We start from the raw sequence: 144,179 nt of genomic DNA on the forward strand, positions 1-144,179 counted from the left end.
CATGGAATGTTGTGAGTGGTTGATGTAGAATGCAAAGTGAGAGAATGTTGTGTTATGAGCGGGTCCTATGGGTCAGCTGAGAGGATGTGACTACTGAGAGAGGATCCTGGTGGATGTTTCCCTGTCTTTATACTTACCTGACTTAATGTATTTGATACAATGTACTTGGAACTCAGTAAAGGAGTTACCAGTTATTACCAAGATGTCAGAGTATTTATTGGCCAAGGACCCGCTACAACATTGGCGACGAGGATGCTGGCTGTGCTGTGGGGACAGCACCATGAAGGGGACATCCACCGCCCCCCAAACCAAAAGACGGTCCTCTCTGAGGTAGGAGCACTGCAAGGGTACCATGTGGCCAGAGAGACCCAACATTGGAAGTAAAAAGGACAGCGCCAGGGCCAAGGGCCAGTGAGGTTCCAGTAAGTTGACAAAGGACAGTGAGTGCCAAGGGGCCGCAGGGAACATTTGAACATTTTGTGGGGATAAAAGCCCATAATAAAGTATTTGGAGGGGCCTGGGGTCCATTTGACTGTGGAGGCCCAAGGGGAAGACAGAGTTGTGTTGCAGGAGGCAGTTGATAGACTGAATGTAGAGTCAAATGGAACTACAGTTAGTAGAGTACTGTAGAGGAGTGTTTTTTGGCTTAAAGTAAATGACAAATCGTCCATGCAGACAAAGGGTTGTGGACTAGTTGAGGAGGCTTACCTGGTCTCCTTTACAGCTGGTGGAGAAGGAGGTGAGGTGGTGACTTCGGAGGTGTTTGGGTGTCTCTCATGAGAGACGAAGCGCAGCCCATGCTGGCAGAGGAGGCTCTGTTGTTGTGTGGAGTTGCTGTGTAGCTGTGGTCAGTTTGTAGTGCAGAGTGGCGTGAGACAGGAGGCACAGGCATCTACTGGAGCAGTAGTGTATGCAGCGAAGGATCTGCTGTGGTTGCAGTGACCATTGGGACACGGATCTCTATCCTCTCTGGCGGCTCACCTGATGTGGTGACGTCAGGTAGAATTCCTGGGGAGTTGGCGATTGCTGAAGTGTAGCGAGTATGTCACTGTGGGGATTGTTGCTCGCCGGAGCTCTAAAAAAAAGGAACAAGAGAACCTTACAACGTTAGGAGATGTTGCAATGTAACATCAGTTATCACAAGGTTCTTTCCTCAGATAAGGGGAAGCAATCACATTAAGGATGGCGCTGTGAGAGAGGAAGTGGCACAGTAAGAACTTTACACAATTCACTTCAAGTGAGGCAGCGTTGCACATTGCCGTCGCAATCCAGAGGGTTAGTGATGTTAAAGAGGTCGGGTGCGCAGAGATTGACCTGGCCAAAGGAAGGGTAAGGCGACCCATCAAGAGAGGAGGGCTGGAAACTAATTACATCACAAGTTATTATTATTATTATCAAGTGAGTTTTTAGCGAAGAGGGCAAAAAGTACTGAGGAGGAAGAAAATCCATACAAGGGCGAGAGGGACAATGAGGGAGTTCTACAACTGTCCCAAAGGTATTGTGAAGGGCTATGCAAAGACTGTTGTGTGTCAGTCCCAGAGGAAAAGGTGAAGAAGGAGGTGCCTTTGAATTCAAGTTTCTGCTATATATTTGATGCTGTTTTAGAATTGGCAGGATGTAGTTATCTTTCTGTATTGCAGGAATTGGATCCGGATTTGTAGACATATTTTAAAGAAATTTCGGTTGAGCAAAGAATCACAAAAGCGGGTGCACTATTTCTGTTAGTTATATCCTAAGTAGATGTGTTGTTCATAGAGTATAGGAAAAGTTTAGTTGGGATGTGAGGGCCGTGAAATATGTCAGCAGTTGGTTGTAATGAGAGCATGTGCTGAGTTTGGTGTGCACTGAATGGTAATGGGTTCATGTCGTGGCCTTTGTGTAGGAGATTTAGAGCTGCAAGTGTAGTGAGTTATACACCATATCTGTTTGCTGTTAACCGTTTCTTTCCACAGCTGGACTTTGATTATAAATATAGTTAGTATGGGCTGGTTCGGTGGAGCAGAACATTGGAAAATTGAGTTTTGTGAAACTTGCTACAGTAACTTTTGTTTTCAAGCTGGACTTTAATGATAAAAATGAGAAAGTTTTAATTATATAATTCACAGTTTACTATAAATTGCTCAGTAAAAGGCATAGTGTAATGACATGCAGAAATATTTAGTGAGGATAATGTGTGTTTTGTCTGAAATGTATAATGTGTATGGTTGTGTTGGTTTGTTTTGGCTACCCTTTATGGAGATGAGTAGTGAAATGGGGCACATGTTGATATGGGCAGCTTGTGAGCTGTGACTGAATTTTAAATGGGTTTTAGGGTGCCTAGAGAATGGTGACTGTGTGGTGTACTGCGTATTGGGTAGATATGGTGTGGGGCTGGTTGCCTGATATTGTCCGGGAGATTTGGAGTGGTATTTTACAATTAGTTGTTGGTGCCATTGCCTCACTGAGTAGAAAAAGGCAGAGGCATTGTATGGTACAGAAATGTGTCCCACTTGGTGAGGACGGTTGCAGTGTCTGTGTGTGTGCGCTGTTGAGGGTTCTAGTGTAACGAGTTGAGAGATGTACATGTTTTGGGACTGTGTGTTTGTAGGGTGCATGTCTCTTGCTTTGTGGGCGTTGTCTTGGTGTTGTTGAGGAGGGAGACATGTTGTGATTCAGTCTTCCCGGGACCCTGCCCTTTGTGGGCGTTGTCTTGGTGTTGTTGAGGAGGGAGACATGTTGTGATTCAGTCTTCCCGGGACCCTGCCCTGAATGAATGGAATGTTGTGAGTGGTTGATGTAGAATGCGAGGTGAGAGAAGGTTGTGTTATGAGTGGGTTCTATGGGTCAGCTGAGAGGATGTGAATACTGCGAAAGGATGCCGGTGGATGTTTCCCTCTCTTTATACTTACCCGACTTAATGTATTTGATCCAATGTACTTGGAACTAAGTAAATGAGTTACCAGTTCTTACCAAGATGTCAGAGTATTTATTGGCCAAGGACTCGCTACAGCAGTCACCCACACAAACTTAACACCATGCAACCGCTCCATGAAGTATGTGGTGCCAGTTCTCAGGGTAATGGCTCTGATACTGTAACATCTATACAGAGTCACACCAAAAAGCACAGTCATTACTTGCCAAGGATTGCTTTACATCTTTTGCCTCAAGGAGCACCTTAAGTATGTTTATCTGTGCCTATTCGCTGTAGGAGGTGGCTGAACACTCATCTGCTGCTTGGAGAGCAGAGTGGCCGGAGTGTGCAGAGTGTTCTGTGTTCTCCTGGACTCCGGACACGAGGAGCACAAGGGGTGATTGACAACAGCGGTTTACTAAGGAGCGTGACAGATATGCCGGCAGCCCTACGATGTAAGTCTCGGGCTGCTGACCCGCTTTTAGCATTTACTTTACACTTAGCGCCTTAGGTTATTGACTCTGCCAACCCTCCCTCCCTTCCTCTGTCACACTCAAAAAGTACTGACACTGTTTCAACTATTGAGCAAAACACAGATTCTGCGATAAGGAAGCTTGCTGCACCCTCGTGCCCTGGGCAGTTGCGACCACATTCTTAGCGTATTGGACTCACGTCAGGCGCGGTAATGTATGCCCAGGTTTTGCACTCTGATGACTGTGTCACTGATCCTCTGCCACCTGCTCAAATCGACTCAATTTCCACTAACATGGTGGCCAATGAACACACAGACAACATCTCGGGCCATGGAACTCTGTGTCCAATTGTTTCACTGTCGCATTCTTAAAATTCTATCATTCTTGATGAATCTTTTCTTTGTCTCTGTAGGCAAATGAAGGTTCCAGAAACGCTCACTGTGCCTGCTACCTTGGATGATATTACAAGCAGTGTACATTTTGCTGACCAAGGGGTGTTAGAGAAATCGCAAATTGATTCAATCAATCTAATTTTTCACTCTGAAAAATATACATCTGAGGAGAAACTGAGATGTTACCCAAAATTGACTTGTTGGGCCTGGCTTGCATTTCTGCTTTGCATTTAGTCTTAGAATCAATATTTAAATTGTATGACAATATTAAAGATATAGCAAGAGGGAATGCCTATAAACTTACATCGATGGAGGCGAATTTGATAAAACTGCATGACTTATTGAAAGCAGGGCCTGCTGGTCAGTTTATTGTTTAACCAGACTTTATTGAAAATGGTGTGTTGGAGATTTTTGATATACATTCTGGACAGGGGGCATCCTCATGGAATATGAAAACATGTACAACTTCAATAACGGTAAGGTATAAGTTCAAGGTGCTCCCAGTTGGTAGAATGCTACCTCTACTAAATACATGTAAGACTGGGTGGTTCAACGTAAACTCACGAGGAACAAACTGGGGCACAGCAATAGGCAAATCGATGATGGGGCAAAACCAGATAACAGAGTTTGTTAGCCGAACGCAACATTAAGACATCATGCTGGTTACATCGGAGGGAGTTCATGCAAATTGCCAATCTGCAACGAGGACCAAAGAAAAGTCTTCTGAAAACTCCACTAACTCCCGTGACATGGACACCGACCCATGTTTCCACATCTCGGAGACAGATGAGAGGCTTAACACTCCAACAACTCTCCATTCGTTATTGGATCACTGTTACCCTATCTTGGCCACCAACTTGAAGCACTGAGTGCTTCAAAAAACACAACAAATTAAGATCACTGCCTTTTAGCAACCTACAAAAAACACCAATTCTGCAGTGGTACAGATTAACAAAGGCGCACAGAATGAGTGCACTGGAGGTCATGGGTAACTTTGTCAAAACATCAAATAGTACTGACACCATTTCTAGTGGGGCACCGGACCAGGCAAACAATGTTGTGGTGGCTTTGAGGGTCAGGATTAACTCTTGCCCAAGTGCCCCAACTAAGGCCTCATCATAATGTAATGTTTCAAAGATTCTGGGGTGGGAGACCATTACCCAAATAAATGGTCACATTTGTGTTAACAGGACGAAACTGTTGGGCATTTTTCAACAGATTCCCTTCCTAAGATCACTACATACTGAATACATAGACCTTATTTCACCCCTGTTACTGAATAACAATCGGATGGCATGCTATTTTCATTCTGTGATCATCTTCCATTTGGTATGGGAGCAGAGGGCAACATTCATACCTTGGGTTATGAGCTATATTCTATTAAATCACCAGAGGACCGTAAGCCTTTTTTTGTCTATACCAGTACAAGGGGTTATTGCGAATGAGGCAGTCTCAAATTCCAGTACCAAAGCTGCTCCCTGTCACAACTCTGCCTTATTCCAAGAGGGACATGACTGGTCATTGGTGGAGTCGGCCTCAAAATCATTTGCGGTTATTACACAGGGTTTAAATCAACCTTAACCATGGTACGATCAATGTCCTGTCTTGCAATGTCTGTGGCTTCACTAATTTGAACAGATTTTTACAGAGTACTGACATTTTGAATGGCTGTAATATTCCAATGCTCCAGGAGACTATGTCAAACTCACTCTTTCACTTGCAAGGTTTTTGCACTTTCACCAACACGGCCACTCGAGCCGACAAGGGTCGACCGAGGGGGGTTTGGCTATAGCGATTGATGCCCGATTCATGGAAAAGTTGTTAGGCAGAATCACCTGCAGTACTCTTTGGGAACACTACCGGTAATTAGGACTACAAGTGTAAGCACAAATTCACCTTTGGTACAAGCCCATACTACAAAGTAAAGTGGTAGCGATGGCTGTGCAGCCAGACCTATCTCAAGAGTTTAAGTGAGCAGTAGAACAAGTTACACAAAGGACCAACAATTACAGTGATTTAAATAGGCACTTACTCAAGGTTTCTTGGTAAAAGAATATACATTTATTTACTGAGCCAGTTATTGATTGATTGATTGATATTTTATTTCTATCGCGCTAGTACACAAGTGTTTCAGAGCGCGACAAGGCAAGGGAGTGGAACAGGGGAGAACAAAACAGCAATCTTACTAGGCCCAGTGACATTGAGAACGCGCAAGTGCATTGGAGAGGGGGGAGGGGAAAAGTGCATGGAAGGGGGGAGACGTGGAAAGTGCGAAGCAGAGGAGAAACAGATAAATAACAATAAATAAATAATAAAGGCAACAAACAGTGGTAATGCAGCCAGCAATTTGCAAGTGCTAGGTTTAAGGCAGCAGACAGGGTAGGTCTGATAAGTGCAGGAAGAAAAAGGGGGGGGGGGCTGTATGGGTACAGATACAGACCCCAGTGCAAGGGGTGGCCCGGAAGTAGTGCGGAAGGGTGACAGGATGAGCAGGTACCTGCCCAAAAGACAGAGGGTGGCCAGGTGCACGGTGCCAAGAGAGAACAGATCAGCAGGGGAGAGGGGGAGCAAAGGCAGAAGAAAAGAGGAAGGTCTTGAGGTGCTTCCGGAACCGGAGATGGTTCTCCTCAAGTTTTAGAGTGGCAGGGAGGCTGTTCCAGAGGGAGGCCCCAGCCGAAGACAGAGATCTACCCCCAGCTCGTTTCTTAGATAGAAAAACAACTGACCCTGAGTGAGATGGAGGTAGAGGAGCGAAGAGCTCGAGAGGGGAGGTATTTGCGGAAGGATAGCTGAAGGTATTTTGGACCCAGGCCCCAGAAAGCCTTGTGGACAATGCAGATGGTTTTGAATTTAATCCTTGCATCCACTGGGACCAATGAAGAGATTTCAGAGCTGGAGAGATATGATCCCAGGGCTTGAGGCCAAGCACAAGTCTCGCAGTCCTGTTCTGGATTAGTTGCAGAGGGCAGAGAGTAGAGGCAGGTAGATTTAGAAAGAGGCTGTTACAATTGTCCAAGCTAGACAGAACCAGACCTTGAGATACCATGAGCTTCTGGGGGAAGGAGAGGAACGGCAGAGTACCTCTGAGGAGGTGCAGTCAGAAATTTGACTTTTTAGAGACCTCAGAGATGTGGCCGGAGAAGGAAAGGGTGGAGTCAAAGATGACCCCGAGGTTCTTAGCCTCGCAGGTGGGGGTAGGAGGAGGGCCAAGGGAGGCCGGCCAGAGAGTGAGGGGAAAGGATGGTGAAGGTGTGCCGATGAGGAGGATCTCCGTCTTGCTGGCATTCAGACAAAGATCATTGGCGGCACACCAATCTTGAATGGCAGTTAGGCAATCAGAGATGAGAGAGGGAGAGGAGGTGGAAGAGGGCAGCCTGAAAATGAGTTGAGTGTCGTCAGCATAGCACTGGAAATTTGAGCAGAAAATGGCAAAGTGGGCGAGAGTTGCCAGGTATTGGTTGAAAAGCCAGGGCGAGAGGTTAGACCCCTGGGGAACACCACAGGTAGAGAGGCAGATAGATGAAAGGAAGGACCCAAGTTGGACCTGGGTGGGTCGATATGAGAGGAAAGAGGTCAGCCAGGCCACAGCCTGATCAGTGATACCCAGGTTTTCACAGAGATGGTTGAGCCGGATGTTATGGTTGACCGTGTCGAAGGCAGAAGAGAGATCGAGGAGGATGAGGACAGAGGGAATGGTAGAGTCAAGGTTGGTGAGCAGATCTTCATGGATGTTTAGGAGAGCAGTTTCCGTGCTTCTGGCAGCTCTGAAGCCAGACTGGCGGTCATGGAGACAGCCAACAGAATTGGAATGAAGGTTAAGCTGAGAGATGGCCAACTTTTCCAGGAGTTTGCCAAGAAAGGGAGTAATGGAAAATGGGCGATAGTTAGCTGGACAAGAAGGATCAGTTTTGGGTTTCTTGAGAAGAGGAGGCACAAAGGAGTGCTTCGGAGGGGAGGGGAAGGATCCAGAGGCAAAGGAGTGGTTGTAAAAATCAGCAAGTGTCGGAGCGAGGATGTCAATGTGGTCCTTGATGGTTTTAGAGGAACAGGGATGAACCTGTTTTGAAGAGGGTTTCATAGATTGGACTTGTCTAGCAACCTCGTCAGGGGTGAAAAGAGGAAAGGACGAGAAGGATGGTGGGAGGGTGGCTAAAGGAGGGTCAGCAAGCACAGATGGAGAGGGAAGAGGAGGAGTGTGGGTGGAGAGGGTGGCCAGGATGTCCTGGGTTTTTGAAATGAAGTGAGAGGCAAGGGCATTGCAAAGAGCCTGGGAGGCAACAGGAGGGGTAGAGACTGCAGCAGGGTTGGCCAGCTCCTTGCAGATTTTAAAGAGTTTGGCCGAGTTGTTAGATGCCGCAGAGACACGAGCTTGAATGTGGACTCTCTTCTTGGTGAGGACAGAGAGTCGGTATTGCCTTTGTAGCAGGCAACAGGCCAGTTTGTCAGAGGATGAACAGGAAGTCCTCCATTTCCTCTCAGCTGCCCTACACTTACATTTAAGTGTAGCTAGGTCAGAGTCATACCAGGAATTGCACTTGGCTTTGGACTTCAAACGGATCCTCATGACAGGGGCAAGAACATCAAGCGTATCAGAAATTGAAGAGTAGAGCAGAGACAGGGCTGTATCAGGATGAGAGACAGCCAAAGGTGGAGGGGGGGGGGAGAGAAAGTGGCGGCAAAAGCCTCAACTGACACACGCTTCATGGGCCGGATGTCCGAGAAGGTAGGTGGCAGTGTTGGGGTAGGCTTGGCTTGGGGGGAAGAGAGGGAGAGATGAGATGAGAGGAGGGAGTGATCACTCCAGGAGAGAGGAGTGGTCAGAGGGATGGAGAGGGGGAGGTCAGAGGAGATCATGACATCGAGTGTGTGCCCTGCAGAGTGAGTCGGGCCAGAGGGGATGATGGACAGGGAGAGGGAGTCGCAGAGGTCACGGAAGAGTACAGAGGAGGAGCAAGGAGAGTCTAAATGTATATTTAGGTCACCGAGGAGGAAGAGTTGAGTGGTAGAGGCCAGGAGGGAGGAGGAGAGGTCTGCCCACTCAGCGAGAAATGAGGTGATTTGACTAGGAGGCCGGTAGATGGTAACCACAGTAAGAGAATGGGTAGGAAATTGATGAGGTGAGGGAAGCGCCTATCAAAGAGGAAGAGATTGGCCTGACGGCCTTGGACCATGACAGTGCCATTTAGGTAGACATTAGTGATGACTTTAGAGGAGTCGAAGGAAGCCATGAGAACTTCCCAGCAAGTGCCACCATTAATGGGAGTGGAGGAGATAGGGCAGAGCACAGAGACCATATGAGGAGCCCATAGATCTGGCAAAGGAACGACAAAGAGGATGTCGGTAAGGGTCTGTCTGGCGGAAGCATTGGAGTAGGTGTCGGCGATAGGAAGAGTAGAATTAGAGGCCTAGATATCCTTTTTGAACTTCTTCCTTCCAGACTTAGTGAGAAGGGAAGGATAGTCAATGGAGAAGCAGTTGGAGAAGATAGGAGAAACAGAAAGCGCCATTGGGGTGGAAGTAAGGAGAGGATGGAGATACTGGGGGGGCTAAGGCAGGTAGGTGTGAGACAAAAGAGAGTGGTGAGGTCACTGGGCTGGAAAGTTACAGAGAAGAAACAGTATACAAGCAAAATACAGAGAATTTCGCACTGGGCAGCAAGATATGACTTTTAAGAGCAAAGCAAAAACAGCAAGATTTGACTTTTAAGAGCAAAGCAAAAACAGCAAGATTTGACTTTTTAGCACAAAGCAGAAGCAGCAAGATTTGACTTTTAAGAGCAAAGCAAAAACAGCAAGATTTGACTTTTTAGCACAAAGCAGAAACAGCAAGATTTGACTTTTTAGCACAAAGCAAAAACAGCAAGATTTACTTTTAAGAGCAAAGCAAAAACAGCAAGATTTGACTTTTTAGCACAAAGCAAAAACAGCAAGATTTGACTTTTTAGCACAAAGCAGAAACAGCAAGATTTGACTTTTAAGAGCAAAGCAAAAACAGCAAGATTTGACTTTTTAGCACAAAGCAGAAACAGCAAGATTTGACTTTTAAGAGCAAAGCAAAAACAGCAAGATTTGACTTTTTCAATCTTGGAATTGGATGTTGGCAAAGGGTTTAGGAAGCACTGCACAGCAAGATGAAAACATGGGAGCAACAAGCAGAAAGAACAGTGATAGTCAAAGGCAGTAGAAGTGAGTCCATAAGGAGGGAACTAACCCATAGTTCTGGAGGTGGCAAAGTCAAGGCAGTCCGGATTTCTTAGATGAGAGAGGTGGCCGCATCATTGTGGTTAAGGTGGTTAAGGTGGACAGGGAGCAGACAGGGGCCTTGGAAGTGGGCCTTTGCTGAGAAGGCTGGCTGAAGCCTGCCAGTCCCTGATTGGATGGAAGAAAACACTTAGCAACCAATGGGAGTGCAGCGCAGGGAGAGGTGATTCAGCACAGCCTGCCTACACAAAAAAGAAAACCACGGCGGCCATCTTGGAAGGGCCAAAAACAGTCAAATAAGCAGCAATAGGAGGAAATAACTAGTGCTTTCAAAATAGCAACGCAGTTCCAGGTATTAAAAAGCTCAAAAAATGGCTGCCTGATGAAAATGCCAAATAAAACAGTCCTTTCCAACAATATTATGCAAATTTTCTCTATTTTTCTTTTTTCTTCTTTTTTTTCAAATTTCGATTTTTCAGGTTCAATAATTCCCCAGGAGATGCAGTAATGCACAGAAAGTGCACCTACCTAATGGAATTATCAGCAATCAGGCACAAACTCCACATGTGCAGGAGAACAACAGATGGCCAGGAGGGTGGAAACAGGACCTCACTCCCAGTGAGAAGCAGATGACAGAAACCAGTTCCAGCCAGTGGGCCTTGCTGAGAGGGCCGGCTGAAGCCTGCTGGTCCCTAATTGGATGTAAGAAAACACTAAGCAACCAATGGGAGTGCAGCACAGGGAGAGGTGATTCAGCACAGCCTGTCTACACAACAAAGAAAACCACGGTGGCCATCTCGGAAGGGCCAAAAACAGTCAAATAAGCAGCAATAGGAGGAAAAAAGTAGTGCTTTCAAAATAGCAACGCAGCTCCAGGTATTAAAAAGCTCAAAAAAATGGCTGCACGATGAAAATGCCAAATAAAACGGTCCTTTCCAACATTATTATGCACATTTTCTCTATTTTTCTTTCAAATTTAGAAATCTAGAAAACATTACACTAGCATAGGCAGCTCAATATCACACACTAATAAAGCACAAAAATCTAACCGGTAAGTAAATTAAAAAGTTTAGCCCCAAATGAAGTGGGAGCAAAATAGCACTGCAGATACTTAACAAAGGGGGAAAAGACTAGGTTATAAGAATATACAGCCCAAATACATTTGTAGGCAGGGCAAAAGGTTTCTGTTAAATACAACCAGCGATTCTCTTCAATAGGCCTGGGCCAAAGTCAATGGTTCAGAGTGTTTTGTATAGGATAGCACAGTTCTGGTAAATAACGGTTAAGTCTTTGCCACGGAAATTAGAAAAATTTGGCTAGGTGAAAAGTTTGATGAATGTTAAGGGAAGGACAAGACTTCGTAGTTGAGGAAAGTTTCACGCACTTTCTAAATAGCCGAAAAGATTTCCGGACCGTGTTTGCACAGTACCTTGTTAATTAGGAAAGCTATAGCTGAGGCAGTTGTTCCTGGCAGTTTGAGCAGATCTCGCTGTTCCTGTGCTTCAGTCATGGGGACAAGAAGGAGGACGTCAGGAGGTTCCTGCACTGCCCAGGGATGAGGCCAAATCTGTAGCAAGACGTCAGTTTAAGGTGTGTGTGCGTGTCTTAAAGTCCACAAGCTGGTTTCCTTCCTTCTGGCTATCTGCTTTTTCAACAGCACTCTGATGAAAATTCGACCAGATAGGGACAGTGTACAGGTGGCTTGCGAGTTGGTTGTTCCCACCAAACTCCAGGGAAGAAGTTAACCTGGAAGGGCTTCTCTGTCAAAGGAGTTTCAGGCAATTCGGACCTGCAGCAGGGCTTCACCGGTCATCCAGGAGTTGCAGAAGTCCTCTTCCTTCAGCTTGTCTTTGGTTCTTTCATTCCAGTGGTCGACTCTGCTTTCCAAGTCCCAGAGACCTGCTTTTAAACAGTTTTCCCCCATTCATTCCAGCCTGGCTGTCACTCACACAGCAGGGTGGCTGTCCTTGCCGGACAGCCAGCCAGTCAATAGTGCATTCAGGTCTCCTAGGAGACTAAGCACAGGGAGTTTCGGGCACCTCCCTCACATCCTGTCCACCCCAGACACTCAGGCGCCAGAGGAGGGCTTCAGCACTGAAGCCCGCCAAAGGCCAACAAACAAAGGGACCAAACCTGGTTTGGCGCACAGAGACAGACACAATAAGGACCTTTTCCAAAAAGAAATGGCGAAAAAAGATGACCAGAGTCCGTTTTTACAGATAGGTCTTGGGCGCCATATAGAAAAACATGGCTGACCCGATTTTTAGCTACCGTTGTTAGCGGTCGGAAAAAATCATGGTGTTTGATCTAAACCACTGCCACAGCCATTTAAAGTAGGAAAAGGTAACATTTTACTGTTACATTAGTGTTTTGACTCAGGGGAAGCTAGGCAACCCCTCCCGCACTCTAGAGTAAGATATGGTGTGCTGGGTCAGTATATTTAAAGAGACTAGCAAAGTTAGTTTAAGTTTACCTGCTCTGGGAGACAGTAGTCAGTCCCAGAGAAGGTAGTTAAACCTTGGGAAGCCTGAAAGACATCCCTGTGTCACTGCACTGAATGTTCTGTGTGACACACAGAAAAAGATGATGCCATTGGAGTTGTGTTAAAACTCCATAACCAAAGAACACAAAAGTAAAACACACCAGAAAATACATGAAATAGTGGGGAAAAAAGGCTCACACTCTTTCCAGGTAAAAATCAAATCCCAGAAATCCAGTCTTGTTGCTGGGGGTCTCAAAAGGTAAGGGAAATTAGCACATTTGGAAAATTCTCCCTCACAAAAGTGCACAGAGATCCCGCAAAGGTCACGCGCCGAGAATGCCTCTGCATGAGCCGGCACGCAGAAGTCTTTCTGCGCACTTTTCATATTCATGGAATTGTCCAGGCAAAGTGACTGTGTACGCGAGTTGAGGCTGGAAAGCCCCAACACGCCCTCATGCAAAGCAAAAAGAGCCAGATAGAGCTAGCTTTGCCTGCTTCTCTGGCACAAACACATGAACCCTTGGAACAGTGCATGGGATTCCCTGCAACCAGGTCTGCATGTCAGGGACACTATTCAGGGTCCCCCATAACTATTACCAGCAACCCAACAACATGCTTACACATTTCTGTTACTCAGGTAAAACTCTAGGAAATCTGCATGCAAACCCCTGTAAACCGTTCAGGCACCTTGCTACACTGCGTACGCACACCCCTAAGTTAGTTCTGAACCTTTTCTGCATGCACACACCCCTATATCCAACATGCAATCTAACCGCAAAGAGGTGATTCCTATGCGCAAGTGTCTGTATGCCTGCCTGCAGGTGGCAGATAGATTGAGGGCTTTGCATGGGCCTTTCCCGGGTGAGAGCTTGCACGGTCAGTTCCATGTATTTGCTTGTTTGCGCATTTGTGGGCATGCATTGTACTACCTGCGGCCTGTTCCTCGTAACGCCCAATGTTATTTCCCATTTTGCAAATTCCGCCCCCTACCCTGCATCTTTATGTCCTCTTGTTTGAAGACCAAGACGTTCCCCTTTTTCAGCATGGCACAGGCAAGAATTATTTGTACAACCTTCTCTCCTGCTCTGGACTATACATCAAGGCACCTCGAGCCCTGTGTACACACTGAAAATTTCCTTCAGTAGGCCAAAGGTCAGCTCAATGCATAGACCTGTCCTGATGTGCCCCTCAATGTAGGCCACCTCCTGTGGCATATGTGAATTGTGCACAGGTGTCATTAGCCATGGTAGCTGACGGTATACAGATCCACCTGGAAGGGCAAAGGTCACAGCTGTCAGTCACAGTGCATTGTGGATGTGTTGACATTTCTAATAACATTCTGCTGAACAATCTGTGCATGTATTTCCATCTATTGCCGTACAACATGGTTTTACATCCCAGTTAGTGGATGCAGAGCCATTCACTATGGGGAACGTATGCATCGCCGTGTTACACCATGCACACATCTCTCAACCACCATTCATCACTCTCATGGTCTGTGATTGACATTTCAGAGTGGATGTTGCCTGTGTTGGGCCTGTGTGTTGCTATAGTGCATGTACCCTGATGGGTATTTTGTTCTTGTGCATGTTTGTGGTGTCTGCTTTCCTTCCATTGTGGCTTCACGTACATGGTTACCAGATTACATGACAATACTAAGAGTGTTGGATTGTCTTTGTGCAGTGTTGAGCTGTGACATTCGATGTGTATGTATGTGTCCTCTTGCATTGTGGTTCCTGCAGTCCTGTGTCTGCATTGCTTGCTTCTTGGGTAAATATGCATTGCTGACATACTACTGCATTGCTCTGCATGTTCTAGTCCTCTGGGATGGCGGCTGTCATGTGCGTGGTGAGGGGGCAGGTCCTGCATGTACAGGGCCTTGACAGGGTATGCATTGATTGGTTGTGGTAATGTCAACCCCCTCACCCTTCACATAGCACTTCACTGGTGCTGCGACATATGCTTGTGTTCTGGCACTTAAACTGACCCAGTAATCATGTCCATGGCCTCTGTAGCTCTCCATGTATGCAGGTAGTGTACAGTTTCACAGGATCATAGCCTCATGCGTGGAACCAGGGAAGTGGATACAACAGTGTGGGATCCCAAGGTCAGCATTGTAGATGACCTGGACATACAAGGATTTATACTGCTTCCTATTGAGGTATACCTCTGAGGATGTCTTGGATTGATCAATGCCACAAGGGTGCAGTCCAGAGTAGAAATTATGTTGGGTATGTGGGCTGCTGGTTAGAAATATGCCTTAGTACCATTAATCTGTGCTGATGGGGTGTACAGTGAGATGTGCCATGAAAAATGGCGCAGAGCTGCTGCCAGCACCTACACAAGCGCATATGTAAATGTGGGCTTGGGCACACTATGCAGCATGCCCACAGTGTGCTGGTAGATGCCATTGGCAAGGAAATAAATGACTGACACAAGCTTCAGCAGCAAGGTAAGGCAGTTCCTATGTTAATCCTGCTCTGTATGCCGTCATAGATCAGGGAGAGTAGCTCTACAATGGTCTCTCTGTTCAGCCGGTGGAGGGTAATCAGCTTGATATCAGTTAATGTCAAGGTTGTGGGCCTGACCCAGAGAATGTGCCCTTGCCTTGCATGGCTTCTCCTCTCTGCACTGTGTGCTGCTGTTCCTGCCTCTGCAGCTCAATGTGAAGCAGGGGGAGCACAATGCTCCAGTTAGCGACAGCTAGTGGAAGCATGGTGTTGGCAAGTGTGTTTGGGTCAGATGCAGGATCTTTCTGGTCTTTCAGACTGGATTGGGTGCACTTGTGACGTCCTTTCTCTTTCTTTCTTTCTTTCTTTCTTTCTTTCTTTCTTTCTTTCTTTCTTTCTTTCTTTCTTTCTTTCTTTCTTTCTTTCTTTCTTTATGTATTTATTTATTATATTTGTAAAGCACCCAAGCCCCAGGGCATCAGGGCGCTGTTGCAAAAAGTTACACTGTGAGTAGAGAAACAGTAGGATAAAGACCTGAGAGTCAAGAAACAGGGGAGGCCCTTTTGCGGTCAATAACCACGTCTTGAGAGCTTTGCAGAATGGCAGGTAGGTGTTTTCTGATCTTAGCTCAGGTGGAATGGAGTCCCAGTGTTTAGCTATGACTGAGGGAAAGTTGGAGCCTGCTCCTATTGACCTTTTTGTCTTGGGCGTCGTCAACCAGTTGGCATAAATTGACCTTACTGGTCTAGTGGAGGTGGATCTTTCACTTTTCTGGCATAGGTATTGTGGAGCTGTGTTGGATAGGCATTTGTGAGTGATGGAGAGGGTTTTGAAGATGATCCGTTCCCAGATAGGTAGCCAAATGACTTTATTCTAGTGTCAGTGATGTGGTCTCTTCTGGAAATGTTCAGGGCGACCCGAAGCACATTTTTTTGGATGACCTGAAGTTTGTCCAGATTATGTTGTGATGTTTCCATGAGGAGGACATTACAGTAGTCCAGTCTTGCTCCGATGATAGCTCTAGTTATGGTTAGGCAGCTTGCTGGGGAGATGAAATGTCTGGCTGCGTTAATAAGTTCCGATGTGTAGGCGGCCGATGAGGCGATAGCATTCAACTTAGGTGGATATTGGTATCTGAATGCCATCAATGAGGAAGGAGGTGAAGGCCCCTTCAAATTTATTGAGCAGAGTGGGTGAGCCCACAAGCAGGATTTCAGTCTTCTCATCATTCAGGCAAAGGTTATTGGCTGCCATCCAGGTTTGGATAATGAAGTATATTTTGTTCATGGTCAAGAAGTCCTTTGGGTGGGAGTCGGTTAGGGGGAGGAGGATTTGGGTGTTGTCAGCGTAGTATGGGTATGAGAAACCCAGAGAGTCAAGGAGGTTGAGGAAGGGCTTTGTGAAGATATTGTATAGGGAGGGGGATACACAGGACTTTTGAGGGACCCCGCAGGGAATGGGAATGAGGGTGCATTGTCCGAGTCGAGAAAACTCTCATGGATCTGTTCGAGAGGAAGGATGTGATGTGGCTTCTATTGAGAAGTTGGGAGAGGAGGTGAGGTAGTGACTTAGAGTGTTGTGGTCAACCAGATCAAAGGCTGCTGAGAGATCTAAAAGGAGAATGATGGCTGGTTTGCCTTCATCTTTTAGGGTGTTGAGTTGTATTTCTAAGTCCAGGAGGGCAGATTCTGTACCATACTCAGGTCAGAAGCCAGATTGGCGTGTTCCTAGTATATGATGTGCTACGAGGTACTCTTGAAGTTGTATATGTGCTGCCCTATCTGAGATCGTGAGTAGAAAAGGTACTGTAGTGATTGGGCGATGGTTGTTCGGGGAGAGTGAGTCAAGTGAAAGTTTCTTTAGTAGTGGGCGTACCCATGATTCTTTTACCCTGTTTGGACTAGGCTAGAGGAAAAGGATGCATTGATGAATCTAGTTAATAAAGGGACTATAGTATCGGAGCAATCTTTGATGACCTTGGCTGGGCATATATCCCCTTTGCACCTAGATGGATTGAGGGTTTTGAACATCTTTGCTGTTTCTTCATCAGTCACATTTCTAAATGTAAAAGTTAGAATGGAGTGATAGGCCTTAGTTGGGGGAGGTAGGTTATTGAGGGTGGTTGCACCTTATTTCGTTGCAATTTTAAGTTGAAGGGGTGTTATTTTGGCACACATCATGTCCTGAATACTGCTGCACCAGGCTTCATCCTTGATGAAAGTATTGGGTGGGGCAGAAGGGGTTTCTAGTTCCCTGAGGATTTTAAAGAGCTATTGCGAATTGGAGTTCGCATTGGATATCCTTCAGTTATAGGCTGATGCTTTAGCCTGTATGATGGCCTCCTTATATTTGTTTACTAGGCTGCTGTAGGTAGATTTGGTGGTTCTGGTGGTGTTCTTTTTCCTGGTGCTTTCCACTGATCTTTTTTTTTTGATCGTAGGGCCGAGAGGTCTGCACAGAACCAGGAGTTGAGGTGACTTATGGTTTTGGCTTTCTTTGGGAGGAGGGGGTCAAACGCATTGACTGCGTTGGTGAGGATCATATTGTAGACGTTGGCCCGGATTTCTGGGTCTGCTGAATGAGTGGTCGGTTGAGAGTGGGGTAAGCAAGGGTGTGATGATGTATTTGGGAATATTTCTAGAGCTTTGTGCTATAACGGGTGGTAGGTTCTTGGTATTAGGGGATGAGGATTTCAGTAGCGGAAGGGTGAAGCAAATGATCTGGTGGTCTGACCAGGGGCAAGGTGAGTTGGACATGATAGATATATGGCAGTTGAAGTCAGAGATCCAGTCCAGGGATCTCCCTTTGATGTGAGTGGGTTCGCAGACTCAGTGAGTGAAACCTAAGTCAGTAAGATCTTTTGCTATAGAGGCTGCAGTTGGGTCGTGAGAGCCAAGGCGACTTAGGTTGAGGTCTCCTAGGAGTATAACTCTGGAGTTAGGTTTAATGTTAGTTCTGATAGAGTGTAGGAGTTCTTCTTCAAAGGATATGGGTGGGCCGGGTGGCTTGTATAAAATGTGGCAGGAGATATCCTCTGATGGGGTGGATATGAGTATGAGAGAGAGAAGTTTGCAGTTTCTTACTACTGGGGAGCGGGTTGGTTGCACTTTGAGGGAATCTTTGTGGATAAGGGCAACTCTGCCACCCCTAGATTCTGTTCTCTCCTGTTTGAGTATGGTAAATCCTTATGGTAGCAGCAGGGAGTGTGCCGGAGAGGAGGCAGGATGGAGCCAGGTTTCGGATATGGCAAGGAGATCTAGATCCTGGGAGGTGATGAGATTGTTTATGTCCAGGGTGTGTGCATGGAGCGATCTAGCATTGATGAGGATGGCTTGTAGAAGGTGAGGTTCAGGAGCGGCTATTTGTTGGTTGTTGTTGGCTATGTCAGTCTGGGAAGTGGGTGCTTTCTTGTGATTCGGTTGTGCTCGGTTAGAGGTTTGAGTCATGGCAAGTGGTGTGTTTGTTATGGCTGCTTGAATTGTGGGTGATTCCCTATGGTTTTGACGACCTTGTGGGCTGGATAAGAGGTCCATGAGTATTGACTGGCTAGGGAATCTGGTCCTTAGCGAGGGATTTGTCTGAGAGTGCCTCACATCGGAGCGTTAAAAGCGGGTTGCTTGGCCTCCAAGCAAAAGGATGTGAGGGGCTTTGGAAAGGGTTCTAGCTCTGAGGTGATAGAGGCAGATACTGGTGGTGACAGGGAGGCAGTATGGGGAAGCCGCTGCTGTCCTCAAGTGTAGATAGGGATTTCCTACGGCGATGGCCACCGCAGTAGTGTGGGGGGAGGGTTAGAGACATGCGATTTTATGCATTTGGTTAGGGTTGGTGCTCTCAGGGTTGTTGGTTGTTATGCTGGGTTGTGTTGAGGTAGGCGTGCCCAAGTTGTTTGGTTCTGTACAAAGCAGGCGGTAGGTGCCGGAAGACGATGAGCGGGGGTGGGGAAGGGGAGATGCCATGGGTGACTAGGCAGTTTAGTGGAGGTGGGGCTTAGGAGGGTGGTTGCTCTGGCCGTTTAGGGGCTGATTTGGTCTGAGATAGACTTGTAGCATTGGGGCATATGGCCAGTGCGTGCGTGGGCGTAGAGTGTGCCGGCGCTAGTATGGTGCTACTGACTAGTGCAATAGGAGTAGGGTTCGCTGCCTGGCAGAGTGGATGATGTGGGATGCCAGGCTCTAAATGGAATGCAGGGGTATAGGGTAGGAATGGAGTAGGACAAGACAAGGAGGAGTGGCACAGGCATGGCACCCTAGCGAGTCCATTGTGCATTGGATAATAAGCACTTTTTTGAGCAAATCCAAGCATTGGGCTTACCTTGCCTGGTGAGTGACTTGGAGATTGTGAGCAGGGCGTCTCGCTCGGTGAGCAGCGGAGAGCTGCAGAGAGGACAGAAGGCCTTTGCTCTCTGCCTTTGCACACTGGCTTCACCTGCTGGTTGTAGAGAGCAGCACTTATTGGTTCCAAAAGGAACCAATCCCATGCCGGGAGACTACCATGTGAAGCTAGAGTCTTAATATTGTTGCAGGTGGTGGCCATCTTATTGCGGGCCGTGCACCTCATGTGTTGCTGGAACGGGGCGCACTCCTGTGTCCCTGGGAATGTCTGGTCCTCTGAAGCTTGCAGCAGAGCTGCAGAGAGGACAGAAGGGCTTTGTTCTCGGGCTTCGCACACCGACTTTGGCTGCCGGTTGCAGTGAGCAGCACTTATTGGGTCCGAAGGTGACCAATCCCATGCCAGGACGCTGCCATGTGAAGCGAGAGAGTTAATATTGTTGCAGGTAGTGGCCATTTTATTGTGGATCACGTCCCGTATGTGTAGCTGGAAGGGGGCACACTTCACCTCACTATCACATGTATTCATTTACCTCCACCGTTAGATGTCTTTAACTGAACTGTGTTTTCGATGGAATGGACGCCCATTTCTGTGGTATTTCAACCTGTGATATGGTAGAAATACTGTATAAGATCTTGGCAGTTATTCCCCCAGTGGAATTGGTGCCGCGGCTAATTCCACCCTATGTTGGCAGTAATTCCGTCAGCGTTAATTCCGCCGGGGCTAATTCCACTGACAGAATTAGCACCAACTCCTTATTCTGGAGTGTTGTAAAAGTGGTGGTACATTTTTCTTGTAAATTTGTGAATGCGTATAACACACCACACAAACTGAAATCCCCCCTTATTCTTTTGCAAACAGTAAAGATATCTGACTTTGATTTTAAAATAAAAACTCCTAGGATCATAGACATCAGTAAATCCCGTAAAATATGTAACCAAAAAAGAACCATACATTTGGACCTAAAATTAAAAAGTAGGCTGTTACATCTCTTTCAGTTCCACAAACTTAGCACCACAAAACCGTACAAAATAATAACAGTACAATATTGCATTACATGCATTATTCTGATATACATGTATGCAACTACACACTGAATGTTTACCTGTTACAGAAGGTGTCATAGGGGATAATATGTGTCACATAAGTGACAACGTTGTGGCTTAATTACGTTCTCGTAGTGTTGTCATAAGGAACAACATGCCTTGAACAATGACACTTGTTCCAGCAGAATAAAAATCTTTGCACATTGACATTTCTTTGCAACTCATAGTAGTGGCATACAAAACAATATGGATTGATGTTCAAAGAATAAGAAGACAAGTTCCAACGAAGCTCACATGCAAAAAATAACGGTCTTGAATAGTGAGACCCATTTTGTCTGATCACGTACTCATATGTCCAATGTGTAATACTACACTTCGTGAACACCATAACATGTGGAAATTATACACAATCAGTTGCAAATCAATTGGCACTGTACAATTCACAAAAAAGTAAGAACCTATACGCATGTGAACAATTAAATACAACTGCCACTTAAAGAATGAGGAAGTAAGTGGACAGCGTTTTGAAAAAGGTTAAGGTTACATCTATACAAAGTTGAAAACTATCAACTCTGGGAATGCAGAAATTAAGATTTCAAGTATAATTAGACACTAAACACAACATAGAATAAAAACCAACGATAACTCTAAGCATAACTTAAAATAAAACCAACATTGTTGACACCATCATAATATTTACAGGACAATCCTCAATGGTAGAGAATATTGTGATTATTGTGCCCTTCCTGCTTGCTTGCTAGGATTATGAAGGCTAGTAGATCTATGCATGTAATATTCTATAAAATGATGATTTACAGCCCCTTTCCAATATTATTTATTTTAACACACAATAAACTCTTTAGTATCATGAAATTTAGCTGCCAATAAACAGAGCAAGGGCATGTGAATTTTGAAGAGCAGCTATTAAATAGCACAGTCTCAGAATGTTTAATGAACCATGCTCTGGGGGTTTACTGTCAGCGAAAGGGATATGTTGTGGACGCTGTATACAATTTGCAAGAAACATGTTGACGCATTACTGCCATTCAGGACATTTCATCTATACAATGATTTGGATCGATGCAGGTGGTTAACTATGGGGGCATTATAATTATGAGCATATTAGGAATGGCAGAAGTCACTCGATCTTTGAATTCTCCTGCTTCGTGCAGTAATGTTTGAAAGGCCTGTTCGTAATTCTCTTGAATGGTAAACCTCTCCTTTGAGGATGAACTGTATGCTGCACTTGCTTATGAATACCTTAGACACAGATGTGCATGGCAGCTGCTTTCCCATAACTAATCTCTTCTTCTCAACTTCATTACTTGACAGGTTTTCAATCTCGTAGATTTTGGAAAAAACTATCTCACCATTAAAACTAGTAAGTTCCACACCAGCCTCCACTTTCTCTATGTGATTTGTATAAAGAACTAGCTGACTCCAGTGTATCATACAGCAATATAACTATCTCTCCTGCGCTCTATCGATATAAATATTACAGGGCCTGAGGTAGCGTTCCTGTAATTATGGTTAAGTTGCTCAACTCATAGCAAGAGCACTTTTCGGGTGGTTTATATCTATGCCTCCCTTGGACAAATCTTCACCAAACTTTGCAGATAAAGTATATGACCTCCTCGGATCGATTCTACGCAGTTTAGGTTATAGGGAGTCCTAATATGTGTGCAACTCCACATAGACGCAGTGGAAAAAAAGGTTTGCTCACGCCTGCAGGCCAAACCGCTGAACAGATTTTCGCCCAATTTGCACCAGGAGCAGCGGCTCAGTCCCGAAAGTGTGCTTTTGTAAATTTGGTGTAAATTTGTCTAGTCGTTTTTTTTTAAACGGTCAAAAAGTAGGTAAAAAACAATTCTTGATTTCTCGGTCCGGTCTGCAGACTCACTGCCCTATTCGGTCTCTGGGCACCCCCCTGGACCAATCGGGGGCCAGCGTGATGTCCATGGACACAAGACGTGCCCACTGATTGGATGGTGAAAAGAGTGAGGTGCGTCAGATTTTTCGGAACGGCTGCCATGCTGGATCCGCGGTCAGCGCCTGGTGTCCGCAGATGGCATGGTGCCGAAAAAGTCTGGAACACACATTTGAGGTTATTTGGTGGTAGAAAAAGGGGCTGGAAAGGGTGGGGAGTTTAGTAAAGATAATATGGGGCTGTTTTTATAGGTGAAAAAAGGGAGTGCAGGTGCCATGGTAGTATTTGGATACTGCAGTAGTCCACGGACAGCGCTGTGCACGAACAGTTTGGAAAACACAATTGGGGTTATTTGATGGCTGAAAGAGGGAGTGGAGAGGGTAGGGGAGTGAAATAAAGATGATATGGAGCTGTTTTCTATAGGTAAAAAAAAGTGTTTGCAGATGACACCGGGTCCGCGGTCAATATTGATGTCCGTGGATATGATTTGTATGGCAGGAAGTTCAGGGCGAGTTTTGTTATGTGAAGGTGTATTGATATGATACAGTATTTTATTTGTATCGCGCTTGCACACAAGTGTTTCAGAGCGCGACAAGGCAAGGGAGGGGAACAGGGAAGAACAAAACAACGATCTTACTAGGCCCAGTGACATTGAGATTGTGCAAGTGCATGGGAAAGGGAAAGGGGAAAAGTGCATGGAAGGGGGAGAGTGGAAAGTGCAGAGCAGAGGATAAACAGATAAATAATAATAAATACAAATAAAATAGATAATGGAGAATTTACGGCAGCAGAACTGGGTAAGACTGATAAGTGCATAAAAATAAGAAAATGGGGGGATGGGGGACTGTATGGCTACAGATACAGCCCCCAGTAAGCGGTGGCCAGGAGGCAGTGCAGAAGGGTGGCAGGGTGAGCAGGAAACTGGGCCAAGGGGACGGAGAGTGGACAGATGCACAGTGCCAAGAGAGAGCAGATCAGCAAGGGAGAGGGGGAGCAAAGGCAGATGCAAAGAGGAAGGTCTTGAGGTGCTTCCGGAACCGGAGATGGTTCTCCTCAAGTTTTAGAGTGGCAGGGAGGCTGTTCCAGAGGAAGGCCCCGGCCGAAGACAGAGATCTACCCCTGGCTCGTTTCTTTGAGAAACAACTGAAACTGAGGGAGTTAGAGGTAGAGGAGCGAAGAGATTGAGAGGGGAGTTATTTGCGGAGGGATAGCTGAAGGTATTTTGGACCCAGGCCCCTGAAAGCCTTGTGAACAATGCAGAGGGTTTTAAATTTAATCATTGCATCCACTGGGAGCCAATGGAGAGATTTCAGAGCTGGGGAGATACGATCCCAGGGCTTGAGGCCAAGGACAAGTCTTGCAGTCCTGTTCTGGATTAGTTGCAGAGGGCGAAGTGTAGAGGCAGGTAGATTTAGAAAGAGGCTATCACAATAATCCAACCTAGAGAGAACCAGAGCTTGGGAGACAGTGAGCTTCTGGGGGAAGGAGAGGAAAGGAAGAGTGTCTCTGAGGAGGTGCAATAGGAGGTTTGACTTTTTTTAGAGACCTCAGAGATGTGGGCGGAGAAGGAAAGTGTGGAGTCAAAGATGACCCCGAGGTTCTTAGCCTCACAGGTGTGGATAGGAGGAGGTCCAAGTGAGGCCGGCCAGAGAGAAAGGGGAAAGGATGGAGAAGGGTTGCCGATGAGAAGGATCTCTGTCTTTCTGGCATTCAGACAAAGATCATTGGCGTCACACCAATCTTGAATGGCAGTTAGGAAATCAGTGATGAAGGAGGGAGAGGAGGTGGCCGAGGGCAGTCTGAAAATAAGTTGAGTGTCATCAGCTAGCACTGGAAATATGAGCACAGAGTGCCAATGCAGTGGGCCAGAGTTGCCAAATATTGGTTGAAAAGCCAGGGCGAGAGGATAGACCCCTGCGGAACACCACAGGTTGAGAGGAAGATAGGGGATAGGAAGGACCCCAGTTGAACCTGGGAGGGTCGATCAGAGAGGAAAGAGGTCATCCAGAGCCTGATCAGTGATACCCAGGTTCGCACTGAGATGGTTGAGCAGGATGGTATGGTTGACTGTGTAGAAGGCAGAAGAGAGATTGAGTAGGATGAGGACAGAGGGAATGTTACAGTCAAGGTTGGAGAGCAGATCTTAACAGATGTTCAGGAGAGCAGTTTCCGTGCTTCTGGCTGCTCTGAAACCAGACTGGTGGTCATGGAGACAGCCAACAGAATCAGAATGAAGGTTAAACTGAGAGATGGCCAGCTTTTCCAGGAGTTTGGCCAGAAAGGGAGTAATGGAGATTGGGCGATACTTAGCCGGACAGGAAGGATCAGCTGTGGGTTTCTTGAGAATAGGATGCACAAGGGAGTGTTTCAGGGGGGAGTGGAAGGATCCTGAAGCAAAGGAATGGTTGCAAAAATCAGCAAGGGCCAGAACGAGGGTGTCAATGTGTTCCTTGATTGTTTTATAGGAACAGGGATGAACCTGTTTTGATGAGGCTTTCATAGATCGGACTTGTCTAGCAACCTCATCAGGGGAGAAGAGAGGAAAGGAAGAGAAGGAGGGAGATGGCGGTGGTTAAAGTGTGGTTAGCAAGTGCAGACTGAGGGGGAATAGGAGGGGCAGGGGATGAGAGGGTGGGCAAGATGTCTTGGGTTTTTGAGATAAAGTGAGGGGCAAGGTCAATGCAGAGTGCCTGGGAGGTAAGAGGAGGGGTAGAGACTGCAGCAGGGTTGGCAAGCTCCTTGCAGATTTTGAAGAGTTCAGCCGAGTTGTTAGATGACGCAGAGGCACGGGCTTGAATGTGGACTCTCTTCTTGGTGCGGACAGAGAGTCGGTATTGCCTTTGGAGCAGGCGACAGGCCAGTTTGTCAGAGGATGAACAAGAAACCCCCATTTCCTCTCAGCCACCCTACACTTACGTTTAAGTGTGGCTAGCTCAGAGTCATACCACGAATTACACTTGACTTTGGATTTCAAGCGGATCCTCATGACAGGGGCAAGAGCATCAAGAGTATCAGAAATGGAAGAGTAGAGAAGGGACAGGGTTGTGTCTGGGTGTGAGCCAGCCAGAGGAGGAGAGGGTGGAGAGAAGGTAGCAGCGAAAGCATCAACTGACACACGCTTCATAGGTCGGATGTCCAAGGAGGTAGGTGGCAGTGTTGGGGTGCGCTTGGCTTGGTGGGAAGGGAGTGAGAGATGAGAGGAGAGAAGGCAGTGGTCACTCCAGGAGAGAGGAGTGGTTAGAGAGATAGAGAGGGGGAGGCCAGAGGAGATCAGGACATCAAGTCTGCAGAGTGCGTCGGGCCAAACGGGAGGATAGAGAGGGAGAGGGAATCGCAAAGGTCGCGAAAGAGCAGAGATGAGTGACAGGAGGAATCGAGGTGGAGGTTGAGGTCACCAAGGAGGAGGAGTTGAGTGGCAGAGGTCAGGAGAGAAGATGAGATGTCAGCCCATTCAGAAAGATAAGAGGTGATTTGCCCAGGGGGCTGGTAGAGAGTAGCAACAGTAAGAGAGTGGCTAGGAGAGATTGAGAGCCTGCAGACAAGGCATTCAAAAGAGGAGTAAATCTGAGTGGGAATGATAGTGGCAGGAATCCACTTGGGAAAGATCAGGGCTACACTCCCTCTGGGCTGGGTGGATCTAGGCGCAGAGAGGATCTTGTAACCATCAGGGAGGAGAGTGTCAAAGCTTGTGACAGAGCTGGCCGTGAACCATGTCTCCGTAAGACCGAGGATATCAAGGTCCAATTCTTCAAGGAGGTGGCAGATGTCAGAGGAGTGTTGGACAGCAGAGCGAGAGTTGAGAGTGGCAAGATGAAGAAGGTTGCCGTCATTAAAGACCTTCCGGGGAGGGGTACAAATCAGAGGTACGCCCTGCAGAGTTGTGAAGGTAGCCTGAATAGGGTCGAAGAACGAGGGAAGAGTGGTGAAGGTAGCCAAGGAATGAGAGGAGGGGACAGTCAGAGATGAAAGGAAGTTGATGAGGCAAGGGAACCGCCTATCGAAGAGGAGGAGATTGGCCTGAGGACCTTGGACCATGACAGAGCCGCTTAGGTAGACATTAACGATGACTTTGGAGGAGTCAAATGATGCCATGAGGACTTCCTAGCGAGTGCCACCGTTAATGAGAGAGGAGGAGACAGGACAGATCACAGAGATCATATGGGGGGGTCCATAGATCTGGCGAAGGAACAGCAAAGGGGATGTCAGTGAGGTTCTGTCTGGAAGAGGCGCTGGTATAGGTATCAGCAATAGGGAGACTAGGATTTGATTCCAGGATATCCTTTTTAAACTTCTTCTTTCCAGACTTAGTGAGAAGGGAAGAATAGTTGATAGAGAAGCAGTTAGAATAGATGGGAGAAACAGAAGGCACCATGAGTGGGAGGGGAGGAGGCAGAGGGACGAGAAAGCAAGTACAGCGGTATGTTTAATTCTTTTGTGGTGTGTCCATGCCCCCAAAAATCTGGCCACTGGCAACACATAGTACAGTAATATGTTTATAGTAATTTTAGGTAATGTAGGGGGAGTATACAGTATTTGTAATATGGTGCAATGATATCATTAAATTGTATATGGTATTTACGATTGTAGTACAATTGAGGACAGTTCTCCTTGATGTCTCCTCTGCCTTTCACACAGTCATCAATTGTATCCTCATTAAACGGTTACATGATACCATTAGCGTCATGGACCGGTCACTGGACTGGCTGATTTGTTTTCTTCACTAACCGCCCTTCCCAGCTGCAACTGGGCTGTTTCTACTGCACCACCTCACTGTGTACCGGCACAGTACCCCAGGGTTTTATCCTATAATTGTGGCTCTTCCTTATCAATTTTTTCCCTCTGGTTCACCTGATGTCTTTCTTTTATTCTCACTTACAGTATTATGTTTATAACACACAGATATCTTAATATCCCTGAACTAATGTGTTATCCTCGTTATTTATCCCTGATTGTTTGATCTCCATCAAGGAATTTTTGTGCAGCTAACAATCTCTATCTTAATGTCAGTAAGATGGAGATCTTTCTTGTTGTGATGCCTGTGCCCAGTGTTTCTCCTATCCTCTGGCCTCTGTCTCTGGGCCCTCTAATCTGACCATCATGTGAGGCCAAAAACCTTGGGGTCATCTTTAAGTCCTTTCTCTCCTTTACTACTTACATTTTGAAGCTTTTAAAATAAGTTCATGCTTTTAGCTTGCTCTTCTTACAGGCATTGTACTGTTTCTCACCTTTCCCCAGAAGCTGAACAAATGTTGAGCCCTGGTCCTGTGTAGGCTGGACTACTGCAACAGCCTCTTCCTTAACCTCCCCCTTTGTTGTTTATGCTCCCTTTGGCTAATCTAGAATAGGGCTGCAAGACTTAACCTTGGCCTAAAGCCCAGGGATCGTTTCGCTGTAGCCCAACATTGTGTACATTGGCTCCTAGTTATTGTAAGGACTACAATATGTCAAACTTTGTTTTCCTAAAAACTGCCCTGCTAGATCCCTCCGCTGCTGTAACTCCCATACTGTGATTGTCAAACACTTTTTGAAACAAAGAGCAGGAGGCATGTCTCTGTCTTCGGCTGGTGCCTCTCTTTCAAAAAGCTTTCCTGCTCTTCTTATACTTGAGCTGGACTTCCTTTAGCTCTGGTAACTTATGAAAACTTTGCTTTTGTGTTCCTGTTTTGCTTAGTCCCTTCCCTGCTAACTCATACCACTGCCACTGAAATTGGTGGCCTGGTCCCTCATGAACCTTACAGGTTTCAGGCCCTATATCTAGTTGACACCAGTACAGCCCCCCCTTCAGCACTGCCCTTGTTGCTCTACCGCCTGGCGGATGTGTACCACGCCCTTGGGACTCCTCCGCCCCTGCAGGTAGCTAGTAGCCTCCCACCTTGGCATCCCTTGGCACTTTACTTCTGGGCTCCTTTGAGCACTTGGCAATCCCTACTCATCTTTCCATCCATGCACTTCTTTTACGGCACAATGCATACGTGCATATATAGCAGCAGTATGTACAAATATTTAGGATAAGTAATGGAAATGCATATGCAAAAGATTTTCAGAACATTTTTAAGTGGCAGTTGTGTGCAAGTTTAATATGTTGATATGGTTATATGCAGAGTTGATATTTACGTATTGGTGGATATATGTGTGACTGTTTCAAAGCACGCAATGAGGGAGTGCTACAAACATAACAGTAACAAGGATAGAAGGGCTGTTTTGTGTGATGGTATGCACATGAAATCCAGGTTTTTAAATAATTCATGGCCTAGAAAGGGGACTGTGGAGACCGCAGATAGTCATGAAGGGCCATGGATTATGGTCTTTATTGTATGTTATAGAAAGGTATTTGGGACAGAACTTGGTTTCTGTACTTTTCTCTTTTTCTCTAGTCCATTATTTCCATTAATATAGTGTAAAATGCTAATGGAAATGTTGGAGTATCTTATTGAGTCTAACTACTTTACTGAAAAATGTAAAGTAGTTGGACTCCATGAGCTTATTTATTATTACTTCTGTTTTAAAACTGAGATTGTGTTTTTTGATTTTGTATGTTTTATTTTTTGCAGGAGAGATTAGGAAGTAAGGTGGCGGAGGGAAATAAGGCAAGGGACACCAACCACAGATACAGAGGTGCAGGTGGATAGGGGAAGATGTTGGCAGTGTGTTCATTTTAAGGTAGGGGGCAGGGTTTCTCATGCTCATTGATTACAGCCTCGAAAGCACTTTAAAACTGCTCCTCCCTGCAGAGTGGCGTGTTGCAGTATATACCCAGTACTGTTGTCTTGGAAAGATATGGATCAACAGCTTCTTTTATAGCTTGCAAGGTAGCTGGTGGGATTTTCTGCCCCCCCCCCGGAGTAGACTGTGTAGTGGTAATATTGGTTGAGAAATATAAGGTAGAGGAAGACAGCATTCTACTTCCTGAGAAAGGAACAGCCTTTCTGAGATCATTGTGGTGGCTGGATTTAGTGTGGTGGTGCATGTAGGTGTACCTTAGGAGCACTGCCCAAGTTGTCTGTGACAGAGTACAACCTATCACTGAGATTCTGCCCTCAGGGTTATTCATTTTAGTGGCCCTGGCAAGCATCCGACCCAGGGCGTGTACCTACCCATGCTGTCGTGGCCCCGTCTTGCCCCATAGATACTTGATTACCCTTTGTACCAGCTCCTGGAACTGTTGAAGCCGTTGCAGTATCTTCGCTTGCTCAGTTAAGAGCAGCCGCATTTAGTGTTCGAATGACATTTTCTTTGTCGGCTAATTCCCTCCTAATTTGCTGTATAATACCAGATTATCTGGCTATGCGTTCTCCCCTAATCACACATTTGAACCCTTCCCACATTGTCCCCACCGATTCCACTGACCCCTCATTAATTTCAAAATATGAGTCTTTGAACGTTGTCAGCCCTTTTCTGAAAATCCCGTCTGTGAGTCCCTCACTCTTGAATCTGCAGGGGGGCCTCTCCCTTCCACACCCATCCAGATTAATGGTCAGCAGCACAGGAGCATGATCTGACAGGGTACGTGCATGTATATCTATCCCTTCAACTTGACCCAGGATCACCTGTGACACCAGAAAGAAATCTAACCACGCTGCCGAATTATGAGATGCAGAGTGGTGTGTATACTGACATGCACCTGGATTTCTTACCCTCCAGACATCCTCAATCCCCCACACTAAGAGCATATCTTGGAGTTTGCTGGACCCCTTGCTTCCTCGGCATTGAGTCATTCCCGTTCGTCATGTGCTGGATCCATCACAGCATTTAAATCCCCAGCCAAAATTATCTCCCCTTCGGGCATTCCCCCGTGTTGCTTTTCTATCCAGTCCAATGACTCTGTTGTGTCTTATTTTGGCCCGTAGTAGTTAACCAAAGTGTAGGTTTTCCCTTGAATAATCCCCTGTACCACAAGTGCCCTGCCTTCTTGGTCTTTGGTTACCGTAATCTGGCAAAACCTCACCGAGCTATGTATGAGAGTGCACACATTGCGTATGAGGAGAAGGAGGAGAAGTATCTGTGACAACACCAACCCTTCCCAATCTTGGCTTCAACGTCTGTCGTTAAATGAGTCTCCTGTAGGAAAGCAACCCCAACTTTATGGCGTTGCATATACAGCAGAACTTTCTGGATCTTGGTTGGGCAGTTAAGCCCCTCACATTCCATCTAATAAAGCTAAGCATTGCCATGGGAGTTCAGCACGAGATATTCCCCCCTAGCCAGTAAAGCTGTTTGGAGCCTAAACCAATCCATGTCTCCCTGAGTGTACACTAACTGCTCCTCACTACCCACATTCTCTGCCTCACTTGTACCGGTTCTCTCCCTACCCCCCTCCCCCACCGACAACCTCAGTTCACCAGTATCAAAACCATCCGACCACCCCCCACTGCCCTCCAGGAACATCAACACCCCCATTATTGGAGATCCCCCCCGCTGAGTACCCAAACACTTCACCTTCCTGTTTCCCCCAAACATGTACAAACCTAAGCTTCTGCTTGAGGAGTAGCTATTATACCAACCCTCTGACACACCTGCATAGATACATGGCTTCCCTAACCATAAGGTTTAGACCATATCTGTAACGCTTACCTCTGGGGCCCTGAAGGAGTGCCTGGTCCGATCTGTCGGCGAACACTGGTCCGGTCTGTCGGCGATCACTAGTTCTTGCAGCTGCCTAAAACACTCCCTCCACCCTGCTCACTGCAGGTTCAGTCACCAAGTGGGCAGAGAGTTGGGAGTGGTCTGGATTGATGGGTAAGGTTCTGGGGCACTCTGTGTTGCTAGGTCTCTTTGGAACCTCTGGGTATGTTGCAGGAATAGTCAAACCCAGTTCCTTCACTGGGTCACGGCGGCTCTGCAGTCCTTAACCCGGTTTCTTCTCTCGGTCACGGCGGCCCAGGCCAGCTGCGGCGCACCAATCCGCCTTGAGAATGTTTCTTTATTTGTGGGCACCAATCCGCACTGATAAATGCCTCCTTGGCACCAGTAATGATATGAGGGCAGTATGCCTGCGTGCCGTTTTATGGGCAGAGGCACGTTTCTGCTGTTGTCCAAAGCAATGTCTAATTCCTCTTTCTTGTTCTTCTTTCAGATCTGCTAATGCCTGTGGAATGGAGGCTTGCAGCCGTAGTACACACAAGATAGCCGCAAGGCCCCGCTGCGTGGGAGGAGCAGATCGAAGTAAGTACAATGATGGGGGGCATGGGAGGTGAGGATCGTCTGCGGTTTTAACCCCGTGTCCTTTGTTTTGTAGGAGTTGCGGGTGTACCTGATGCAGACACACGGAATCAAGCGCTGAATCCAGTGATGCAGGCGGAGCCGATGAGCGATGTAGATCCAGTGATGGCAGAGCTGTTCCAGAGGAGACGGTGAGTATCAGGTAAATCTGCTGGTAAAAGCGCTGGACTCCTGGATTCTTGAAGTGTGAAGAAGCGCTGGATTCTTGAAGCTTAACTGAAAAACGCTGGCTACTTCCAGGGAACGCCGGGTCCGTGACAGGCAAGCGTCATGCTGGTTCCCAGCCAGAGAAAACACTAAGCCCTGGGTGTGGCCCAGGGCGGGGTTTATATAGCCCTGGGCCCCACCCAGCACCACTAGACCACCATGGATTCTTGTACTGTAGACCCACTAGGGGCCATGTTGGATCCTGCTGGATGATCCAACCCGGGAGCCATTTTGGATGGGGCAACTGCCGGAAGGCACTGGCAGCAGTCTGTTCCTGTGCCACTGAGCCTTCCTCCTAGACCAGATGCCACCAATACTACCAACTGGGGTTTTGGGGTTTTTGGGGATCATGACAATATCAACCTGCAGTGCCTTGCTCCAGTGGTGAATTTGGCCTCTGGTATACTCTCATTCATTGTTCCCCTGCAGCTGAGGAACCCTTGGTTGCATTTCTTGAAAAGCGGTGCCCTCCTCTGGAGTGTGAAAGAAGAGTGCCCGTCTCTTGTGCTCATTCCGCAGTTTAGCTGGGAACATAATGGCGTACTTTATAAACCTGTCTTGGAGTTGCTTCTTAATTTTGATTAATGTTATGCATTTCTATGCCTGTACTCTATCCGAGAAGTCCAGAAAGAACTTGATTGTGTCCCCTTTGTAAAGAACTGTCCCCTTTTCTCAGGCTTTGAGAAGCGCCACATCCCTGTCTCAGAAATTCAGCAGACGTGATATAAGTGGGCGAGGTGGTGCTCCTGGGATCAGCTTCCTCCCACTCGATATCAGGTGAGCCCTTTCGACCACACACACAGCAGAGAACTCCTCAGGTCCCAATGCCTCCAATAGTATGTCTTCCACAAGGGATTCCATGTTCCTTTGCTCCACTGATTCCGGGAGTCTGACAATCGTGATGTTATTCCTTCTTGATCTAGACTCTAAATCCTCCTGCTTGTCGGTGAGTTCTTTTAACACCCTCTTCACTTGTGACATCTCTCTGGCGACAGAGGCAGATTCATCTTTCACCCATGACAATCTCCCCTCTGCCTCATCAAGCCTCTCACCGTGTTTGTCTAGGCGGACCTGCATGCGGTCGACCTTGCAGGTCAGAGAGCCAAGCTTCCTGTCTAGGGATTGTATGCTAATCTGTTTGATTGATGTGAGTAAACATTTCCTTGATATCATGGAATGTCACTGTCAGATCCAGGGAAGGCACCTGTGGTCGTGCATCTGGTGTGTCCTCCATTGTTCTGCCAGTCTTTTTCTGTGAGGGCATGTCAAAACGCAGTTTTAACTGCTGTTTGCCCCCTTTGCAGTATTTAGACATTGGGCCTCATTCTGAGATTGGAGGTAGTCATGGCGCTATTTGCGTCATGACTGCCTCCAATAACGGTACTGGCACCGGTCTCGTTCAATGGGGATTTACCAGTGTAGTCCGACCTTTGCGGGACCGGTAAGTCCCCATTGAAAAAAACATTCCCCATTCCCATTTGAGCCCCCATAGGGCTCAATGGGAAGGGGGAAGTAGCTAATAATGGTACCGCAATTTGCGGTACCATTATTGGCTCTGATTTCCCTTAACGGGTCCCGTCCAAAGTGCCTGGTAAAACCAGGCGTGAAAGGAGGGACCCGCTAAGGGAACTCGTAGTAGGGCGGTAAGGGATTACCGGCATCAGTCTACTTACCGGTGCCCGGTATCCCTTACCGCCCCACTCGGAATGAGGCCCATTGTTTTTGTTCTGGGGCCGGGTAGCTCAGGCACACAGTGCCAGCAGATGCTTAATTCCACTATTCCGCTTCTGTGAGCTTCTCAACTGTCTGCGGGAGAAAGGTGATTGTGGTCCCTCTGTCGCTGCAAAGTCCAGAAGTTCTTTTTTGGATGGTGACAGCAGAGGTGAAGGCATCGCTAGTGTGAGGTGGCCCACTGGTCATCTGGTGTTGCAGCTCCGCCTTCCCCATTTCTTCGATGGCTCTTCCACCACAACGTTCTCTATGTCAGTTATTGAGGTTAAGCTGGTTCAGATTGTCTGCAGCGAGTCATCCACTCATCTGGACACCCAACTCCAGTCTTCGCCTGCCACTGTGATACTCTGGATCATGCTGCACCTTCTGTGCCCCTCTTATCACTCCTCATCTCCAGGAATGTCCCATACAATTCGTGGGGGTCCCCACTTGGGTATACCAGGGCTGTAGTAGGTTCTGAGTGGTGTCTGCTCTTCCTCCAAGGCAGCACCTCCAGGCTAGCGTGGGTTTGCCCCAGCGCTCACTGGCATGTCACCAGTGTGCAGCCGAATATGGGTGGGCTATGTTACTAGGTTCCCACTCACAAGTTCTGAATCCTTCCTTAATAAGCAGTGCCCACTGGGTTTATGCACACGTATCAGCAATGGCAGATGGGTCAGAGTCTCTGCCGCTACACAAGTCTCACGTGACTAGCCTCAGGAATGGTGTCTATAGGGTGTCACTCCAGCCACAGCTGGGGAGTGAGCCAGGCAATTCTGCATGCTTCCCTCCCTTCCAGTAGTGCCTCTAATCGTGGATGTCAGCCCCACCCTGGACTGCCACTTGGGTCGAGGCAGTATATGCAGGCTCCCCTCTAGCAGACTTATTTGATGTTTTTGTGCTTTCCGGGGTGTTTGTATCAGGATCGCTGTTTCCTCCCGTTGTGGCCACGCCATGCGAATGATCAAGCCTGATTACTGTCATGTGGTCTGTTCCTTTCCGTCAGTTCAGCATTGGCTAATGCATCTGTAGTGGCAGTGTGGTTCAATCCGCATAGGCTGGTGCTGGCGGGTCCCATCAGCGCAAACGAGGTTGGAGCCGTCGAGTCACCAGCTTCTCCCCCAGCGTCTCACTCTGCCTCCCACCGTCAGCGCATCTCAATGCAGGGGTTGCCAATCTGACTACCCCACCAGCTGCTACCTCGTCACTCCTGCTTCTTATTTCCTCCCCCCCGTTGCAGCTGTCAGCTAGGGCTCGTCCACCCTCCTAAGACTCCTGCCGTTGTCAGGGCCCGGGAGGTTGTCTCTGGGCTGTCTAAGGTCTTAGTTTCCATGCCCACCAGCCGCCTGCGGTCTCTAGGCACTAGTCCAGTTAATACCTGGTTCGGGACACCCATCGTCCCCCAGCACCAGGGGTGTAATTGGAGGCACCAGGGACTCTCAAGCTCACATTTGCCAACACCAGTTCTGACTGGTCCTCATGTTGGAGCGGATGAAGCCAGGGCTCGAAGTAAAGGTGACTCCTCCCCCTCCTCTCATCCTCTACAGAGCATCTGCCGACTCCTGCACCACTGCTGTTTACAGGGTTCTCCGGCTCCGATTTTCATTGGATCTGCGCCCCTTTGATGCTGCAGCACCTCTCCTGACAGTTCCAGCTTACAAAAGAAGGTCTCGTCAGGGGAAACCGCCATAATGCAGACTGGATATTTCCAGGTTTACTAGAGCTTACGGGCCCATGGCCATCTTGGTCGGGCTCTCTAGCGCCCCCCCCTCCGTTTTCAGTTTTTAACACTATTTGTTCATCCACTTTGATTCCTGTTGGTGTATTGCAAGTACTGTATTATTGAAAACCAATATTGCAGTTGTGTGGGGGCAGTTAGATATCTGTTGGTGTATTCTAACTTTTGCTAGTTTCACAGTTCTTGAGGGTATCTTTTGAAGCACTTCCATTTTTGAAGGTGGATTGTAGCAGTTGAGCACTGGAAGTAACATTGTAGTACTGTGGGTGTACTGAGATACCAGTTGGCATATTCTGACTGTTGATACTTTACAAGTGTTGAAGGGGATGTCTACAAGAACTTTCATTTTTGCTGGTGGGTTTTAACTTTTTAGTAATGGAAAGTAATATTGCGGTATTATGGGTGCAGTTAGATATCAGTTGGCGTATTCTAACTGTTCACAGTTTCACAGTTTTGCAGGGTATATTTTGAAGCACCTTCAATCCTGTTGGTGGATTTAAGTTTTCCACTATTGCGAAGTGACATTGTAGTATTATGGGTAGAGTTAGATGCCAGTTGCTGTAATAATCACAGTGGTATGGGCACAGTTAGACAGCAGTTGGCATATTTGAACAGTTGGAAGTTTTACAAGTTAGTGAGGACAGTTTGTAGACCCTCAAACTCAGCACTTTTTAAGTACTATGGGTGACATAATATTAGTGTGTGTTTTCCACAGTAGTTCTTTCTGTGTCTATAGTCATTGGGTAATTGGGGGGAAAAATGTATAGCAACACAAATGATGTACTCATGGGCCAGTTGCTGTATGCTAAGTTTGTAGAGTTTTCACAGGGCAGAAGGATATTTTTCAGTTGCATACCTGTTGGTGGCTATCGGGCAGTAGGTTATGCTATTTTCACAGGTCAGTGACTACATTTAGTTTTCAGGAACATTAAGTACGCATTTGCTAGATTTGCTGGTAATCTTTGTTTCAGAGTAATGGAAGTATCATTGCATTCAAACCACCCACATTTCTTTTTAATGTATACAGTATAGTGACCTGCACTGGTTGTGGCACCCGTGTGGTATATTATGCCTACTGTTGTGAAGGTTTTGTTGCCAAGTGATACTTGCCCGTGTGTGAAGCTAGCAAGCTTGCTGTTGTTTTTGGTACCATCTGCGTTGTACCTTAAATGCATGACTATTATGTACTGGTTATGTAAGTTTATTTGTAAGGTGGAACGATTGTCTGAATTGCAAACAGCACATAATATGCCATGATTTGCATTTTGCACCAGCTGCTGAAATTTAATGGATTCACAATTAGGTATAGATATTAGGTATAGATACATACACAAAGCGCTCATTAGGCACTTGATCCAGCATCACATGGTTGCAGAGTGTGTATGTTTCCACATATATGAAAATTGGAAGATTTCATTTATAGGTATGTTTTTACTTTTGAGCACTTGCAGTAAGTACATTAGAAATTCCTGTGGATCTTCTTGTGTGTTTATGGTAAATCTCACCATTCCCACACAGTAGTCCAATGTGTGCCTTATTCCTGAGACACTCTAAGTGTTGTCAGGATTGTTTGTTGCATGTCTATGAAGGAGGAGTATTTGCAAACACAACTAGTGTGCGCTGTTCAAGTAAATGTTTTCAACAATTACTGACAATTGGAACAGAACATTCATTGCTACATTTGCATAGCAATTTACACCAGCTGTTTTGGAAAATTTGAATGGACCAGACAGTTCTCATTTGCTGGAGCTCTACTTGTTCTTTTAGAAGATATACTCATATGCTGTTGGATGTGCATTTTCGTTTGCACTACATCCTTTTGTGGTTGTGCTACTTGATGGAGTAGCAGCTGCTTTCAATTTCTTTGGTGGTACTGTTGGGTGATCTCTCATAAATTCTTTTTGCATTACTTGACTTTTCTTTTCACATGTTTACGTTTTTGAGGTACAGGGTACATATCGAGATGGGGTGTGTAGAGTGCATGTAGTCTGTTGTACTCTACGATGCACGGAATGTCAGCCTTGACTTTGTTTGTATCGAAATTTACTAGACATAGTCCTTCTAGTGTATCTAGCTGTGACAGTGCTACATAACACATACCTTCTTTAAACACTGTGCTGTCAATGTACATCAATGCCTGATCGAGGGTTAGACCATGCAATTTATGAATAGTGGCTGCATATGAAAGAGACAGAGAAAACCATGCTCTGCATACATGCATGTCTTGAAAAGAAGGAATCGGGCTGTTGGGCGTCCTATCCTTTTAACTTCCAAATGTTTGTCAAAGTGAATGTTAACAAACTGAATGTTGTTGTCAAGTGGATTTTGGATGCCAACAACTGTACCAAGTGCTCCATTAACTGAACCTTGCGCCATGTCAAGGTTACGATTTAGCATTACAGTTTAAACACAATGTTAACATTTTCTTCAAACCAGCTTTGTTGTAGATACAGTTTGTTTTTTAAGCTATTTAGTTGTGCTGTGGCTTGTTGAGACATAGGAAGTGTCATACTGTGCACTTACAGTTTGTCCGTGGAGTTAATTTGCACTATTGATTTCATTTCTTTGCTTAACATTGTTTCTTTGAATTCTGCACAGCTTTCTAGGGTTGGCATTAAGGACATACATTTCACATTTTTGTGTGCTAATTGTTCCATGAAATCAGCAGCAGATGTGGTATGCCTGTACAGCTCATGGATGAGGCTACTATTTGAGATAGACAGTGCATCCTTAGAAAGCACACCAATCTGAATGGTTTTCAAAATGTTAGCATAGGTGAGGTCTGCAGACTAATGCATGTTTTGAGTTAGTTCTCTGTATTGGACATGATGCCAGAGATTTACATTTTGTATGCTGCCAAGTGTGTTATAGCAGAGTTTGTGTCCTAAGGTTTTAAAATTGGTTCACCTTTCACTGGTGTTAATTGAAGAAGATATCTGAAAACAATAATGTGTTTTCCTCCAAAGAGTTCTCCATAGGTCGTTTTAAGGACCTCTTGCAATATGATCTGAATCAAAGCCAACATTAGGTTGGAGACCATGCTCACCTCATCTATTATGAGCATTTTCATTTGTTTCAGAATTCTGCATAGTTTGATAGCAGCTTCTGTTGAAAGTTTGTAATGCCCTAATTTGTTTTGGTGTTCTACTGGAAGGAGCAGCAGTCGGTGTAAAGTAACACCTCCTATGTTGTAGGCAGCTAAACTGTGGGGGCTGTGACTACCTGCAGGTGCAGTGCTACCACAAAGTGGTAGCCTGCAACTTGCTCCAGGTGCAGGTGCAGTGCTACCACACAGTGAGCAGGAGGAAGGAATGGATGGTCGTCTGGTGTGGCAAAGATAACTAATTGACAGATCCTTCTGAACACATCAATAATCAGTTGCTGCTCAACTTCGTCTATTGCCATGACTTGAATACATCAAATTTACACAAAAAGGATTGTCCTTGCATTGCTTCAAGTGAACAAGTATTTTATTGTGAACTGTCAAACACATACATCCCCAAAACACCTCCCCACCCACCTCCATGAGTGAGCTGGCAGCACTGGTGGTCCAGGGACCTGAAAATCGTCTTGGATGATCCATGGACACTGTGCCTGATGACCTGCAGGTGCTGCATCTGCTGCATTGTAAGATTTTAAATGGACACCTGGTGCTTCTCCATTGCATCCAGCCTCACCCAGATTGCAGCCAATGAGTGCTGTGGCACCGGCTGTGGGCTCTGGCGAGAGCCTGGGTTGTAGCAGGGCAACCTGAAACCCATGTTTTCCTCCTCATCCTCATCTGGAGAGCCATCAGTTCCAGTGTTTGCAGCAGCCTGGTGCTGGTGATGCCTGTCCTACACAGGTGAAAAGAGGGTGACAGGGGGCACATGGTTGGGTGCAGGTATGTGAATGGCACCATGTTGCTCCTTAGGAATCTCCACAGGGCCCGGCTGGGGTATGGCTGTCACAGCTGCAGAACCTTAGGAGTTTGTAGCGCTAGGAGTTGTGGTCTCCAGGAGACAACAAATCTTACGGCTATAAGCCCCTAAGGGACGGAACTTCATTACAAAAGTTCTTGTTTTTTTTGGGGTGTCATAAATATATACATCCAATTGGAATGGGATACATGAAACATACATTGTGTGTATTTTGGCTATGTAACAGAGATCCAATTTTGTTAGCCCATTCTTGACAAAGACCAGTACAAGGTTGAAACACGTGTTGGCATATGGGCATCTGAATTTCGCAACAAGACACAAGGACAATGACTTCTGGAATAAAGGTTCAACCTAGTTTAATAAATTATCTTGCTTATTTGCACAAATTATGAGCAAATATAAGAGCTGACCATTCACATATGTGTATTATTGTAACCTAAGGCTAACAAACTATTGATCCTAAAGGGATAAGCATATGTATTGGGGTGTATAGATTTCTTATGGTCAAAGGTGGTATGTAGCTTTCATTTTCCCACCAGTGTGGATTTTTGTCTAGTTCCTGTGGGGAGACGTAATTTCATACTATTGACAGGCCGATTTATGGAAAGTCACGCTTTCGCTACCTTGACCGCTCTTGTGGGCAGCTGCTGTACGCGCCCCCAGTAGTGTGCAGGATCATAGTGGCAGCATGCATCCTGCACAACATTGCAACACGCCGGGACCTGCCGGTGGACATGGTGGTGCCCCCACATCCCCAACCACAAGCACGGCTGCTGCGCATGGGAGGGGAAAGGGCACGTGGTGAGGCAGCCCGTACACAGCTGGTGGCTAATTACTTCACCTAAAATCACACCCCTTTGGAGTGCACACAGCCCTGGCACATACCAGCTGACAATCAATGATGATGACATAAGGGACAGTCAACTGTCACAACCATACCAGCCTGAGATTGATCACCTGGAAGTGTTACATTGTGTGCATTCCTACCTACGAAAGACAACTAATGCTGTGTCACAAATAGACACACATTTATGCTGCATGAATGACTACCCCCTTGCAAAATACAACATGAAAATAGCGCCATGTCACCCAACCCCTCCCCATCTCCGCCACCCAACACACCATGGCATGTCCTGCAATGTGAAAGCAAACAAAGGAATGCACAACACATGACACAAGTGTCATAAAGTGCACTGTCCCAAATGGAAACAGGCTACTGACAATATGCTCCCAGTAATCAATAACAAACAGCACACATGACCAAATACTTACTAGCAACACAATACAGCAACACAGCATGAAACATCACCAAAATATGACAGTACAAACTCAAAGTAATGTAAGTCATACAACCTCAATAAGCCAGCACATGGACCCCTTCCAACTCCAGAGTGTTGCTGTCAGGCAAATGTGTCAGTGTACTGCATAAAACATGAACTGCATCTGCAAACGAGACGGCCTTGTGAAGACATGAAGAAGGTACCTGCGGATAAGGAGGAAGACATGGATGCACAAGCACATATCAATACACCATGCAGTGTTCAATACAAAAACAAACCCGACTAGGGATGTCCACACAGTTATGACTACAGACTGCCCACACAGCTCATGGGAGCCCAATGTCACTGTGTAAGTCACTGTCACTTGGTCACACCCTTTGCAAGCCCATGGAAACGGGAAGCAGGAGGGGTGCATGTGTCAGGAACCCAAGCATCTAACCCAAACACAGGAGAAGCCTGCATGTGCCCAGCCGGAATACACAGTGGATGCCCACGGGAGCCACACAAGGCAACACACTGTAAAAAAAAAAAAGAAAAATCAAAAATGGCCATGTGGGGGTCAGGGGGGGGGGGCAGGCCACCCAGGAGGTCCGAGGACAGGGTGCACACCAACACCCACCTGTGTGGATGTTGCGAAAAAAAAACACTGCCATGGGCTCATGGCCTGCACAGCTACGCTACTGTGGGAGAAGTGCTGCTGTCGCTATCATCACCCTCTGCTGATGCATCATGAGGTGGTGGTGCTATGGGAGGCATCCCACGCAAAGCCCTGGTATGGTCCTCCATGGCAGCAAGCATGCGGGTGTGGAAGGTCTCGTTCTGGAGGATGATAGTACGGAGATCCCCATGCAGCATCTGCGGGTTACCTGCATTTCTGCACGCATGGCCTCCCGTGATGCCCGGATCTCCTCCCGAGTTGCCTGCAGCTCAGCTGAGAACGAACGTGTGAGCCGCTCCAGCTGCTGTTCTGTCCTCAAATTTGTGGAAGATCATGAGGAAAATTTGTGGAAACCTCAAGTTCAACAAGAGTCACCCTGAGGTTATGGAGTTCTACCCTCAAGGCTTCCCTGTGGCCCTGTGACTCTATAGAAATGGCTTCCCGCAGAGTCTCCAGTGCGGTCCGTCTGTCCATGTTGGACGCCAACATGTCTTCTCTGTGTGATCGGCAAATGGAGTCTGTTGCCTGCTGTTGTTGCTCCATCTGCCTTTCAGGGGGAATAATGGAAGTGGCCACCCTCTCCATTGCCTGAGCCATCATTTCAACTGATGCTGCCTGTTGGGTTGCCATACCGTACATGGAGTTTTCCCATACAGTATTGCCTGGTGGCGTACGGCCACTGCGCCGGAGAGCACCACACCTGTTTGGGGCAAGGCGATCTGCACCTTGCTGTGCTGGCACTGCCTGAGGCTGCAGGACTGCATTCCCCCTCTGATCTGCTGGCCCAGGAACAGGATCAGATGTTGTGGAGTGTGACCCTGCATCCGTAACCGCCAAAGGTGGACTTACCAACACTGACATCCCCATAGAGGGTTCTACCCCTGGTGCAGGTGGGTTGGACAGAACAGAATCCCTGCCAGAAACTCTCACCTGCGACGGCACATAAGTCTCATCATCCGATTCAGCACCTGAATAGAGGTCTGGGGAGTTGCACCCAGAGACACCCCTGGACAGTATGGTCTGCAGTAAGATTGGGTTTTCACACACCACCACACCATGTCCCCCACTGGTACCCAGTTGTGCCTGAGATTCCCCCTCGGTCTGCACCATCTCCTCAACCTCAACAGCATCAAGTGCGGCATCACCTGCAAAAACATGAAACACAAAATATAGAAACAGGCATTTACACCATAGCACACACATAGGCCTGACAAGCCAGAGATCCAGTACATGATTTAAACATGTCTCACATGACTATAACCCTGGCATGCATGCACTGTCACTGAGTTGGAAGGGGAGGCAAAAAGGAGACACTGATGACACCAAGATGGAAAAGCAACACATTTGCTGCATGCTGGGTAGCACTGGCATTACACATTAGCCTGTGAGTGGCATTTGTTATTGTTGTTATTGTTATTTTGCATTTATAAAGCGCCTTATATACCATTGGTATGGTCTGAAGGCGCTGGTAGGTTGAACGCCCTTGGGAACCGAAGTTCATATCAGTAGAGGGAGTAGAGATAGTCAAAAAAAGGGTGCGTGTGAGCACCGGGTATGTGTGCAGCTCGTGCCGTATCCGTGTGATAGCAGCTTTCTAGCGATAGGTGTGCCAGTAGAGAGGTCAGGAATATGTGTTCGTTCTGGCAGGATTTATCCAGATCGGATGTGGCTGCTTTAGGCCTGAGGAGAACGCCTGGCTGGGGGGTGTGTAACAGGCAGTGATTACTTAGAATGATGTGGAGTGAGTGGCGAGTGTTGGTATGAGAATAGTTATACCGAATGATGTCATAGTATCTCTGTGTTCTAGTTGAGTGGTGATGTAAGGAGAGAGTAAGCGTGGTGGTGAGATAAGATGAGTTATATGCCCTTTCAGACATTCTCTGCATTCTGAATCATACTATATTCATCACATGCTCCTCTATGCACTCTCCCCCTCTAAGCATTCACTAGTTTTATGCACTCACCCCCTCTACGCACTCACCCCCTCTACGCACTCACCCCCTCTGCGCACTCACCCCACGACGCACTCACCCCATGACGCACTCACCCCCATGACGCACTCGCCCCCATGACGCACTCACCCCCTCTACGCACTCACCCCCTCTACGCATTCGTCCCCTCGACGCACTCGTCCCTTCTACGTACTCGTCCCTTCTACGTACTCATCCCTTCTACGTACTTGTCCCTTCTAGGCACTCGTCCCCACCACGCACTCGTCCCCACTACGCACTGAACCCCCCTATGCACTCATCCCCCCTATGCACTCATCCCCAGTACGCACTCATCCCCAGTACACACTCATCCCCAGTACGCACTCATCCTCACTACGCACTCATCCCTATTACGCACTCATCCCCACTATGCACTCATCCTCTCTACGCACATATCTGACTCCCGCGCTCTTTTGCTCCCCGCACTCATCTGCTCCCCGTACTCATCTGCTTTAAGCACTCGTGCCTTTCACACATTCAATAGCACTATCCTGTCCTATATATTCACCTCTACACTCATCTGTTCTATACCTTCATCTGGTCTGTACACTCATTTACTCTATATTATTATCCACTCATATGCTCTATCTACTCATACGCTTCATCCACTCATCCACTCTGTACACTTATCCACTCATACGCTCTAACACTCATCCGCCTTATCCACACATCCACTCATCTGCCCTATGCACTCATCCACCCTATCCACTCATTCTCTCATCCGTTCTATCCTCTCATCCATTCTATCCACTCAATCCACTCTATCCACTCATCCGCCCTTTTCACCCATCCTCTCAACCGTTCCATCTTCTCATCCACTCTATCCACTCATCCACTCTATCCACTCACCACTCTATCCATATCCACTCATCCGCTCTATCTACTCATCCTCTCATCTGCCGTATCCACTCATCTGCCCTATCTACTCATCCTCTCATCTGCCCTATCTTCTCATCCTCTCATCCGCCCTACCCACTCATCCTCTCAACCGTTCTATACTCTCATCGACTCATCCGCCATATCCACCCATCCTCTCAATCGTTCCATCCTCTCATCCACACTATCCTCTCATCCACTCTATCCATTCATCCACTCTATCCACTCATCTGCCCTATCTACTCATCCTCTCAACTGCCCTATCCACTCATCCGCCCTATCTACTCATCCTCTCATCCACCATATCTACTCATCCTCTCATCCACCCTATCTACTCATCTTCTCATCCGCCCTATCCACTCATCCTCTCGACCATTCTATCCTCCCATCCTCTCAACCGTTCTATCCTCTCGTCCACTCAATCCACTCATCCGCCTTATCCACCCATCCTCTCAACCATTCCATCTTCTCATCCACTCTATTCGCTCATCCACTCTATCCGCTCATCCGCCCTATCCACTCATCCGCCCTATCTACTCATCCACTCAACTGCCCTATCTACTCATCCTCTCATCCGCCTTATCTACTCATCCTCTCATCAGCCCTATCCACTCATCCTCTCAACCGTTCTATCCTCTCATCCACTCCGTCCACTCATTCATACTGTCCATTCGTCAGGTCTATCCACTCATCCGCTCAATCCACTCATCCGCTCAATCCACTCATCCGCTCTATCCACTCATCCGCTTTATCCACTCATCCGCTCTTATCCACTCATCCACTCTTATCCGCTCTTATCCACTCATCCGCTCTTATCCATTCATCCGCTCTCATCCACTCATCCGCTCTTATCCACTCATCCGCTCTTATCCACTCACCTGCTTTTATCTACTCATCCGCTCTTATCCGCTCTATCCGTTCATCCGCACTATCCGCTCATCCGCTCTTACACACTCCTCTGCTCTATACACTCCTCCGCTCTATACACTCCTCCACTCTGTACATTCCTCCGCTCTGTACATTCCTCCGCTCTGTACACTCCTCTGTTCTGTGCACTCCTCCATTCTGTGCACTCCTCTGCTCTGTACACTCCTCCGCTCTATACGCTCATCCGCTTTGTACATTTGCTAGGTCTACACACTCGCCGCACTTCCATATTCATGCGTTATTCATATTGATGTGCACTACATACTCATCAGGTTCACATACTCGTCTTTTCTACACACTTATCCCGTTTACGCTCATCCGTTCTGGACATTCATCTGTTTTACGCACTACTGCATTCTACTCGCTTCCCTGTATTATGCACTCATCCGCTCTACACGCTTGTCCGTTCTACACACCCAGCCTGCTCTACACACTTATCCCCTCAACATGTTCATCCATTCCATATACTAATCGGTCTACATATTCATTCGATTCCCACATTCATTCAAACTATATAGTTATTTATTCTTAGTAATTCATCCACGCCATTTACTTTGTTCGTTCCACATGTATTCTATCCATTTCGGGAGTTTAAACCTCTTTCCTGTTCCCGTATGATTTATACTTATTAAAAATTTCACTGCTTGATCTACTTTATTAATTTAATTAAGTTTGCCCTTCTAGTTTACATTGGGGGTCGCTGTCAGATTCTCGCATCCGGTGGTTTGATGGATTGGTTTCATTGAGTTGCTGTCGGTCTGTTTGGGTTAGTTTGGTATGTGTTGGTTTTAGGGGAAGAGCCAGGTTTTCAGCAGTTTGCGGAAAGACATTAAATCCTCAGTCTGGCGGATGTGGGGTGGGAGTGAGTTCCATAGCGTGGGGGCCAAGCCTGAGAAAGATGATCCGCCTAACCTGGGTTTTAGCTTGTCTTGAAGATATTGAGGTCCGGCTTTATGCAGTGCTCGATGCGAGATGCACAAGGTTTTGAAAGTCACCCTTCGGCTACTGGAAGCCAGTGCAGCGTTTTAAGGGCTGGGGAGATGTGGTCTCTTGGGCCAAGAGCAAGAAGCAATTTGGCTGCCGCGTTTTGTGCCATTTGGAGTTTACTCAGTTGGTACGCGTGGACTCCGAGGTATAGGGGGTTTGCGTAGTCCAGTCTTGATATAACAATTGATTGGACCACGGAGAGTCTGTTGGGAAAGGAGAGATATGGAAAGAAACACCTAAGGGTTTTAAGGTGGTAGTGGCAGGACTTTGAGACGTTGTTGACTTGGCGTGAGAGTGTTAGGTCAGAGTCAAGGGTGCATCCAAGATTTTTCACTGAGTTGGAGGGGGTCGGAGAGTCGCCCATGGCGGATGGCCAGGGTAGTGGATGTGGAAGAAGTTCCATGTTGCCACATACCATGATTCCCGTTTTGGAGGAGTTTAACAGGAGGTGGCTTTTCGTCATGAAAGAGTTCTATGTCAAGGAGGCAGGAGGCCAGGTCAGGTCGGCAGTTGGGATTTGAGTTCAGGAGTTTCAGAATTAGTTGAGTGTCATCGGCGTAGTTGTAGCACACGATGTTGTGCGAGCGAATTATTGGTGGGAGGGTGATCAAGTAGAGATTGAACAGGAGGGCGGATAGGCTCACTCCTTGTGGGACTCCCGTGTCGACTGGTCGGGCTTGGGAGGTATAGTTGGAGAGTATCGTTATTTGGTACCGATCCTTGTGGAATGAAGCTATCCATTTAGGAGCGGTTCCACAAATTCCTAGGGAGTGGAGGCGGTCTAGGAGGATTGAGTGATTGATTGTGTCGAAGGCGGCGGATAGGTCAAGAAGGATTAGCGCCGCGCATCCCGCGGAGTCTGCGGTCATTTTAAGGTCATCCCAAATTGAGGTTAGGGTGGTTTCAGTTCCGTGATGGGCTCTGAAACTTGATTGAGCGGGGTCTAGGAGATTGTTGGCTTCGACAAAGGTATTTAGTTGGGAGTAGGCCGTTCGGTCTATGAGTTTGGCAAGGAATCTGGTGTTTGAGATGGGACTATTATTAGTTTTTTCCAGCATTTGCGTAGGTTCAGAGGTTCAGATTCGAGTACGGGAAGGTGGTCGGGTGAGTGAATGGTGAACGGGAGAATGAAGTGATCGGACCAGAGGATAGGGGTGGGGGGCTTTAAATGAATCAGGGTGTTGGAGCTGAAGATGGCATCAAGAGTGTGTCCTTTATAGTGAGCCGGGCCGTTTGTGTGGGTTTAGAGGTTAATTGCGTCCAAACCGTCAACGAGAGAGTGTGTCATAGGGTTGGTGGGAATGTCGAGCCATATGTTGAAGTCTCCATGAAGGGTGAGGTTGGGGTGGTTTAGTTGAAGGGTGGCAATAGAGTCACAGAGGTTGTTTGCGAAATGTCTATCGTAGCCAGGGGGTCTGTAGATTATTAGGAAGCTGTGTGAGAGCGACGCGGAGAGGGATAGTCTAACGAGGAGATATTCGCAGGATGGAATGGAAGGTTGGTTGTCGATGATTGAGGCGTGGAAGAGAGACTTGAAGACGAATGCTATTCCTCCTCCTCTAGAAGGACGGTTCAGTTGGATGAGGGAGTATTCGGGCGAAGGCTTCACTGGTGATTGGGGCGAAATCGTCCGAGAACCAAGTTTCGGTGATGAAAACCAGATCTGATTTGTCCGAGGCGAGGAGGTCAAAGATGCAGTATCTGTTTTTTGCTACGGAATGGGCATTAAATAGGATGCAGTTCACATCGGGAGGCGAGGTTGGTCTCGGAGCAGGAGCGGAAGGTGGTGGTGGCGGAGAGAGAGGAAGTTGGGGAGGGATAGGGGTATGGTGGAAAATTATCGATGGGAATAGTGGGCGAGCAGCGGAGTTGGCGAGTTTCGGGCGGGAATGGGTGGCTCCGTGAGTTGGGATGCTCGGGTTTGGTTCGGGGGATTTGAAGGTAGGGGGTGGGTGGTTAGGATTTTCAGTTGTAGTTGATGAGAAGTCGAGGGAGAGGGGTTTCAGGCAGGGTGAAGCTACGGGGGAAGGAGGAGATTGGGGTACAGAGGTTACGTGTCGAGACAGGGGAGGTGAGGAGTGCTGAGAGATTGAGGGGGACCAGGTACGGTTCCTCTTTAGTTTCTTTATTGCGATTGGAGTGTGGGAGAGGGTGGGGGGGGTCAGAGGGGGAGAGGGATGCAGCTTCGGTTCTTGCAAAGGCTAGGCATGCAGTTTTTAGGGAGGGGAAATGGTGTGTTCGGGGAGCGAAGGCTGTGGGGGTTTGTGGGCAGGGTGTGGTCGCTATGATAGTGAGGGGACCGGGCATGGTTAACGTGGGCTGATCGGTGGTGTTCGTGGGAGGAGTGTTCTTAGGGTGGTTGGCTCGCCATTGTGCCCCTCTGGCTTGGTGTTTGGAGAGGCAAGTGGCAGGGAGTGCAAAGGAGGGTGGGATGATTTGGGAGGGGGGAGGTGGGAGGGAAGGTAGATCAGGGAGTGGGGTCAGATTATGGCGGTCATTTCTGACAGACTCTGGAGGAGTGGGTGCACTCATGATTAGTACGAGCTGTTAGGTGTAGTCTCAAGAGCAACTTACAGTCTATCAGACTTTATAAGTTCCGCTGTTTCACTGGCTGTGAGGAGTCTTGTACTCAAGGTTCCAAGAGGTCGGGTGATATTATTCAATTATTCTAGGTTTTAGTGTGCTATTTGTACTAGCTTGCAGATATTAGGCCATTTGAGATATAGCTAGATCCTAGCATATGCTAACTGGGTGGCATATTTAGTTGTAGCTACAGCACAGTTATGCTGTTGGGTAGGCTTTCTTCTAGTAAGCTGGAATACAGGTAAGCTTATTATTATTTTAGGCAGAGTTTGGGAGGGCTTTCTTATTGTAGTTCTAAATTCAGTGGGGGCATGCTATTGGCACACTTCCAAGTTCAGTTTGTACAGAGAAGATATTAGGCTATTAGGAACACTTCTATGTCCAACTTTATGCAGAGATGATATTAGGCTATTAGGAGCTATTAAGTGGATAGTAAAATCTAATACCTTATTGTCGTTCTGGGTTCAGTGGGGACACATAATTGGCACACTTCCAAGTTCAATTTGTACAGAGATGGTATTTAGGCTTTTAGGAGCACTTCTAGCTTCAACTGTATTTGGGAGGGCTTTCTTGTAGTTTTAAATTCAGTCGGTTATTGGGCGCACTTCTAAATTCGACTTTCGCAGGGTTAGCTATTGGGCACGCATCTAAATTCACAGAGAGGCTATTGGGCACACTTCTACATTCACAGAGAGGTTATTGGGTACATTTCTAATCTGGCTTTCCACAGAGAGGCTATTGTGCACACTTCTTAATTCGCAGAGAGGTTATTGGGCACACTTCTAAATTCACAGAGCAGTTACTGGGCACATTTATAGATTCAGCAAGGCTGTTGGGCACACTTCTAAATTCAGTATCTAAATGCACATATCTAGAATCACAGATAGGCTGTTGGGCACACTTCTAAATTTACAGGGAGGCACTTGGGCACAATTCAAATTCACAGGGAGGTAATTGGGCACACTTCTAAATTCACAGGGAGGCAATTGGGCACACTTCTAGATTCACAGAGCAGCTACTGGGCGCAGTTCTAGATTCAGCGAGGCTGTTGGGCACACTTCTAAATTCAGTATCTAAATGCACATATTTTGAATTGCAGAGAGGCTGTTGGGCACACTTCTAGATTCACAGGGAGGCAATTGGGCACACTTCTAAATTCACAGAGAGGCAATTGGGTACACTTCTAAATTTAACTTTTCACAGGGAGGCTATTGGGCACACTTCTAGATTCAACTTCTAAATGTGCTCCTAAATTCGACTTTTCACAGAGAGGCTATTGGGCAAGCTTTTCACAAAGAGGCTATTCGGCACACTTCGAGACACACAGAGAGGCTATTGGGCACACTTCTAGAATCACAGAGAGGCTATTGGGCACACTTCTAATTTCAGCTTCTAAATGAGCTTCTAAATTCAACTTTTCACAGAGAGGGTATAGGGCACACTTCTAAACTCACAGTGAGGCTATTGGGCACACTTCTAATTCAACTTTTCACAGAAAGGCTAATTGGACACACTTCTAAACTCACAGTGAGGCTATTGGGCACACTTATAATTCAACTTTTCACAGAAAGGCGATTGGGTACATTTCTAGAATTACAGAGAGGCTATTGGGCACATTTCTAGAATTACAGAGAGGCTATTGGGCACACTTCTAAATTCAACTTCTAGATGTGCTTCTAAATTCAACTTTTCATAGAGAGGGTATAGGGCACACTTCTAGAATCACAGAGAGGCTATTGGGCACACTTCTAAATTCAACTTCTAAATGTGCTTCTAAGTTCAATTTTTCACAATGAGGCTATTGGGCACACTTCTAATTCAACTTTCACAGAGAGGCTATTGGGCACACTTCTAGAATCATAGAGAGGCTATTGGGCACACTTTTAGAATCATAGAGATGCTATTGGGCACAGTTCTAATTCAACTTTTCACAGTGAGGCTATTGGGCACACTTCTAATTCAACTTTCACAGAGAGGCTATTGGGCGCACTTCTAGAATCACAGAGAGGCTATTGGGCACACTTCTAAATTCAACTTTCACAGAGAGGCTATTGGGCGCACTTCTCGAATCACAGAGAGGCTATTGGGCACACTTCTAAATTCAACTTCTAAATGTGCTTCTAAATTCAACTTTTCACAGCGAGGATATTGGGCACACTTCTAGAATCACAGAGAGGCTATTGGGCACACTTCTAAATTCAACTTTTCACAGTGAGGCTATTAGGCACACTTCTAGCATCACAGAGAGGCTATTGGGCACACTTCTAATTCAACTTTTCACAGTGAGGCTATTGGGCACACTTCTAAATTCAACTTCTAAATGTGCTTCTAAATTCAACTTTTCACAGTGAGGCTATTGGGCCCACTTCTAAATTCAACTTCTAAATGTGCTTCTAAATTCAACTTTTTGCAGTGAGGCTATTGGGCACACTTCTGAATTCAACTTCTAAATGTGCTTCTAAATTCAACTTTACGCAGTGAGGCTATTGGGCACACTTCTAATTCAACTTTTCACAGAGAGGGTATTGGGCACACTTCTAATTCAACTTTTCACAGCGAGGCTATTGGGTACACTTCTAAATTTAACTATTCACAGGGAGGCTATTGGGCACACTTCTAGAAACATAGAGAGGCTATTGGGCACACTTCTAGAATCACAGAGAGGCTATTGGGCACACTTCTAATTCAACTTCTAAATGTGCTTCTAAATGTAACTTTTCACAGGGAAGCTATTGGGCACACTTCTAGAAACATAGAGAGGCTATTGGGCACACCTCTAGAATCACAGAGAGGCTATTGGACACACTTATAATTCAACTCCTAAATGTGCTTCTGAATTCAACTTTTCACAGCGAGGCTATTGGGCACACTTCTAGAAACATAGAGAGGCTATTGGGCACACTTCTAGAATCACAGAGAGACTATTGGGCACACTTCTAATTCAACTTCTAAATGTGCCTTAAAATTCAACTTTTCACATGTACAGGATAGGGTTACCAAATGCAAATATATTACAGATATAATGAATGAAAAATGGTGATGCTTTGTTATATGAGTGGTAGGGTAGTATGGCGTGAAGTAATTGCTTCAGTCCCCGCCCTTGCCACACTCACTTATTGTTGGCTTCTTGCTTCTCCTGCGGATACCTGCAGATACGATCTGGAGTCGTCTCTGAAGGAGTCGTCCTTTGCCTCTGGTCCTTAGCCGATGGGCTGCCGGGCAGAGGGCTGCCCTAGAAGAGCTGGTAGTGGAGGGGAATCCTCTCGTCAGGGCCAATCAGGGCAGGGGTGGGTGGGATGGGAGGCGGGAAGGAGGTAGGGCTGACTAGTAGTCAGGAAATGGGCCGGGGAACGACGAGGAGGGTAGAGGGAGACCCTGGGGCACGGGCCTCAGAAATTAACACACCGGTAACACCATGCAGATTCTACCACCAAAAAGGGGGGGGCAGCAGCTCAACTCACCTCGCTCTAATGTGAAGAGCTGAGGGATCGACGCAGCACAGGACTAGGTCCAGGCCACAGGGATTTGTGAACCAATCAGGGCAGGGGTAGGAGGGATGGGAGGCGGGAGGGAGGGAGGGCTGACTAGTAGTCAGGAATTGGGCCGGGGAGGGACGAGGAGGGGAGAGGGAGACACCGGGACACGGGCCTCAGAAATTAACACACCGGTAACACCACGCCGATTCTTCCACCAAAAAGGGGGGGCAGCAGCTCAACTCACCTCACTCTGGATGTGAAGAGGCGAGGGATCGACACTGCACAGGACTAGGTCCAGGCCACAAGGATTTGTGAACCAATCAGGGCAGGGGTGGGCGGGATGGGAGGCGGGAGGGAGGGAGGGCTGACTAGTATTCAGGAAATTGGCCGGGAGGGACGAGGAGGGGAGAGGGAGACACTGGGGCACGGTCCTCAGAAATTAACACACCAGTAACACCACACAGATTCTACCACCAAAAAGGGGGGCAGCAGCTCAACTCACTTCGCTCTGGATGTGAAGAGCCAAGGGATCGACGCTGCACAGTACTAGGTCCAGGCCACAGGGATTTGTGAACCAATCAGGGCAGGGGTGGGCAGGATGGGAGGCAGGGCTGACTAGTAGTCAGGAAATGGGCCGGGGAGGGACGAGGAGGGGAGAGGGAGACACCGGGGCACGGGCCTCAGAAATTAACACACCAGTAACACCATGCCGATTCTACCACCAAAAAGGGGGGGCAGCAGCTCAACTCACCTCGCTCTGGATGTGAAGAGCCGAGGGATCGACGCTGCACAGGACTAGGTCCAGGCCACAGGGATTTGTGAACCAATCAGGGCAGGGGTGGGCGGGATGGGAGGCGGGAGGGAGGGAGGGCTGACTATTAGTCAGGAAATGGGCCGGGGAGGGACGAGGAGGGGAGAGGGAGACACCGGGGCACGGGCCTCAGAAATTAACACACCGGTAACACCACGCAGATTCTACCACCAAAAAGGTGGGGCAGCAGCTCAACTCACCTCGCTCTGGATGTGAAGAGCCGAGGGATCGACACTGCACAGGACTAGGTCCAGGCCACAGGGATTTGTGAACCAATCAGGGCAGGAGTGGGCGGGATGGGAGGCGGGAGGGAGGGAGGGCTGACTAGTAGTCAGGAAATGGGCCGGGGAGTGACGAGGAGAGGAGAGGGAGACACCGGGGCCTGGGCCTCAGAAATGAACACACCAGTAACACCATGCCGATTCTACCACCAAAAAGGTAGGGCAGCAGCTCAACTCACCTCGCTCTGGATATGAAGAGCTGAGGGATCGACGCAGCACAGGACTAGGTCCAGGCCACAGGGATTTGTGAACCAATCAGGGCAGGGGTAGGAGGGATGGGAGGCGGGAGGGAGAGAGGGCTGACTAGTAGTCAGGAATTGGGCCGGGGAGGGACGAGGAGGGGAGAGCGAGACACCGGGACACGGGCTTCAGAAATTAACACACCGGTAATACCACGCCGATTCTACCACCAAAAAGGGGGGGCAGCAGCTCAACTCACCTCGCTCTGGATGTCCAATAAACATACATGACACATGCAAGCAAACAGATGGCATGTAGCATAGCCATGGTACATTTGACAAGTACAGCCATATGTCAGTGAATGAGTACTGTCAGCCATCCATGTAAAATGGACATGATGAGATGAACAATGCTACATAGTATGACAAAATACGCATTTGTGTCACTCACTGCAACACATCCAGTGTACAAGAATACAGTGATTGCAGGCAGATGTACACATCAATGGTTGGTCACTTAAACATCACAGGAAACAACTATCAAGTACCACATACAAACAGGCACCAAAAATCAATGTGAGCAGGCCAATACTCAATCAGCCTGACTAGTCTAATCATTCACATAACAAGGTAACAAATGTGGGCCAATGTGGGGTGTAATCAATTACAGAAGCATGTCACATATGTGACAATAGGGCTGAAAAATGTGTTGCAAAAGTGGGAGAATTGAAAAAACCAGCCTGAATGAACACTGAAAAATTCTGAAAAATGTTGTTGCAAGATGACAGTTCAAGGGCAACTGCAGTAATGTAGCGCTAAATGGCTACTGTGGGCAGAAGGGATACTGTCATACCCAAATCCAAGGCCAGTGAATGTTTTGGAGGAAGCACATGGGTGACCCATACCACTCAGGTGCACACACCCTCACCTGGCACTCAATCAGAACCCGTCACCCACACAACATACACATGGATTACACACACATGCATGGGCACTCACCGGACAATGCGTCGTAATCTGGTAGGTCTCCCACTCCCACGCCTTGGATCTGTTCCTCTGTGACGAAGGTTCCAGCAACAGACTCATGTTCAGTGAGTTGGTTGTCCTCTTGTGGAGACCCACCTCCAGTCACCAGAATAGAAGCATGATTTGAGGCCAGCTTGTTCTTTGCTCTGCGTTTCAGGTCATTCCAGTGCTTGTAGCAATCATCAGCTGAGGGCCTCACAAATACAAGGGCACTAATGATGTCCGCGATGGTCTGCCAGTGTGCCTTACGTTGACAGGTGTGGTCTTGCATCCTGCAGTCACCACCATTTCGCGGCTATGTGCTGACACATAGGCCACTAGTTTATCAAGTTCGGCGTCATTAAAGCTAGGCTTCCTTGACGTGCCGCAGTGTGTAGCCGTGTCTGGGGTCTCAGCCTGTAGTGCCAGAGCACCCTTCTTCCTCTTTTTCAAAGGTGGTGCAGATCCTGAGTGGCTTACGCCACTCTGGTCAGTAGGGGCAGAAGCGCCGGTGGACTGGGTACTAGGAGTGTGCGAATGCATAATGACCATAGGTCTTGGTGCAGGCATTGGCTGCAGGATGATGTTGGCAGGGGCAACGTCAGTTTGATGGACCGGGACCGACACTGTCCCAGCTGGGAGACTCAGAGCTGGGGTGGATTGAGCTGCAGCCTCCCCACCCTGCCTACTTGGGGCAGCAGATGACACAGCTGCCCCAGATCCACGTGGCCTAGTGACACCAACTTGCACCGCCACACGTGGTGTAGACTTGCTGACCTGAAGTCAGCCTGGGAGTCATCCTGTGCCGGTTCAGGTGCCACAATGGGCTGGTCCAACAAGGGCTGAGCTGGGATGGTGTCAGCTACGTTTCCCACAACCATGGGGGGGGGCATGGGCATCCCTGATTGCTCCTCTACACATGGGTCTCTAGGGGCACCCTGCAAATCTTGGCCACGTCCCCTACCGTGCCCACCACGGCCACCTTTTGGAGGTCAGCCACATTTTCCTCCCTTACCACTTGGTCGCCTCCCAACCATGGCACTGATGTTGTTGTGCGTATGGGAGTAGCAGTAAACAATTGTCCTGGCCAATTGGGGGTAAAAGGGGTAGGGTACTAGATGGAATTCGTACCCTAGTGCTCTAGCAAGGCTGTCTGTGACCCCTGGGGGAAGATGACGGGTCACGCAATGCACAGGCCCCCCCTAAAACAAAAAATAACGTGCACACAACCCCTCGTAGACCACGTGCGTGGAAAAATTAACCCGCATTACGCTGTGGCACCCAGGAACACAAAAATAAGCGTACGCATGTTACACGCAGCCTACAATGACCACTGAAGGTGTATGTGACACACGAGGCAAGCACAGTTGGTAAATACATGCGCGACTCACCGTCTGCCTGGAAAAAGAACGTGAAAAAGATGCGCGTGTGCGCATTGGCAACACCCACGCCAAAAGAAGAATTGTACGCTGTCTGAGGAGACAGGACAAAAGAAGAAGTGAACGCTGTTTGAGGAAACAGGCCCAACAAAAAAAATGAACGCTGTCAGAGGTAACAGGGAGTACGAACTTGAAACAGTGTGAAGTAATCGCGTGTGAACCGACAAGAATTCACCCACTCGCTCTCCACGAAAAGCACATACAAGGAAATGGGGTCCTACACGTACCTTTTAAACCGGCCCACACGTACAACGTCACTTACACGTGTACACGCTAAGGCCCTTTCCCCCAATTACATGAGCTGACACTCGGGCGTGCAGTTTTGGATGTGTACAATGAACAGGCACCCGTGTTGAGGGAAACGCCCGCGCGCGTCACGTCACAGACACGCAGGCCTTTTCCTCGGATTACACGCATTCACACGTGGACGTGCAGTTTTTTCACGCGCCATGAACCACTATGCCCAGGTCACGAGGGAAACGCTGCGCGTGTAACATCACAGATGCGCTTATGTGCTAAGGGCCTTTCCTCGAATTACACGCAGACTTGCAAGATTTTCACGTGCCAAATCACTCCGTATCAAGCTGGCCATGCAACAACACACGGAAGACCACCCTCCTGCCCAGAAAACCGAATTACTGCCCCCCAGAGCTCTGAGCACGCTCCCACCTGCCATCTGCTGCTGCCTGCCTGCCTGCTGCCCACGTGCACTGCTATTTGGTGCCTGCACGTCAGCCAGGGTTCCAGTTGCTGTGTCCACCCCTGCTGGAACAGAAGACTCCCGACTGGGATACCATTGCTCCACAGCCCAGCCCCAGGACCCAGTTGCCCACCCACGCCTGCCTCGGGGGTCGCCATGTCAGGGCAAACACCATCTGAGACCACAGAGGGCCACCAACTTCAGTGTGAAGGAAGTTGGTGTCCTGGTAGAGCATGTCCTGGGGCATTTTGATGCCCTCTTCCGAACATCACGTGCCAACAAGGAAGGACGGGAGAGGATCTGGGACGACGTAGTGGTTGCAATCAATGCGGAGCGGGTGGCAACCTGCGACATCAAGCACGTCAAGAAGCGCTGGGAGGACTTTGCGGAGGGGGGCCGGGTCAGCATGAGTGACATCCAGATGAGGGTCCTGGAACGCGTATGCCCAGCACTCCACGCCCAGATCCTTTGGTGGAAGACCCGTCTGGAGTTGAGCTGTAAGTGGCCAAGCATTGGTGTGTGAGATAGGGCATGTTGCAGTGTACTGGTGGTCTGATACTTGCCTGTATGTGTGACATAGGCCATGTATGGATGTGTGTGTGCAGGGACATCATGGTCATGCATGTGAGACCAGCAATGTGTGAACCACATGGTTGGTGCATGTGTTACAATGCAACATGGGGAGCTGTATGTCAAATGCACACATGAAAGCATGCCAGTGTCTGTTATTGGACATGGGGGGTGTGAGGGATGGGTGCTGCTGTCATGTACATGTATGGTGCACATGTGTGTGTGTCTGAGAAGTGTGTGTGTGACTTTGAAACGCCATGGATGCATGACACATGTCCGTGATGTGTGTGCATGGGATCAGTGTGAGCCATGATGCATGTGAGTTTGACGGCAACATTTTGGTTAACAGAGGCCCTTGTACATGGATGCTGATGTTGATTGCAGGCGCCGTGCCTGTTTCTGCATGTGTGTTGCGTGCATTCACCCATGTGTCGTGGAGGGACAGGATGGAAGTGATGTTTGACACTGCCACTCATGTGTTATTGCTTCCTGTCTAGGGGAATAATGTACTGTACCCTGATGCTTGTGTTCTATGTCTCCCTCTACGCAGCGTCAAGTGAAGAAGAGGGAGGAGACGGCGCTGTGGAGCCAAGCGGCGGGGATGACTCCACCGGGCGGCGACGCAAGGCCCAGCCACCCTCTCAGGACTTGCCATCATCCGGGAGCGAGGGGGCTGGTGCCGCGTCCGCCACTACGGCTGTGGCGGAAGGGCCGGGTGAGCCCCCACAGGGGCTTGCAATGGCGGAAGATGATGTGGAGACATCCAGGTTGGTGGTCTCCACAGAGGAGGAGGAGCCCACTACTGAGCCGCACATGGGGCCTGGTGGGGGTAGTACCACTGGTGCAAATGGTGCAGTCCAGGGCCAGGGTCAGGAGGCAGCACAGGTCACCGCGGAGGGGCCTGTGCATGTTGCTGTCCTTGACCCTGTGACTGCACCACCATGCACCAGAGCAGGGATGCCCTGTCCCAGGCCCGTCTGCAGGTAGGGGAGAGTGCCATGTCATCTGCCTCTCCACTACCTGCGGACGAGGGGTCCCATGAACGTATGGGCTCCGTCCTGATTGGTGTTGTGTTGTGCACGCATGACATTTGTGATGACGTGCGTTCTTCCTGGGCGGAGAACGCATGCCATCATGAACAGCAGCGTCGCGACGTGGCACTGTTGGGAGGGGTCCTGGTTGGTGAGTTCCTACATGTGACGTGCACTCTGGCAGACCTCTCCACCTCTGTGGAGACTATGCGCCAGTCGTTCTCCCTGCCGTCTTCCGGCCCAGATTCCACCAGGGCCCCTGTGGACCTGGCCTGACCAACACAGCCAGCTTGGTGGACATCCCATCCCTGCCACAGTCGGGAGTCGGCGGTCCAGCAGGGGTGGACACCACAACTGGAGAGCAGCTGATGGAGGATGTGCAGGCATCATTGGACAGGGCACATGGACAGCAGCAGCAGCAGCAGCAGCAGCAGCAGCAGCAGGAGCAGGTTCTAGGTGGGAGTAATGATGGCTCGGGGCCATCGACATCAGGGGGGCAGGCATCGGCCAGAGGGCAGGAGGACCCTGGAATGGGTGTGTCTTCCGTGTGGCTGTGGTTGGGCCAGTGTATAGGTGCAGAGCGGCGGCGGGCGGAAGAGGCCGGGCTCACCATGGTCAGGGCAGAGTTCTCCATGCGTCGGGCGTGGAGGCGGGCAGAGTGCCTCGATGCGACTCGCAGGGAGTTGGAACAGGCCATGAGTGCCTCCCTGCGAGACCTCAGGGCCAGGACAGAGGCCCGCCTCCAGCAAATAGACATGGAGTCCGATGATGCCCTGGCCGAAAACATCACTGAGTGAGCCGCAGGACTTGCCCGTCGCCATTGTAAATAATTTATAGTGTTAGGTTTCCTTTTTTTTTTATTTTGCGGCTTTTGGAATATGCCCCACACTTTTATATATCGTTTTTTTGTTAGGTAGGTTATTAGATAGGTTTCATTTGTTTCATTGGGCTCATGGACCCTTGAAAATTGGATTGTGCATAGTTGGACGTTCGATTTATTTGGACATTTTGGTTTCATTTCACCATGGATCAATGGATTCACCTTTTTGTGTTTCATTTGGATTTGGTTTGGTGGACAGAGAGTTTTGGCCATTTTTCTTTCGGATTACTTGGTTTTTTTTGAGGATTTTAATTTTTTTATTTGGAAATGCATTTAATTTCATGTTTGCCATTATTTTATGCCTTAAGTACTTTCAATTGGTTTTCATGTTAATACATTTTGATCTTTTACTTCAATGTGTGGGATTCACTCATTGGATTCATGCATGTTGACATGTGGGTTTACTCAATCAATGGCAACCTGTGTGTGTGTGTGTGTGACGGACATGTGTTGATGTACATAGTTGACTTTTGGTTTGTGTCATGAGATGAGCATGTCACTGCTGGGTGGGTGAGTGGGTGGGGGGACATGAGTGGGGGCCTGCTGGCAGGTGACCCTCACTGCTGGGGTGTGGGGGTGCTGGGTGGGGGTGCTGGGGGACATGAGTGGGTCATAAGTGGGGGCCTGCTGGCAGGTGACCCTCACTGCTGGGGGGTGGGGGTGCTGGGGGACATGAGTGGGACATGAGTGGGGGCCTGCTGGCAGATGACCCTCACTGCTGGGGGTGGGGGTGCAGGGGGACATGAGTGCGGGCCTGCTGGCAGGTGACCCTCACTGCTGGGGGTGAGGGTGCTGGGGGACATGAGTGGGGGCCTGCTGGCAGGTGACCCTCACTGTGCTACTGTGTTGTGCCTCATGGTCGTTAGAGACCACTGAGCCATTGTGTTGTGCCTTATGGTCGCTAGAGACCACTGAGCTATTGTGTTGTGCCTTATGGTCGCTAGAGACCACTGTGCTACTGTGTTGTGCCTTATGGTCGCTAGAGACCACTGAACTACTGTGTTGTACCTTATGGTCGCCAGAGACCTCTGTGCTACTGTGCTGTCTAACCTATATGGCATCCCAGCTCTCACAGTCCTATGCCAATATGTACACCACCGATACACCATACATCCTCTTAGGTTTAGCCTACATCTTACTTACTAGTAGTATTGCCTACCTCGTGCCCCCTGGGCAACTCAACAGCCATATCATGGAACTTAGGCACTCCACCACACACGCTAATCCCCCAAAATGCCAGAGATCTTACTCAGGCAGCACAGACTCAGAACACGTACATTCCCGATAGCATTCCCCTCCACACCCATGCAGGTAACACCTAGGAACTCACGCCTAGGCTCGCGCACCCATGCTAAGACCTTCTGCCCGCCAAACACCATTACCCACAAGTGCCTTAACAAGGCTCCGACGCTCGCTCCTCCTAGACCTCGCATGACCAATAAGCCTACTCACACTACGAAAAAGCTCATTCCAACTACCGACCTCAAGCCACCACAATCAATAAAGCTCCAACACCTGAAATGTGCTCTATTAAATGTTCGCTCACTCAACGCCCATGCACTAGAAGTCAATGATATTATTACCAGCCAAGACTTAGATATGTTAGCCTTAACAGAAACTTGGTTGAATTCTGCATCTTGCCCTACTGTCAGCCTAGCTGTACCACCAGGATACTCAATCTTAAAACAGGACCGATCAGCTAAAACGGGAGGTGGGGTTGCACTAATTTTTAAAGATTCCCTAGCCTTAAAACAGACTCCCACCACCGGGGAAGACACTACTGACATCCTCTCGGCCAAACTCACCCTCTCTCCTAAAGATACAGTAAACATTCATGTCATATATAGACCTCCAGGCCCTGTCAATAACTTCACAGGCATAGTCAACCACCTCCTTGGAAAAAACATCAAACAAACTTCCAAAACTCTGCTTCTAGGAGACCTAAACCTTGGATACAATGATAAACTTGACAAAGCAGCTAACTCTCTCGCTAGAAACCTCACAGACTTAGGATTCACACAGATAGTTACTGCCCCGACCCATAATAAAGGCTGTATCTTAGATTGGGTGCAGATCACAACTGTGGCTCCACCATCAACTCCAACACAGCCCTCCCATGGTCTGACCACACCTGCCTTCAATTCTGCATCCCCATTTCCTTATACTCCAAACCACTTATACCTGCACCAGTCAAGCTAGCCAGAAGTGCCAAAAAACTTACAGCAGACAATATACGTCCCTTTCTCAACAACCCGTGCCTAGCACCTCCTTTCTCCTCTGACCCCAACATTCTAGCAGAGATCTTCAAAGACACACTCACTCATGCCATCAACACCACAGCTCCTCTTGAAAGCAAAAAAGAAAAAAAATCGTTTCACTCCAACTCATGGTTCACAGAGGACCTATTAAACCTACGCCAATGCAAGCGCCAAGCCCTCAAAACATGGCAGGCCAATCCCTGTGATGCCACCAAAGTAGACTTTCTTTATATTTCTAAAAAATACAAAAGTGCTATATTTCAGGCTAAGTCTGAAACATACAATAAACGTATCCTGGAAGCTAACTCCCACTCAAAAGAGCCTTTCACCATCTTTAAAGAGCTCACTGTCCCCCCAATCTGTACAGATGAGATTGTTAAGGATGAAGCCTGGTGCAATAGCATCCAAACAGCGATGTTAAATAAAATAGACCTTCTTCAAAATAAAATAGCAGAACATTTCAAGGCTCTGCACCCCCAAAAGACCCCCGCCGCCAATACCGCTAATGACCAGCACGCCTCCAAATTTAATTTTTCTCCAATCACCGAAGCAGATGCTCTCCAAATCCTCAAACAGCTCAAACCATCTCAATGAAAAGGCGATACATGCCCCCCCAACATCATTAAAGAATGTGCAGCTCCCCTCACACCGATCATCACAGCATTCATCAATGCCTCATTCAAGACGGGCATAGTCCCTGACAGCCTTAAAGAGGATCCTGCCCAACCTAACAATTACCGACCCATCACAACGGTCCCATTTCTTCTGAAAATCTTAGATAAAGCAACCCATATGCAGATACAGTCCTACCTGGAAAACAACTCTGTCCTAGGTAAAAGGCAGTCCGGATTTCTCAAAGGTCATGGCACTGAAACCGCTCTACTAGATCTGAAGAACCAAATCACCCTAATACTAGACAAAGGTAAACCGGCCCTTCTGCTCCTCCTAGACCTCTCGGCGGCATTTGATTTGGTCCATCATGCCATCCTCACGAACCATCTCACCCAGGCCGCACATTTCTCCAAAACAAGCCACAAACTGGATCACCTCCTTCCTCGAAGGAAGAGTAATGAAAATGTTCTCCAATATAATGCAGAGCCTACCACCATCAGGTATAGAGTCCCTCAGGGCTCATGCACGGCGCCTACCCTTTATAACCTGTTTACCAACCCTCTCTTTGATAAACTGGATGCACTTGGGATCACATACACCAACTACGCCGACGATACCCAAGTACTCCTCCCGCTCACAGGACTCTACCATCAGGACACAGCCACCCTCCAGAACATATACGCCACCATCCAAGCTTGGATGGCCACAAACGGCCTATGTCTTAACGGAGACAAGACCGAAATTCTCATCCTTGGTCAAAAATCCACCCTCACAAACCTCGACCCACTCTATACCAACTTCTCCATAGACAATTGCATCATCCCAGTTCTACCTTCTGTAAAAACACAAGGAGTCCACATTGACGCCTCACTCTCCATGGACAAACAAGTCAACTCCATTGTTTCTGCCTCCGCTCTGAGCCCTAAGCTCATTAATGCCATCAAACCTTTCCTAACCAAAGATAATTGCCTCTATTGCCAGAGCCACCATTGGAGCCAAACTAGATTATTGTAATGCGCTACTGGCTGGCACCTCCAACTCCAATCTCAATAAACTCCAAACAACACAGAATAATGCTCTAAGAGCAGCTCTCAATATACCAAAAAGGGACCACATTGCACAAGCCAGAAAGGCAGCACACTGGCTACCTGTCAAAGATCGCATTACATTCAAAATACTTACCACTGCGCACAAATGTATCAACCTATCTGCACCCTCATACCTGTCTGACACACTAGTCAGATCTCTCTCCTCCAGACCAACTAGGCAATGCCACTCCAACCAGCTTAGGGTCCCACGCATCATACGAGCTAGAGCAGGTGGAATAAGTTTCCCTTACATTGCCCCTAAGCTATGGAACGCTCTTCCCAGCACGCTCAGAGCAGAAACCTCTCTCACTGCCTTCCGAAAACAGCTGAAAACCACCTTGTTTAACTAATTCCTCTTCCTCCATTTCGTCACGCTCTCCTCATCCTCTCCTCTCTTCTTCTCCTGTAGCTACTTCTCTTCTCTTGCAACTAAGTAATGATTTCAATGTATGCACAACTAGCCATTTTTTATAGCTGCAATCTTCTCCTGCAACTAAGTAATGACTTCAATGTATGTACAACAAATCATATCTGTAACAAGCGCCACGATGCCCCCTGGGCTGCATGCGCGCTAAACAAATGCAAATAAATAAATAAATAAATAAATAAATAAATACATTACACATTAAAGAACATTTTATCACACATTACAGAAAAACCAATGAAACAAAGACATTTCATTAAAAATGTTGACACTCTATAAATTTCACATTGTATCGATATTTAAAACACTTAACATTAGTTCTTGACACAATTCATTCTGATGTACAAGAACACTTCAAACAGTGAAAAGATTCAAATTTATGTTAAGCAAATTAAAACATGTTAAACAAAAATTAAGGTATGGCAACGCGTCATTCACACACAACTGGAGTAAACTGTAATTAACTTCTCAAATTATTTAACCCTAGAAAGGAAAAAAGAGCCAAATTAGGCTATTTATTGCCAGCAGGCTCTTTGTCTAGGTGCAAACCTTCCAAGAAACCTACTGTTGCTATTTGAATCGTTAAGTAGGAGGAGTTCAGTATCACTGACCAACATTGATCAGAGTCTAAATTGCCCAAATACCGACAATGTCTTCCAAATTGCTTTGATCTGAGGGAGACTAACGCCGGACATTGTATAATTAGGTGTTGCAATGTTTCAGGGATGGTTGCAATGCTGCAGAAGTGGCAATAGTTTTTTGGAACTGAGATTAACCTTCGTTTCAGCAATATTGCTCTAGTCGGCCAGATATTGAATCGCAATCGCAAAATTGCTGAGCGAACTTTAACAGCAGGTGCTCTAATGAGGTACATAGGTAGAGTTCGTATTTTATTTAGGGGGAAATCGTGTTAAATCCCCATCCACATAAATCGAACATAGCTCAGATGTTTTAATCCAGTCATTAGCGTAAATTTGAAATTTCGTCTTATCCGGATTGTTGATTAAAGTGTCAATTGAGACGTTTGCATTAACCAAGACAAAATACACAGTGTTGAACCATAGCATAAAGAAGATATGAGTTGTGGCAAACATGTGTGTAGTAAGCTCTCTTAGGAGGGTATTATGTTCAGATGATATTAAACATTTTCTAAAGAGAGAACATAGGCACCAGTTGTACAAGGCTTACAACGATATTAGACCCAACTCATAACGAATCCAAGTAACCGGAATGGAAAGCGATAATCTTAACGTGCTTTTCCAAAATTTACTTTCCCATTTGTCAAATTTGAGATTAGTATTTGTGGATAATAAAGATTGCCCATGCGACTAGCGCAGGAAGTCTTGATTCTATTAAAGACACGGAGGCAAGCATTATGCTTTATCTTCTTTAATTACTGCTAACCACAGCTTTTTAAATCTTTCTTTGTTTTCCTATATAACACTTTTTTTTATTTTTTTTTATAACTCGTATAAACAGAGAAAACAAAAAATGAAAACATCGTCTTAACATGACAACACTACATTTTCCATGAAGCTTCTCTGCCCGGTAGTCCCACAGCCTCTCTTTCACTGTCCAATCCGGCAATCCTTCCTGCTATAAGTCCCTGTTTCCCTTGGTCCCTTCCTCTTCTTTTGCAGCACACCGATTAACTGAACAAAGTCTAAAATCCAACTGAATTATCGTAATTCCAAACAGAAATTGTCTTTTCTATCCTCGATAGCTTTGCTGTGCTCTAAATTCGCAGGACTGCTGCCTTCCATACACTAATCTCTGTTACTCTTTTGATCCTCTCCTACGCAAAAAGAGAAATGCGCATGTTAGGGAAGGGGAATACAGTTCGTCACATATCATAATCAAGTCTTTACGTACACAACTTTGAAACCGTTACAGATCATAACATAACACCCATCGCTGTATTCCATAGGGTGGGATAATGCTCGCCTCCGTGTCTTTAATAGAATCAAGACTTCCTGCACTAGTCGCATGGGCAATCTTTATTCTATGACAAGACCGGAGGCGAGCATTATCCTTGTTCAAAGCTTTCTACCACAGCAGCTGCTATATTGGATACTGGTTTGAAATAAAAAGTCTTAAAGACTGAGTCGCTCGACCAGTCTGCTGCTTTCATGATCTCTTGCAGCGGAACTCCTACTGCAAAAGCCTGTGAAGCCATTGCTCCCCTGGTAGAATGAATCCCAAATTTAGACGTGTCTATACCTGCCAATTCCATTATTTCCTTCACCCATCTAGCTATATTAGCTGATGTGACTGCTTTGTATGGTTTTATACGCGCTATAAGCAATTGTTTCACTCCTTGTGGCCTAACCGCTGCTGTCGCTGCTTCATAACACTTTACCATCCACTGTAGTAATGACGTCCTTTACAGTCTTGGGACAAAGAGTTAGATTCATCCTCAAAACCATTTCATGATCCACATAATTGCCGATGGCACCGCTGTCGACGTAAGCTTCAATCGCATGTAATCGATCCGGTTGATCAGGGTTAATGAGGACCATAGGTATCGCGAAATGCGAGGTCACGGAACTGGTTTTAACGCTCGGCAAGAGGACCTCTATTCTTGTCGGGCGAGGTCGTTTCCCTGCTCAGAGTTTGTGACCTTGGTAACTGCAGCTCCTACTGCCTTCCTGGCTGGTTTCACCGGACAGTCTCGAAGAAAGTGCCCCGAGTTTCCGCAATAGAGGCATAATTGCAACTGTTTTCTCCTTTCCCGCTTCTTTTGTGTTAGTGGTCCTTTCAGGCCCCCTATTTGCATGGGTTCCCCGGAGTCTATTCCTTTGGAAGGAGTTGGTGGTTTGGAAAATACTTGAGCATCAAACTTGGAACGATCGGCCTTCCTGTTCTGCAGTCTGTGATCTATTTGAATGACTAAGTCTATATAGTCCGAACAGTCTTGCGGGGGATTCACTACTTGGGCTAACACATCTTTGAGTTCTCCACGTAGACCTCTATAAAACAGCGTAATCCTTTTGTCCTCAGGCCATTGAGTTTCCACTATCAGTCTGTTGAAAGACGCAATATAAGCCAAAAGGTCTTGATTACCCTGTCGCAACGAAAGGAGCTCATTGTCCAAGGCCTGCCCCTGTGAATGTCTTGCGAACGGTTTTTCCATACTGAGCTGAAAAGCTTGAAAATCATGGAGAACCGGATCATCTTGATTAACTAGAGGGATCGACCAGTCTGCTGCATTGCCACTAAGGTACGAAAGCACGAAAGCTACTTTAGCTTGATCAGTTGGAAAGGCTGCTGGCCGGCATAAGAAATGCAACCGGCACTGATTAATAAATACTGCAAACCCCTTTGGGTCACCAGAAAATCGTTCGGGCGGGGCCAGAGGTACATTCCCAAGTAGGTTGATTTGCACTGGATTCATAGAGGATGTTGAAGGAAGATTTGCCCCTGATGCGGGTAATGGGGTCTGTCCGGCTTGTGACTGTAGCAATTGTCTAGCGAGATCGTCTGTTCGCTCCTTGGAAATAATCAGTTCCCTTCTTAAAGCGTTCGTTTCCTGACGGGCTGCATGCACTTCTGCTCTTAGTTCCCCAAGTAACTGGGCTAGCTGGTCGGTATCCGAGGTTTCCATAGCGCCTGGGCGGGAGTTTTGCGTAAGGCTTTGCGTTCTGTAACGCTCACCTGATTCCCGCAGAGGCGCCGGTCTTGACTGGGCGAATGCCGTATCTTCAAAGGTGATGTGTAACACACGGTTGGCTCTTTGGGCTGGACCTCTGTGCACTGTATGTCTGACTCGAAGAGTAAGATGTCTGCAGATAGAAAATATGGGATTAATGAACTGGGGTTATTGGGTGTCTCTCTCTTCTTCCCTTTCTCTGCTCCTGTAGAACCCCAAAGGTTAACGCCGAGCTCTCCATCTGCCTCGGGGCAGGGTGCCGTAACCAGTTTCTTCACTGGATAAGGTGCAGGCCTCTTGACCTCAGAGGACTGCTGTCCGTCGTTTACTGCACGAACGGTAAGTTCCGAGTATTTCAAATGTCTTTAAAAGTCTTTTGTAATGATGTCTCTTGTTTTGCAGGGTTCCGGTGATGGCGGATGACGGGCTGAAGTGAGTTGAGGATGGAACCCGTGTGAGGAATAGAAGCGCCTGGAAGCACGTAAGTAAGCGCTTGTTGCCTGCTTCACGATGCGCACTAACTGTCCTTTTATCTTGCAGGTACAAGTTCGGAGCTGCTGAAGGGTGCCGGAATACCCACTGGGTTCGGCGTGGGAAGGAGTAATGGCACGCGAGTAGTAAAGTTACCCAATGTCTTTAAACGCACCTTCTTTTGTCTTGCAGATGCGGGATGCAGCGCCGAAGGCCTCCGGAGCGTGCAAAGAGTTGGTAAGCTTTTGTCTTTCAGATGCCGGAATGCAGTGCAAAGACCTCCGGAGCACGCGAAAAGTAGGTAAGCCTTTGTCTTTCAGATGCCGGAATGCAGCGCGAGCGTTGGTGACAGCCGATGGACCAGGTAAGAGAAACGCTGTCACTGAAGACCGTATTGCTAACCTGTTCTTTCTTGTCTTTATAGGTGTTGCTGAAGACTGGATTCAGGATGGTAAGCCTTTTTCCCTTAGGCCCAGGATCAGATGCAGAAGACACGATGAGCGTTCTGCTGCAGAGGATGCAGAATAACGCAAAGTAAGATTCATCCATCGGGTGTGGTTTAAATAGCCTCCTGTAGTGCTTAGGTGTCTCCTTCCACAGCCTCACCTAGGTAAGAAAAGAGTTCCTGCTTTCTAGAAGAGTTCCAGTGTTCTGAACCTAGGGAGTGGCTCCTGCCCCACCCAACAGGAAAAGTAGTCCCAAACAGAAGAGGATCAGGGCTCAACTGGCAGGTAAGTAAGCAGCATGGTCTGCTGCAGGTAAGTCCACCCAAGCATTATGAGCCCGGCGCTTCCAGCGCTGGGACTGGGCATCTTTATGAGCCTGGTGCCACTGGCGCCAGGACAGGGTCCAAAAGGTCCCAATTGGGACTGGCTGGCACTCGGAACCGGGGTTATGGGTCTGCTTCCAAGGGAGTCGGGCAAGTCCTGATCTTTTGGAAGCAGAGATCATGACAAAAGCATAGTGCTTCTGCGATCCCCAATGATCCATGAACGCGTCGGTGCCTTGGGCTTCCGGGTCTAGCCTCCAGCTGAAGTAGTTGGCCCGTTGAGAGTTCAGTCTCGAGGCGAACAGGTCTGTGTGCAGGGGACCCCATTTCGCTTCCAGTCTCTCAAATATGTCCCTGTGTAGTTTCCAGTTGCTGTAATCTAAACTAGGTGTCGGGAGTTCCAGTCCGCCACTGAATTCAGGGCCCCTGGGAGATACTCTGCCTTCACTGTGATCTGTCTCTGTAGGCAGTCGTGCCAGGAATCTTTCGCTAATTCCACTAACATCTTGGACCTTGTGCCTCCCAGTTTGTTGATATATCTTACTGCAGATATATTGTCCATCCTGAGAAGTATGCTGCAGTGTGCTTTGTCCCTGGTAAATGCTTTCACTGCGAAAGATCCCGCTAGTAACTCTAGACAATTGATATGAAGTTCTAATTCTTCTTTTGACCATCTTCCTCCTGTCTCTATCTCGCCACATCGCGCCCCCCAGCCGGACCTGCTGGCATCCGACTCTATAACCAACTCTGGTACGTCGCCGAAAATGGCGCGGCCGTTCCAGGCTTCCATATTGTGGAGCCACCAGATGAGCTCGGACTTGCTTTCTTCGTCTAAGGGCACTAGTAGATGGTATCTCCAGCCTTTCCTTAGGTATTTGATCTTCAGCCTCTGAAGAGCTCGATAATGTAACGGCCCGGGAAATACTGCTTGTATGGATGCTGCCAAAAGCCCTACTATCCTGGCTAGATAACGAAGAGAGATCAGTGGCTTCTTGAGCGCTGTCCTCAGATCTTTCTTGATAGCCTTCATTTTCTGAGTTGGCAACTCCAATGTAGCTTTATTTGTATCTATGGTGAAGCCTAAGAATTCTAGTCGCCTGGTTGGCGCTAGCTCTGATTTGTCTCTGTTCACCAGGAATCCCAGATTGGAGATCAGCTCTATCGTCCAGTGGACCTGTTTTTGTAAGCGGTCTTTCTCTTCGGCCATGAAAAGGATGTCGTCTAAGTAGACGATCATCCGACATCCGTGTTCGCGAAGTGCTGTCGCAACGGGCCTCATGAGCTTGGTGAACGCCCATGGTGTGGATGCTAGACCGAACGGCAGGCATTTGAATTGCCAGAGCTCGCTTCCCCATCTTAATCTTAGGAAGTGTCGGAAAGGCGCTGCTATGGGCACGGTGAGATATGCGTCTTTCAGGTCCAGGCGCGCTAGCCAATCTCCCTTCCTGAGCAAGTCTCCTAGTAGATGGATCCTTTCCATCTTGAAGTGTTTGTACACTAACCAGCTGTTGAGCTCCTTCAGATTGATCACTGGACGAACTTTGTCCTTGCGATGTACTAGGAAAATATTGCTCAGGAAGGAATGGGCGCTCTCGGTCGCCCTCTCTATTGCGTTTTTCTGCGCTAAAGCTTGGATCTCTGCTCCTAATAGCGATTCTTCTGTTTGCGTCATCTGAATTCTGTGAGGAGGCCGATTCTGCACTGGATGATCTATGAACTCTAGCATAAAGCCTTGTACGGTCTGAAGGACCCACGCATCTGACGATAACTCGCGCCAGTTGTGCAAATAGAGCGTTGTCCTGCCCCCGACATGAGGATAGGTCGCTGCGCGTTCTCTCACCTGTATTGTTGTTCTGGTGTCGGTAATATCCACGTCCCCGACGTCCCCGCGAGCAGGGGAGTTGCTAGGTCTGGAAAAGACCCGGGGCTAAGCTGCTGTCGGAACTGTTGGGACTGGGGGCTAGCTAGTCTTTTGGCTGTAGCTCCTGAGATTCTATCCGGGGCTACAACCAAAAGATCAGGGGCTTTAGCCCCCTTAGCCCCCCCCTAGCAACGCCCCTGCCCGCGAGCCTCGTCCTCTGTTCGGGAAGAAGGCGTCTTGTTGTCGGGTCTCCCAATATTGGGCTCTGGGGCCTTGCGCTCTTCTGTTATTGAAGCGGCCGGTCGAGCGGCCTCTATATCGACCGGCCCCTGAAAAAACTCTTCCCGGAAACACCTTCCTGATGGAGGCATGCGCCTTCTCCAGCGCTGTATATGTACTGACGAACCTGTTCATCTCCTTAACGAATGTATCACCGAACAGGAGACCTTGGGCGCTTTCCCCAGCTTCATAGGACGCTAAGTCCCCAAGTTTGTTATCAATTTTCAATAGGGCTGATCTGCGTTGTTCCGAAGATATGGCGCAGTTTGAATTGCCTAGCATGCAGACTGCCCTCTGTGCCCAGTTTGCTAGGATGAATGGATCGGCTGGCTCCCCTGTATCTCTGGCCCTTTCAGCCAGGTCCATTATCTTTGCTATAGGGCCGCCTTTGTCTAGCAGCTTGTCTTGGCATGTTTTCCATGCCCTATCCATACCTTTCCTGGTGTCTTTCCCTGCCTTCGTAATGAAGGTTAGCATTTTTGAGTCGAGTTTGGGTGTATCTGCAACCTTCCCAGTCAGCTCTGGCCTCGGACACTCAGCTTTGAGTCTGAATCTAATGTCTTTTTCCATAGGCTTCCTCATTTTTTGGTATATACAAAAGAGCGTGCCACCATCTAGCAGCAGTGGTTTGACCCAGGAGTGACACACCAGGGGGGTCAAAAGACATATGTGTTTACAACAAAGCAAAGTCCTGGTGTATCTAAGGTTGGCCCGTATGGGGTGTGAATAAATTAAAGTTATTCATCCGGTCCCAAAACCTTTATATCTAGTATAATTCATAGATATTGCATGCAGTCAGAAATTAAAGTCATTCCTTCAAAATGAGACATAAACATTATGGAAATTGCAAATTAAAAGCTTTATATCAAAGAAACAGAAAATGATATACAAAAGTAAGGTCTAACATGTAACAGCATGTAAAAACAATGGTTTAAATGGTACATACACGAATAAGGTGTAGAATCATTAAAAAAAATTGAGAATACGTAATGAAAAAAACTTTTTTAACATAAGTTAGTTAACAGTCACAGTTGGTTGACAAATGAACTCTTAACAAGTGAAAGTATGAAATTGAAGAAAATGAAATAAAGAAACAGTAATATTCATCGTAAGCTGTAACCTTATTGAGGAAAACACGTGCCCCTTGTTGTGGGGCAATTGTGAAGAAACAAATAAGTTAATTATTTTTCGTATCCCAAAATCGAAAATTATTATGTATTGGGATTGGGTCTGCCTACGCATCAGGGGGACAAAGTAAAGGAGACAATGCAAAAAAAGGGGAGAAAGCTAATTGGTAAGGTGTCCTTGTCCTTTGATTAATTGTTTCAGAAAGGAAGGGATCCTAAATGTTGCACTGTGAGGTGATGAACCTTGTGTCCCCTCTGGTTAGCACTGCGTTTCGGCGGTACAGACTCCAAAGAATAATGATCTTCGTATCTGAAAAGAATACTCCGCCTTCATCAGGGCAATAATCATTTTTTGGGCCATGTAAAGGGCTACTCTTGGAGAAGGCGTCCAGTCTGTCGATCTGGGGTGCCTTATGGTGTCCGGGTCGAACATGTCTGATATGTCCTCTTCATCCAGAAGGGCCTTCACACTGCTGGCTTTAGGCTCGCCTGAACTCTTTTGCGAGACCACGCTTACTTTGCTTATGCTTTGAACATCCTCCTCTGGCTGTTCTTGATCTGTGTGCTCCGAGGATGATGAATAGGCATCTCCTATATTTTTCGCCCCTGGGGTAGGGGGTACGAGGTTGGGCAGGGCTGTCTTCGTCAGAAAGGCACTTTTAAGCCTGTTGAATGCATCAGCCACCTCTAGGGATTTATCCTTCCCTGTACTTTGGCCCAGGGGAGTAGAAGAGTGTTTCCTCTTCCGGGCCACTTTCTTCCCCTTCTCACCTTTTTGCAGAGGATTTTGTGTGGAGGTTCCTTCTCTGGGATCATCAAGCGTGCCAGCTTTTATGCCCAGCATCTCTTCCAGGACTAATAGCCTGTCTTGTAGAGGTTTAACTCCTAGTGCTACGGCTTGAACTAATGAGTCGCCTAGCACTCTCTTGAAGCTTTGGGAGAGGTCTATATCTTCCTCCATGCATTCTGCTTCCTGGTCCAGGAATTCGCGCTCCTAGGAACGAAATAAGGGCGAAGGACAGGCCGTACGTTTTCTCCGAGCAAGAAAACGTTCCACTGAGGAGATTGTAAGTCGATGCGCATGCGCGCGCTTCACCTTGTTTCTAAGGTTGGTTGGGCTTACTCCGCGTATTACGCAAGCTCCATCAACGTTAGATGCATTGTCGTGCGGCCGGCTGCCTGAGCCCTAAAGCGAGTGTCAGATCACTCGCGGGCTCGGCAGGCGGCCTCTCTGAAATACGCTATGCTACTCGCGAGGTCAGCGCATATAAAACTTCGCGCGAACGCTTTGCCGCCTGTTAGTTACACGCGCGCGCAATTAAGAATAAGTAAAGTCCATTCTTGAAACGTTTCAACAGACAAAGATAGTATAATCAAGCACTATCCATAATAAACGTCACTTATCTGTGGCTGCAGCAAAAAAGAAGAGGAAGGGATCCAGGGAAACGGGGACTTATAGCAGGAAGGATTGCCGGATTGGACAGTGAAAGAGAGGCTGTGGGATTACCGGGCAGAGAAGCCTCATGGGAAATGTAGTGTTGTCATGTTAAGACGATGTTTTCAATTTTTCTTTTCTCTATTTATACGAGTTATAAAAAAAAAAAAAGTGTTATATAGGAAAACAAAGAAAGATTTAAAAAGCTGTGGTTAGCAGTAATTAAAGAAGATAAAGCATAATGCTCGCCTCCGGTCTTGTCATAGAATGTTTCCAAGCCGTATAACAAACCTGGGACAGCTTTCTGATTCCAGTAGGTTAGTGCTGGTTTGATTAAAAATTTCCAATATTTGAACATAATTAACCTAGTTTGCGAGATAGCTGTATCAACTTTCTTCTCCACTCTTTCCAGATGTGCACTTGATTGGTTAACCAGTTCAAATATCATGCCCAGGTATGTGTATTGTGGAACAACAGTAAGATTTGTTTGACTGATGGTCCACAAAAACGAACTGGATTTCCTTTTTGGAGAAAACAGAACTATTTGGGTGTTATTAGTGTTAATCTTCAATTTGTTGTGCACAATATAGTTGTTAAAAGCTGTAAGAAGCTTTTGTAGGCCAATTTGAGTTTTCGACATGAGAACCATGTCGTCTGCGTACATCAAGCTTTTTACATGCTGGTTATTTATTTTTGGAGAGTCTGAGGTCACATTTTGAAATATTTGTTTTGTATCATGAATGAAGTAGTTAAAAATCGAGGATGCCAGGAGGCAACCTTACTTTAGCCCACGAGCTGTGGGTATGGCCGATGACAGAACCCCATCCAGTGAGAGACAAACACAAATCGAGGTCTCAGAGTGAAAAGCAAGGATGATTTCAAATAAAGTTGGCGGGCAACAGCCGCATTTCAGTTTATCAATAGAAGCACTCATGAGATGGAATCAAATGCCGAGTGCAAATCAATGAAAGCTAAGAATAGTGCTTGTTTGGTGTTTCGACGGTGAGCTTTGATAGAGTTTAATGTGAACAGGTTAATCTGAGTGCCCATCCCTGTAATGAACACAGTCTGATGAGGATCTCTTAGAGAGTTTGTCAGGGTCCATTTGTTAAATTCATTCAAAATGATTTTAGAAAAGATCTTACCTGGGGAATCTAGGAGCGCAATTGGGCGGTAATTGTGAGGCTTAGATCTGTCCCCCTTCTTAAAAATCAGAATAATGATTGAAGATTTCCACGATGATGGAATGGTACAGGAGTTGATGAATAATTGGAATATGTGGCATAGTATGTGTGCCCATTTCACCAGATTGGCTTTAAGCCTGGCATTGGAGATACCATCAGGGCCTGCTGCCCTCGATGCACTTGCTTTTTTGATAATTTCTTCTATATACGCGATGGTAAAATCTAAATGCCATTGAATTGGCCGTGTTTGAAGAAATAGTTTATGATCGAATTTGGGATCTGCATAAAGATCTTGAAAGTATTCGACCCACTGTTGTTCATTGACCGAATTTAGTTGGGCATCCGCATCTCTAATACACACATAGGTTCCAAGAAAATGCCATATTTGAGCAGAATTCTTATTTGACATTGCCTTGGCCATTGCTTCACTATCTTTCTGAAACATTATCGATTTATGACTCTTTAGCCAATTCTTAAAGCGAGTTTTGCCATTTTTTAATAAATGCCAACGCTCGCTATTGTCTGATGCAAGAATGCGTCGTTTCATTTGTCTAAACTCTGTCTTTCTATCTTTAACCACCTGATCATAAGTATGGCAATGCTTTATGTATTATTTACTTGGAATAGTGATCATGAGGGCAAAAGAGGCAAGTATCTCAGTGTACTGTACACCCACATTGGACAGATTCGACATTAGCAAATTCTCAAGCTCAGAAACTCTAGCATCCGTCCATTTTAGTCTAGACCTTGCACTGTTTATCCCAAAGCCACAATTTAACATGGTGGCTCTTGTTTTAGGTAGCTGCCATGCAATGGAAAGAGTTAACATTTTGTGATCACAGCAGGGGTAAGCAGTGATTAGCGGCTCTTGGGTCATTCTAAACAGGCACTGGTCAACAAAAATATAATCAATGGTTCTTGTGCTACAATTGCAATACCAAGCTGTCTGAGGTGGAATGTCGCCCTTGGTGGATCTGTTAACCATAACAAAATATCCTCTCATTCGTAAAGTGTAACCAATGATCACCTTCCTTGGAGCGACGACTGGAGATGGAACAGTCCAGATTTAGATCTCCCATGATAATGGTGTATGCTGTAGATGCTGAGCAAAGATGTTAAACCATTATAGAAATCTTCATCTGAACAGGCAATGGGATTTCTGTAAACATTCAAAACAGCCAGGGATAGTGAAGCCGTAGTGACTTTTACCAATTGCAGATGAATACTAAAAGGAGCCCAAGATGTAATTCAAAAACCTAATTTGTGATTTGTCGCTACAAGAAGACCCGAAGATGGTTTGCCTCTGGTGAGTAATGCAGGGAGGAGAATAACATCATAACCATCCCCACACGGGTGGCACAGTGAGCCATGTTTCTTGCAGAGCCAAAATATGATACACATAGGGAAGATCTTTTACGGAGGCTTGCAAGTGACTGTGCCCTCTTGTATTCCAACTAGCAATTCTTAAGAAATGTGCCTTTTCTTCTGTTAATGGTTAATTCTGTGCACTAAGAGAGGACCCTTGTGTTCTTGCACTAGTTGAATTAGCAGACTGAAAGCTTTCATATATATTGAGTTTTGAGATGTATTCCTTTGGTTGATTTGATATATATTTGGGATCCTGGGCCAACAAAAACCCATCTCAAAAAGAGACATTTTTGCCTGCCAGATTGTGTTTGCAACTATCCCTGATGGGATCCATAGACGAATGATAGAGATAGAGGTGTCAGAAATGAACTCAATTTGTTCGATGTCTCTAGAGCTGACGTCTTGTAACTCGACCACATCTCTAAAGATGTTCAAAACACTCCTTCTATTAAGATCATAAGAAGGCCCTTCTCTGCAATTTAAAATGAAAGAGAAATTAGGAGTTTTTGAGGCATGCGGCAGAGATTGTGGTATTCTGTCAGAGTGGCCATTGGGGACGCTGTTCTTTCTAGATTGCCCCAAGTCAGTGTGTTGTATATAGGACATCTTTTCAGTTGGCGTACGAGTCTCAAATGTGTAATAGTCATTTCTTGTAAATCTGCGTGCATCAGAAGTGTGAGAGATATCGCTCTCTTGAGGTTGAGGTACATTGCGGTTGGCAACAGCAGAGAACATTTCCTGAAGATACTTATCAACTTGTTTCAATTGAGTTGCCACTCCATGGTTTTGTTCCACGGCAGGTAAAGCAGTCAATTGTTGGGTGGGACGTTCTGTGACCAATGGCACCCCCTGTTCTAGATGTGTCAAAGTCTCAACCAGCGCATCCAACGGTTGATATGATGTAGGTTGCATATTAAATGAAGAACAGTTTTTAGAAGCAGATTCTTTTGAGGGGTCAGCCAAAGGAGCAGTGGTTGTTGGGGTGAGAAGGTTCTCGGTGACTGGGGCACTGCTAGCGGCTGGGACATGGGACATGGGCACTTTCGAAACCTTAGGGATCGAGCCTCCGATTGCTTTAAAAAAGCATTGAGGGTGTTTTTGCTCCCTCTTTGAATAGGCTGATTCTTTGTTTTTTTAATGATGGAATAAGGTTTTTGAGGTTTTTGTCTCAACGGTCTTTTGCCACGAGTGCCTAAAACATGCCCCGTCGGGGGCACGAGAAGCGGGGGCTCATCCTCTCCACATGACGAGTTCTCCACAGTGTGATGGACAGGGGGTGTAAGGGGCACCTCAGGGGTTATAACGCCTTCAATTGCTCGAATAACATTGGTGAACCGTGGTAAATAAGTAGCAGAATCCACAATGGTGTTCTGTGCCCTGTTAGTGGTATTTGCTGGTCACTGATGGCAGCAGGTGTAAAAGTGTATGAATACCTGGGAATCTAATAGCAGTGCCTGGAAAATGCGTAATATGCGTAATGCTTACATACACAAGCCAAAACTGTGGGCTTTGCTAATGCTTGTAACTAACGGTGCTTCATTGAAGGACACACATAGTGCTTATAAATAGAGTTGCTGAAGGCAGCCTTGGTTAAGACATTTTTATTTCACCAGTAGTAGGTTTACGGTTCCAATTAGGTCACTAACTCTCAGGAGGCTGCTTTGAAACAAACACTGGCAGACACTTGGAGTGCAACGTTTGATGGTAAGGCTTGATTAAAGTGAGCTCAAAGTGTTACCTTGAGGAGATGTTATGGGCTGGCTGAGATATGAACTCGGTGGCAATGTCCACAGGTTTAAGCATGGCAATGGACAGTCAATGGGTGGGCAAACAACCAAACAACACCTACAAGCTTTTTCCCTCCTTATATGCCATTTCTCCCTATCTGTACTCTAATGTAATTGTTTTGGCTTAAAGTTGGTGCTTTAGAAAAGTGTGCTTTCGTGCATTTCATTTATAATCTGTAAGTGTGTCCTTGCATCTATTCCTTGCACTGAAGTGCTGTTAATGAGAACATGATTGCCTTTGCCATTGCTAGTTTAAACTGTCGTTCACTGTGCATGTGGCGTCCTCCAACACGGGGTGGACATTTGCCATGTATTTACTGAGGGAAACAATCTAAAAACATATTTTACTTAAAGTATCCTTTTACAAATTAATTACTTGGTCAGACAAAACAAAAACACAAATTAATTACTTGTGAAACTTGGCGAATTCTGTAATTATCTATTTAATTTGGGGGCGTGCTATGGAAGGATTGCTGCAACAATTTCATGATGTGGATTCTGTGCTATGGTTGTGCTATGCCTGTGTATCGTTTGTACAGAAATACCTAATTGTATCTTTCTCTAGCACTCGCTCGATAGTTTCCTTTTAAAGCCTGCCTCCTTCACACCCTTTAGCTTATAGTGTAAAGAGTGGACCACAAGCAGTTTTGGAAAGGCCTTTACTCAAAAGGTGAAGTCCATTGCAAAAGCGAACCTGCTGTCACAGAAGTGAAAGAAAAGCACAGTGGTGTCTGATGGGTATGCAACATGAGCATGTTTTACTTGCTCATAGTGAGCAATTGCTTTGCTTACAATCCATTTACTAACGTTTTATAATGATAATCTCGGAGGTCACTTGAGTTCATTATAAAGCAAATAAAAGATAATTGAAAAATACATTGAAAATAGATTTGTATAAAAGGTGAATGGTGAAGTAACTGAGCTTGTTATGAGAGAGATCGTAGAAACAGCCTGGTGTTATTCTTCTTGTGGATGGAAATGTGACCCCCGCTGCTAAATCTAATACACAAGGGAAAAGGTTCCCCAGTGTAACTCATTTTCACTTCAGATACACTCGGTTCTTTTCCAAAAGACCATTTTATTTAACCAATTTGCAACTTCATGAACCTTCCCCTATCGCCCATTTCGTACAAAAAATACTTTTGTTGTCATAAAACATGCTTAAATATAGAAACACATTAAAGAGCGAATCTGTAAACGTCCATGCAAAGAGAGAGAGAACAAACAAAACCAAATAAGTAAGAAATGTTCTGTCGGGCAGGCGCCGAGGTGAGATACTAGTGTGCGGGAACCCTCATCCCCTGTGCAACAACACTCTGCCCCCTGGGCTGCCCTCTACATCTAATTATCACCCTGCAGGCAGTGGTGCAAATGGAAATAATGTAAAGGGGGATCCCACAAGGGCCGGGGTGGCGGTGGAGTTTGGAGGAGGGGGTGGAGTTCCAAGGGGGCACGATTTCTTGATATATAAGCGCCTTACAAATGCCCAATAAAATAACATTTTTTAAAATAAACTCCTCAAAGGAAATGTTCAAAATATTAGTTTGAAAATGGTGCAATGTTTTTCATGCTGCTTCTTTCAAACTCCACACTGTATGTACATGAATTCACCTTTAAATCACTTCCATGGAAGTGGTGCACCCAAAATGTGTTATCATTGCCACTTTAAAATCGCTTTGAGATCCCACCACCAGAGAAAGAACCTGAGAGATGAGCTCTTCCAATAACTACACTGGCAAAGTACAAAAGGAGCTCACCTTTCAAACCAAGCAATCTATAGTGCAATATTCCCTGGAAAACAAAATCCAAATATGAGACATGTGCTTTGATGAACATTTTATGTGGTCCTATGGGTAAGCGTCAACACTGGGAACGTGACAACCTGGGTGAAATCCTGGTAGCCAAACACTTGAGCAAGTTTGCCAGCCTCAAAAGCACACATGGTGTGTTGCGTCTGCCCTCTGAAAAAAAGGCACTGTCCACCCACATGTATCCTTTACTTGTGCCTAATTACTAGAAAAGCAGAGGGTGGCATAGGTTTTCATCGTGGTGCACTGACAAAGCTACCTGTGGGCTCAATCACCAGAATGGCTGTGTGTCTATGTAGTGCAGGTTATGGTTCAGGAGCATTGCCAGACCTGTCTATGGGCTCAATCACTGGAGCAAACACCTGTGCTGCAGGTCAGGGTGAAGGTGAACCATCAGAGCGATCTGTGTTCTCAATTACAGGCACAGCTGTGTGTGCTGAAGGTTAGGATTGAGGTGCATTGCCAGAACTGTTTGTTGAGTCAATCACTGCAGTTATAGAGTGTGTAGCAGGTCGGGACTGAGCTGCACAGCAAGAGCTGCGTGTGTAATATCAACCATTGGAATAGCACGACATGTTACAGGGTAGGGTTGATGTGCACTGCCAGAGCTGTGTGTCACTTCAATCACTGTAATATCTGTGTGCCGCAGGTCAGTTTTGAGGTGCACTGCCAGAGCAGTGTATGGGCTCATGCCCAATAATGGCCATCGAGGATGCAGGATTCAACTGCGCACTGAGTTTGCTGCAACCTTTTCCCCAGGAGCGTGTGTGTGCACGGTCTCTGTGCAGACAGAAGGCCTGACACCCGACAAAGGAGCTGTGCTTCCGTGGTGGGCAATGAACAGAGAGAAAGTGGCCTCAGCAGCCTGTGCTCAGCGCAGGGCCATGTGGAAATCAACTCGGAGACCCAAGATCACCTGCTCCTCAGCCAGCCGCAGCACTTCTGAAGCACCTTCGACCTCTCAATCCTGCGCAAAGTGGGGGCAGCTTGACAATGCAGGGCAGAGAGGTGCACGGCAAACCTCACACTGCACACAGCAGGGGGTGGATAAAGTCCTTTCCATACCGCAACCTTTGTCTTTCAGGTCCTGTGCCAGGCCGGCCGGGGTTGAGAAAGACCGGGTCCCGAGATCCGGCAAGACATCCGATGCTGGATCTCGGACCCGGCAAGAGCCGGCCCATTGACCAGCACTGCCTGCAGGGAGCGTTTCAACTTTGCCTACCCACGCCATCTCACCTTTCATCTCCTTCCTAATGCCGCTCCCTCCTTTTTCTCGCCTGTCTGGGTTCAACCATTGTTACTTCAAACACACCAGTCACAATCTGATCGGTAGGCAGTGTTGCAGTTGTGGTTCCTCCTGCACTCCCAGGTGAGGAGGACACTGGGATAGGGCCAGAGGAACTTGTTGATGGCAGGGTCTGTGCCTAGTTCCATGGTCTCGCCCACGTAGGCACACCAGCAGCAAAGCAAGTTACCTTGTGAGAGATGGTATTGCTGCTCATTTTGTGTATGGACTGCCAGAACTAGCAGTGCTGCTAACCTGTCCTGGGCTGATGGCCCACATGGAATGGGAAAACACACTCTCTGCCTGTGCGATCCCCAATCTCTCTGTCAGGGCTTGCGCTGTGACTAGACCCATCTCTGCCAGCAGTTGGCAAATGAGCACTGCGCTACAGCAACTTGAAATGCTGTGCTAGGGCTGGTGGTGCCAGGATGGTGGCAGGCTGGCCCGGGCCCTGTTCATAAGAAACAATTGTAGCACAAAATACATGCACCCGAACACTGTGACAGGACCACTGAGCTCTCCTGCAGACAGAGGAGGGAATAGAAAAAGTGAATGAACACAGAATGGCAAAAACGCTTCTCTAATGTTGTCTTTATCAGTTTATAATTACTATACAAAATGTTGGCCCAGTCTTAACCTTATCAGACCGGCCCGCTTAAGTCCAATTTGGTCCCTGGCCGAATTGCCCGAATGGCCAATCCAAGGCTGCATGTGTGAGCAATTCTTTTTGCCTGTGGATCCATGATTATGCCTGCACGGTGGCACCTATGCAGGAGATGTTACATGCCTCCCAGCCTGACAAGCTTGCATGGTCTCCTGATGCTTCTATAGGCTTTGCCAAGATCAAGATTGCCTGCTACATTGCTACCGTCCTGGCCCTTCCTGACTTCTCTAAATCATTCAACCGGTCTCTGTGATGGGAAAAAGGGGTATGCCTTACGAGTACACACACAGAAGCCTTGTAGCCTATTTTAGATCACAGTTAGAGCTTGTAGCCTCTGCCTTTCCCAAATGTCTCAGAGCGGTAGCTGCAGCTGCCCTTCTCCTTACAAAAGCTGACAACATTGCCCTAACACAGGCTTGCATGATCGCCACACTATGCACGGCCCCTATATACACTGATTCACCTTACGCTTTTGGTATATCTCAAAACTACGGAACCCTCATGAAACAGCGAGGTTACCTAACTACACAAGGTACTCCCATTCTCAATGTACTCTACGTTGAAGCCTCCCCTTATTGCAATTCTGCTACATAGCGAGTTGGCCATTATGAAGTACAGGGTCCACACTCAACTTTCTAAGAGCACCCTCCATGGCCCTCAGGCTCCTCTTGATATGCACTGTTTCTCTCTATGATTTGAGGACCCCCCTAAGATCACTTCCCATCCAGGCCTTCCAGTTCCATAAACGCTAACAGAAATCTCTCCCCCCATGAGAAACCCATGATAAGGCCATTTACTCCACCAGCTTCATCTGAGCTCTGTGTCTTACAACTGAATGATGATCTTGTGTCATATTGCAAAAGACTAAAGCTCATTGTCAGTTCTCACTTCCAGCAAATTCAAGAAGGTCTGCCCCGACCACCTGAAACAATATGCCACAGCTTCCTGCTGAGAGATTGGGTGTGCCTGAAAGTACATCAGGGAAAATAATCCCTGCATCCATGCTTGAAAGTACCTTTCCAGATCTTACTCACAACCCACACAGCTGTTCACTGTAGAGGAAATGACTCCTGGGTCCACGCCAGCCAGTGTGTGAAAGCAGCACACTCACTCGACAATGGAAAATGGCCAGACGTCCAGGACAAAGACAACCCACTGTCCGCCAGCACAAAAGACACAGCAAAGCTGAGGTGCAAAAGAGAGAGACCCCTCTTCAGCTGCCTCCTGCGGTCCAAGAAGCTAAAACACTGGTAACTCTGCATCATCGAGCACTCCTCGATGATGAAGTTCTGCTACCTGTCTCAAGGTACAACTTGCAGAGTGCGGCCACCATCTCACCTGACTTCAGCAGGTGGCACAACACTCTGGTGCATTGGCTGGGAATAGAAACTGGGTCAAATGTTTTTGCTACACTTGTCTGCGGCAGGAGACCCATCGCTCTCAAAGGATTTTCCAGCTCCACGCATCCGTCATCATCATCCTGATAGGGATACTGAACTTTTGTATCATCCTCTCTCCTATCTACCGGATCCCGGTAATGACGGACACTCTTTGGAACTTTTGGGCATAAGGCCACAATCTAAGTAGAGTTGGACTGTTAAAGCTAGGAAAATTGCTCCTATTACATTAGTATATGTGGAGTATTTGCACCATGTCACCTTACATGCCCCATTTTACACCAAGACACCAACACCGTCCTCAACTTCTCTTGGGCCTACATGGACCTAATGAATGTCTCTGATTGCAATATATTCTCCCACACTCCTTGTACACCAGTGGGGGGATTCCCATCGTCCCCCTCCCGTTCAATCTTGCTGAATGCTGTTATGAGCTCCAGATAAATTACTCTTCTTGACCCGATATGACCATTCCCTTTCCCCCAGGGATTCTTCTACCCCAGCTATGCCAAAACTTTACCACCCAGGTTACTGACCACCTTTGTTCCACCTGCTCTGATCTCTTTCACCACGCTAGGCATGCTGCCTTCTATGGGTATTACGCAGGCAACCCATGTCCTTAACAGAAGTGCTACTACAACCACCAGTAACAATGCCGCTGTCTCTGATGATTTCTTAGTAATAGCACCAACACAGCTCTCTATGCCCATAGAGGGTTATATTTCTTTGTGGAGCTAGCACATACCAATGATTCCCAGCTAACTGGACTGGTCAGTGTGGCATTGAGTTCATTTGCCCAGCAATCTGTCATGCGTCCCTTTTTCCACAAGTTCACTACACACCTGGCTGAGCCAAACGCGATGCCTGGACATGGTTCAAAGACCTTATAGGGTTCCTGATACAGAGCATTGGCACTACAACTAACAGGGCTGATCTTCATGCCCTATCACTCCTCCTCGAACAGATAGCTAACAACACCACCAAAGGTGTACCGGTACTGAGGAGTGAACAAGTAGCACTTAGAACAATTGTCCTCCCGAATAGAATGGCGGTTGCTTATTTACTGGCTGTCCAAGGGGGTACCTGTAAAATTATAGGACAAAAATGCTGCACATGGGCACCTGATAACTCCTCCCAGGTTGAGGACATCATAAAACACCTCCAAGGGATTGGTGCCACCCTACACAGTATAATTGAGGGTTATGCCAGCTCATTATTCACTTGGATTCAAACCACTTTTGGTTCACTAGGTTCTTCCATTCTACATGGTATTTTAATAATTGTTGTGATAATTTCCACCTTTACAATGAACATTTTTCTTATTCCCTATTTTCTGTCATGCTGTGCTAAAAAGGTGTATCACTTGCCCACAGAGGCCAGACTGCTGCCAATTCAAATAGAGAAGTTTCCCATTATGAAGGATACCTCAAAAGACGCCTCCAATGAACAGGAAATTATCAATATCTTAGGTCACATGTCCATCACCTAATGGGCTGAATTTTGAATTAGGACCTTTTAGGTCAACATTCTCTGTCTCTAGATATACATCCTTTGAGTAGCACTACCTGTGCCTCTCTCATTATGTCACCCATATACAGGGGCATCTTGGATTTAGGATATACCACAATCCTGCTCCCTGTGGTCTATGCCCTGTCTCAGGGATGACCAAACGGGGGGTTGATGTGGCATGATTGTTATTCTGTGTTAGGCAGGATTGTTATGCTAGGTTCGGCAGGATGGTTAGGCTATGCTGTGATATGTAGGATTGTTATGCTATGCTATGTTATTATGTAGGATTGTTATGCTTTGCCATGTTATTCAATGCTATGCTATGGTATGCTACTTTAGGCTCTCCCATACAGTTAGGCCTCAGTCCCTCCATGTCACTTCCCTCTGCCTCCCTCTTCACACAGCACCCTAGACAGACCCAAACCCATCCTGGGGTTTCATAGGGTTTCCATGAATGCTGCCTATCAGTATGACAACATGATGTCCCCACAGGACTGCGTCACAAGGTCACAAGTGAGATGTCGATCGTTCTTGCCAAAGTTCTGCAATACCATGCCAAGTAAAACCTGCATTGTGAAAGAGCTAGAACATATTAGTGGTTGCCTATGATATGCTATGATATGATATGATGTGATATGGCATTTGTAACGCGCCTATACACAAGTGTCTCAAGGCGCGACGAGGCAGGGAGGGGGGAACAAAGGGAAGACAGACAACGATCCTACTAGGCCAGGTGTCATTCAGATTGTGCAAGTGCATGGGTAGGGGGAAGGGAAAGTGCAAGGGGAAAGGGAGGGGGGAAAAGTGCAGAACAGGGTAGAATAATAGATAAATAATAGGGCCAGCTGGTGGCAAGTGCAAGGTAAGTGCAGACAAGTGCTGGGAAGGGGGCTGTAGGGATACAGAGACAGTCCCGCAGTGCAGGGGTTGCCAGGGAGGCAGTGCAAGTGGAGAGTGCCTGGGCCAAGGATCGAGATCGGTGAGAGTGGTCCAGTTGCAGATTCAGTGCAGTTTCAGTCAGGAATTAGCAGGGGAGAGGGAGAGAGAAAGCAGAAGCAAAGAGGAAGGTTTTGAGGTGCTTCTGGAACCAGAGATGGTTCTCCTCAGGTTTCAGGGAGGCAGGAAGGCTGTTCCAGAGGGAGGCCCCTGCCGCGGAGAGAGATCTACCCCCAACTCGTTGCTTGGAGAAGTGGCTAACCCTGAGGGAATTGGAGGCGGGTGAGCGAAGAGCTCGAGAAGGAAGATATTTAGGAAGGGAGACGGCACTCTAGGTGTGGCCCCTCGAGAGCTCCTTGTGCCGACTGCTTGAACACTTGCATGCTGTGTTAACGGCTGATCACTCTGTATGCTGTGTATTTGCGATATAATACAAGAAGCTTGATTTACCACATGTCTGTCTGATCTCCTTATTTGCTGCCCAATGAGGCTGGCCATGGGGGCCATATCTTGGCCACCACAATGGCCATAAGGAAAAGTGTGTCCATTCAGTGACTAACCCCTGTTCCTGCAGCAATGGGGAAATAGCCACAGAAAAAAGGCCCTGCCACTACTAAAAGTAAATGATCCACGCAGTTATCAGCAGAGGAAACATTGCCTTAGTCAGGGCCTGTTTAACAATTCCAATCACTCTCTCAAAAATCCTATTAGACTGCAGCCAATGTTCAAGAATCGCACGTTACGTTCCCAGCATGACAGGGCTTCTCTTAAGGCTCTGTTCAAAGTCTTCATGGAGTGTTTTCGGTGCTAGCATAGCTACTAGAGTTTGTAATTCCTTTACGTCTTTACACTCAGCTAACTCTGAGGAATGATCCAGATTAATCGTGTACACAAGTCCATTACATTAACAAGTACTGGTATATATTTTGTTGGTCATGGGACCTGCATTGTCCATATTTGCTCCTCCAAATGCCCTTAATAGAGGAATTTCTTTGGCTTACTTGAATGAGTCACTGTGGTCTGTAAACATGCTGAGCAAATAGCAATAAACTGTTTGATGTCTTTTCTAAGCTCCGGCCACTAGTATCCGTCCATTGAAACCTGAGATGTGGATAATATCCCAAAGAGCAATCCAGGCTTGTGCAGCAGATATTCATTTTCCTCTGTTTTTATCTGGTATGCCTGGTACGCTACTTCTGATTATGACTGTAAGGATCTTTCAAGAACACACATCTGTTTTAGCTCTGCTTTGTAATGGTACTGCACATCAAGAATGGCCATTTTAGCAGCTGTTTGAGTCCATCAAGTGTATTGCTGCTTCCAGCTGCACTAGTGTATTTTTCAGGCGTATAGGTGTTTATTTCCCTCTAGAACCTTTTCTTTCTGTACTATAACCTGAACTGCTGCTAAGGCCGTCTCTTCTGGGGTACACTTCTGCTCTGGAATCATGTAAACATGTGAACAATATGCTATTGGCTTGGACTCATCAAAATTACAAACTGTATTTGTAAATTCATCACAACCAGGAAGCAATGTTACTTTTAAATCAGTCTTACTATCTTGAATGGGAGTGATTTGAATCAAATGATTGGACATGTATTACAAAATGTGTTTATCCATTCTGCTTTCCAGTTCAATTGACGCAAAATCACTTTTGTGTATCCATAGAGAGATATTACCAAAGCTACTTTGTTTGCTACATATGTAGGGCCATAGTTTAACACACCTAGTAAATCCTGAAGCTGTTGGAGTGTGTTAGGAATCTGAAAGTGTCCACATTTTACTAGAGAGCCCTCTCCTCTTTCTGCTATGTCTGATTTATTTTTAATTGAATACATCCTTTTAAAGCTGATCTTTTAATGATCCCTTCCACCTTTTCTTTATGGATTTTCAAAGCATCATCATCTGTACAATAGATGTCATCCACATATTATATTTTTTTTCAATTGTTCAAAGCACAGACCTAGCTTGAGGCCAGTGGAGTGCTGTACAATGTATGGGCAGCTAGTATTCAGCCTGGCAATCTTTAACATTAGTGAACCCCTAGTCCTTTTAAGATGACGTAACAGTGTCTGAGATGGATGGGGATGCAGATCTTACTCATACATCAATAACCAGACCAACTCAGGAATTTGGCAAAAATATAACTGTTTTATTTGCAATTGTCTTCTAAAACAGGGAGTACAATGGACATCAACGGACACCGCACAAGTGTTCTCTCTGTCAAGAGTCTCCAAACATCACATAGAAAAACACAACCTTATACTAAGAATTCGTCATCACTAACGTCATACTACATGGCAAAATAAGAAGACATACAAGGGTTTGTGATAGGCTTAAGGAAAACATTGAGGTATACTTGCTATGGGGTATGGGATCTTGATTGGATCTCCAAGGTCAGGTGGACAGCTAGGCCCACCCCTAGTGCAGGGCATCTTCCGTGTCATGCTAATACACAACGTTCTATTGGCTTCCCAAACTATAGAACTTTCTACTACGTGGCCCTCTATAATTGGTTGGCATGCTTGTACCCTTCTGGAATATTCCACCCGCTAGCAGCACGCAAGCTGGTACCCCAGGTGCTGGAGGGTTGGCTTGGTCATGCCTCCCCACCCAATTAGCCCAAAATCCATCATCACTCCTGCTGTCTGCCATTCAATTATTGTCTTTGAACTTGGCCTTGCAAAGGCTCACTGTTCCTGAGAATAAAAGGGAGTGTGAGCATGGCCTTATCATCTGGTCTCAGTGTACTTCGCCCCAAAGTTTATTTTCATCTGAACATGTAACTGGAGGCCAGGTTTTGAGCTCCTTTGTTGTATTTAATCCTATTAAATGAATAAAACCTGGCATTTCTAGTGTTTTTGCATTACACCTAAAACAGGAGCTCGGCTCGCTTCTCGCGTTCATTGTATCTTCTCGAGTAGATAACAAGGTTCTTGGTGGCCCCATCTTTTGACACTGGGCCAGGCAAGCCTTCTTGAATCTTCCTTCACCATCAGCTGTTTTATTCTACTGCACCACACTTTCCGCCCTTCCATTCAAAGGGTTCAGGTTTGCTGAAATGCGTTGTGGCACCTCCAGATTCTATACACATGTATATATTTATTGGCGGCACAGCCTGCAGTCTATTCACTATGTATAGCCAGCCTTATGATTACTTTGTCTACTTGCATTACAGCATCTGTACATTTGTGAAATGGCTTTGCATTTTCTTCAGCGCTTCTCCGTATGTGCAATCTTCATTTTGCTCCCAAAATGTTAGTTGATTCTTTACTTCACCATCAGATTCTATAAGGTCTATGTACTCTCTTTATTGGCATCTCTCCTGGATGCGTCATTTCAGCTACATGTGGCATCACCAGTTTTCTCTTTCACTCATCTTCACACTTCTTCCGGAACTTCTGTCAGTTCTCCACGGGTAAATCATATAGAGTTTTCTTAATGGATACCTTGTTTCAAGGACTTTTTGCGTTATAGGTACCCTTACTGGCATTGCGCATGTCGCAATTTCTGGCTGCCAACATATAGGCAAAATGGGGGCGGGACTTCTGGAAGAGGTACTTGGCTCCGCCTCTACATTAGCACAGTATTGTGAGTTGTAGTCTTTGCGTTATTCTGCACACCCATCAGGATTAGAGCTTTTCTGATTGGGAGAATTGTGGGTCATTCTTAACCATTACAGGGATCAAGTTCCAGAGGGTGGGTGCATGAAAAGAGGATTATTTCTGAGTCCTCTCTTTGTGGGCACACTATGGTTTCAGGTGGTTGGTTGATTTGCTGTACGAGGAGTGCAAGGAGTGTGTGCCAAAATATATTTAGGGCTTACCCACCATGTACGATGGTGTGCTACTCATGAATGCTTTGTGAATGATCAAGCAATCTTAAACAGTGTCCTGGCCTGGAGAGGAAGCCAGTGTAGTTTGTCTAGGACGGTTTGATTTGGTCACATTTTCACACACTCAGAATGAGGCATGCAGCGGTGTGGTGCTCTTTCAGGGCAGCCAGGGGAGCAGATGGTATCCCTGTCAAGATGGTGTTTTCCCCATTGAGGTGCAAGACCATAAGGGGCTGTATTACAGTTTGAACATCCAGTGGCAGGAATATAGGATGATTTTGAGCAGGCTAGAGATTTGGAGTCAGGCTATTTGTGCCTTTTTCCCTATGTGTTCCTGGAATGACACGTTGCTGTCGATGGTGAAGCCTAAGGATTTTACTGAATTGGAGGGTGGCGGACGAAATCCTTCTAGGCGCATATCATTGAGCCATAGTTGGATGTGTTTTTATTCAGCAAGGGGGCTGATGAGGATGGATTTGGTCATGGGTGGGTTACGTCTAAGGTAGGCAGTTGACATCCATGACTGGCTGGTGGCTGGGATATTGTTTCAGATGACCTGGTGTTGGGCACACTGGTATTTTATGTGGTAGGAATTCAGTGCCATGAACTACATGTTTTTAATAGTTAAACTGCTCCTAGTAGAGCCCACATTTCTATTAGTAGGTGTTCTTCAACTTCTTTTGGAAAATCTGTATTAATAACATAGGCTTTCTCTAATGTAAAGTGGGGTTCTGTCTTAAGCTGCCAAAGGGCCTTCCTGCTTTATATGTAAAATGTGACAACAAAGTGCCTCCATTACTTTTTGGTTGTTCCCACGGTATGTGAATTGCCACTAAATGATTTTCGTTTTGCTCTATCACTAGTCCCGAAAGAGTTGTTATTTGTATTTGCTAATGTGGTGGCATATCAATTAAATGTTGTTTATGTTCTTCTTAAAAATGAAAATGTCTGAGCATTTAAGAAAACCCTTAAACCAGTCACTTGGGTATTGGAATTATCATCTGTGTTTGGAGCTTTTTCATGGTTTGCTTGTAGTGCTACTATCTGCTTTTCGCTGCCGTCTTTTCATCCTTTCTCACAGGTTTCTGATTTCCCTTGGATGCTAATCCCTGTGGTTTGCTTTTATATGGGCAATAGAAAATGCAGTCATCATCTTCGTACCACTGTGATGATCTAAACTGCGTTCTATTTCTGAGACTATACGCCACACTTACTTAAGGAGTGAAGATTTAACTTTCAGAGGAGGTTACTCTCTCACAGTTGGTGTCATGAGCCCGATTTCCTCCTCTGCTACTCTGAAGGTTTGCGTTGTGTTGCCTTCCTCCTGTTCCTTGAGTTGAGAAAGTAGTCCTGGCTCTTTCAGATTCCCCATGGGATGTCTCCCCTTTATCCTGATCTTTCTCCTTGGATTCATTTCTAGAGCCTTCTCCTGGATGTCTACCCAGGGGATCTCTACCTAGAGATACATATTTGGCTGATACTATGTCCCAACATGACAGTGTGCTTGTTTATTACTCATCCAAGCCATACTCCTTGTGCCAGGCTGACTAGATATAGAGCATCATTACACGGACGGCGGTAAGGGTTTACCGGTACTGGTATTTTACCGGTACCGTTAAACCCTTACCGCCTTACTACGAGGTCCCTTTGCGGGTTGGAGAATTTAACGCCTGCTTTTTGCAGGCGTTAAAAACCAACCCGCAAAGGGACCAGGGAGCTAATTACGGCACCGCAATTTGCGGTGCCGTAATTAGCACCTTCCCCATTCCCATTATGCCCTATGGGGCAAAAATGGGAATGGAGAAGGGCAATGGGGGAAGGGGGAATTACCGCCCCACCAACCTTGGAATAGGGCGGTAATTCCCCTTTCCACCAAGGCGGTGCCGGTATTTTACCGGCATGGACCCACCGCCGTCCGTGTAATGAGGCCCAAAGTCTGGTAAGGTCTATATTTAGTATTGGCTTAAATGCTCCTACCTCCATGGGATACTTCATCCAGCAATGGATCTTTGCTTCGGTTTCTCATTCAGTGTCCATTTGTTCACCCAGAATATTGCTTAATGCTTTGATAGGATGGAGTGCTATTAACTCTAGTTATAGCTTGTGCTGTATAGCTGAAACAGACACGCATTTGCATTTCCTTTACATGTTTTGGCATATGTCGAGGGAAGGGGATGGTTTTTTGTGGCATGGTGGGGAAAAAGTGTTTGCAGGGTCTTGTGATCAATCCGAAAGTGGCATTAGCGGCAGAGTGATTGGGTGTGTCATGCGACAAACCACCTTCCTGGACAGTGGGGGAATTTATGGTTGGGTGGCATGATTGAGCACAATGACACATGACTTGGTTCAGTGCATTAGTCGACACACAAGCAGTTGAATTTCTTGTCAAATTTATTTGCACACTTTGAGTGAATGGGGAAATACCTTTCAGTGTGCAGCTCACAGGCAGACACAGACAAACATAAACAGGAGCATTTATATTTCTTTTCAAATGTATCATCACACTTTCATTAAAGGGAAAAAAAAACTGATTGGAGCATTTTTAGAAAAACACAACCAGGGCTGTCAGTTGTGTTCAGCAATAATCATCAACAAGTAAGATGTCTGCCTGGTCAGCAGCCACACATTGGACAGTTTACAGCAGAAAGAGTTGCTGCTGCTATCGTTGGAGATGTACAAAATGTGAGGTAGTCCCATTGATGTGCTTGCTGGAAATTAGCCTGTCCATAAAAGCAATGGCATGAGAAAGCACATGGCAGTCCGACATTGCACAGCTGGTGAGACAACTCCTGCCAATGTTTTGTGTAGATCCACACTTACAATGCATAAAAGAAAACGTGTAATATCTTTTGGCATCTATCCTATTCCCAGACTGTGGAGAGAAAAACAAGATATGGAGAAGATGCAATTGAAATATGCACGATTGTTCTCAAGAGGTGTGTGCAAGGACATTTGCTCACAGAACACAGCTTTGAAAGGCAGACAACAGCTGAGAATTTCCAACAGTCGCTCAAAAGTTTGGCATCTGGAAGCCCGTCTTACCAAGAGCAATTGTGTCATGCACACGAGAATTCCATGTAGTGGTGGCAACCCTCGGGCACACCCCTGTGTAACTCATTTCGTCATATTGCCTCATTCTATATGTTTGTGCCTAGGTGTAGACAATCTAAAGATAGCAGGCCCACAGATGATGGACTCATATTTGAGAGAAATATGCCAGCTGCCTCACTGTTTTTCCAAGCATCACCCAGTCTGTGTGGCAAGCCAATCTCCAGATAGAGTGTAATCCAAATGTGTTTTCAATGCTGCTTGAGCAGTTACGGGAGACCTGTCTCTGTACCTAATGTCGATGAAAATGAATGAGCACCATATCCCAGGAGACCATGGCAAGGTGTTGGTGCTTTTACAAGCACAGCAATATTATCCTCAGAATTAGCAGCTAATCAGAGTTGGGTTATAGGACGACCTCTCTCCGAGAGGAAGGCAGCTAAACCGGTATACATGCATCATTTCGTCGACCACTTTTTCATCTTGGGACTTTTCATCGCCAACCCTTTCATCGGCAACATTTTTTTAAAATTTTTGTTTTTTTAGGGGGGGGTGTTTGTGCGGGTTAGGGTATGATTATTTAAGTAAGAAGGGAGTTTCGGGGGGCACAGCCCCCCCATAAATTAAAAAATTTAAAAAATAAAAATTGTTGGCGATGAAAGGGTCGGCGATGAAAAGTCCCACGATGAAAAAGTGGTCGATGAAATAACGTAGAACCGCTAAACCAGGGCACTTTGCCAAGTAAACGTACTAGGTACTCACACACCTAATTGATGGCTCACTACTTTGGGGAGAGGACACGTTTACCAAACTGCTGCATATCAAAATGGCAGATTATGTATTATGATTCCTTTTGGAAGAACTTCCTGAGTGGTACTCCTGTTTCGCCTGGCCTAGCAGTGGTGGGCTTTCTAAACAGTCTGGGTTTGGAAGAGGAAAATTTGACATTAGGGTCGTTTCCACTACTATTAAATGGTCTGTATATTGGTTTTAATGTAATAATCGAATGTTTCACTCTGGAAATCTTTGTTAAATTAAATTTTTTAACTTTTCTGATGATACGATATGATATGATGTGGCATCTATAACGCACCTGTGCACAAGTGTTTCTAGGCGCGACATCTTACTAGGTCTTGTGTCATTCAGATTGTGCAAGTGTGGGGAAAACAGAATGGGAGAAGTGCCAGGGGGTAGGGGAAGGGGGAAGTGCAGTTAACTCACAAGTGCAGCCAGTGGGTGGCTCATAAGTGCAGAGAGAAGGGACTGTAGGGTTGCAGATACAGACCCTTAAGTGCTGAGGAGAAAGTTGGAGGTAGAACGGCCCCAGGCCCCAGAAAGCCTTGTGGACGATGCAGAGGGTCTTGAAGTGGATCCTTGCAGCTACGGGGAGCCAGTGAAGAGATCTCAGAGCTGGAGAGATACGATCACTGGGCTTGAGGCCAAGGACAAGTCTTGCAGTACTGTTCTGGATAATTTGTAAAGGTCGAAGAGTAGAGGCAGGAAGATTTCAAAAGAGGCTGTTGCAATAGTCCAGCCTGGAGGGAACCAGAGCTCAGGAGACAGTGAGCTTCTGGGGGAAAGTGAGAAAAGGAAGAATACCTCTGAGGACGTGTAGCTGATAGTTTGACTTCTTAGAGAAATCTGAGATGTGAGGATAGAAGGAGAGGGTTGAGTCGTAGATGACACCAAGGTTCTTAGCCTCACAGGAAGGAGCAGGAAGAGGGCCCAGTCTGGGCAGCCAGAGTGAGAGAGGAAAGGAGGGAGTGGGTGTCCCAATGAGAAGGATCTCAGTCTTACTAGCATCAATGCAGAGATCATTGGCGGCACACCATTCCTAAATTGCAGCCAGACAGTCTGGTATGAGAGAAGAAGCAGAGGTGGCTGAGGGGAGTCTGAAAGAGAGCAATGAAAATTGGAAAAGAAAGTAGCAATGCCGTGGGCAAGAGGTGCCAGGTAGTAGTTGAAGAGCCAGGGAGAGAGGTTAGACCCCTGCGGAACCCCACAAGTAGAGAGAGAGATAGAAGAGAGGAAAGTCCCCAGTTGGACCTGAGAGGGTAAGTCGGTGAAAAAGGAGTTCAACCAGGCCCAGGCCTGATCAGTAATACCAAGGTTGGCCCGGAGACGATTGAGCAGGATGGCATGTTTGGCGGTTTCAAAAGCAGAGGCTAGATCAAGGAGAATGAGGACAGAAAGGAGATTAGAGTAAAGATTTGAGAGCAAGTCTTCACGGTTGTTCAGGAGAGCAGTTTATGTGCTTCTGGCAGCTCTGACACCAGACTGTTGGTCATGGAGGCAACCAACAGATTCAGTATGTAGATCAAGCTGGCAGATGGCCAGCTTTTCCAAGAGGTTTCCCGGGAAAGGAGTTATGGAGAGTGTGAGATAGTTAGCCAGAGAGGAATGATCGGCTGAGGGCTTCTTTAGAAGGGGGTGCTCAAGAGAGTGCTTAAGGGGGAGGGGAAAGTTCCAGTGTCAAAGGAGTGATTGCAGAAATCGGTAAAGGCTGGAGCAAGGGTGCTGATGTGGTCCTTGATTGTTCTGGATGAGCAGGGGAGAACCTGCTTTGATGAGACTTTCATAGATCGGACTTATCTAGAAACATTGTCAGGGGTGAAAAGGGAAATGAGGAGGAGAGTCGGGCTCAGACGGGCCAGGAGTTGTAGAGAAGAAGGAAGATTAGGTAGAGGAAGAGAGGGTGGAAAGCAGGTCCTGAGTTTTAGTAGTGAAATGAGAGGCCAAGGCCGTGCAGAGGGTCTTGGAGGGAACAGGAGAGGTAGAGACTGCCGCAGGATTGGCCAGCTCCTTGCAGATTTTGAAAAGTTCGGCGGAGTTGTTAGATGACACAGAGATGCAGGCTTGGATTTAGGCTCTCTTCTTAGAGAGGACAGAGAGTCTGTACTGCCTTTGGAGCAGGCGGCAGGCCCGTTTGTCAGGGGGGGGGCCCAAGGCCCTCCGCTGCCTCTCCGCTGCCCTACACTTGCGTTTAAGGGCGGCAAGGTCAGAATCATACCAAGAGTTGCACTTGGATTTTGGCTTCAAGCAGATCCTTATGACAAGGACAAGGACTTCCAGAGTGTTAGAGATAGAGAGATGGAGGTTAGATAGGGCTGTGTCAGGTTGTAAGTCATCCAAAGATGCAGGAGGAGGAGAGAAAGTAGCGGCAAAAGCCTCAACTAACACACGGTTCATGGGTCGGATGACCGAGAAAGTAGTTGGCAGTGCTGGAGTCGGCATGACCTGTGGGGAAGAGCAAGAGAGGTGGAAAGAAAGGAGAAAGTGATCACTCCAAGAGAGAGGAGTGGTGAGCAGGTTAGAGAAGGGCATGTCTGAGGAGATCAGAACATCCAGTGTGTGCCCTGCTGAGTGAGTCGGATCAGAGGGAAGGATAGAGAGAGAGAGAGAGAGAGAGAGAGAGAGAGAGAGAGAGAGAGAGAATCACAGAGCTTGCGAAAGAGTCCTGAAGAAGAGCTGGTAGCATCCAGGTGGATGTTCAAGTCTCCGAGGAGGAGAAGTTGGGAGGTAGAGGCAAGGAGCGTGGAGGAGAGGTCACCCCACTCAGAGAGGAAGAAGGCTCCCTGGCCAGGCGGCCTGAAGATAGTGAAAAACACGCCCAGCCTGTTGTTGCCAACGGTTAACCCTGTTGCACTCCTGGTGGACCCTAGGTCCTACATACAATGTTATTTCCAGTTGGTGATATCATGAAGTGTACAGCCAACCAGCCAATCTGCAAAAGATACTTTCAAATCGAATAAACAACACACTGTTTAAAAAAATGTAACTTCTGGAGGGAAATTCAGCACACTTTATTAATGTTGTCTAGGTCCATAGAACAACACACTCAAAGCAAAATAAACCCTGATGGGAAACAGAAAATATATATTCCTAATAACATAGTCTTTCATACAAATCCAGAGGAGATGTCAACCAGTACTTCTCTCCCTTAAAGATAAGGAACCTGTGTTCATATGCGTCGTCTTGCTTCCAAGACCAGCCCGTTGCCCGTGAGCTATACTCCCGAGAGGATTGTTTGGGTAGTACAAGTAGCCACCTGGTTTGAGGGGGTAGGCAAGTGGAGATTTACCAGACGTTTGGGAGGGATATTCATGGTGGGGAAGTGGGACAAGAGAACAGGGTCAACGGGCCTCTGCACGTGTCCTCCGCCCAAATGAGAGAAAAAATAAAAGGAAATGCACTAACAAAGACATTTAACAATGGAAAACTTGCCCGGTTGAAGGATGGGACTCGCAGCGGCTTGCAAGACTCCACTGCAAACCAAGCGCATCCCTTGTCTGTGCGACATCTCCTTGTGCCACTGCTTGTAAACACCAACTCAGAGGAAAATCTCTTCCTGGTCCAGAACGAGCATGGCCGAAGCTGACTGATTCCCTCCCTCAGCCTGATAAACAAAGGGAGGGACTATTATTGTGGGATAATGACCAGCACCAAGTTATTGCCAGAGGTCACGCAGATGGCTAGACGCAGGGGAAGGACCATAATCCCATAAAAGAAGGACCAACCCGAGCTCTGCTAATCTATGAGCACATGGACGTGTACAGCAACAAAAATAACGTTTTTTCTTGCTGGGGGGAAAGTAATGAGCACACAGAAGTAGTGTTATTTTTATTAAAAATCATGAAACTGACAGCCACAGTGTGTGGTGCATTGTTAGTTTGAGGAATTGCACTGCACATGCTTTTCTTTGCCTTTTGTTCTTTCTTTAGCTCTGTTGCCTCAGTGTCACACTAACTCCGACACTGCAGCCATTGTGTGTTTACCAGCCTTTATCGTGCCCGATCAAACAAAACACCTTTACTGTTCATCATAGGAGTGAGTAATTAGGGGATATGAGTGATTCTGCGCTCTGTGTGTGTGCCTGGGTCTGGGGCACGCAGCGGTGGCAAGGTCTGAATTTGAGGTTTACAGATTCTTTTTGCTTGGCTGTGTGTACAATAAATGGATTCACATAACATGTATTCCATTAAGGGTCCTATTGATTTTACAGTTTGTCATTCGCCTTAGTTTCCCTGAAAACTAATGGACATTATTACTCCCCCCCCTTTGGGCTATTCTAAGAATTGTGGCGGATGCAGGTCTCCCTTAATAGCCTCTCTTAGCTACAAATAGAGCTGAAAACCCTCCTGGGTCGAAAGTGAAGGCATGGCGCGCAACGTGTCACTATTCTGGCGTTCTTCGTGTACCCTACATTACCGCATGGCTCCATGATTTACTAGAATGGCAAAGAGCACATGCATACTGAATGAGTCATGGACAATTTTGTATGCAAAAATCACTGCAAAGTACCCATGTTGTCAAGGTCGTGCCGTAATGCATTGATATACAGTGCCACAAATCAAGGTGGGTGAGGGTAGCAGCTTTCCTGCCTTCCAGCACAGTATGCAACCTGTAAACACGGCAGAACCGGGCCTGCAGGCGCTCGGCTGGGCCCTCATTTAAGGCGCAGCACGCAGTAGTGATAGGATTAAGATATTGGAGCACCAACACTGGTATTGGGTACACATAACCTAGAAACAGCGTCTCTCTAATAAAGGATATGACGAAATTTCCCCAGGCTCAGTTATATCGTGCTGATGTTTAAACCATTTCACAAAGAGACTGCATCAAAAAGGAAACAGGCTGTCACCTGCTGTATCCAAGTTTATCCAATGACTTCTTCCGACCTTTATGAATCCATCTAAGTGCATTACTTGGAATGTGCCTGATGAAAATCCTGTGGAAGGTTACGTAGTTCACTTTTATTTGTTTTGTAGCACTAAATGCAGTCTACAGTGTAAAAAAGTACTAGACAAGAAAAAATGATCATATTTGCTCTTGTGTTGGAGATTCTGTATGTTTTCCATTCCACAAACACTTGTAACCGAGAACAAATCCCACTGTCACTTGCTGACGGAAGGAAGTGCTTGCAAAGAAATAGTCCAGCAATACAATGTGGGCCAGATTCATGGAAATGGGCACCGAGATCCCACAAGGGCTGCACGCCGAGATGGACAATTCACAAGCCTGCGCACAGAAAGAAAAAAGCGTGCTCCGCGTGTTCATGGAATTGACAGTGCAAAGTAACTGTATTCGCAAGTCGCGCACAGAACACCCCCGACATGCCCACACACAAAGCATGAACAGACAGAACAGATACCTTTGCGCGCTCCCCGGGTGCGAATACACACACCCGACAAACAGTGCTTTGGGTCCCCCGTAAGCAAGCCTGCGACTCAGGGACCCTGCGCAGGGCCCCGCCACTGTATCTAGCACCCCGAAAACATGTGTATAAAAAATCATAACTCAGCAATATCTCTGCTACACTGCTTACGCACACCCCTAAATTACATCGGAACCCTGATTGAGTACACACACCCTGAAATCCGCCATGCAACCCCACCTACGCGCTGAACGTGCAAGTGTACTTACGACTGCTTTCAGGTGGAAGGTAGTATGGAGGACTTGTGTGGCCATTTCCAAGCCAAGACGTTGCACGATCGAATCCATGAATATATCTTGTGCCGCGCAATAGTGGACGTGTGAGATACTACCTGCAGGCCATCCCTCGGAACGCCCACTTTTTTGCAACTTCTTCCCCATTTTTGGTGTTACGCTCCCTTCCAGCCCTCTGTGCATGCCACGCCCACGCTCTGCTCGGAGTCTCGCGCAAGGCTCTTGGCGGTTCGCACTGAAGTGGCGAGCCACCGTGAAAACCACGCAAGTTCAGGGAAAGTATCGCGCATTCGGTTCCATGAATTGACGAAGGCGGATTTGGGCGCAGTTACGTGCGCAAGTACCCTCTTTTCCGCGCAGATAATTCCATGGACCTTTTTGTTAAAATTATTTCAAACAAATCAATCACTTCCAGTTGAAAAGGATAATTGAGAGAAAAAATGTCATGTGCTGCAGGCAATGAACAGTCTAAACAATATACCACTTCCACACCCTGTTTGCCTATAGTGGCTGAACCTCATTTTGTTTGTATAAGAATACCCAGGTAATTATTCTCAATTACATCTATTACAACGAATTGGTGAACTACTACTGAACTTTCTTTTTAATTTGTTCATCTTTTTTGGGCTGGGTGGTGTGGGCTGAAGGAGGATGGGCTATAAAAATGTTGATTTTATGTAATCTTGTCTTTACAATATACAATTTGGTTGTAGACACACAGTGTAGAGCACAGAAATGGAGGCAAAGGAAGAGGGGTAATGGCAGACTGGCTGTATGAGTTGCAGGGAGAATTGGCATAGGGTGAATTGGCGCTGTAGGAACTGGAGCCCATTTTGTTTATTCAGCCGTTTGTTTGTTCAGCGTGCTGGCAGGTTAGCCCCCAGCAAGCCCTTTATTACGTTTGGCGAGGTCTGAAGGGACTGAATTCATAGTAATAAACTATTTAAAAATCATTAAAAGGTATATATTAATATAAAATACAATAATACACTTCTTACTTATTTTTTTTTTACTATGTAAAACAAAACAAATATAAACCATTTGATTCTTATTCTATTTGTTCACATTTCTAAAAATGAGTAGACTTTCTTGAGAAAACCAAATAAATTCTTAATAAAAAAATGACTACAATTATATGAATAATACATATCACCTATTAAACGTTCCAATATGATCTTTTTCATTAATCATGAATTAACTAGCTCTGCCTGGTATTTACTAGGTATATTTATTGCCCTCGCCCTCACTCTCTCCCTACACTGCCTTTCTCTCTTTCACTCCCTGTCCCTTCCTCTGTCTCTCTCATTCTCAATCACTGGATGTTGGTGATTGTTAAGTTGTCAGGGGCATGTTTGCTAGAGCCACCCCTGCCGTTGCTCATATGTGAGTGACTTGAAGCGAAAAATAAATATCTGGGGGCTTGGGGAGCAGCTGACCTTCTTTGAAAAATAAAAACGTATTTTTTTAAATTATACACTCATTGTAAACTGGCCTTTAAAAAAATGTACAATGCTACTTTACATTTTAGTCGCAAAAAGAAAGGCACACCCATCTCACTGAGCAAAGCACATTATCCATTATCAGTACCTAAAACAGCCATATCAATTCATTTCTGATCAAAAGTTATCATTACAAGATTGAGAGAGTCTGGTAGACTGCTACTGCACTTGATCGATATACCCCTAAGAAAGTAGGAGGGGAAAATTACTCCTGTTAGAGTCCGGACTGCTTTGAATAAAATCAAAGAACATTATGCAGTCGTAATTATGACCATATATCTTTATGTTTGGCAAATATGTCTGTGGTAAAAGGATTGAATGCTTGAATGACTGAGAACATAATGCACACTGGGCGTGGTGTTCATTGCATTCTTCACAACTCTCACACTAACATTTCAATGTTTATAACAGCGACCCATATATACTGATTCAGTCAATGGGCCTCATCATGAGTTGGGCGGTATCCGGTGGTATTACTGCCAGGATACCGTCCGAGCTAATAGCGTTACTGCCACCCGATCCGCCGTCATTAGCGCCGGATCAAGGGTTGGGTGGTAATGTGTATTCCCCATTGGGTCCAGTGGACCCAATGGGACATTTTCAGCGCAATTAGCGCGCTCTAATAGCGCAGCACTAATTGCGCCGGAAAATTACCATTTGTCTGGTGCATTTACCACCAACTTGGAGCTGGGGGTAAATTTTGCCAGACTCATGTTTGTGGCGGACCCTTAAATGCAGAAGTAATAGCATTACCGCCACATTTAAGGGCTACTGCCCAACTCGCGATGACCCCCAATGTCTAAACGTGGATGTGATAGTAGAATGTCAGTGCTATCAGTCAAGCCTTTAGGATCCAGCGTAAAGGTGGCAGTGCATATGTTTCTTGAGGGAAGCGTATATGAAGGATCTTTTATTACATAGATTTTTTAAAAATAATTTTGAATTTTGTTATTCTTATTTGTATAACTAATAACTGAGTTTCATGTATCACTTATTTTGTACCTGTGTTGATTTTATTGCAATATTATTTGTGTTTTGGTAACTGTGGTATTTTTCATCAAAATTGCTCCATTACTTTTATTCACCATGAATATTATTATTTCTAACTGATTTCTTTTGGGGTCACTATGGAACTTTCTATCAATTACTAAAATATTAAATTCACCTTAATTACTATTATTTTGGTCTTATTTTGGTCTTCATACGTTATTGAAGTGGATTGACATACGTTACTGTATATTGTTCACTTTGATAGTTATTTGGAGTGGAAAATATTGTTTTTAGTTTCTGACTGGGTATTTTAAATGAATCACTAAAGTGATTTTATTCAAGCTTATTATCAATATTTCTGGCCAATGTTCATTGTTTTGGATTACGGTGCTATTTTTCCTGTAATATCACACCATCTACAAAATGCCTCAAAAGAAGCAAGATGGGGCAAGAAAAAAGTGCCCACTTCAAAGAACACCAGCAATGTAGCTCACTCTGGACTCAACATATTCCAATTCTTCAGAAAACCACCTCTGCCAGTTTTTGGTTTACAGGGTGCATTCACTAGTGCTTGAAATGGTACTAAACAAGGAAGTGCTGCTCTCTCTGGGCCTGAGGAATCATCTCATTGGAATCATGGGGGAAAGAAGTAGACAGGGGTAGTGCTGGAGAACATCTTCAGTGGTACGATGCAGTCAAATGAGATGGTGCAAGCCCTGGAAAAAGGCACAACGGCCAAAATCGGATTCCAGACAAGGCAATTCATTCAGAGGAAGATGGAAATGGTGGTAAAAGTGAGGAAAGGTAAAGGGTAAGCATTACTCATCATCACCCCTTTTCAGCAATTTTTATGAAGCCAGTGAACCCCTCTGCCCCTTGAGGCGCTGCTGAAAGGAAGGTGGTAGAATCACTGGCCCTATTTGATGATGAAGGTTATGGTGCTGCTTTTAGCCCTATATTCTTGAATGCAATTGTGACTGAGGAGCACCAGAACAAAACCACAAAGCAAACAACATCTGTGCTACCCATCCCTGCAAATTCCTTGCCCTGGAAAAACAAATAAAATCAAGTAAGGCAAGTAGTCCAGGAAAAACAGGAAGCACAGTGACAGCACATATGTTAGTCCGACCCACCAAGAGGCCCATAGGTCTTCCATGTTATCCATTTTTATTTATTTATTTATTTATTTTTAATTTAAAATATATTTGTTGTTTTTAGTTCGTTTTACAAATTTTTACAACAATTTTTGCGTTTCTTGAAACATTTTCTGTTCACATTATTCTTTTTTCCACATTTAACGTTTGCTATATACAAAATCTCACAATAATTCATATATCTTTTTCATTACATATAACAAGTTCTAAAATCATATTTACACTTCATAATCACAAATTACAATGTCGCCGCTACTTTACTAAGCACCTGTTGCATGTATGCTGTTGACACCAGCCTTTCATTAACTGTTTGCCTGTGCCCAGACAGTACGTTTCACCGATTTCAGTTATAGTGGGAGATCACACAATTTCCATTTGCGTTGTTAAGGATACATTCAATCGAATACATTTATTAAAATTCAACATATGGTCAACTACTGCATTTGCTGGAGCCTTTTAAGTTAAGTCCACATGAATTACATTTGCCCTTGTGGCATTGCTATCAGTGTTTAACATTAACCATGTTACTGGTCGGACGTTGTCCTTCCTTGTTTTGCAGAGCAGCTCAAGCGCTCATTTACAGGTCAGGTCTCACCCATGCCTTATATTCAACTAATTTCTGTTGAAGTTGTGTATTAATAATGCTTAAGAACCTTGTCAATGACAGAATCAGCGTTACATTTGTACCCCACATGCAACGAATCCACAGCCATTCTCTCCCTAGTGTTGTGATATCAGTTTTATTTTTGCCAAAGAAAGTGATGCGATGTGTTTCAAAGTGCCTACAATAAACAATGAGATGCTTAAGAGTTTCCTTTATGGTGTGATTGCCACAGAATCGACATCCACCATGTGCAATTTCTACGGGCGTGATTCTCCAATATTGGATTTTTTCAATAGTCGGAAACTGATTTAACTTAAATCGTAAGTAAGTGTCCCGTTCTAATTTTGCCGGGAATTGCATCAAATATCTTGCTCTTGGGGTGTATCTAGTAATAAACTGTGCTATTTCTGTGTACATTGTCAGCGTTGAAAGGGTCTCAAGGGTAATTCTCCAATCATGTTCATATAGCTTTTTTTTAACATATGCTGGGAGCAAATGCAAGTCATCAATTGTTGCATTGATATTTGATAATAAGTTCAACATTTCCCCATAATATTTTTTTATAGATTTGGGAGATTTCTCTGTGATCATGGTTGACAGATTTTCATACAGAGAGTTTTGTGGTGGAGTAAGCATTTTTGAAAGATTGTTAAGATGCCTCCAGTGAAGGCGAGCAGATAGGGATATGAGACCAAGCTCATGTCGTATCACTGCACTAGGGATTGCATTAGATAGCCTTAACGTTTTTTCCATATCACGGATTGAGCCTGGTTTAGCTCTGGTTCGATGTTTATCAAACACATGTCCAGACTATATAACACTATTGCTTCTACTTTTAACGTGTAGTATTCAAATAGAGGAGACATAGAGTACTCGCAGTATCTATTGAATATCATTTTCATTCGTGCATATAGTGGTTTGATCTTGTCTTGAATGCGAGCTTTCCACATGCTTTTCGACTCATTGTTAGATAGATTGTATCCAAGATATTTCACCGAGTGTATGCATTCAACTCGAGTATCATTTAGTGCCCACTTATATTTAATATATTTTTTACTAGAGTTACTGAATATAATGATGTTTGATGTCAATGCATTTGCACTCAGATTATGTGATAGTGCAAATTTAGCAAACATCTCTTATTTAGTTTGCAGACCAGATGGCGTGAGGTCGAACAGTAATATATCGTCCGCAAAACGCCAACCACTGTATGCGCAAGCCCCCCAGCTTGGCAGGATAGATGGAAGTAACCTGCCATATGTTATCCATATCACACAAATAGGCATTAAACAGAGTGGATGCTAAATTGCATCCCTGTGTGACGCCAATAAACGTAGGGACTGCGTCAGATAAGTTTCCTTGTTGAGTGATACGAATCCGGACTTGCGTGTTTTCATGGAGAAGAGCTAACATGTGTAATAACATTGGATCAAACCCTGTTTTTTTTAACTTGGACCATAATAATGATCGGATGACTGTGTCAAACGCAGATGTTAAATCCAGGGAGGCCATGTAGATAGGACCACATTCACCATGTTTTGATTTTGTAAGTAAGTGCGCTAGGATGGTGGCATTCAGAGGAGTGCCCATTGCCCGTCGAAAGCCCACTTGAAATCTTGAAAGCATGTTTTTGTCTTTCATGTGACGTTCCAGTTCCTTTAGAATCAAAATAGAAAATACTTTTTCTGAGGTGTCTAGGAGGGCGATAGCTCTATAGCTGGCTGGATCTTCTCTGCTTCCTTTTTTCCAGATGGGCACTACTATGGCAGTGTTCCATGATGTAGGGATTGATTTGGACTTGAAAATGTTATCGTATTTGATTTTACATATGGAGGCCCATAATCCAGGATCTTGTTTCATGACACATGCCGAGATGCCATTGGGCCCCGGTGCCTTTGAGTATTTTAGGTTGTTTATCACCCATTTAATGTCTAGTTCTGACCACGGACAAACAGATACAGTTGTATAATTCGTATCGCATGGATCCGTTTGCTGGAACGCGAGGGGGAGTTGATATTTCCTTTTTATGAATGTCGTCCAAATTGACGCAGTGATTGGAGATGTCATTACTTCTGATTGTTTGTCTACGCCACTGCAGAGCATCGCCCATATGGATCTCCTGTTGTTTGTGCACAGAAATAGGACCATGTTTTGATTATTTTTAATTTTTGCACTCCATTTGATGTTACGAACTTTGTTGGTGAAATTATTACAAATTTTCTTTTTTTGTATTAGATAATCTTCGATATTGGGACAGTTCTGTTTTTCAAACATTTCAATTTGAGGATTGCATCATTACGAAGTTTGTGAGGCTGTGATTTTAATCTATCAACGTCACTGGTTCTTAGTAAGACAGTGGATGCAATCGTCTCGGTGAATAACTTCTCTATGCACTTGGTGTCATGTGAATGCCAATTAGACTTTGTTAGTGCGGAAGTAGAAGCTTTAATTACTTTATTTACTTCACGACATAATCGGGCATTCCATTTTATAGAGATGTCCGGACGTTCAATTTCAACAAAGTCCAACCCTAAGTCCTTTGCTAATGCTGGTACTTTCATACTAATATTTGTGCCAATAATTAAGTTATCCCCCAGTTGTACATCTACCGTATATGCCAGTGATGTTAACTGTAGCAAATTTTGTGATGCAGCCAAAAAATCAATTCTGGAAGTACTTTTATCTCGCCGCCATGTATATTGAGTTGCGTTAGAATCAAAATCTATCAGATAAATGTCCCAGCTTTCCAAAAACTGTCTCCATCTGTTGCCATTCTCCTGTGACTGTGATTGATATGCAGAGAGCCCATTTGACACGCTTGCAGTTTCATACCCACTGCAGCATGCATTGAAATCCCCTCCAATGATTATATGATTCGAGGGATGGCATGAGTAAATATCCTCCAAAATTGAATTTAACTGTTCCAGCATGCACTCTAGTGATATTCTGGCTGGATTCCAGTATAAATCAATTATGTAAAATGGATGCCACGAATCGTTACATAAAGAAAGCAGCACTACTAGCATGAATTCTGTACTTTGAATCATCTCTGAATTTACATTTAAACTGTTGTTAATGCAAATGGCCAGCCCTCCAGCCAGTCGCCCTCCCCTCCCAGACTTGGCTTTAGTGAGAAATGTCGTGAAGCCATTTATAACCCAGTCCTGTGTGTTCATCGTTTCCTGTATTAGAATTATCGATATCTCAGAATGAGCAGGAATTTTGTCCTGCCATGTAGTAAAATTTTTGAAACCACAGGAATTCCAGGAGCAAATTGATATTTCGTTGTTACTATGAAAGATGTGCTACCGGATTTACTTCATTTAGAGTTTTAGCTAAAGGAATCAGCCATGACCAGTCTTTGATCGTAGCAGTTAAGTTGGCCAGTTGTGTAAGTGCTATTATTTCTGGCTCTCTGAGGGCTTGATTGCCATCAGCTTGTGTGTCAGCCATGGAATATTTGGGTGGTTGGAATTGGAGAAAGTTTTTAGCTGCTTCATGCGATTCAAATTGAAAAAGTTCAAGTCCCAATAACTCAAAATCCATGCAATGTTCTAAGAGCAGTTTCGTAATAATTAAAGAGTGCATTTTACACACCATTCTATTATTGTTGGAGTTAAACAGTTCCACCCAGTCAATGTCCTCTGATTTCAGATTTCTGAGCGATGGTATGAGATTGAAGATGTGCATTAGATGAGAGCGATTAATTCGTTTCTTGCCATTAACATCTTCATCACTTTGCCATCCGATGATGTTCTCCATTTCTTTATCTACTTCTCTGGTGGCATTGGATGTGATTTCCTGTTGGCAATCAGAGCTCATTTCCTCCTCGCTCTCTTCCGGGACAGTACACGGTTGGTTGGCGCTTGTATTGCCACTTGGTTCTTTTTTGGGGAGCTCCAATTTTTCTGTACAAATATTGGCATGTGCAGGTTGTGGTGTTACCTTCTTTTCTGTAGATATTTTTTTCTCTTTAGGTTTCATTTCAAGCTGTGATTTAGCGTTGGTATCTGATGGTTTTTTACTCCCCTTCGCTTGAAAAAAGGCGGAGAGTTGTAGCTTTTTAGATGGTTTAGATTCGATAGCCAAAGCACCTTCAATACTCATTGCGGCGGGTGCTTGTGCCTCCCTGCAGTTGTGCATGGCTGTCTTCTTTAATTGTGTTGCCGTTGTGGTGATATGTGTGTCCTTCTTTATTTTGGTCATTTTTTGTTTTTTTGTAACACTCTTTATTCCTTTTTCTGCTTCCTTTTTTTCGTTTGTCATTTTGTTTTTCTCTATTTGCAGGGCTTTTTTACTTTCATCGTCTAGCTGTTCCAAGTCCAGCACGCCCTCCTCTCCTGAGGTGCTTAGCTGGGTGTCTGTCATGTCCACACCTTTAGCATCTTCCTGGGGCATGATTACTGATTGTGCAGTTTCAGACGCTTTTGTCTCTTTTTTAGGGCGAATATTCCTTTTTAATTGGCGTGTGTGCATACGCTTTTGTCTTCTTGACATATAGGGTCCTGCAGAAAATCCCTTTTTGTTTTTAATAGGGACCTCATTTGTGATGTTAGCAATTGTTGCCTCATTAACTTCCTGCTGTTCGTGCTCAATTATCTCTAGTAAGATGGACGGGCTGTCACTCTTCTCTCTGCTGGTTGAGGGAAAGCTAGATGTAGGGCTTTCCGAGCTGCCTTCCAGGTTGCAAAAAACTCTGTTTGTTAGTAGAGTAAGTTTTGAATCCAACATATCTAATTTGATTTGAATTGTATCACTAATTATCGATGGTTCAGCAGAGGCCTCTGCCTGTATACTTTTGTTCAACATCGTTTTTTGTTCCAACACTTTAGAATATGATCTTGATGACACCGCAAATGGTTTTTCCGAGAGGTTTGTTTGTACTGTTTTGGATTGCAGTAAGAGTGCTGCAGTTTGAGTGGCCATAGAGGACGCTTGGGTTATTTTTCCTGTGGTGGAGTTGCTTGGTTTGAGTTGACCAACATTCTTTAATCCCAGAAGATACCCCTCTATTTTGCTGATCTTGTTGAGGGTTTCTTTAGCTGTTTGTTTGAGTTCTCTGATTTCAAGGTGGGTGAACTCATGCCCCTTATCAAGCAAATTCAAAATTCTGGTTATTACATGGAATGTTGCTTCTGCCTTCTCAAAATCATTGAGTGCATTTGTCATCCCATAATTGGAATTTGGGAGGCTTCATGAGCTGCCAGGAGATTTTGTTTTTAGTCTACGGGACTGGAGCATGCTCTAGCCCCATCAGTCGTGGCTGGATTTAGCTCGTAATTTTGAGGATTATTGCTGTTCGTGGCAAAAGATGTTTGCATTGAGATTGGATCTGAGTCATTTAGTCCGATTGGAGGGATTTGCGGACGATCAGAGTTGATGCAACTCGCACCAAATAGATGTACTTCTTCAATGGTTCCATGTCTCGGATTTGCAGGAGTCGAGGGCCCTAATGACATACATACTCGTTTTCCCAGCTCAGCCATTATAGTTGGAGCTAGCATAGATTCATCGGATATGCCCTGTTTCAAGAGGCCACCTGACCCACTATTTGGTACATTAGTGTGTGGGTCTTCACGTATACTCAGAAAACTGAGTTGCACAGAGTGTTCACCATCATACATTTCCTTCAGCGGGAACGGAGGGATTCCGTGTGGATGCGCACATGGTGTATGTACTTCTACACTTACAGTTACAGGGTTGCCTTTGATTGCATTACCATTATTTTGATCTAGCAACATTTGTGTCTTTTCTGCCTCAGTGAGAGGTGTGGGTTGTGCGATTTTCTCACCCACCTTGCTTCTTAGCCCACTGGCCATATTTTCCTCTCGCTTTGGATGGACTGCTACGACTGTTTTAACTACCTTGCAGTCCTAATAATATAGCTCTGTCACTTAGTATGCTAATCGAAAAGTGCTAATGCCACTCACTTCTCAGTAGTAGTTATGGTAAATTCGCATACAAACCACTAGCTCACGTTATCAACAATAAACATTAGCTTCCAATTTTCATATGCAAGTAATTACACAGATGAATAAGGGCGAGAAAATGAAAATACTCAGGGCCACCTCGCCACCCTCAACGCCCGAACAGCCCAAACAGCACTTCCAGGCACTTCCGGGGTGCGCGCGCGTATGCGCAGACCCGTGTCGTGTTATTGGAAGGCGTGGGGGCGGGCGCAGGGGGGGAGGGAGCTTCCCACCTTGATTGGCAGGTCCTGCGAAGCAAGAAAGAGAGGGGGGCGTGTGAGTACTAGTTTTAGTGATGAAGGCGAGCTCAGTAACACATTACCAATACGTGAGAACAATACGTGTTTCAACCCAGCAAAGTACAGGCTCTGTGAAACAAAATACTGGCTCTATCAAACAAAGTACTGTCCCACAGAATCATCGAAACAAAAGTCAAGTGTAAGTGCAAGGTAGTCCCAATGTAAAGGTTCTTCCCAGGTAATAATTACTTGTAGCACTCGATGTTTCGCGTGCCTCTAATCCGCCGTGCTTCCTCTTGCCGACGGCGTCTGTTGGCAGAAAGCGAGTCCTTACAGCGGGTGTGCAGGAGACTGGTAGGAACGCAAGGGCTCGGAGTAACAGCCCAAACAGCACTTCCAGGCACTTCCGGGGTGCGCGTGTTGTCCATTACTGAATCTGCCAGCACACCATCAACATAGGAAGTTCTGACACTGACTTTGCCAGTGTGCAACAATCAACACCAAGGACCTGGAATTGTTTCACTTTTGATAAGAACAATGACCACATTACAATCTGCACATCCGGCAAAAAGGAATATTGACCATGGAAAGCTGGGCACACATTGTGGCAATGAGAGAATGTGGGGTCCCTTGGAAAGCAATCATTGAGGGGAATTGTGTGCTCATCTGGAAAAGACATATGAGCTAGGTAGAAATTAACGAAGGGATAAGCATGAGTAAGAACTCTTTGGAACATACCAGTCTGGCATCTCAACTGTTGTCTTGTATCAGCTATGCCAAGCTGGTCACCTGAATGGATGTTGAGGGTAAGCAGAATTTAGAGTTGTCTAACTCATAAAAAGTTTAGATGTAAAACATTTGTTCTTCATACAGCATCCTGCTTTTTGTTTGTGGTTTGTGTTTTACATCCATGCTAAGCGCCTTATGATGGATTATGTCTGAAATTCATCAAGCATGCACATGTTTCCTCTTTCAACATGGAAATATGTTTTGATTGGATGAAAACAAATTAACACCAATAATCAAATCATTAATTACTTAGTGTTTTACTTCAGTTGGGGGAAGGTCGAATAAGAGTGATTGATTGTAGCACAGAGATGTCCTTGTTACATGTACTTCATTTCATAAAAACCACAAGGAAGTGTGGAGGTGGTTTTATCTTTGCACCTTAAAATTAATATATTTGTAAACTAAGGAGTGCCTGTTGTAGACATATGTCCTTCCTAGCTCAGACTCATGAGCAGGATGTCTACCAGATGGTATTAAACCCTACAGATACCTCCCTGAACAGCCCACAGCTATTGGGTATATAATGCAACCAAAAGGAGATGCAGGGTTACCCATGTCTTTGACTCCTAGGCACTGGGGTCTTGTGAACATTTGCCTCCAGGTTCCTGCACCTCCAGAATATGCCACACAGACTGTCAGCTACTACCACAAATGCTTTCAGCACCCAGACCATAGAGAAGGAAATTGGTTAAGAATAGAATTTTGAAGCCCTGGGTCTGGCCAAAGGAATAATGAATCACTGAGAAAACAATTCCTAGATTAACACAGACATAGTTGGCTCCAACTAGTTAATCTGTTTTGTAGTTTACAATTTGAATCCCATGCTACATGTCTTGATTGTCTGTTTTTTCAGAGTATGATATGGCAAAATACAAAACCTGGGTCCTACAATTAATTTCAAATCTATTTGGCATATGAGAGAGAGAGAGAGAGAGAGAGGGAGAGGGGGAGGGAGAGGGAGAGGGAGAGAGAGAGATATCGGGACAGAGGGGGAGAGATAAACAGAGAGGGAGGGAAAGAGAGAGAGATAGCAGGACAGAGGGGGTAGAGAGAGTGAGAGAGAGAAACAGAGAGAGTGAAGGAGGGATGTAGAGAGACAGAGAGAGAGACAGAGAGAGAGAGAGAGAGAGAGGGAGAGGCAGAGGGAGAGGGAGAGGGAGAGAGAGAGATATCGGGACAGAGGTTGGAGAGATAAACAGAGAGAGGGAGAGAAAGAGAGAGAGATAGCAGGACAGAGGGGGTAGAGAGAGTGAGAGAGAGAAACAGAGAGAGTGAAGGAGGGATGTAGAGAGACAGAGAGAGAGACAGACAGAGAGAGAGAGAGAGAGAGAGAGAGGGGGAGAGGCAGAGGGAGAGGGAGAGAGAGAGATATCGGGACAGAGGTTGGAGAGATAAACAGAGAGAGGGAGAGAAAGAGAGAGAGATAGCGGGACAGAGGGGGTGGAGAGAGTGAGAGAGAGAAACAGAGAGAGTGAAGGAGGGATGTAGAGAGACAGAGAGAGAGAGAGAGAGATTGAGAGTGCTCACTTGCATCTTCCCAGGAAAGGAAGTGAAGACATTCCCTCTTCCTCCACCTCCACGTAGAGGAGCCCCAGTGCCAACACCACCACCCTCCACCCCATCCCCACAATCCCAGGACAGTAGAAATCACTAGCTTCAGCAGTGTTACAAGTGAGCACAACAGCACAAGCTCAAGTCCGACTTCCTCTACTGTGGCTTCCCAAGGTAAGTCCAAATCAAAGAACCCTATTTAAAAAGGCTTAGCCATATTCGGATTCACAACACGGCCAACAGCATACTTGTTCATATGAAGAAGGACAGCAGAGGACATTCTTGAGCAGTATCTCACAGTGTACGAGCTGTTGACGTGTAAGGCAAGCCTACGCTTTCTTGGCACAACCTAATTAAGTAATGGCCATCATACAACAAGGCGGGCAAACATAATCTAGTGCCCTTCTGCCCGGGTCCACTCTATTGCAGCCGGAAGTGTCCACTGGGTCCTGCCAGTTTAGACAGGAACCTGGGAGGACCTCATATGTTCGAAATGAGATTCCAAGAATTCATTTCAAAAGGCAATTCAAAGTCAATTTTGCTATATTATGGAAAGTGGTTCTACACAAAATATGGTGGTTTTAGCAACACAGGCAGAAAGTAAACAGCTGATTACGCAAGGACAAAGAATCGGTTGAGTCAGGGAAACATTTACTGACTAGCTGCCCGAAGATGACACGTACCTACAAAAGATATTATGAGAAACTTGTACATAATATAGAACATATGAAGGAGGAAATCTTCTGTTGGTGTATAATGAATTCCACAAACTTGAAGTGTTTTTTTTTTTTTAGCAATGTACTATGTCTGGTTAGTGATTGAGAGTTTATTAGGGATCTCTATTTGAACACAATTGATTTGTTGAGTAGCTGATTTTAGTTTCTTTAGTATAGTTGGGTCATATGGCTATGGAATGTGGAATGGTTATCTCGTATATTCATTATATTTGAGTTACTTTGATGAGATTTAGTAAGTATGTGAATGTATTATTTTAGACAAGTTAATTATTTTTATGAGAATGTTTAGATATGATTTGTAGTTATGTGAAAAGTTCATTTATAAACTGTAACACATTAATACATTATTATTATTATAACATATAAGAGAAATATCATTCTATAAGTATTCTGCATTGGTGACTTGAGTTAAGCCTGTTATTCCATGCCCAGTTAATGGATGCACATGCCATCCTCTTTGTATGCAAAGCTGTGAGTTGAGTACTGTCACTGACAGCAACCCACAGACATATTTAACTATATAAACATGTGACTGACACACATCACATATCTGCATAACACACATAAGTGGATTTGCGAGAATGGCTTCGATCAATGTAGTTCATACAGGTATTTGTGGACACTGCGGCCTAAACAGCCTTCTCACAGACAAGACGCACTTTGTCTGGCTTTCCATAGCAAAGCTAGTGCTAGCAGAGGAGGTTTGCATTCAGCCTTTTGTTTGTAGCCAGGGGGAAGTCCATGGAAGGAGCTCACTGATAACAGCACATGAGATATACTGGGGGTTCCTTCAAAGTTCTATGATTACTCATTGTAATGGAATCCAATGTGGATAACCCAGAAAAAGGTGCAAGGCTGATACATGAAAGCATTGTAAATGATGTGCATTATTCATGCACGTTGAATATTGGCGACCTGTTCAGTTCACAGGATTTATCTTAGAAGAATAAACTGTTTTTCTGAAGTTCAATCATTTTTGGGAACGGGGAAGCAAGATTAGAGTAAGTGACTTGTTTGAACTATCAGTTTAATATTTCTGCCATAGAACACATAAACGCCATCTTACAAAACGACATACGTGGAGGTGGTTTCGGCACTGATTTTGATGTGCAGCTGACAAAGCTAGGAATAATAAAAAAGATATAGGCCCTCATTACGACCCAGGCGGTAAGGGGTTTACGCCGGCGTAAACATCGCCGACCCTTACCGCCTGAGTACGAGTTCCCTTAGCGCCATGGCGGATTTAACACCTGCTTTTAGCAGGTGTTAAAATCCATGGCGCTAAGGGACCTTGTTGTTAATTACGCCACCGTAATTTACGGTGGCGTAATTAACGCCTTCCCCACTCCCATTATGCCCTATGGGGCAAAAAAGGGAATGGGGAAGGGTAAATGGGGATTGGGGACTTACCGCCCCGCCAAGGTCGGAATGGGGCGGTAAGTCCGCCAACCACCATGGCGGAGTTGGCAACTTAGCGCCATGGACCATGGTGCTAATAGCGCCATGGTCCTCCGCCAAGGTCCTAATGAGGCCCATAGATTCCTAAGACCCAATAAAAAAAGAAGGCTTACCTTCTAATGGTCAAAAGACTCCAAAACACCCCAAAAAAAGGTTCAGCAGCACCCACTTCTGAAACTTCAAACTCATTGTGACAGTCTATTGACACCGAAGGAGGAGGGATGGAATGTGAATTAGCACCCTGGCGGAGGGTCCCAGCCAATCAGGTGGCTAGGAACATGGGCTTGAACTGCCTTTGAAAACCTGAGTTACATGACTACTGATGGCCGGCACCCCTGCCACCATCTTCCCCTACACTGCATCCCATTCTTTTTTTAATCCCACCCCCCTAACCTCCCAATTTACCATATTCCGGCTGTGGCGGCACTCGCTTCCGCAGCTGCACCTTCCACTCTGCTTAAAACGGCCGCCATGGAAAGGGAAGAGGTGCTCCTTCCCTTTCCATGGTGGCCATTTTTGTATAGGACTTTCCTTTGTACAACAGGAGGCCGGGTGCGTCCCGTTGTGCAAAGGCAAATCCTTTTTTTAGCACCATGGGTTACCGCTTCGGCAACCCAGGGTGCTAATAGCCTTAGGTCCACGTTTCAAGGGTTGGAACGGGGTTACCGGCCCGGAGCCCTTGCTATCCACCCTCGCTATGCTTGTACTGATAACTTGGGCTCCAAGGCCATTAACCCCATTCCAGTCCTTGGTCGGGGGCTTACCTCCATATTAAACGGATCCTGGTGGAGGCATTTCACTGGAGAAGCATGGAACACTGGATGTATGCGCCAATTAGAAAGTAACAACAGATGAATACCAAAAGAATTAACTGTATAGTTGATCACGGAATGGCCATAATATTAAGCACAACAAAAAAAAACAAGCAGGAGGAAAACATGAAGAGAACCATGCTTTATCCTATTGATATAGGGAACATGTTCACTAGACTTCCGAAAACATCGTCCTGCTCTTCACGCCCTGCTTCTTCTGTCACTGGTTTTCCAAAACCGAAATACAAGTCTGTGGCAACTCTGGCCAAAGTGAATCAAGCAGTAAGTAACATATATTGTGGGGGAAGTACATACAAAATGATAATACATGCTAAAAAATGAGCATGCATAGCATACAGACCTAACAAAGATAATTCCTGTGTGGCAGGCTCTACATTATTATAAGCATGTTCTTCCGAAAGGAGAAAGACATTCAATTAGTCTGTGTGGCATTGAAAAAACAATGGAAATACTGCTCCAAAATCTAATTTAGTATCTCTGCATTGCCAGTATTGTGAGGATGATAACCAGAGGAGAACAACTGCCGAACGCCTAAAGCCTTGCATACAGCACCTTGCAGTATATCAAAGACTGTTTAAGGAAGGTATCTTTTGTAGAAGATAGGTGGGTCTATGGTACTGCTCTCATTGCCTTCACCGGGAACTACATATTCAGCCAAGTCAGGAACTAACAGTCCTTCAGTGTAAACATTGCCAAGCACAGTAGTACACAATGCCGAGAAATCTAACAGTAGGTCTTCAATTACTGAGTTTAGCAAGGATTCACCTGCTGTGCGCTGGACAGGGAGTGCAGAGGCAAAGTGACAGATGGACACCAAAGTGTGTTGCTCTATCATTATACCAGCAAACCCCCTACTTTGGTCAGTGTGTCGGTAGTGTCCAGTGCCACCCTAAATTCACCCAGAAATGTTGCAAGTTCAATTATTTGAAAGGATTACAAGCTGCTCTTCCACGAGGTGGAGTACATTTGGGGTGGGATTCCCTGTCATGCAGTTCAACCTTTCTTCATGTGGATTCCGCAGTCAAGACTAAACCAGTGAAATTCTGAGCACCAATCACACTGCTAGTATGTGATGTGCCTGGCTGTGGCAGGCTGTATACCAAGCCTGATGAAAAAGGGCCTACGATCTGTAACTCATCCAACAAAATGTCTATTCCGTTGTACATAGCTGACTGTTTTTCCTTTAGGATGTGGGGAATTTTCGTGATGCTTGCACCACAAAATTGCAGAAACCATTGTTACAGAGGAGAGAGGGACTGGGGGTTCTGAACCAAGAATATCTGATTGACATAGCAACCGGCAATAACAAGGCATGAAATTGCCAAATCAAACAAAGTTTCTTTTTCCAAACTCTTTTGCCGTAATACCAAATGAGGAGTTTCCTAACAATAGTTGCTCCATTCAGCAGCTTTGTAAGAAGCAAGTGACAGGCTTTCAATTTCCCAGCTGTGCAATGATTTGTAAAGTTGCAATATTGGGCTGTTTTGGGCTATTTACAAACAGGTTTGGGTATATTTCGCACCCTATTGGGCTACTAAACCCCCCTTTCTGCAGGGAATCACAGGTGTGCACAGGCTAAAGCCTATTTTGGGCTACTTACGACTGCAGATCTGTTTTTTAGTCCTCCCCAGTCTGCCACTCTACCCCATGCCCACTCTCTCTACCCTGTACCCCACTCTCTTCACCACCATCCACCCCATTCCCACTCTCTCTACCCCTTACCCATTCATACCACCTCCATTACGTGTGCTGTTTGGGTTTTCCTCTGGCTATTTTGGGTTACTACTGTGATGAGACCTCCCGAGCTGGCTTAGTTCCTAATGTTTTCTGCCCCAAATCAACTACCACCACCTACCCCCTTTCCCTACCCCACCTACTCACCCAAACCATCCCCTCTCTCTCTACCTCCACCCACTCACCCACGCAAACCCAACTCTCTGTAGCCCTGCACAACCCCCACTATCTCTACCACCATCCCCTCCACTATCTCCATCCCTACCACCCCACCACGCTCTCTACCCCTGAGACTATCCTCACCCTTTCTACTGCCACCCACCCATCTAGCCCCCACTCTCTTTACCGCCAGCCACACACCTACCTCCGCTCCCTCTACCCCAACCCTCCAGCCCATCCCCCACACTCTGTAACCCCACCCGACTACACTCTCTCTACACCCACCTATCCAACCCCTACTCTCTCTACCCATTGAACCCCACCCACCCCACCACACTATGCCCCACTTTACATTCACCCACCCCCACTCTCTCTACCCCCGCCCCACCCCACTCTCTCCTCTCACTCTCACCCACCCTACCTCACTCTCTCAACCCCACCCACTCTACCCCTTCTCCCTTTTCTTTCAACCACACACCCTATCCCCTCTCTCTAGCCCCACCCATCCTACCCCCTATTCCAGCACCCACTCACCCTAACCCCCACTCTCTCTACGCCCAGCCACCGGCCCTACTCCCACTCTCTCTGCCTCCGATCACCCATCCCAACCCCACATTTTCTACCCCCTCCCTTTCAACTCACCCATACTCTCTCTACCCCCAACCCACCAACCCCAACACCCTATGTCCCACTCTACCTCCACCCACGCCATTCTCTCTACTCCCACCTAGACATCCCACCCCACTCTCTGTCGCCACCCCACTCTCACCTCCCCCACTCACCCACCCCATCACACCGAATCCTCTCTTCCTCACCCTCCGTACTGCTTCTTCCTTAACCCCCACCCACACAACCTACCGCCATCTCTCGCTAGTCCCACCCACCCTCCCCCTCTACTCAACCCCCCACCCACCCCACCCCCTCTACCCCTCTCATCATTCCTCTGACGCTCTTGCTTTATTTCTTACCCTCTCACTCTCACCCTTCCCTCGCTCATATTTCCTCTTGCTCATCATCAATGGCACCCTCTCCTCTCTCAATGCCTCCTTCCCTTGCTCTTGTCCCCCTTCTCATTCTCTTACACAATGCACCCCTTATCACATCCTCCTTTGAAAATGTGCACCCTCCTCCTTGCACCCCAGTGCCTATAAATGCAAAATGCAATGATCAGCAGTAAACACTAGAACTATTGGTTTTGCCAATGCTTGATTCTTACTTCAGCATCAGAACATACATTTCATACATTTTAAGGGAACAAGCTTCTTTTCAATTCAAACATGCTTGTCTGAAACATGAGTTAATTATGGGTTGTTATATTTTCTTTGTACAGATCCCATAAACACTTTCGGTGATCCTTTGATTTCAAGTGAGGAATTCTAGAGACAAGCACAGTAGCAGCAGAATAACAGCACACGTGATGTACTGCGGGCTCCTTCACAGTTCTATGATTACATTGTGCAATGTAATAAAAATGGTGATAAGTCTGAGCAAGGACTATGGTTGATGAATGAAAGCATAGTAAATTATGTCCATTATTCATGCAAGTTGCATGTTGGAGGCCTATTCAATTTACAGGATTTACGATGGAAAAATAACCCTATTTCCTTTGCTATTTCAGTGATTATTGTGAGCCATGAGTCACGATTGCAAATAAGTCACGTGTTTGTACCTGCAGCTTCGGTACGACATTTCTATAATACAGCAACCGAATGCAAACCATATCTCACTTGTCTATTACTATACATTGGATTTTCTCTGATCTCCAACTTACCTAAGTAAGCATTCTGTCACAGTTCAGCAAAATGCCATGTGCAACTGGTACGATTGAGCCATTTTCGTTTCTTGAACACAAATACAAAACGACATACTTGGAGTTGGTTTTAGAAACCCTTCGGATATGCATCTTTCACCTGATCATAGGCCCTTACCCACCTAGTTGCTGGTCAGTACCATTGAGTGAGTGTGCACCTAAACCAGAAAGACAGAAGGAGGCTATTGTAACTTGACATCTACAGTACCATGTATCATGTCTAGGGAAAGATGATCGGACGCCCTTAAACATAACAATATCAGGATCATAGAGGAGGAACAAAAACTATTCAGCAATTTTCAGACCAGTGGTCGAGAAAAGAGTACATTAAAGCTGGCCCTAGAAACGTGCAACAGGCATATTAAGCCGGTGGGTGCAGAAGCCAAAACACTGTGAGACTGGCATACACAATGTCGAAGGGGGAAAAAGCCAGGAAACAGGCCTTCACCTGTTATGATTCACTCTGGAGCAGCGTCCCAATCCACATCCACCTGACACCCTCACCCCTGCAGATCCGGAATAACTGAAGATCATGCTGTTAAAAGAATCTCTCTAAAAGCCTTCCAATACAATGTTTAAAGAGGCAAACCAGAATAACTGATTGCTGAAAGATTTAGAATGAATCTAGAATATCTGGCAATTGTTCTGGGCAATCCTCCAGAGCATCATTCTCAGCCAACCAAGCCATTACAGAATGGGCAAATACTATGTGCAAATCTGGCTTCGGCCCACACCCAGAGGGCATCCCAGCCCGAACTGTTAGGTCACACCCCTTCTACAGGAGATCACAAGCATCCCCAGACATGTTTCTGGCCCATTGGTCATCATCAGTGTAGCTTGGGTCTGTAGGCCCCGCAGGCATGGGAGCCGTGTTTGGGCATATCCATCCCACTCGAGGTCACTAAAGCAACAGAAAAGAGGTAATGGCTGAAAGATTTACAATGTATCTTAACCTCTGGCATTGCTCTGGGTAACCCTTGCAACCATTGTTCTTTGCCTGCCAAGCAAACATGTCTGGGGTTGCTTGTGGTTGCATGCTGCATGCCCTTTGAAGTTCAAGCTGGACTGCTCCTTTCTGGGTGGGACCAAGCCTCATTTGCATATGGTCTTCACACTAGCTGTAATTGCTTGGCAGATTACATCCAAACATTCCAGCTATTACCTCTTTTGTTTTGGTATTGTACAAATGGCTCCACTCACCTTATCATGAAGGCCAGTCCCGCTGTGACAATCTTATGTCCACTGAAACCATTGTTAAGTGGTCAGATGCTTCATATCTAGGTTTGCACACTATGAATACATTACACGGTATGTTATTTTAGTGGGATTTATACTGAGCACCACTGCCATTTGAATGGTCCCTCTCCCAGTGATCTGGTGGATCAGAAACAGAGTGCTGTGGGTTTGGTTAATAGGAGGAGAGGGAAAATGCAAAGTAGCTTTTCTGTTGTGTTGATGTGTGCAGGCCAGAAGTATCATGAGCCTGGTGTGTGGGTGAGTTTCTAGGTGTTCTTTTTCGGGAGCATAAAGGCATGTGCTTTGAGAAAGTGCACCTCTTGTGCCCACAGCTCTATGGGACCATGGCTAGGGCTGTGGCCTGTGGGCTGCCCAAAGAGTTGTAGTGCTTTATTGTTTAATATCAGCTGGGAGGAACATAAACATGCTATGTGTCAGTGGCTTTGTAGGTCTGCGTGTTTAGTATTTGAGAGCGAAGGTTGAAAGGTTATTAGGTAAGGTTAACAGAGGTTGCAGTGAGACATCAGGGACGGGATATACTTTCATTGCCCATATTTTGTAGATGATAGGGTGTCACCCATAATGTGGTGGGAAAACATGATATGGTACCTAGGGTGAGGCACAGTCGGAGCACACGGTGGAGAGACGGTGTGGCACATGCTGGGCTGTGATAGCTGTTGAGATATTTGTTGATGTGTCACTCTTTTCACTAAGATGCACTCCCTGATCTAACACTCTCTGCTGTATTGTCCTACTTCGGAATTCCGGGACAAGAAACAAGATGGGTGTATGATTATTTACAGAAAAAGAAAATCATAGTTGCCCCTCTTACATTATTATGGGGAAGTCACCACAATAAGATCTATAAACCTTGATAATTTATTTACACAATTTGAATTTGCCTGACTGTGACAATCGTGGTATGAATAATACACACATTCAGTCATTCAATATCAATTATTATTTCTTAATATGAATCTTTAATATTACAATGTAAGATCTGGACAAAACACACTACTTCAATGATAGCAGTTGCGCTCATCGTCCAGTGTGTTAAAATACATATACATCACATAATCAATCAGCAAGTTTCGATTTTTTTCTCTAGTATCAAAAGAACATATTGGTACCAGATAAAGGTTGCAAAGAAAATGAACAAAAAAAAATCTGTTTGTCTCCCTGTGCGAATGTGTGGCTGTGGGTTTCTATCATATGCATGCAATTTGAATGCAGGCTATAATGAGTTTTAAATCTACAGATTTGGGTGATTAAAGCAGAGTTATCAACCTAGAACACAGCAGATATTAGTTCAATCACCCAATACAGGAACATTGTTTTATTATTTCCAAAAAAGGATAAGTACCTCTCCACTTCAATTCACTTAACAAATCAAGGCCCACATGTGCAGAGCCCTTCCCCTATGATGCACTGCCAAGAGAGTGGAAAGGATGCATTTATATTGATATCATTTTCCTTGGGAATGGAATTAGTATTGCTAAACTCTCTTTAACCTCCCCATTCACTTTTCAAATATCTAAGGCGTTCACAGGTCGTAAATAAGCAAGTGATTCTTTATTTAGCCTATGAAGCAGGGCCACTGATTCAAAGTGGCTGACTATACTTTTGAATACGGCAGGATTGTGTTAAATGTAGCTATCATTTATCAAATGCTACACTGTTGGTGCTGGGGATTGATTTCTCACTGTTTTGCACAGTGCACACAACACAGAAAATGCATTTTTGTTCTTCATTAAATGTAATCACCCTTAGCTTTAGTGCTTACTGTAAGTAGGATGTAACTCAGACTAGCAACCTACAATATCCTATTCTCATAATGTTCATTATAGCGTATCAGCCCCTGGGCTCTGGATATAGAAAAATGTGTTCTTTTCTACAAGATGACAAATCTCAATTCACTTTAAATACAATGAGGACAGTGCATTTCTCCACTATAATATTGAGGAATTCTATATCAAATGAGCAACCCTAGTGGAAACAACCTTCCCATTCTCTCTCACTCCAGAGAGCTAGCAGGACTATGATCCTGGTGGACTTATTTAATTATATTTGGCAGAGTTTTCATACTCACGTTCTAATAATTCTTAACAGTGCTGGGACATAGTGACACTCATGTGTTCCCAGGACATTCAAGGCCTGCAGGCTTCTCCTTGTCCCTTCCTCCTTTTATCAGGAACATAGGTCTTCCCTCATGTTATGGTGGTTCAGACTCCCTCCTGGACAAGGGCATGTCATCACCAGATATTATCTCAAATCAGCACTCATCAATTTGGAACATGATTTTTTTTAATTCCATGCCGCTTTTAAATCCAGAGTGAACTCCCTATTCCCTGTGTGTTCCTCCTTATAAATTTGGAATTATTCACACTGTTGGTCATCGATGACATCACACTTTTTGATTGGTCAATCACTTCCATTGGCACGATTAAAAGTCAGATGCTGCAAGAGAATACACACCGCTAATCTTCATAGGCTGGTCATAATTTTGCCATTAAAAAGTGGTGGCTGATCTGCTCCTAACACATTTGAATGAAAGTATTTTATATTCCATATTTTATTGCAGCACATGTCACATCAATGAACTAGGGATATCTGGGATCCTGTGGCCTAGATGCACATTTGGATATGCTGCATGATTATCTAGGATTATTTTTCACAAAGTTATTGACATTAAACCCCTGTGTTTATATGTTATGCAATTTCAGATATTTTTTAAAACATGTTTTTAAATACATGAACAGTGTTGGTTCCATTAGTCCTTTCAATTCCAGCATTAGGTGTTTTGTTTCTTTGGATTGTGAAACCATTATGCCAGGGTTGTCTAACTCCAGGCCTCGAGGGCTGAAAACATGTCAGATTTTCATGGACACCCCTCATTAATATTCATGAGATCAATTTGCATATGATGATTCTATATGAATGTAATTTTCCCTAATGAATATTAATGAGGATTATTCTGAAAACTCAACGGGATTCCAGGCTTGGATTTGGATAACCCTACATTATGATAACAGGCTTTTCAGTTAATGATTAGCCTGGATCTGCTGGCAATGGCCTCTTTGGTTTGAGTGTCCATTAGGCTGACCATCTGGTTGGCTTTATTGCCTTTACTGATGTCAAAGGTAACACCCTAAGTGCAATAACATTTGTTTTAGGTGCAAATAGGGCTCTGACCATGTGGTAATTTCAGATTTCTATCTGTCAGAAAACAACATTTGAGCCTCTATTGGAGTAATTAAATATATTTTTTAAACATACTTCCTTGAAATGGTCTCACAAGGGTGGGGGCAGCTCATTAACTTAGGGATCTTCATGCAGACAGCTAGTTTGCTTTGAAACAACTTTGTTTTCATGATTGAAGGCAAACACACCTTATTCACTCCATGACCAGGTCAAATCTCCATGGTAACATAAACATCCCCCATTGGAACATGTAATCAGGGCTGGATTGGAGTTTGATGTGGTCAAGTCAGCAAGAGAAGTGACAAAACAAGCATTGGCTAACCAGTGCCAATACTCCATATGCTTGTGTATCAGTTAAATGCTTACTAACAAAGAATCATATGGCAATTTAAACACTGCAAGTAAAATTGGAAGATGGTACACTATGATGATTCAATTTGAACACACATCCACCATTTGATTTATAACATTACAAGTGAATACATGGACTGGTGTTGTGTTCAATATTAATAATGTTTTTCTTGTTTTCAATGTGCACTTTTTTATAGCTTTCATTACGTTGCTCCAGTGGGACAATGCACTGTTTTAAATGATTGTAAACAGGTTTATTTTACTAATGTGTTTGGTACTTCTGGCTGTGGGTTCAGTGTTCACTTTAAAATGTTCCTGGTGTGTGACAAACTTTCTGCCACTTGTCAGGTGCTATCTATCATGGAAGAATGCAACTTCATGCATCCCACATGTGTACTCCTTTAGGGTAACTGGTGAGAAACATTACATAATGTAACAATGCATTATTCCGGTACTCAGTATCCATGTCTTTCATGTTTGGTCCTGTTCATTACATGAGGTGAAACCTATCTGCTTGCTTTATCAGCACAATACTTCTTCTTACAATTGAACCATATGCCCCACACTTGAAAGAAAGGAGCAGTGCTGCTTTGTGGCATTAGTTTGCTTCAGTGGAATATGTTTGGGTTCCATTTATCATAACATAGCAAGGCTGTCCTTCTGTTGGAACAAGTGGGAGCTGAAGTCACCATATGCAGCATGAATTATGTTGTAGTGGTGAGGAGCCAGAATAGCATTCTCTGGATGTTTGCCCATGGTTTGAAGGATTAGTTAACATGCTATGGATTTGCTCTGAGTTGCTCGAAGGTGCCTTAGCCAGTTTGAAAATAAAAAGCCAGATCTTTAATATTTTCCTGAAGGTAATGTGATCCTTTGATTGTGTGGATTTAATTTAGCAGAATGTTCCAGAGTTTGGTTAGAATTTTGGAGGAGTCCTATCCTGTGTGTCTCTTTCTGGCATTGCGCATTTTCTCTTGCAGTACAATATTTGGTCTTCTTAGTTGATATTTGATGATCTTGGTTTAGATGATTTTGGTTCACAACTGTGAGATGGAGTGTGCTTTGAAATTGATTCTTTCTTTGACAGGTAGCCAAAGGAGAGCTCCTAGGGTTGGTGTTTTGTATCCCCCCCCCTGCTGACTCTGAGTAGTAGTCTAACCACTTTGGTCTGGATGTATTAAACATTCCTAATAATCCAGCTGTTTGCATAATCAACTTTTAATCAAAACCAAATAAACGACCCTGGGTCGAGTTGGAGAGGAATGTCAATATCTCTCTGACTGAGTGTTAATGGCAGAAGCATTTATTTACTAAGGCATTGATTTGTGCTTTATCGGTAAGTCCATTGTCCATAAGAATCAAAAGTTTTTCTTGACCATTGCTGCTTCTGGTGAAACAATGGTGAAACAATCAGGATTTCTTTCTTGTGGTTTTTAAGTTGTTATTCATTATCCATTTACTCACTGGTGCAGACAGTTGCCCAGGGTGGTGTTAGTGTCCTTGTTACTGCTATGATTTGTGTATCAAATATTTATCCTAGCAGGTGAGTCTGTGTTTCTTAATGAACCTCAGACATGAGTCAATGTATATTGAAATGTAAAGGTGAAAGGCTCGATCATTGCAGCAATTCACAGGTTAGTTTGATCTCAAAGGGAACAGCCAGGGGATTTCTGTTCTTTCTGTGTTTGGGGCAAAATCATTCACTATAGAACTCTGTGGTGTCTTACTCCTTCTTATAGTCATCTTACTAATGATGCATGTATTACAGTCTCAAAAGCCATTGCAATATCTAGGAGTGTGAGGGTCAAAGTGATGTTAGTACCCACAATGGTTTAAGACATTACCAAATCAATACAAGATTCTGTTCCCCTCATTGGCCTCAGTTCTACTTGTGTGTTATCTAGAATGTTGTTCCACTCCACATGTTCCAGGATTTGGCTTTATACATAGCTTTCCAGCTGGGTATAGTGTATTGTTAGTGGAGTCATTCAGATTTCCAGTAATGTTTTTCTATGGAGTGGTTTAATAAAGCCATCTTGAAAAGTCTAATGTAATACACTTGTGAAAATAGAGGAATGGGACTTCTTTACTGAGTCTTTATGAGTATCCAGTGGTCAGAGGTCCCATGTGAGATTGATGTTTTGCTCTCCCTCACCAGCTGAGTAAAATCAACTTTGTTATGGTGTTGAATTAATTGCAAGATGGAAGTCTTATCAGGCATCCTTCACAGAATGATTGCATCTAGTGTAGCCCATCAGAATATATTGGCCCCTTACCCATTTGCTAATGTTAAATGCTGGCCATGTAGAAGCTCAAGGATTTGGTAGATGTTTAATTTTTGCCAATGGTTTCTGAGAGACTTTCTATGAAGGTGACATTGTAGGAAGCAATCGTGTGAAGTAGCAAGAAGGAAAGATGTGTTTTGTGTTTGAAGATTGATGAGCAGCTAATCACAATCTCGGATATCCACTGTACCACAATGAAGATTCACAGGTGTTTTTCTGTGTGCCGTGGTGATCCCCCCTCCTGCTTGGCCTACCTTTTTGGCATGGAGGAATGTTTTGTTATCTGGGATGGTTATCTGTGCTACCATATTGTAGTCATCAGATATCCATTCTTCTTTGATTAATTGACCGATCATGCCTATTTCAGTGAGGATCATGTGGATCTCTGTTATATGCTTAGAAATAGCACAAGCAATCATACTTTAGTGTGCACCTTTGAAACTACGAACAAACAAAACCAAGCCACCTGCACCTTGGTAGACACAAGAACTCTCTGAGAGTAAGCATGCCACCCACAAACCAGAAAATATCTGGAGAAAAACACACCTTCCTCTGGTCAGCCTGCAGAATCCTCATCATGTCGGCCAAAGCACATTACTACACAGCATCCATAGAAGAAGCCTGTAACAATATCAGAGCATGATACAAGGCTGTCAAACACTGCTCCAACTCCTTACCAGCCCCCACAGTACCCAAATTCACAGAGCAATGAAATCAACATGTTACTTATGGACATAATTGATAAGCTCCATTTACACATTGACAACACTGTACTCACCATTGACACCCCAACTATACCAACATGCCATGACCCAAGGTGGTCAGAATTCAAGTCGCTAACACTGGAAGAATTCACAAACATCCCTGCATCACTCAAAGTCCCAATCTACAAGGACAATGTAATCTCATTTACATACTGTAGAACATCATACGGAACATTCTCAATGCTTTCACATTTGCAACACCTCAAAGCTAAAAGGCATCTTCCCTGACTGTGACAAAATGACTACTGCTCTGCAAATGTAAAGGGATGATAAGTGGTTAAAATGCCTACTCAGTCCCACATTACTACTACTTGAAATACTTGTGTATAGGCACGTTGTAAATGCCATATCGTATCATACATATAATAAACAAAAAAATCAGGATGACGAGATCCAGACCAAGTTCTGTGTGTGTGTGTTTATTCGCATTAACACAGAAAGTTTTAAGTAATCAAGACAATTTATTTTACAGATCTTTCGATAAGCACGAAAGGTACAATGTGGACGGACAAGGTTTAGTGATGAAAAGTGATAACACATATGTGTGTAGACCTCGAAACTGCAGAGGTCAAAACTTCAATCAAAGACACATTTCCCACAGTTGGAAGGGGTAACAACCCTAGTAGGCAGGGAAAGGTGTGCTCTCAGACGTGCATCAGTCCAAGGCATGATTAACACATGGTGCACACAACACAATTTACATGAAACGTACACAAGGGGGGTGGAGTTGTGACACAGGGATCGACACGGGGTGTGTTTCGGCCAAAAAAGAGGCTAGAATGGCGCCTGTCTTTGTGCTGGCCTTCGTCAGGAGATGCACCTATGGCGGTGCTGTCCGTAGTGTCTGTGAAAAAAAACATACTGGTGAGGATCTCGAGAGTTTATTTACTAAGTACTGACTAGTATTTAATACGGGCCAAGTGGTGCCAGAGAGGTGCACCATGTGGTGTCTCTTGAGAACAGCGTACCTGCTATTGTGGTAGCAGGAGGCTGTTATGAGGATCATCCATGAATAATGCAGGATTGACGGTGCATGAATGGCACTTGTTCTGTCGGCTGTCTCGGTGGACGGGCCGATTCGTCTCAGGGTCCCGTGCAGCTGGTGTAGGCCGGGATTGGTCCTAAATCTGCGAAACGACATAAAACGCGGGTAATGAAAACCCGGCTGTGTGTAAAGGATAAAAACCCAATGGGTGAAGGTGGTCCGAAAAAGGGCTCTAACCCCACTGGTGTGGTGGTGGTGCGGTGTTCGAGGCTCCATGAGCAAGATACCTGGGCGGTGTGCTCCTGGGTATGCCGAGGTGAGTGATGGTTGGCTAGGCAACATGACTAAGGTGGCCCTAAGATGACAGAGGTGCTTATTGTAAATAGACATCTGTCCAGGTGAAAGCTATGCCGGGCACGGGATAGTTGGTCGTGGGCTGCGTGTCGGTGCCCGGAGTGGGAATTATCATGAAAGTGGAGACAGCGTGAAGTATCGCTGTCGCAGGGGTGCGGTGAAGAGCTGGAGTAGGTAACTTACCGCAGTGAGCTCGCAGGTGCTGCGCTACGTCGTACCAGGACCTCTGGACGCCGTGGTTGGTGTGAGGAAGACAGAGTAGTGGTGCCTTATTAGCTAAGCTGGGCCTGACAGGGACCAATCCAAACTGGCGGAGGGCCTGGACGCGGGGGCCAATCGCGAGGGGCTGGTCGAGTGGGTCACGATCGCGTGGTGTGGTGGGAAATGTAGTTCCCTAGTGCCACCAGACTGGCGGCACAGCATGGAGTGATGCAGTGACAGGGACGGGTCATGTTCTATAAATGGAAAGAGGTGTTTGGTTAGAAATGTTTCCAATCGACAGTTATCTTCGGGCTGTTTCGTACTGTGTCCAATTAGTGTACTCATTTTTGCTCGAGGCTAGTCGAGTGGGTCACGATCACGTGGTGTAGTGGGAAATGTAGTTCCCTAGTACCACCAAGATGGCGGCACAGCATGGAGTGATGCAGTGACAGGGACGGGTCATGTTCTATAGGTGGAAAGAGGTGTTTAGTTAGAAATGTTTCCATTCGACAGTTATGTTCAGGCCGTTTCGTACTGTGTCCAATTTGTGTACCCATTTCTGCTCGAGTCTAGTGAGAGCCAAATTGATATCGCCACCCCGGCGTTGTGGCTGGAGTTGTTGGACCACCGTCCAGAACAACTGATCATGGGTGTGTTTTGCCTTGGCGAAATGTTCAACTAGTGGCTTGTCTTCGACTTGGTTTTTGATACAAGACCTGTGTTCGTTAATCCTTTGTTTGATGGGTCTGATGGTTTTGCCAATGTAGACCAGTTGACAGGGGCACTTGATGGCGTAGATAATGAATATACTTTCGCAGTTCGTAAAGCTGTTCAATTTCCAAGTGAGATTATTGTGGACAAAAGTTTTGCTGTTTTTGGTGAAGCGACATGCGACACATTGTCCACAACTGAAGTTTCCCACCACGGGTGGGAGATTCCACAAGGTGGAGGTGGGTCTGTTTGGTTCCAGGAAGGTGTGTACCAGTGTGTCTCTGAGGTTTTTGTTTTTCTTGAAAGCGAATAGAGGTTTTTTGGCTAGGCTCCCATCATTTTTGATCAGATGCCAATGTTTATTGATGGTGTTCTTTATGAGATTGCTGATTGGGTTATATGTGGTGACACAGACAACCCTGTTGATGGGATCTTTTTCTCTCGTGGTGAGGCAGACCGAGCGATCCGTATTGGCTGCTCTTTTCTTGGCGCTCCTGATGGATTTTCTAGGGTAGCCCCTTTCTCCGAGACGTTTTTGTAGTTGTTGCGCATGGTATTTGAATTTTTCTGTGTCGGAGCCGTTCCACCTTTTTAAACCTAAATCCACCTTCATGCCTCCACCTCATACGATCCCGAGTGAATTCGAAACTTTTGAAAAAATGGTCATGAACACCGTCAATATAGGCATTAGAAAGAACAACTTCTATCAGGACAACCTGACACGAGCGGAGAGAAAGTCCCTGAAGGACCTCCACCAAGACACCACTATCACTATAAAGCCAGCAGATAAGGGAGGGGGCATCGTTATCATTAATACCACAGACTACAACCAGGAGTGCCAACGACTCCTCAACGACCAAACTTCATACAAAATGTTAAACAGAGACCCCACAGAACGCCTTCAGGAAGAGATCCTCAACCTCACTAAACACGCCGAAGACGAGGGCTGGATCTGCCAAGAAGAACGGGCGTTCCTTAACAAAACCCATCCGAGGACTCCGGCTTTTTACATCTTACCGAAAATACACAAACATGCTACGAAACCACCAGGGAGACCCATAGTCTCCGCATGTGACTCACTGCTGGAACCTTTATCCCTGTACACAGACTTCTTTATGAAACCCTTTATCGGAAAAATGGCATCCTACCTCAGAGATAGCACGGAAACCATCAAGGTCCTGGACACCATACAGCTCTCGATAGACTCCATACTGGTCACCATGGATGTCGAGGCACTATACACCTTGATCCCACAGCTGGAAGGATTACAAGCCTTGGCCATCTGCCTCGAAAAAAGGACAGACGTCTCCTCCGTACCTACCAACTTCCTGCTCGAATGCATCCGCATTGCGATGGGCGAAAACTTCTTCCTTTTTGGCCAACAATTGTACCAACAAATCAAAGGCGTGAGCATGGGGGCCACTTTTGCTCCGGACGTCGCCAACTTATACATGGCTCAGTATGAAGAGGATCATATCTATCACAACGACAACCCATACAGAACACACATCAAGATCTGGCGCCGTTACATTGACGACGTACTACTAATCTGGGAAGGAAGCAAAGACACTCTTTTAGCCTTCCACCAATGGATCAACGCACGCAACAACCACATTAAGTTTACCATCGAGTGGGACTACCAATCCATCAACTTTCTAGATCTTCACATCTATAGATCCTGAGAGAAATTGAAAACGGAACTCTTTAGAAAACCCACGGACAGAAACACTCTGCTTCACTTCTCGAGCTACCACCCTCAAGGATTGAAGTACAATCTCCCGTACGGCCAATTCCTGCGCATCCGCAGGAACTTCTCCGACACAGAAAAATTCAAATACCATGCGCAACAACTACAAAAACGTCTCGGAGAAAGGGGCTACCCTAGAAAATCCATCAGGAGCGCCAAGAAAAGAGCAGCCAATACGGATCGCTCGGTCTGCCTCACCACGAGAGAAAAAGATCCCATCAACAGGGTTGTCTGTGTCACCACATATAACCCAATCAGCAATCTCATAAAGAACACCATCAATAAACATTGGCATCTGATCAAAAATGATGGGAGCCTAGCCAAAAAACCTCTATTCGCTTTCAAGAAAAACAAAAACCTCAGAGACACACTGGTACACACCTTCCTGGAACCAAACAGACCCACCTCCACCTTGTGGAATCTCCCACCCGTGGTGGGACACTTCAGTTGTGGACAATGTGTCGCATGTCGCTTCACCAAAAACAGCAAAACTTTTGTCCACAATAATCTCACTTGGAAATTGAACAGCTTTACGAACTGCGAAAGTAGATTCATTATCTACGCCATCAAGTGCCCCTGTCAACTGGTCTACATTGGCAAAACCATCAGACCCATCAAACAAAGGATTAACGAACACAGGTCTTGTATCAAAAACCAAGTCGAAGACAAGCCACTAGTTGAACATTTCGCCAAGGCAAAACACACCCATGATCAGTTGTTCTGGACGGTGGTCCAACAACTCCAGCCACAACGCCGGGGTGGCGATATCAATTTGGCTCTCACTAGACTCGAGCAGAAATGGGTACACAAATTGGACACAGTACGAAACGGCCTGAACATAACTGTCGAATGGAAACATTTCTAACTAAACACCTCTTTCCACCTATAGAACATGACCCGTCCCTGTCACTGCATCACTCCATGCTGTGCCGCCATCTTGGTGGTACTAGGGAACTACATTTCCCACTACACCACGTGATCGTGACCCACTCGACTAGCCTCGAGCAAAAATGAGTACACTAATTGGACACAGTACGAAACAGCCCGAAGATAACTGTCGATTGGAAACATTTCTAACCAAACACCTCTTTCCATTTATAGAACATGACCCGTCCCTGTCACTGCATCACTCCATGCTGTGCCGCCAGTCTGGTGGCACTAGGGAACTACATTTCCCACCACACCACGCGATCGTGACCCACTCGACCAGCCCCTCGCGATTGGCCCCCGCGTCCAGGCCCTCCGCCAGTTTGGATTGGTCCCTGTCAGGCCCAGCTTAGCTAATAAGGCACCACTACTCTGTCTTCCTCACACCAACCACGGCGTCCAGAGGTCCTGGTACGACGTAGCGCAGCACCTGCGAGCTCACTGCGGTAAGTTACCTACTCCAGCTCTTCACCGCACCCCTGCGACAGCGATACTTCATGCTGTCTCCACTTTCATGATAATTCCCACTCCGGGCACCGACACGCAGCCCACGACCAACTATCCCGTGCCCGGCATAGCTTTCACCTGGACAGATGTCTATTTACAATAAGCACCTCTGTCATCTTAGGGCCACCTTAGTCATGTTGCCTAGCCGACCATCACTCACCTCGGCATACCCAGGAGCACACCGCCCAGGTATCTTGCTCATGGAGCCTCGAACACCGCACCACCACCACACCAGTGGGGTTAGAGCCCGTTTTCGGACCACCTTCACCCATTGGGTTTTTATCCTTTACACACAGCCGGGTTTTCATTACCCGCGTTTTATGTCGTTTCGCAGATTTAGGACCAATCCCGGCCTACACCAGCTGCACGGGACCCTGAGACGAATCGACCCGTCCACCGAGACAGCCGACAGAACAAGTGCCATTCATGCACCGTCAATCCTGCATTATTCATGGATGATCCTCATAACAGCCTCCTGCTACCACAATAGCAGGTACGCTGTTCTCAAGAGACACCACATGGTGCACCTCTCTGGCACCACTTGGCCCGTATTAAATACTAGTCAGTACTTAGTAAATAAACTCTCGAGATCCTCACCAGTATGTTTTTTTTCACAGACACTACGGACAGCACCGCCATAGGTGCATCTCCTGACGAAGGCCAGCACAAAGACAGGCGCCATTCTAGCCTCTTTTTTGGCCGAAACACACCCCGTGTCGATCCCTGTGTCACAACTCCACCCCCCTTGTGTACGTTTCATGTAAATTGTGTTGTGTGCACCATGTGTTAATCATGCCTTGGACTGATGCAAGTCTGAGAGCACACCTTTCCCTGCCTACTAGGGTTGTTACCCCTTCCAACTGTGGGAAATGTGTCTTTGATTGAAGTTTTGACCTCTGCAGTTTCGAGGTCTACACACATATGTGTTATCACTTTTCATCACTAAACCTTGTCCGTCCACATTGTACCTTTCGTGCTTATCGAAAGATCTGTAAAATAAATTGTCTTGATTACTTAAAACTTTCTGTGTTAATGCGAATAAACACACACACACAGAACTTGGTCTGCATCTCGTCATCCTGATTTTTTTGTTTATTATATGTTTACCCACCTGGGTAAATCAGGACCCCGCCAGGTGCCCTACCATTTATATTCTATTTAGCACAACCCACGGTTGAAGGGCCATTACAATACCATAGGAACAGATTCGTTCATTGTGTCCTACTACTCACGAACATGGACAAAGTCAACATCGTGTCCTACACGGATGAATACTTCCGCAAACTAATGGGCACCCCCACCACCCTTGGATCAGAAGGCGGACCCATCGCACAAGGTGCCAATAAAGACGAACTAGACACCATTCTTCAAAAAAAGAAAAAACTGATACGAACAGAAATGCATGGAACTTTTATGCTAGAATACTTAAAAGCGGGCATCATCCCGGAAGGATTACAAATCAAAAACATCCCCAGGGTATTCACAGACAACCCCAAGTTTAAAGTGAACTTCAGCAGCGTGGGAAACAAATGCAGCCGAGATTGGATCATCCTAATAATCGACACAGCCCAGGAAGAATGCAAAAAACAGGGAGAAGAGCTGGCAACCCTGGAAAAGAAATTTGTGGAAGATAACACCGTCAACGACGCAAAACAAAAATTGGAGAAACTAGAAGAAGAGGTGGTGAAATTCCACCAACTCACGGTCGAACGAAAAGTACAAAAATTCAGAAAGGACCTTAATAATTACGCTGAAGACAAAACATATCCCTATCTCAAAGAAGCGTACTACAGCGATCTCCAACAACAACAAAAATCCAACTACAATAAACGCAACCGCATGGTGAATTTCTCAGGCAGCTCAGGATCCTCAAGCGGCAGCACACCTGGTTCACCCGGAGGCACAAGAGACCCAGGCCCACCCCAACAACACCCGTTTTTTCAACGAGGGGGCCAACGGGGCCGACCGAAGAGACGCCCACAAACGGGGCAGTATATGAGGACCCGCCAGTGGTACTCGAACCAGCCTTAGCACCCATCCCCATCTTTAATTTATCCACTAGACCACTGGCCCATACAGAACAGACCCTTCTGGAAAAAGGTCTATCTTTTGTTCCAGCCACTAAAGCAGACCCGTTCTCCACAGAAGCAGAACTCAGACGTTTCTTTCGAACTTTGAGATTAAAATACTTCTTCGAGGTACATTTACCCAACAAACAGGACAGAGCATACAACGGCACTCCAGCACCTGAGAGAGACAAGGAGAATACGACAGGTTTTAAACCTAAATCCACCTTCATGCCTCCACCTCATACGATCCCGAGTGAATTCGAAACGTTTGAAAAAATGGTCATGAACACCGTCAATATCGGCATTAGAAAGAACAACTTCTATCAGGACAACCTGACACGAGCGGAGAGAAAGTCCCTGAAGGACCTCCACCAAGACACCACTATCACTATAAAGCCAGCAGATAAGGGAGGGGGCATCGTTATCATGAATACCACAGACTACAACCAGGAGTGCCAACGACTCCTCAACGACCAAACTTCATACAAAATGTTAAACAGAGACCCCACAGAACGCCTTCAGGAAGAGATCCTCAACCTCACTAAACACGCCGAAGACGAGGGCTGGATCTGCCAAGAAGAACGGGCGTTCCTTAACAAAACCCATCCGAGGACTCCGGCTTTTTACATCTTACCGAAAATACACAAACATGCTACGAAACCACCAGGGAGACCCATAGTCTCCGCATGTGACTCACTGCTGGAACCTTTATCCCTGTACACAGACTTCTTTATGAAACCCTTTATCGGAAAAATGGCATCCTACCTCAGAGATAGCACGGAAACCATCAAGGTCCTGGACACCATACAGCTCTCGATAGACTCCATACTGGTCACCATGGATGTCGAGGCACTATACACCTCGATCCCACAGCTGGAAGGATTACAAGCCTTGGCCATCTGCCTCGAAAAAAGGACAGACGTCTCCTCCGTACCTACCAACTTCCTGCTCGAATGCATCCGCATTGCGATAGGCGAAAACTTCTTCCTTTTTGGCCAACAATTGTACCAACAAATCAAAGGCGTGAGCATGGGGGCCACTTTTGCTCCGGACGTCGCCAACTTATACATGGCTCAGTATGAAGAGGATCATATCTATCACAACGACAACCCATACAGAACACACATCAAGATCTGGCGCCGTTACATTGACGACGTACTACTAATCTGGGAAGAAAGCAAAGACACACTTTTAGCCTTCCACCAATGGATCAACGCACGCAACAACCACATTAAGTTTACCATCGAGTGGGACTACCAATCCATCAACTTTCTAGATCTTCACATCTATAGATCCGGAGAGAAATTGAAAACGGAACTCTTTAGAAAACCCACGGACAGAAACACTCTGCTTCACTTCTCGAGCTACCACCCTCAAGGATTGAAGTACAATCTCCCGTACGGCCAATTCCTGCGCATCCGCAGGAACTGCTCCGACACAGAAAAATTCAAATACCATGCGCAACAACTACAAAAACGTCTCGGAGAAAGGGGCTACCCTAGAAAATCCATCAGGAGCGCCAAGAAAAGAGCAGCCAATACGGATCGCTCGGTCTGCCTCACCACGAGAGAAAAAGATCCCATCAACAGGGTTGTCTGTGTCACCACATATAACCCAATCAGCAATCTCATAAAGAACACCATCAATAAACATTGGCATCTGATCAAAAATGATGGGAGCCTAGCCAAAAAACCTCTATTCGCTTTCAAGAAAAACAAAAACCTCAGAGACACACTGGTACACACCTTCCTGGAACCAAACAGACCCACCTCCACCTTGTGGAATCTCCCACCCGTGGTGGGACACTTCAGTTGTGGACAATGTGTTGCATGTCGCTTCACCAAAAACAGCAAAACTTTTGTCCACAATAATCTCACTTGGAAATTGAACAGCTTTACGAACTGCGAAAGTAGATTCATTATCTACGCCATCAAGTGCCCCTGTCAACTGGTCTACATTGGCAAAACCATCAGACCCATCAAACAAAGGATTAACGAACACAGGTCTTGTATCAAAAACCAAGTCGAAGACAAGCCACTAGTTGAACATTTCGCCAAGGCAAAACACACCCATGATCAGTTGTTCTGGACGGTGGTCCAACAACTCCAGCCACAACGCCGGGGTGGCGATATCAATTTGGCTCTCACTAGACTCGAGCAGAAATGGGTACACAAATTGGACACAGTACGAAACGGCCTGAACATAACTGTCGAATGGAAACATTTCTAACTAAACACCTCTTTCCACCTATAGAACATGACCCGTCCTTGTCACTGCATCACTCCATGCTGTGCCGCCATCTTGGTGGTACTAGGGAACTACATTTCCCACTACACCACGTGATCGTGACCCACTCGACTAGCCTCGAGCAAAAATGAGTACACTAATTGGACACAGTACGAAACAGCCCGAAGATAACTGTCGATTGGAAACATTTCTAACCAAACACCTCTTTCCATTTATAGAACATGACCCGTCCCTGTCACTGCATCACTCCATGCTGTGCCGCCAGTCTGGTGGCACTAGGGAACTACATTTCCCACCACACCACGCGATCGTGACCCACTCGACCAGCCCCTCGCGATTGGCCCCCGCGTCCAGGCCCTCCGCCAGTTTGGATTGGTCCCTGTCAGGCCCAGCTTAGCTAATAAGGCACCACTACTCTGTCTTCCTCACACCAACCACGGCGTCCAGAGGTCCTGGTACGACGTAGCGCAGCACCTGCGAGCTCACTGCGGTAAGTTACCTACTCCAGCTCTTCACCGCACCCCTGCGACAGCGATACTTCACGCTGTCTCCACTTTCATGATAATTCCCACTCCGGGCACCGACACGCAGCCCACGACCAACTATCCCGTGCCCGGCATAGCTTTCACCTGGACAGATGTCTATTTACAATAAGCACCTCTGTCATTTTAGGGCCACCTTAGTCATGTTGCCTAGCCGACCATCACTCACCTCGGCATACCCAGGAGCACACCGCCCAGATATCTTGCTCATGGAGCCTCGAACACCGCACCACCACCACACCAGTGGGGTTAGAGCCCTTTTTCGGACCACCTTCACCCAAAGGGTTTTTATCCTTTACACACAGCCGGGTTTTCATTACCCGCGTTTTATGTCGTTTCGCAGATTTAGGACCAATCCCGGCCTACACCAGCTGCACGGGACCCTGAGACGAATCGGCCCGTCCACCGAGACAGCCGACAGAACAAGTGCCATTCATGCACCGTCAATCCTGCATTATTCATGGATGATCCTCATAACAGCCTCCTGCTACCACAATAGCAGGTACGCTGTTCTCAAGAGACACCACATGGTGCACCTCTCTGGCACCACTTGGCCCGTATTAAATACTAGTCAGTACTTAGTAAATAAACTCTCGAGATCCTCACCAGTATGTTTTTTTTCACAGACACTACGGACAGCACCGCCATAGGTGCATCTCCTGACGAAGGCCAGCACAAAGACAGGCGCCATTCTAGCCTCTTTTTTGGCCGAAACACACCCCGTGTTGATCCCTGTGTCACAACTCCACCCCCCTTGTGTACGTTTCATGTAAATTGTGTTGTGTGCACCATGTGTTAATCATGCCTTGGACTGATGCAAGTCTGAGAGCACACCTTTCCCTGCCTACTAGGGTTGTTACCCCTTCCAACTGTGGGAAATGTGTCTTTGATTGAAGTTTTGACCTCTGCAGTTTCGAGGTCTACACACATATGTGTTATCACTTTTCATCACTAAACCTTGTCCGTCCACATTGTACCTTTCGTGCTTATCGAAAGATCTGTAAAATAAATTGTCTTGATTACTTAAAACTTTCTGTGTTAATGCGAATAAACACACACACACACAGAACTTGGTCTGGATCTCGTCATCCTGATTTTTTTGTTTATTATATGTTTACCCACCTGGGTAAATCAGGACCCCGCCAGGTGCCCTACCATTTATATTATATCGTATCATACTACAACATCAACAATAATTCCAATCATATAGGTAAAACAGACAGAGACAGATGGGTATATCTCCTTCACCCTTTGTGATAACATGAGCAAAAAGAAAGCTATACACTCAGGAGGGGGTGCACAGTGATAACAGTAGTAACCCACATAGCAATAGTAGAAAGACTCCAAAACAAATGAATGTCCAATCACAGTTCTATAAAAATATATATTTTGTATTAAACAATAAATAAATGCAAATAATTATCTAGAAACCACAAGCAGAACCCCACTCCTGTAAGAGAAAGCATAAAATGCATAACTGGTATAGAATTCCACTGTGGTTACATGAGCAGTAGTGATCAGGCAAGTAATTGCAGCAATGTCAGTGTTCGAAGGATATGATTTTGAAGGAAAATTATTGAAAAGGGGTCTTATAAGTCACTGTAGTCCCAAAGGTTGACCGGGATGGGTGGGCTTCTTGACGGTATCTTGCTCATGGTCTTAGTTGGTTCAAAAGTATCAAACTAAGCTTCTCAGTACTTTGATGCAGTGAAACTGGGTTCAATGTGCAGTAAGTCAAATTGATCCATTGTCGACAGCGGGCTCTCTTCAGTTTGGGTTGGTGTTCAAGTCAATTTGGTTAAAAGAGTCTAACAGGTCGGATTGGCAGTTTAGGTGATTCAAGACAATGTTACTGCTAGGTCGAGTCAGTGTGTGACCCAATATCTTCCAGCAGTTTGAGTTGGTGTTCAAGTTGGGAGTCAAAGGCTTCCGTGGCAGTGAGGCAGTGTTTGAGATGAGGGAGTGATGAGTGCTACTAGTACAAAGCAGCATCAAGCCTATTTGAAGAAGCAGGGGAGCAGTTTCAAGATGCAAAGAGTGCCAAAAGCAGTTCCATTGGTCCTGCATGCTTGAAGGGCACCACTCATGGTTCAAATGCAGTTCAAAGCTGTGCAAACAGGATTCCAGATGCTCTCAGGATTTCTTGTTGCTGGGAGTCCAAATCCCGGGACTCCAGGACATGGTAAGTCATTTTGTGCTGCACTGTCACTACACTGAGCTTGGCTGGCGCCTACAGGGATTCAGGGTTCAAAATTAGAATTCAATGAGCAGAAGCTAAAGCCAGCTCCTGGGTTTTGGGCATCACCCAGTAGGCAGGAGCTACTACTGAGGAACTAGAAGCGAGTACACAGCACACCGCAAATCTAACTTATATAGATGACTCAAGTGTTAACTTTTTTCAAATTATATATGAGTCTTTATATTTAAATTTGTGCCAGATGTGTCCTAATTCATCTTTATTTGTCTACTCATTGGCATTTGCCACAAGGTTCAGTATGTTACATCACAGGGGTTGAAACAGTTGTAAAGAAACATCTACTTCAACAACCAAGCGTATCAATTTTTTTCGCAAGAAAATGTATTTAATAAAATATTGTAAAATAAAATTCAGCTTCCCAAGCCGAATTACATTGCAGTTTGAGTTAGGTACAAAGAAACTTAACAAGAATGGACCAATTGAGTCCTTATACAGATTCGTTCCCATACAGAAGTAACACAAAAAGTGGTTTTCACAAAATCTTTGTGTCAATTTATACACATCATAATTCAAATTCAAATTTAAACATTTAAACAAGTAGCGTTTGGGATTTTTCTTTCATCATCAGGGCTTATAAAGGTCAATATTCCGTTCTGAGATATCAGTTCACATTCATCTGCGTACCTACAATTGGTTATAACATTACATTTGAGTGTTTATAAGTATAAATCTTGTCCATAACCAACCAGGTGTATCTATAAGGCGCTGACCTCCAGTCGCTTTCTGTCAGCCCCGTTCGTGTTTTTACTTGTAGTCTCTAAAGTGGCACTTTTGTAGCCCTGGCTGATAGAGAAACCTGAATGGGACAACATAAAAACCCCATCAATGACTGATTGAGTGGCGCTGCTTGACCAGTATTCTTGCAGTTTCTACCACGTTAATCAATGTCTAGTGAAGTTCCATTTAAAAGTATTTCGAGACATGAGCCTGCGCTACGTTACAGTTTTATTTAAAAGAAACGGTATGTGTTATACCATCCCGATTAGAAACCACAGGGAATACAATCATGTCGGTAAGCCAAAGCCCCACGATATCAGGGATAAATAAAGGAAGTTATGCTGCTCCCTAGTTTCAGGAGTACTGAACCGGGGCTGTCCGCTATTCACCTGGACTGTAAGCGGAAACAAAAAGTACTGTGCATACTATTCCATAATCCAATCAGCCTCATATCAATTTCACAAAAACTTCACTTACTGTTCGTTTGTTCGAATGTGGTTGGGCGGTGAAGAAACCATACCGATCCCTGTTTGCCTGTATAAACACTCAAGTTGTCATAACACCCACGCGCATGCTGACTCGCGCCTGATTACAGTTGTCCGCCATATTGTGGAAAATGTTCACTGGTGATTTATCGTGACAGCAAGTTAATGTAAAAGCACGGAAGAGGTACCTCCACCGCATTCCATATAAGATGCCTATTTGTGTATGAAAAACTATACAGCGGATGCACAGAGCCATTCTGGTCCATGTCATAATGATTAGTGTACACTATTTAATGAGTATAGTAGAGTATTGGGTACTAACAGGAGTATGTAGCGTTTAAAGGCATGGGGGCCATCAAGGGTTGAGAAAGATCAACCCGAACCCCAACCCATGCAGAGTCACTTATTGGAAAACGTTGGCTTCCTCAAGTAAACATAAAATAGTGTTTGCCTTGTCTGGGTATGCTGACTACCCCAGGAAGTCCTACACCTCACCCTATACTGTAAGTAGCACAAGTCCTGCATCTGTCTGAATTCATAACATGCAATTATGACAATAAAACACAAACGTGTTTACAGATTCATTTTATGCCTGTTCCGCCTCTATACACAAGAGGTCGGCTCCCAGTCTCCATATTTCCTTTAGATATTCATTACAGATAGTACATCCATCGAATGCTGCAGTCTGGTGTTATCTGCAGGGTCAGTGATCTCATCTAGCAAATGCAAGGTCGAATAACTAGGTGAAGATCTATTCCCAAACTAATGTCTCCTAGAGTCTACAGGAAACACATTGGGTCAAAACAACAATTCATCCCTTTCGGAGATTGTGAATCCAATCTTTCAATCCATGAAATTTCCTTCTGTAGAAGTGTTTTATTTATATCACCACCTCTACTACCGATGGTAACTCGTTCTAATATTACACACTTCATTTGTGTTATGTTGTGTCTGGCTTCAATAAAATGGGTAGATACTGGGGATTTCACACCTTTCATCCTAATGTTTGACGTGTGTTCTGCCCACCTTGTTCCTACCTTACGTGTGGTCATAGCAACATAGAACAGTCCACAAGAGCATTTCAATGCATAGACTGCACTGGTGGAGTCACATGTGCACGAGTGGTTCAATTTAATGGCTTTACCTGAGTATCTGAGTTTTCTCTCTGCTTCAGCCAAGTAGTCAAGCAGAGAGACAACTCACAGACCGGAAACCTACCAGGAAATATCATTCGACCCTACAGAAAAGGTACAGGCACTCATTGAAGAAGTCCTCAACCAGGCCGAGAGTGAAAACAACATAACAGACCGGACCAGGAGATTTTTTAGAAACCACACATCCTGTGATGCCCTTTGTTTATATCCTGCCTAAAATGCATAAGAGTTTGATAAATCCTAATGGATGGCCCACCATAGCAGCCATGGATAGTGTACTTGATCCACTAGCTAAATACCTGGACACGTTAATACAGCCATTAATCCAAAACAGTGCAACGTACATTAAGGATACAATGCATTTCCTCTCTAAATTAAGTGAAACTAAAATTGTAGCAGGACATGATATTCTCTTCACTATGGACGTCACATCACTTTATACTAACATCTTCCATGAGGCAGGGATAGTAGCCATAGAATGGCTTCTATTGCGAGTTGACGCCTGTGAAAGTGACAAGGTTTTTATCCTGAAACTGCTGAAGTTAGTAGTAATGAGTAATATTTTTCATGTTCAAGATCAAGTATTATTTACAGTTATCCGGCACAAGCATGGGGGCAGCTATGGCCCCATGTGATGCTAATACGTACATGCTGTATTTGGAGCCCCAACATGTGCTTAACTCTAGAACATGGATGAACCATCTATCTATGTATGTAAGATACATTGATGACATTTTGGGAATTTGGAAGGTAACAGAGAAGCAACTTGAGGATTTTTTTAAAATGATGAATGAGATGCATCCGCGTATAAAACTCACCACTGAACATAGTGAGTCAATGATTAATTTTCTGGATGTGGAGATGTATTGTACTGACAAAAAGTTGAACACCAGCATACCCACAAAACCTATGGATAGAAATAGTCTGCTTGCTGCTACAAGCTCCCACCTGAGACGGACTATTGACATAAGTCATTTTATGAGACACAGGAGTAATATCTGAGAGGAAGGGGAATACAGGAAGCAAGCTGAATCCCTCAAGACCAAATTCCTTCAGAGAGGATACAGAACGGATCTCATACAAAAGATATCAGAGAAAGTAACGACAATACCGTGTGAAACTCTACTTAAACCAAAACAAACAAGAATGGACAAGTCGCTGGTATATGTTACCACCCTCTCGCTACAGAGCAACATAATCCAATAAATCGTAAAGAAATTTGCCCCTGCTAAAAATTGATCCACTTCTAGATAGAGTGCTACCAGAGATACCAACCTTTGCATACAGAAATAGTAAGGCTATCCAGAACACACTTGTGAGGGCAGAAATGTCCCAGAAGAAGAAATCACAAACCGCTTCCAAGGGCACCATACCATGTCTAAACTGTCAATATTGTGACAATATTATTAAGGGGAACATGATTAGACATCCACACTCAGGTAAAGCTATTACATTGAAACACTTGTGCACATGTGACTCCGCCAATATAGTCTATTCATTGAAATGCCCTTGTGGACTGTTCTATGTTGGTATGACCACACGTAAGGTAAAAACAAGGTGGATGGAACACAAGTCAAATATTAGGACGAAAAGTTTGAAATCCCTAGTATCTACCCATTTTATTGAAGCCAGACACAACATAGCACAAATGAAGAGTGTAATATTAGAACAAGTTACATTCAGTAGTAGACGGGATGATATCAATAACAATCTTTTACAGAAGGAAATTTCATGGATTGAAAGATTGGATTCACTATCTCCGAGAGGGATGAATTGTGAGTTTGACTCTATAAGAGCTTGGGAATAGATGTTGATCTGGTATTTGATATATGAGATCAATGATGCTGCAGCTAAAGCCAGACTGCAGCATTTGATGGATGTACTATCTGTAATGAAAATCTAAAGGAAATATGGAGAATGGGAGCCGACCTCTTGTGTATAGAGTCAGGCAGGCAAAGAATGAATCTGTAAACACTTTTGTGTTTTATTGTCATCGTTACCTGTTATGAATTCACACAGATGCAGGACTTGTGGTACTACAGTATAGGGTGATGTGTAGTACTTCCTGGAGTAGCAGGCATACCCTGATGAGGCAAACACTATTGTATGTTTACTTGAGGAAGCCAACTTTTGTCATTAAGTGACCCTGCACGGGTGGGAGCATTGGGTCGATCTTTCTCAACCCTTGATGCCCCCCGTGCCTTTACACTCTAGGTACTCCTGCCAGTATCTAATACTCTACTGTACTCATTAAATAGTTTACACTGATTGTTATGACATGGACCAGAATGGCTCTGTGCATCCTCTGTATAGTTTGAGATACACGAATAGGCATCTTATATGGAATGCAGTTGAGGCCCCTTAATGCTTTTCCATTAACTGGCTGTCACGATAAGTCACCAGTGAAAATTTTCCACCAGTAATATGGCAGAAAACTGCAACCAGGCGTGAGTGAGAAAGTGCATGGTTGTTATGACAACTTGAGTGTTTATACAAGCGAACAGGGATCTGTATGGTTTCTTCACCGCCCGACCGCATTCAAACTGAAAATGCTGCTGAATGCGAATGAACAGTAAGTGAAGTTTTTGTGAAATTGACTTGAGGCTGATTGGAATGTGAAATAGTATGTGCAGTACTTTATATTTACGCTTACAGTCCGGGTGAATAGCAGACAGCCCCGCTCCAGTACTCCTGGAACTAGGGAGCAGCATAACATCCTTTATTTAGCCCTGATAACCTGTGGGGCTTTGGTTTACCGACATGATTGGATTCCCTGTGAGTCCTTATCGGGATGTTTTGACAAATACGGTTTCTTTTAAATAAAACTGTAACGTAGCGCAGGTTCATGTCTTGAAATACTTTTAAATGGGAACTTCACTAGACATTGATTAACGTGTTAGATAATGCAAGAATACTGGTCAAGCAGCGCCACTCAATCAGTCATTGATGGGATTTTTCTGTTGTCCCATTCAGGTTTCTCTATCGGTGATTGCTACAAAAGTGCTACTTTAGAGACAGACTTTTGTACCCTACAGCTAAAAACACGAACAGGGGTGATGGAGAGCAACTGGAGGTTAGTCCCTTCTAGATACACCTGGTTATTTATGGACAAGATGTATACTTATAAACACTAAACTGTAATGTTTTCACTAATTGTAGGTACACAGAAAAATGTGAACTGATATGTCAGAATGGAATATTGACCTTTATAAACCCTGATGAATCCAAAACGCGTCGGCTACTTGTTTAAATGCTTACATTTTGAGTTTGAAATATGATGTGTCTAAATTGACACAAAGAATTTGTGAAAACAACTTTTTGAGTTACTTCTGTATGTGAACGAACCTGTATAAGGACTCCATTAGTCCATTCTTGTTAAATTTCTTTGTACCTACCTTAAACTGCAATGTAATTCAGCTTGGGAAGCTGAATTTTATTTTATAGTATTATATTAAATACATTTTCATTTGCGAAAAAAAATTGATATGCTTGGGTGTTAAAGTAGATGTTTCTTTACTGCTGTTTTAACCCATGTGATGTAGCATACTGAACCTGTGAATTGGATGACTGCTGCAGAATTAATTTGAAGTTGAGTAGTATCTTTGGCCGTCAAAACAGCAGACTGTAGTTGTGCTAGAATCAAGATAAGAGGGGTCCGATCATTATCGTTACTCCTCCTAATGTCATTGTTCATAAGAGCATCAGTTTCAGTCTCAAATGTATTGTTGTCCTCAAGTCATACCCCTGGTTATTCTCCCTTGGGAGGCTCCAAGATGGGTCCCTCCACCATGTCTTATTGGCGTACATCATTTTTTGTGTCTGCTCATTACTTTTGTTGAAACCTTTTTTTTGGTATTTCAGTGATTGATCTAGGTCCACCAAAGATTGTTCCTTTGATCTGTTGTTCCACATGGTATGGGATAGATCTACCAGCCCAGCAGAATCCTCTACCTCACCAAACTACATCTCACCAGTCACCAGCATAAAAACTGCGTTTTGCAGTCTCCAAAATAAT

The sequence above is a fragment of the Ambystoma mexicanum genome, chromosome 6p, assembly GCF_040938575.1.
Source record: "Ambystoma mexicanum isolate Mex_15411 chromosome 6p, UKY_AmexF1_1, whole genome shotgun sequence".
NCBI lineage: Eukaryota > Metazoa > Chordata > Amphibia > Caudata > Ambystomatidae > Ambystoma > Ambystoma mexicanum.